Source organism: Salmo trutta, chromosome 16, assembly GCF_901001165.1.
Source record: "Salmo trutta chromosome 16, fSalTru1.1, whole genome shotgun sequence".
NCBI lineage: Eukaryota > Metazoa > Chordata > Actinopteri > Salmoniformes > Salmonidae > Salmo > Salmo trutta.
In genome coordinates this window covers 34,126,064-34,266,898 of record NC_042972.1, presented here as the reverse complement: position 1 = coordinate 34,266,898, position 140,835 = coordinate 34,126,064, and the positions used below count along the sequence as shown (strand labels likewise).

Here is a 140,835-nt window from a genome sequence, read left to right as displayed (position 1 = left end):
GGGGGCGGAGTTGCAATCTACTGTAGAGATAGGCTGCAGAGTTCTGTCATACTATCCAGGTCTATACCAAAACAGTTCGAGCTTCTACTTCTAAAAATCCATGCGACGATAGTCAAAAGGAGTAGACCAAGGTGCAGTGTGGTAAGTGCTCATATTTCTTTATTGTAACTCAGAACACTAAATCAAAATAATAAACAACAAAAAACGAACGTCAAGTTCTGCAGGCTTACTGAGCTGTACAAAAACAAGATCCCACAACTAAAGGTGGAAAAAAGGGCTGCCTAAGTATGATTCCTAATCAGAGACAACAATAGACAGCTGTCTCTGATTAGGAACCATACTCGGCTCAACACAAAGAAATAGAAAACATAGAAAGGCATAGAATGCCCACCCCACATCACACCCTGACCTAACCCAAAAAAGATAAAATAAACGGCAATCTAAGGTCAGGGCGTGACAATCCATCTCTCCAGAAATAAGTCCCTCACTGTTGCCGCTTGTTATAGACCACCCTCAGCTCCCTCGACACCATATGTGAATTGATTGCCCCCATCTATCGTTAGAGTTTGTGCTGTTAGGTGACCTAAACTGGGATATGCTTAACAGCATGGCCGCCCTACAATCTAAGCTAGATGCCCTCAATCTCACACAAATTATCTAGGAACCTACCAGGTACAACCCCAAATCCATAAACACTGGCACCCTCATAGATATCATCCTGACCAACTTGCCCTCTAAATACATCTCTGCTGTTGTTAATCAGGATCTCAGCGATCACTGCCTCATTGCCTGCGACTGTTATGGGTCCGTGGTCAAATGACAACCCCTCATCACTGTCAAGCGCTCCCTAAAACACTTCTGCGAGCAGGCCTTTCTAATCGACCTGGCCCGGGTATCGTGGAAGGATATTGACCTCATCCCATCAGTAGAGGATGCCTGATTGTTCTTTAAAAGTGCTTTCCTCACCATCTTAAATAAGCATGCTCCCTTCAAAAAATTTAAAACTAAGAACAGATATAACCCTTGGTTCACTCCAGACTTGACTGCCCTTGACCAGCACAAAAGCATCCTGTGGCGTACTGCACTAGCATCAAATTGTCCCCGCGATATGCAACTTTTCAGGGAAGTTAGGAACCAGTCAGTTAGGAAAGCAAAGGCTAGCTTTTTCAAACAGAAATTTGCATCCTGCTGCACTAATTAAAGTTTTGGGACACTGTAAATTCCATGGAGAATAAGAGCACCTCCTCCCAGCTGCCCACTGCACTGAGGCTAGGAAACACTGTTACCACCGATAAATCCACGATAATCGAGAATTTCAATAAGCATTTCTCTTCGGCTGGCCATGCTTTCCACCTGGCTACCCCAAACCCGGCCAACAGCTCTGCACCCCCTGCAGCAACTGTCAGGGGGGTGCAGTGGCCGACTCAGGCCGACTCTTTTCTCTGTATATATCAATGATGTCGCTCTTGCTGATGGTGATTCTTTGATCCACCTCTACGCAGACGGCACCATTCTGTATACATCTGGCCCTTCTTTGGACACTGTGTTAACAAACCTCCAAATGAGCTTCAACACCATTCAACACTCATTCCGTGGCTTCCAACTGCTCTTAAATGCTAGTAAAACTAAATGCATGCTCTTCAACCGATCGCTGCACGCACCCGCCTGCCCGACTAGCATCACTACACTGGACAGTTCTGACTTAGAATATGTGGACAACTATAAATGCCTAGGTGTCTGGCTAGATTGTAAACTCACCTTCCAGACTCATGTTAAGCATCTCCAATCCAAAATTAAATCTCAAATTGGCTTCCTATTTTGAAACAAAGCCTCCTTCACTCATGCTGCCAAACATACCCTCGTAAAACAGACTATCCTATCAATCCTTGACTTCAGCAATGTCATTTACAAAATAGCCTCCAACACTCTACTCAGCAAATTGAATGCAGTCTATCACAGTGCCATCCGTTTGGTCAGCAAAGCCCCAAACCCACTGGTTCCAGGTCATCTATAAGTCTATGCTAGGTAAAGCTCCACCTTACCTCAGCTCACTGGTCACGATAACAACACCCACCCGTAGCATGCGCTCCAGCAGCTATATCTCACTGGTCATCCCGAAAGCCAACACCTACTTTGGCCGCCTTTCCTTACAGTTCTCTGCTGCCAATGACTGGAACAAATTGCGAAATACACTGAAGTTGGACAGTTATATCTTCCTCACTAACTTTAAGCATCAGCTGTCAGAGCAGCTTACCGATCGCTGCAGCTGTACACAGCTTGGAAGGGCTATCTGTAAATAGCCCTTCCAACCAACTACCTACCTCATCCCCATATTGGTTTTTGTTTTTCTGCTCTTTTGCACACCAGTATTTCTACTTGCACATCCTCATCTGCACATCTATCACTCCAGTGTTAATTGCTAAATTGAAATTATTAATCGTGGTCCCGTGTGGCTCAGTTGGTAGAGCATGTTGTTTGCAATGCCAGGGTTGTGGGTTCAATTCCCATGGGGGACCAGTATGAAATTTTTTTTTAATGAAATGTAGGCATTCACTACTGTAAGTTGCTCTGGATAAGAGCGTCTGCTAAATGACTAAAATGTAATTACTTCGCTACCATGGCCTATTTATTGCCTTACTTCATTTGCACACACTGTATACAGACTTTTCTATTGTGTTTTTGACCGTACTTTTGTTTATCCCATGTGTAACTCTGTGTTGTTGTTTTTGTTGCACTGCTTTGCTTTATCTTGGCCAGGTCGCAGATGTAAATGAGAACTTGTTCTCAACTGGCCTACCTGGTTAAATAAAGGTGAAATAAAAAAAACTTCACACAGCCATTGAAGAGGAGTGGGACAACATTCCACAGGCCATAATCAACAGCCTGATCATCTCTATGCAAAGGTCGCGCTGCATTAGGCAAATGGTGGTCACACCAGACACAGACTGGTTTTCTGATCCACGCCCCTCCCTTTTTTAAGGTATCTGTGACCAACAGATTTCCCAGTCATGTGAAACCCATAGTTTAGGCATAATAAATATATTTCAATTGACTGATTTCCTTATATGAACTCCAACTCAGAAAAAAATCTTTGAATTGTTGCATGTTGTGTTTCTATTTTTGTTCAGTATATTTCTGGAAAATTCATTCTGATAAATTCTAAATTAATTTTGTTTAAGGATCCCCAAAGCAGAGTGGCCACCGCAAAGCCTAAGGAGCCTGACTCTCTCTGGAAGTTGCTGTAGGCCTGCTTGGGATATTTAGCCTACATAGCTTGGTATGTCAGGGTGGGCAATTGGAAATATGAATTGGGCCAAGTGGAGGTAATTTAGGTTACAGTTTATTGAGATGCATTAATACACCACACCAAAAGCTTGATATTATGACTGTTTAAAAGTAATTTCCTGCAAATCTACTTAGTAATGATTTGTATTCACTACTTGGTCCATGTATGTTATAGCATGTTAAATCAAGGGGTGGATTAACCATCTGGCAATTTTGGCAAATACCAGATGGGCGGAACCATTTTTTATTTGGGTTGGCTGGTTGAAATTAACACACAAAAAAATATGTATTTTATATAAAAATAAAACAATGAAAAAGGTGACATGGACTTTGGCTGATCAATCGCAGTCACCATACCCTAGCTCAAAACCAAAAATGGAAAAGTAGGCTACAAAAAAATAGACTAAAATTCTACATCTCAGCGTTATAGGCCTACAGCTTTTCATGATCAGTAAACATCAATTGATCATGTAACTTCAGATACGTGAGAGTAGCCTCAGGACATCTCTATATATTGGCCACCATTAATTGGATATTTGAGTGACATAACATAAAAGTGAACTATACCTGACAAGTATGAGTGGTTTAGGTTAAACTATATGGCTCTATCGAAATATTGATTGATTTGCTTGCCATCTATAGTGTCTTTGACAGTAGTCCGACTAACAACTTTACCAGGAATATGTCAAACTCTTTCCAAAAGCCTAATCTCTGATGAAGCAAGCTAAATGACATATGTTTTTTGATTTAAGTAACTAGCTAGCTACAGGTACATGCCAAATGGATCTGGCTACACTCACGTATCTGATAATACATGATCAATTAATGTTTACTGATTGCTATATAACTCTGATGATAGAGCTAAATGTGGAATAATCGAAAATGTGTAGTTCTGAATATGCTCTTCAAGAGGTGATGATATTACAGCCAAATAGTTATACAGTGAGGGAAAAAAGGTTCTCACCCAAGATTTGACGGTACATCGCCCCGTCCATCGTCCCTTTGATGCGGTGAAGTTGTCCTGTCCCCTTAGCAGAAAAACACCCCCAAAACATAATGTTTCCACATCCATGTTTGACGGTGGGTTATGGTGTTCTTGGGGTCATAGGCAGCATTCCTCCTCCTCCAAACACGACGAGTTGAGTTGATGCCAAAGAGCTCCATTTTGGTCTCAACTGACCACAACACTTTCACCCAGTTGTCCTCTGAATCATTCAGATGTTCATTGGCAAACTTCAGACGGGCATGTATATGTGCTTTCTTGAGCAGGATGACCTTGCGGGCGCTGCAGGATTTCAGTCCTTCACGGTGTAGTGTGTTACCAATTGTTTTCTTGGTGACTATGGTCCCAGCTGCCTTGAGATCATTGACAAGATCCTCCCGTGTAGTTCTGGGCTGATTCCTCACCGTTCTCATGATCATTGCAACTCCATGAGGTGAGATGTTGCATGGAGCCCCAGGCCGAGGGAGATTGACAGTTCTTTTGTGTTTCTTCCATTTGCAAATAATCGCACCAAATGTTGTCACCTTCTCACCAAGCTGCTTGGCGATGGTCTTGTAGCCCATTCCAGCCTTGTGTAGGTCTACAATCTTGTCCCTGACATCCTTGGAGAGGATGGTGGAGAGTTTGGAATCTGATTGATTGCTTCTGTGGACAGGTGTCTTTTAAACAGGTAACAAGCTGAGATTAGGAGCACTCCCTTTAAGAGTGTGCTCCTAATCTCAGCTCGTTACCTGTATAAAAGACACGTGGGAGCCAGAAATCTTTCTGATTGAGAGGGGGTCAAATACTTATTTCCCTCATTAAAATGCAAATCAATTTTTTACATTTTTGACATGCGTTTTTATGGATTTTCTATTGTTGTTATTTTGTCTCTCACTGTTCAAATAAACCTACCATTAAAATTATAGACTGATCATTTCTTTGTCAGTGGGCAAACGTACAAAATCAGCAGGGGCTCAAATACTTTTTTCCCTCACTGTACATTAGTTGTCAATGGTTTTAGCGAAGCTGGGAGTCTCCTTAACCTTAACCTTGCAGCAGCCAAATGGAACGCTATCGTGATGTTTTATTGATAACGACCTATAACAGTTATAGAGTTCAATGGCCGTGATAGGAGATAACTGAGGATGGATCAACAACATTGTAGTTACTCCACAATACTAACATAAAAGACAGAGCGAAAAGAAGGAAGCCTGTACAGAACAAAAATGTTCCAAAACATGCATCCTGTTTGCAATAAGGCACTAAAGTAATACTGCAAAAATGTGGAAAATAAATTAATGTTTTGTCCTGAATACAAAGTGTTAAGTTTGGGTAAAATCCAACACAACACATCACTGAATACCACTCTTCATAATTGTAAGCATGGTGGTGGCTGCATCATGTAATGGGTATTGTGTCATTGACAAGGACTAGGGAGTTGTTTAGGATAAAAGAAACGTAATAGAGCTCAGCACAGACACAATCCTAGAGGAAAACCTGGTTGTCTGCTTTCCAACAGACACTGGGAGACAAATTCAACTTTCAGCAGGACAATAACTTAAAACACAAGGCCAAATATACACTGGAGTTGCTTGACATTGAATGTTCCTGAGTGGCCTAGTTACAGTTTTGTCTTATATCGGTTTGAAAATCTATTGTAAGACTTGACAATGGCTGTCTAGCAATGATCAACAACCAGCTTGACAGAGCTTGATACATTTTTTAAGGACAATGGACAAATATTGTACAATCCAGGTGTGCAAAGCTCTTAAAGACTTATCCAGAAAGACAGTTGTAATTTCTGCCATAGGTGGTTCTAACATGTATTGACTCAGGGGGTTGAATACTTATATAATCAAGATATATTAGTGTTTTATTTTCCATTAATAAAAAAAAAGATTGTTTCTTCCACTTTGACAGTACAGAGTACTTTGTTTAGATCGTTGGCAAAAAAATGACAATTAAATCCATTTTAATCCAAATTTGTAACACAACAAAATGTAGAAAAAGTCAAGGGGTATATTTTCTATTTGTATTTACATTAGGCTATAGCCCAAAAATAGCTATACCATGTAGACGTGGGCCTATTAGGCTATAGGCCAACTGCTAATTATTATCGTTCGTTCCTGAACTGGCCGAATGACAGCACTATCTTTCAGCTATCTTTCAGCACCAAGTGTTGGTTCAACTTCTTTAACATCATTGCGTGATCCTGGAGCTGTCCTTTCAGCACCACAAAGGGCTCTCCAATCGCTGAAAATTACATCTCATCAAGATCTGTTGCCTACGCCTAAAAGTCATACTCATCGCTTATTATTATTAGAACAAATGGAAGATTATCACTTCTCACAGTGGTGCTCGTTTAGTAAAGTTGGATCAAAGCTGAATCAATGTCTCTCAAGATCACGTAATGATTAATTAGGATTTTACATAACAGAACGGAATATAATACCATAGCATAGTAGGCCTACAGCATTACTGTTACACCAAAACATCTCATTTCTAATGGGATTTTAGGATGGTTAGCTGAAGCTTAATAGTCCGAAAAGTATTCTCATACAAGAAAGGCTAATCGTTTGTTGACACCATCTTCTCTAATTCATTCACGAAACAGGAACGTAAGAAGATCTAAATTAATATTCCCACGAAACTGATTGAGATCAATCAAATGATTGGCATGGAGATGCAGTTTGGTTACTTCACCTGTAAAATGTGTGGCTCAGTTGGTAGAGCATGGTGCTTGCAATGCCAGGGTGAGGGTTCAATTCCCACAGGGGACCAGTAGGAAGGAAAAAATATACAGTACCAGTCAAAAGTTTGTACATACCTACTCATTATGAAATTATGACATCATTAAAAAGAAATGCACTCCCTCACCTAAAAACATAGCACTACACCACTGGGGAATTTTCCTACATCCACCAATAGTGGCATTACAATAGAACTTGCCTTTATTGCAGGTATAGAATTGTCATAATTGTGTATGTAGGTGGCAGGGAAGTCAGGCGCAGGAGAAACCAAATTGGTTAATGTGGAGTATTTAATGACAAAACAAACTCCAAAACCAAAGTACAAAATAACATGGGTAAAATATACCCGTCGCACACCGATACAAAAAACACACGTAACATAACATCACAAACAATCACCGACAAGGACATGAGGGGAAACAGAGGGTTAAATACACAACATGTAATTCATGGGATTGGAAACAGGTGTGTAGGAAGACAAGACAAAACCAATGGAAAATGAAAAACTGATCAATGATGGCTAGAAGACCGGTGACGTCAACCGCCGAGAACCACCCAAGCAAGGATGGGCATCGACTTCGGCAGAAGTCGTGACAAGAATAACTAAGAAAAAAGCTGAATTCTGAGAGGTGAATGGTACACCTAATGGTGATGCAGGTCCCGCCACCATGGAAAATTGTTTTCAAAGGCATTGTTGGTTAAACAAATTCTAGTTCTAGTTAAACAAATTATAGTCTGAGTCGTCCCTCACTGCCCCACCGACCCCTTTACTTGGGAAAGAGCCCAATACTTTCTTTCCTGTCATACCCTCCTCCCTCCCCCATTTCTCCTCCCCTTCGTATCCCCATCTCCATCCTCTCTTCACTCTGCTACTCTGTTCATCACCTCACCCCTTGCCTCACCCCTTGCCTGTGTTTTATTTGTCATTGGGGAGTATTGTGTGAGGGGAAAAAAACAATCTAATCAATTTTAGAATAAGGCTGTAACCTAATGTGGAAAAAGTCACTCTACATACCAACGAGCTAATGAGGCACGATCATTAGGACACTGTTGTTCAGAGGAGCTGGCCAACAACACAGCTAACACAATCACTTCAAACTGAAGCTGGGAAGACTGCAAACTAGCTGCAATTCGTTTCGTTTGATCTTTTTTGAATTTACATTTCTTTGTATATGTCCATAAAAATTATGCTGATTCATGATTTCGACTTGCTGAGAAACGTTGCCTGCCTTTCTGTCTCATCCCAACTCCCGTCACGTTCATTACTATGGGACAGCTGGAGATCGAATTTCAATATTGAAACAATGTTGCAAATGTCAGAGAGACAGACAGCAAGGTTTATACAAATTTCCGCTATTGAAAACTAAATGTTAGTCTAAAAGAAATGTGAGATAATGTCTAGATGTTTTTTATAGTGGAGATCAAGTTTATAAATTGTCTGGCTGGGCTGATGAAACAGTGGATTGTGCATTCAGATGGAACAGACATCACAGACTGGGAAGTGTCACGTGTGCTCCCTCTCTGGCCTCTAGGTCACCAGGCTGCTCGTTATGGCGCACACCTGTCACCATCGTTACACGCATCAGAGCATAATGACACTCACCTGGACTCCATCACCTCCTTGATTACCTGCCCTATATATGTCACTCCCTTTGATTCATTCCCCAGGCGTCATTGTTTCTGTTTCAGTTTCCTGTCTGTGCATTGTTCGTGTTTCTTGTTTTGTTCATTTGTTTATTAAATGATGCACTCCCTGAACTTGCTTCCCGACTCCCAGCGTACATGTTACAGGAGGTGTTCTTTGACTCGTGCAGGGATCCCCACGAGTTGACAGACAGTATTACATCATGTATCCAGTTCTGTGAGGATACTGTCATTAATACAAAAACTGTCAGGGTATTTCCCAACAACAAGCCCTGGGTGTCTAAAGACTTGAAAATAGGCTTCCTCAATGAAAGGAAGTTTGCATTACCTGAAAGGAAGTTTGCATTACCTGAAAGGAGATGCTGATGCTATAAAGGAGAAAGAAAATGAATTCAGGTCAAAAATATGGAAAGCATAAAAGGACTTCAAGGATAAACTGGAGCAGAGGTTCTGCACAGGCAATCCAAGACAAGCATGGGAAGGGCTTAATGCAATGATGGGAAGAGAAAGGAAAAGAGAGAACAATAATATTTCAGACTGTTCATCCTTTGTAAACGACCTAAAGTGTTTTTATGGAAGATTTGATACCGTCGATTTTAAAGACGAATGTAAACAAATATGTGAGAGTAGTCCTCTCCTGTCCAGATAACAGAGAACGGGGTGACCTCATGCTTGTTAAATATTAAGCCACACAAGCACCGGGTCCAGGCAGATTTCAAGGAAAAGTACTGAAGGTCTGTGCCCACCAGCTCAAGGGAGTTCTCACATGACTGTTTCAACTCCTGCTGAGCATCTATACAGTGCCAAAATCCTGGAAGGTGTAGACCATTGTACCAGTGCCTAGGAAGTCAGGGGCCAAATCACCAAATGACTTTCAACCTGTGGCCCTCACACGCTTTTGGCCAAATGCATGGAAAGGGTTGTTAGTAAGGACCTTACCCTTTCCATAGTAGACCAACTGGACCTGTTACAGTTTGCCTATAAGGCACAGAGGGGGACTGAGGATGCTACCCTGACCTTGGTGAACATGGTGGCTAGTCCCCTTCAACATGCAAAATCATATGCACATACAGTATTTCATTTATTGATTTTAGTTCAGCTTTCAATACAATGCAAATACTCACACTGCTGAAACGACTACTGGACCTGAATGTCAACGGAAGCCTCGCAGGTTGGATCAAGGACTTTTTAATGAATGGGGCCCTCTCTGATGAACTGACCCTGAACACAGGGGTCCTCATGAATGGGGCCCTCTCTGATGAACTGACCCTGAACACAGGGGTCCTCATGAATGGGGCCCTCTCTGATGAACTGACCCTGAACACAGGGGTCCTCATGAATGGGGCCCTCTCTGATGAACTGACCCTGAACACAGGGGCGCCCCAGGGGTGAGTTCTTTCACCGTTGTTGTTCTCTATCTACACTAACTAGATGAAGATCCGAGGAAACAATGTGAGCCTTTTAAAGTAGGCGGATGACATGGCTCTGATAGGACTCTGTTTTTAAAGATGCTACGTCAGATGGGGACAGCTGTTTTAAACAGATCAACAACCTTCAAGAATGGTGCCGGTCAAGTGGCCTCCACATCAATGTGGAAAAGACAAAGGAGCTGATAATAAATAGTAACAACTTACCAATGTCCCAACCACTTTCTCTGAACGACCAACCAATGGAGATGGTTGAGTGTTTTAAATACCTAGGGACACAAATTGATAACAAGCTGAGTTTTACATAGAATGCAACTGTATTTTTTTTAAAGCAAGCCAACGCCTGCTCTTAATCAGGAAATTACAGGGGTTTGAGGTCAGCCAGGATGTTTTGGAGAGGTTGTATAGCAGCTTGGTGGAGAGCATCCTCACGTTCAATATGACAGTCTGGTATGGTCATCTGAGTGTGAGGAGCAAAAGCGAACTGACCAGAATAGTAAAGACAGCCAGCAAAGTAATTGGTGGACCACAGGCACTTTTGAGCATTCTGTTCCACAAGGCAACCAAAAAGAAGGCACTGGCTGTTGTTGGCGACCCCTGCCACCCTCTACACCCTCAGTTCGAGAGGCTTCCCTCTGGCCGGCGCTTCAGAATGCCCATGGCCAAGAAGAACGTGTTCAAACATTAATTTGTTCCTTGGACTACTAAATGCAAAGTAAATTGTATCGGTATATGTACTGACCTATCTAGTGCAGTTGGGACAGTGGTCATTGTGAGTGAATGTATTAATGTCCACTACGTTGTTAGTGTATGCAACATGATGAACTGACTGGTTTAAATGTGTATGATGTGAGAATGTATGTGTATGTGATTCTTTTAATGGAAGGTGATGCCAAAGAAAAATATCCGTCCTGGATGGACAACAATGTTGTATTCTATTCTAAATAAGCAATTTAATGTCATAGATTTAGCCGGTGGTAACTTGTTGAACAGACACCGGCTGGAATGCAGTTTTAACCAATCAGCATTCAGGATTAGACCCACCCATTGTATAAATATTTTTAAATAACATACTTAGAATGTTCTCTGGACGTTATTCACATTTTCTTGTGTTATTTATGGAAAGTTTTCTTAACGTTCTCAGAACTATTTGAGAACATGACTTGAAATAGAACTATAAAGAAACATGTAGGAAATGTTATGCTGAATAACTGAAATTCCCACAGAACTGTGTGTCTTAACGTTCTCTGAACTGTTTGAGAATGTTCCCAATGTCAAACCAGTTGGAGAATGTTCCTAGAACATTACCAAAATTGAAATGAAATGTAACCATGTTTGAACTTAAACGTTCTGTTAAAGTAATGAAATACCAAGAAAATAATGTTATTTGTCTAGTTCCTTAAATGTGCTGAGAACGCTCCAAAGCCAAGCAACTATCCTGCACCATTCCCAGAAAGTTGTGGGAAGGTTGTATGCAAAATAAACATAGGACAATCAAGCTCTCACCAAGCTCTAAGAAACATATGGTTTTCAGCACGTTATGTGCTAGCTGGGGGGAGAAGAGGGTAAGAGAGGAGAAGAAATAGGGGAGAAAGAGGATAAGAGAGGTAAAAAGAGGGGAAGAGGGACCCTCTCATAGGGAGGCTGAGATGCGTTTGTTTGGGGCCAGATGGAGCCATTGTAGCCTAGAGTTCATCCGAGGCCCCCGGGTCCCCCCTCTTATCCTGTTCCCCGGAAAAGCCTCTCTTAGTCTGGAGGACACTTCTTCCCCCTCTCCCCTCTGCCCCCTTCCATCCCTCTCTGCCCCCCTCCACCACCTCTCTACCCCTCTCCGCTTTCCTCCACACACTCTGCCCCTATCTTCCCCTCTCTGCCCCCCTTCACCTCTGGAAGCCCTCTCTCAAGTGGGTCCACCTGGCTCTCTGGCTGCTAAGGAAGGGGGAGCGTTCACCGTTAGCTCAACATGGTGGTGTAGTGGCCGGGGCCTGCGGGTGAACAGCTGAGGCTGAGAACGGGGAGATTAAGGGGGAATGTGGGTGCTAATCCATTGTTATACAGCAGCCCTTAGCCTCTCCACTCAGCCAAAGACCAAAGAAAAGACACGCATTCCTCTGCCCTCGGAGCAGAGCACACAGACCAGGGGCTACAGACGCCATTCTCCAGCCATCTGGCCTTAACCAAAAACTGGAAGAATACCCTCACCCCTCGCCCTCATCCTTACCCTACCACCTACCCTCCTCTCTCATCCTCACCCACTTCCTTAAACTTCACCTTCCTCTTCACAGAGGAGGGAGGGAGAGGGAGAGAGAGAGAGACAGAGACAGAGACAGAGACAGAGACAGAGACAGAGACACAGAAATGAGGAAATATGAGGAGAAGAGTGATATATGGAGCTAGAAAAGAAAGAGGTCTGATTGAGATGTAAAAGTAAGCATGAGAGATTGAGAAAACATGGGTAGAATTCCTCTGTGGGTATACACTGAGTGTACAAAATATCAGGAACACCTTCCTTATATTCAGATAATGGTGCAGGAGGGGATGGTTGCCGTTTTACGGGCTCCTAACCAACTGTGGTATTTTGTGTGTTTTTCGCATTGTTTGTAACTTATTTTGTACATAATGTTGACGGTACCGTCTCTTATGACCGAAAAGAGCTTCTGGATATCAGAACAGCGATTACTCACCTCAAACTGGACAAAGATTTTTTCTTTAATGAGTCCGACGCAATGCATATTCTGTTTCTCCAAGACCAGGCCCAAATCCCTGTAATTCGCGTGAAGAAAATATGGAAATACAGGGGGCGGAGATCGGGGTGCCTTGTGAGAATTCGTCGGTGAGTGGGTAACCCGCCTCTACCATCCGTTATATTGGCCAATGTGAAATCACAGGAAAATAAACTGGATGATCTCTGCTCGAGACTATCCAAACCAACGAGACATTAAAAACTGTAATATCTTATGTTTCACAGAGTCGTGGCTGAACGTCCACACAGATAATATTCAGTTGGCTGGGTTTTCCATGCATTGGCAGGACAGAACAGCTACATCTTGTAAGACGATGGGTGGGGGTGTGTGTCTATAATTCAATAACAGCTGGTGCGTGATGTCTAATATTAAGGAAGTCTCGAGGTATTGCTCGTCTGAGATAGAGTACACATGATAAACTATAGGCCACACTATCTACAAAGACAGTTCTCATCTATATTATTCATAGCCATCTATTTACCACCACAAACCGATGCTGGCACTAAGAACGCACACTTAAATCTATTTTACCTAATTTCTTGTCACATGTCACGTGCAACCAGAGGGAAAAAAACTCAAGACCACCTTTACTCCACACAGAGACGCATACAAAGCTCTCCCTCACCCTCCATTTGGCAAATCTGACCATGATTCTATCCTCCTGATTCCTGCTTACAAGCAAAAACTAAAACAGGAAGTACCAGTGACTCGCTCAATACGGAAGTGGTCAGATGACGCGGATGCTACTCTACTGGACTGTTTTGCTAGCACAGACTGGAATATGTTCCAGGATTCTTCCAATGGCATTGAGGAGTATACCACCTCAGTCAACGGCTTCATCAAAACCTGCATCGACGACGTCGCCCCCACAGTGACCATACGTACATATTGTATCCCAACCAGCCTGAAGCCGTGGATTACAGGCAACATCCCAACCGAGCTAAAGGCTAGAGCTGCTGCTTTCAAGGAGTGGGACACTAATTTGGAAGCTTATAAGAAATCCCGCAATGCCCTCATACGAACCAACAAACAGGCAAAGCGTCAATACAGAACTAAGTTTGAATCCTACTACACCAGCTCTGACGCTTGTCGGATGTGGCAGGGCTTGCAAACTATTATGGACTGCAATGGGAAACCCAGCCGCGAGCTGCCCAGTGACGGGAGCCTACAAGACGAGCTAAATGCATTTTATGCTCACGTCAAGGCAAGCAACACTGAAGCATGCACATCAAATCAAACACAAACACCGAATACAATAGGTTACCGTGAAATGCTTACTTACAAGCCCTTAACCAACAATGCAGTTCAATAAATAGAGTTAAGAAAATATTGACTAAATAAACTAAAGTAAAAAATAAAATAAAAAGTGACACAATAAAATGACATAACAATAACGAGGCTACAGTGGCTTGCGAAAGTATTCACCCCCCTTGGCATTTTTCCTATTTTGTTGTCTTACAACCTGGAATTAAAATAGATTTTTGGGGGGTTTGTATCATTTGATTTACACAACATGCGCTTTGAAGATGCAAAATATTTTTTATTTTGGAACAAACAAGAAATAACAAAAAAAACTGAAAACTTGAGCGTGCATAACTATTCAGTTATGAATAGTTATAATGGCATGGGTCTCCAGATCCTCAAAAAGTTCTAAACATGCACTGTCGAGAGCATCCTTACCGGTTGCATCACTGCCTGGTATGGCAATTGCTCGGCATCTGAATGTAAGGCGCTACAGAGGGTAATGCGTATGGCCCAATACATTACTGGGGCCAAGCTTCCTGCCATCCAGGACCTATATACTAGGTGGTGTCAGAAGAAGGCCCAAAAAATTGTCAAAGACTCCAGTCACCCCAGTCATAGACTGTTCTCTCTGCTACCGCACTGCAAGCAGTACTGAAGCACCAAGTCTAGGTCCAAAGGGCTCCTTAACAGCTTCTACCCCCAAGCCATAAGACTTCTGAAGAATTAATCAAATGGCCACCCGGACTATTTACATTTACACCGCTGCTACTCGCTGTTATTATCTATGTAGTCACTTTACCCCTACCTACATGTACAAATGACCTGGACTAACCTGTACCCCCGCACATTGACTCGGTATCGCTACCCCCTGTTTATAGCCTCGGTGTTGTTATTTTATTGTGGGGTACTTTTTATTTTATTTTTTACTTTAGTTTATTTAGTCAATATTTTCTTAACTCTATTTCTTGAACTGCGTTGTTGGTTAAGGGCTTGTAAGTAAGCATTTCACGGTAATACCTGTTGTATTCGGCGCATGTGACACATTTTTACACCCCTTTAGCCCTCAGAATAGCCTCAATTTGTTGGAGCATGGAGTCTACAAGGTGTAGAAAGCGTTCCACAGAGATGCTGGCCCATGTTGACTCCAATGCGTGCCACAATTGTATCAAGTTGGCTGGATGTCTTTTGGGTGGTGGACCATTCTTGATACACACGGGAAACTGTTGAGCATGAAAAACCCAGCAGCATTGCAGTTTATGACACACTCAAACAGGTGCGTTTGGTACATACTACCATACCCCGTTGTGTTGCTACCATGCTGTATCGTCATGTGTTGCTGCCCTGCTATATTGTTGTCTTATGTCTATCTTCATGTAGTGTTCTGTTGTCTCTTGTTGTGATGTGTGTTTTGTCCTATATTTATATGTTATTTGTATTTATTTTTTTAATCCCAGCCTCTGTCCCCGCAGAAGGTCTTTTGCCTTTTGGTAGACCGTCATTGTAAATAAGAATTTGTTCTTAACTGACTTGCCTAGTTAAATAAAAGTTGTTTTTTTTTAAATTACATTTTACCCTCTGAACAATCCATGTCTCAATTGTCTCAAGGCTTAAAAATCCTTCTTTAACCTGTCTCCTCCCCCTCATCTAAACTGATTGAAGTGGATTTAACAGATGACATCACCACTTTACAAAGATCCACCAATCCCTGAGCAGGGTTATGCTGTATGTGTTATGTTGGATGTAAACAAAAGAAGGTCACGACCCTTAGTGAGGATGAGTGAGTGAGTGAGTGAGTGAGTGAGTGAGTGAGTGAGTGAGTGAGTGAGTGAGTGAGTGAGTGAGTGAGTGAGTGAGTGAGTGAGTGAGAGAAAGAAAGAAAGACAGAGAGACAGAGAGAGAGAGACAGAGAGAGAGAATGAGACCCAACTCTGAGACATAAGAGTTTTCAGACACACACTCCACACTACCTTTTTATTGTTTGTCATGTAGCTGCTGTCTGAAACAGAATGTTGGTGTTGATGGTAGGAGTAGCAATTGCTTGGTAAATACGCATCTATGAATACTTCCATAGTTTACGGTTAGAGGCAGTGAAAGTCCCTCTACATTTCTATGCTTAGGGTTAACATGTTCTCTTCTATATATTACACGTACCCAACTCCCTCTCTAGCGAAATATATCTATATCCCTCTCCTCTCTGCGCTTTTCCTGCCATCTGTTTCTGTAGCTCTGTGGCAGTGGGCCAGGCATTGCCATGCTGTTGTCATAACAACCAGTGGTGATATCTTCATTGGACCTGTTGAACAAAGAGGCTCTCAGAATCCCGGGTTGCTCTCCAGGGGCTTATGGGTATTTTGCCCTGTTCTACACTGTTCTACACTACCCTGGGCTTGGTGATGGAGGCTGATTCCAGGAAATACCAGCAGTATATTACAAAAGCTCCACTCTCTCTCCCTCAATTGAGACATGGATTGTGTATGTGTGCCATTCAGAGGGTGAATGGGCAAAACAAAAGATTGACTAGGGTATGGTAGTAGGTGCCAGGCGCACCGGTTTGAGTGTGTCAAGAACTGCAACGCTGCTGGGTTTTTCACGCTCAAGAGTTTTCTGTGTATATTAAGAATGACCACCACCCAAAGGACATCCAGCCAACTTGACGTCACTGTGGGAAGCATTGGAGTCATCATGGGTCAGCATCTCTGTGGAACTCTTTTGACATCTTGTAGTCCATGCCCCGAAGAATTGAGGCTGTTCTAGGTGTGCAACTCTTACTAATGTTTTGTACACTCAGATATACCCACAGAGGAATTCTACCAACTTTTTGTCAGGCCCCCAAACGCTGTGCAGCCCTGTTTCTCAAGTGCACTAGACACGGTCTCATTGAGTACAGAGAGTACACACACAGGGAACCCATATTATAAAACAATAGTTAAATCATACTAACCCTAACCCCAGCCCCCTGGCCGCTCCATACAGCCATCCTGCCCTGGTACCATCCCCATCCCTATTCCCAGCCCTCGCCGCTTATGTCCCCCAACTGACCTCTATAGCCAGCACCCAGCCATACCACTGTGATTCCAGCCCCAGCCCATTACGACCTGGATCCTAAAGCCCCTTATGACCCAGTTTCTCCATCCTCAACCCGTAGCCCCTTCTAATCCAGCTCCATAGAGCTGTAGGGCAGGACGGCCCAGGCCAGCCCCTGGACACAGGCAGCCAGGCCCATACCACTGGTCCCATCCCCAGGCCGACACTGCCATGATCCTTGTCTTATTGGGAATAAGGAGACAGTTCATGGTAAAGGTTGAAGTCATCGAGCTGGCATCTGTCAGAATAAGCAGCCAACAATGAGCTCCTCTGTTTCGTTAACACAAGGTTGGTTTTAGACATGAGACCATGCAGCCAGGGAGCTTTAGAGATGACTTATAGCAGATCTGCACTGACTGGGATGTCTTCAACTGTAGTGAAACTGCTCATGTGTGAGTGTGAACAGTCTCCAGATGCGCTGTGAAGTTAAGGGAGTGTACCTGTTGTTCAGGGTTAGGCAGCAGGGTAGAGGGGCAGTGTTTTTTCAGATGGTGAGGCAGGACCCCACTGGTGACTCTAGGCTGAGTTTACATGTTGCGACACAGAAAACAGGGCCTACCAGCCTTCCACATCAACAATAGAACGTTTCCTTTCAATCCCCTTGTCTTCCCCAGAGGAGGCGTCCCAGGAGGTTATGTCACTCCATGTTAGCCTGCTGCTTTAGCCTCTAGTTTTCAGACTCAGAGAGTAGGAGAGTGGAAGTTAATCTCAGCACCTCTTCCTGCTGTGTCCAGCCCAATTTTAACAAACACACACACACACACACACAGAAAGTTTCAGTTAATCTCAGCGCCGCATCCCGCTGTGTGAGGCCCAGTCCTGCCACGGCCGTCTCCATGCCCTCTCTGTCTCCATAGTAACCAGGAAGGGGAACGTTCAACCTTTTTGGCTTTCATCTGTGGTCTTGTCCTGGAGCAAGAGGAATGCACTTCACAACACGCACACACACGCACACACACACACACACACACACACACACACAAATAACAATGCACACGCACACACAAACGCATATATAAAGTCACTGTACGCACAACAACACACAGGTTGACAGCCACAGAAGTGGATCCAGTCACACACAGACACACACACACATACATATAGAGATACTTCAGAAAGCTGACTCCAACATAGGCATGCACTGTGTGAGACTTCTGTACCAATCTCTGATTTGCCTTCTATGACTACTGTACTCTTGTCTCTCTCTCTCTCTTTCCAGGTCTTTGGAACAATGGTCAAACCACAAACACACAGAGAGACAAAGTAGCCTGTGTCTCTCTCTGGCTCAGAATGCACAACCCAGAACACAGAGAAACAAAAAGAAAGCACAGAGAGAGTTACAGAGACAAAGACCAAGACACACACAGTCAATCTCTCTCTCACACACACACACACGCACACACACATGCACACACACACTGGAGGCCTGTTCATGCCACCACCACCCAGGCAGTAGGGGAAGAAGGGCAGTTCATACCCAGCACAGCTGCTTGACGACCCCTATCCAAGCCACCCAAATCAAAAATATTTCTACCAGCTTGTCACATGTGCAACCAGAGGAAAAAAAACTCTTGACCACCTTTACTCCACACAAAGCTCTCCCTCGCCCTCCATTTGGCAAATCTGACCTAAACTCTATCCTCCTGATTCCTGCTTACAAGCAAAAAGGAAAAAAGGAAGTACCAGTGACTCGCTCAATAAGGAAGTGGTCAGAGGATGCAGATGCTAAGCTACAAGACTGTTTTGCTAGCACAGACTGGAATATGTTCCGGGATTCTTCTGATGGCTTTGAGGAGTACACCACATCAGTCAGAGCCATACAACAGGCAAAGTGTCAATACAGGACTAAGATTGAATTGTACTATACCGGCTCCAACGCTCGTCAGCTGTGGCAGATCTTGCAGCCGCGAGCTGCCCAGTGACACTAGCCTACCAGACGAGCTAAATTACTTCTATGCTCGCTTCGAGGTAAGCAACACTGAAGTATGCATGAGAGCATCAGCATTTCCGGATGACTGTGTGATCACGCTCTCTGTAGCCAATGTGAGTAAGACCTTTAAATAGGTCAACATTCACAAGGCCGCAGGGCCAGACGGTTTACATGGACGTGTACTCCGAGAACAGAATGCTATTCATTGACTGCAGCTCAGCGTTCAACACCATAGTGCCCTCAAAGCTCAGGTGGTAAGGGTAACACATCTGCCATGCTGATCCCCAACACAGGGGCCCCTCAAGGGTGTGGGCTCAGTCCCCTCCTGTACTCCCTGTTCACCAATGACTGCATGGCCAAGCACAACTCCAACACCATCATTAAGTTTGCTGACGACACAACAGTGGTAGGCCTGATCACTGACAACGATGAGACAGCCTTTTGGGAGGTCAAAGACCTGGCAGTATGGTGCCAGGATAACAACCTCTCCCTCAACGTGATCAAGACAAATAAGATGATTGTGAACTACAAAAAAAGGAGAACTGAGCATGCCCCCATTCTCATCGACAGGGCGGTAGCGGAGCAGGTTGAAAGTTTCAAGTTCCTTGATGTCCACATCACCAACAAACTAACATGGTCCAAACACACCAAGACAGTTGTGAAGAGAGCACGACAATGACTATTCCCCCTCAGGAGACTGAAAAGATTTGGCAGGGGTCCTCAGACCCTCAAAAACTTCTACAGCTGCACCATCGAGAGCATCCTGACTGATTGCATCACCGCCCGGTATGGCAACTGCTCAACCTCCGACCACAAGGCACTACAGAGGGTAGTGCGTACGGCCCAATAAATCACTGGGGCCAAGCTTCCTGCCATCCAGGACCTCTATGCCAGGCGGTGTCAGAGGAAGGCCCAACTCAATATTAGGAAGGTGTTCTTAATGTTTTGTACACCTAGTGTATATGCTGGTGGTTCCCTAAAACTTTTGGACTGTGCAGGACTCTGCATACAACCCTCTGAGTGTGCGTATTACTTACGTCAAACGTTTTGTGAAAAAATCCTTCAACTCTGTGTGCAAACACTACAAACAGAGCTCTTGTCTCTGAGCCTTGTCTCTGAGCCTTGTCTCTGAGCCTTGTCTCTGAGTCTTGTGTGTGTTTAATGCAAATCTACAACCATACACACACACTAATCTCCACATGGGCTTGTTATGCAGGGCAGCAATTGGACTGACAAACACCTCCTCTTCTGTGATGCTGAATAACTGGGATGTTTGGCCTGTTACAGAGCCTTCAGAAAGTATTCACACCCCTTCCATTGTTCCACATTTTGTTGTGTTACAGCCTGAATTTTAAATGGATTAAACAGATATTTTTTGGCAAAGTAATTAACTTTATTTCCTGAATACAAAGCGTTATGTTTGGGCAAATCTAATATAACACATTACTGAGTACCACTCTCCATATTTTAAAGCATAGTGGTGGATGTATCATGTTATGGGTATGCTTGTAATCATTAAGGATTGGGGAGCTTTTCAGGAAAAAAAGAACTGCACAGGCAAAATCCTAGAGGAAAACCTGGTTCAGTCTGCTTTCCACCAGACACTGGTAGATAATTTCACCTTTCAGCAGCACAATAACCTTAAACACAAGGCCAAATCTACACTGGAGTTGCTTACCAAGAAGACAGTGAATGTTCCTGAGTGGCCGAGTTGAAGTTTTGACTTAAATCTAATTGAAAATCTATGGCAATACTTGACAATGCCTGTCTAGCAATGATCAGCAACCAATTTGACAGAACTCCCCTGCCTCCGCCGGTTCGTCAGGCTCTCATGCCTCAGTTGGATCGCCAGGCTCCCCTCCCTCAGCCGGCTCGTCGGGCTTTCATGCCTTCGCCGGATCGCCAGTCTCCCCTGCTTCCACCTCTTTGTCAGGCCCTCATGCCTCATCCGGATAGCCAGGCCCCCCTGCCCCAGCCGGCGACAGGTTCGCGCGCATCACCAGCATCCGCTCCTGATCCCCGGGATTGTCCCTTTGGTTGGCATCCTACGGCTGGAGCTGAACGCGCCGGGGAGGGGGTACCGTCACGTATGCTCTCTCTCCGGCGCTCTAGGTCGCCATGCTCCCTCGTCTCAGCCGGACTGACAGGTTTCCCGCACCTCAGCAGAGGTGACCGGTCCACTCCTGATCCCCGGGATCATCATTTTGGTTGGCGTCCTGCGGCTGGAGCCGTGCGTAGGGGAGGGGGTACTGTCACGTGTGCTCCCTCTCCGGCCTCTAGGTCACCAGCCTGCTCGTTATGGCGCACACCTGTCACCATCGTTACATGCATCTGTGCATTATGACATTCACCTGGACTCCATCACTTCCCTGATTACCTTCCCTATATATGTCACTCCCTTTGGTTCCTTCCCCAGGCGTTATTGTTTCTGTTCCTATGTTATTGTTCATGTTTCTTATTTTGTATTATGTTGTGTTTATTTATTAAAACACTCACTTCCTGAACTTGCTTCCAGACTCTCAGCGCACATCGTTACATAATCACTGCCAAAGGTTCTTCTACAAAGTAGTGACTCAGGTGTGTGAACACTTATGTAAATTAGATATTTTTGTATTTCATTTTCAATAAATTTGCAAACCTTTCTAAAAACATGTTTTAACTTTGTCATCATGAGGTATTGTGTGTAGATGGGTGAAGAGAAAATAAATATTCAATCCATTTTGAATTCGGGCTGTAACACACAAAAAATGAAAAATATGAATACTTTCTGAAGGCACTATACATGCATAGCCCCTGTGGAAAGACGACGTGTGTGTTTGTCCGTGCATGCTCTGCTCTATGTAGGCATGACTTCATCCACATGCTAAACCCACACAGGCGCTGTGGCACAGGACCCAGCATTATTACTGTTCCACCCACAGGCTCAGGGCTGGCCGGGGAAACATAGAAACACATTGGCCAGAATGGACTAACTCAAATCTATATGATTTGTCAAGAAACACACAATATGGCCAACACACAAGTATGTCAATATTACTTGCTGATTATCTTGACATTGAAACTTGGACCAACAGGGTTGTTCTGCTGTTATGTCCACAAAACAGAAATGACTGTTTGGGGATCTCCATTAATTTCTATGAAGATAACCAATAACACCATGGCACATTGCTTTGAATTTAAATATCAATTCTACTCATTCTAATTCTGTAGGGAAACTCAGCAACTCATCTCACATCCCCAAAGACCTGATACAATTCAACTATTTAAAACTAAGAAAGTGGCTGTAGGGTAGAGCAGCATTTTGATATAAACATGATCCTAATAGAATAGTCTACTGAGGAGATAGCTGACTAACCAGGGATCAACAACAGACATGTTGACCACACACAGGATCCCGAGTGGCACAGCGGTCTAAGGCACAGCATCTCAGCGCTAGAGACGTCACTACAGACCCTGGTTCGATCTGTATCAATTGGGTCAGCGTCATCCTGGTTAGGGGAGGGTTTGGCCGGGGCAGGCCGTCAATATAAATAAGAATTTGTTCTTAACTGAATTGCCTAGTTAAATAAAAATAAATACATCTGAAAAGTCAGAACAGGCTTTCATACAACTTGGTCTCCTGGGAATTCGATAACCTCCACAAAACTGTAACTGTGATTTAAGGCTCTCCAGTAGTAACCGGACAGTTAAAGCCTGAGGGTCCATACTTACAACATATTCAGAAGGAAAATGGGTACATATTCCATGTGTGATGTACATGAGATGCCAGTCTAGTTCCTCTCTGCCACCTAGTGTTCTCTAGAGGTGTTACATGAAAGAGCAACACCAATGTAAAAACTGTACTTTTATTTAGTGTATCCACATGAATCCAGGTATCAGTCTCTATTCAGACACATTTGTTAATTGTTGTTCTTTCCTGCTTTTTTTGTTGTTGAGGACAGTACATCTTCCAATTCCTGAGGCAAAGAACAGTACATTTTAAAACAGTACAAAATTGCACATTGAGAATCCCAAATTATAATTGGGATTCTCAATGTGCTATTTTGTACTGTATATGTATATATATATATATATATATATATATATCTGTTCACATGAGTCTGGGATAGGTATTCAAAGGTGGTTACAATTTAGCACTTTGTGACAAATGTATTTGTGAAAAAGCACTATAGAAATCTAATTTGATTGATTGATTTGATTGATTGATTGGTTGAGATCAGCCATCAGAGTGAGTGCAGTCCCTTGGTATTACGGTATGGCTTACATTACAACACCTTATCCTTGTTCCTTACCACCATTAATGGTCAGACAAACAACATCCAAAACAATACAGCAAACAACCTCAAATCTGTATCCACCCACAGAGAAAACCTTGACAAATATATTGAAACAGTAGAAAAAAAAGACACCACAGAGTAAGAGTCACAGGTGCTGTTGGTCTCACAGCTCGTCCTTGTCTGTCTGTGAGTCCAAGGATGATTTGAGGTCAGTTTTGGAGTCCTTGGAAACCTTTTTGACAGGGATTTTCTCTGTCTTTTTTGTCGCTGGCTTCTGCTCTTTTTTGTATGTTTTGTCTACTGCCTGTTTGACGTTTGTTTTTGCTGCAGGTTTTGCTTTAGCCTTGTCTGCTGTCTTAGCGTTGACTTTGTCCCCTGCTTTAGTCGTCGCTTTTTTGTTCTTTGATGCATCCGCTGCTTTGGCTTTAGTTTTGACCAGCTCTTTCACCTTAGCTTTGTTACCCTTTTTTGCAATTAGTTTTTCTGCGTGCTTCTCTATCGGCTTCTCATTCTTTTTATCCTCTGGTTTATCAGATGGGTTTTCACGAACTGTTTCTGCTTGTTCTTTAGGCTTCTTCTCTGCTGGTTTGTCATCTGGTTGGTATGCCTGCTCCTGTACTAGGGTTTCAGCTTGACCAAGAAGCGCAGACTGGTCAAGAGGTATAAGCTGTGATTGTGAGCTCTCTGTCTTTGTCTCTGTGAACTCTGTGTCCATAGGAGAGGAGAACATCTTCAGCATCTCTTGAGCTTGGATCCGGTCCTGGAGACACACACACACACACACACACACACAAATTAGGTAAGTCTGAAGCAAGGGAAACTGATGAAATGTAGATTAATCAATAAATGGAAAGCTTTGCTTTCTTCCTCAGATTACAAAATAGCCCATCACAACATAGAATGATAGAAAGAAAGACATGATATACACGATTCCAGATGAATTAACTGATAGATATGTTACCTTCTCCTCATGTTTGGGGTCAAGGGTGAACCACAGGGCCACAGCACACCTCTGGCCCTTAGTGACCGCTCTTACCCCGTGAGGGTTCTCATTCCCAGCACCGAACCCAACCACACGACCACACTGAGGACGCACCTCTGCCTGGACAACACAGGCCAGAGATATCAGTCATCATATGCTCAATTAACTTATACCTTAAAATAAATCAAGGCGAAACAACTGTTTATACTCTGCACCACTCAAATCCACATCATTGATTGACACTTACTGTGACCGTTTTGGAATCCAGTTCAGTGAAAATGAAATCTCCTCCTTCAAAGTCATCATTCAGATAGAGGATAGCGCTAAAACACCACAGGAACAAGATAAGTGTTTTAAAGACAGTGGTGCATGATGATACCTGCAGGTGCAGTAGGTTCCATATGTTATAAGCATATGCATGGTGTGTGTACCTGTAGTCTCTGTGTGTGTGTGTGTGTGTGTGTGTGTGTGTGTGTGTGTGTGTGTGTGTGTGTGTGTGTGTGTGTGTGTGTGTGTGTGTGTGTGTGTGTGTGTGTATACCTATAGTCCCTGTTTGTGTATGCAGGTGGTTCTTTAATGCACTCGTTGAGCTCAGAGACCAGCAGGCAGTTGTCTGCATGAACCAGGTGACTCAGGTCGTCACGGTCATCCTGCTTCTCTGTACAGACAGAAGATGGAAACATAACTTACTGTATGTCTATACACTCAGACAGGCAGGTGAATAATGTGGGTTAATGACATCCTGGATTTGATATAGACAACTTGAAGAAAATAGAACATGTTGTTTTCCCATAGTGATGAATTCCAAAAATGACCTAAACTCATTCTCTCTGGCAGTCAGCCACAATACTGTCCCCTGAAGGCCCACCATAGTTGACTTTCTTACCGTCGATGGCGGAGCGGCAGACCAAATGGGAGTAGGAGAAGTAGAGAGGAGAGTCCAGACGGAAGTACGACTCCATGACCCCACGCACCTTCTCACTCATGTCAAAAAACAGACGGGCACTCTTCAGGGGCACAGTTTCCTCCTGTCCCAACTATAGAACAGTACAAGATCATCAGAAATAGGTGCTTTCTTATCCCTAACTCGCTGGTAACTGTATATGGATGCCATTGGGCTGGGGTTCAGCTTTAGATAGGTTGGAGATAAAGCTGAGGCTAGGGAATGAAGCTAGCTGGGGTTAGGGTCAGAGTTGGCAGTGCTGGGTTAGTGGTGTTTGGGTTATGGTTTGGTAAGCAGGGCTGTAGTGTGTAGGGTCAGTAATGTACCTTAATAGCCTTAAGGACAGTGACTCCTTGGAAGCTCTCGTAGGGGGAGTGGGGGGAGGGGCGGCCTTGATACCCATCACCTTTCAGCGCAGCCGCCTGACAAACACACAGCGTCAACACACACAATAACAGAATCATGCATTCAGTTTTAACACACAGACCATCAGAAACACACCCTCCATCAATTTTAACACACAATCAACATACACACTGTCAAACACACACAAACACTGTCAATCACACAGACTAACTAGCCCTGACTCCCACTCACATTGGAGAGGCGGGTGAGCTCTCTGCACTCGCCCTCCGAGATGAATCCATCCAGTAGAACCCTCTGAGAGCCATTCAACTGCTTTGACGTCATAGTAATCTTGATGTCATCAAACAACAAAGGACCACCTGGTAGGGACAGAGGGAATGAATATAGAGAGAGGTGCACGTCAGAGTATTCTACACAGTCCACTGACATTCCCAAATGTCATGCTCTAAAAACCCTACCTTCTCGTACGATCTTGGCAATGTCAGTCGACTCCTTGTTCTTCTCCTCCACCAGAGTTTCAATCTCCTTCATCAGATTCCCAATCTCCTCAGTGATCCTCGCCGCAGTCTCCCTTTCTGTCCTGCAGGGGGCGCCAATGAACAGGTTAAAAGGTTCAAACATATTGGAGAGCAGATCCTATTCTGAAATTGAGAGCATACATGTATGTACTATGTACCAGTGGATGCTGGTGTCACTTTAAATTAGACGACGGATAATTGTAATGGCTTGAATTGAATGAATGGAGCAGTATGTTTGATCATTTTCCATTCGAGCCATTACAATGAGAGTCCTCCAATTTCTACCTCCACCAGCCTCTACTGGTCTGTACGTGTATTTCTCATACTTCTGCTTCTCTCTCAGTTTGAGGGGCATGACGTCTGCAGGGGTCCAGGAATCCTGCAAAGGGAAGGAAAGGATGTAAGATCACATGCTAAAACCACTTGATAGTGATCACCTATCTTGTAGAAACAGTGAGACACAAGCGAAGATAAGAGACATGTTAACCTACTGGATCAACAAAGGTGATTCCAAACACTTCATAAGCAAAGTAGAGTAGCTCCTTTTCCAACAGGGACTGCTGAATATGCTGTTTCACCACCTGAGAGAAGACATGGAGGAAAGTGGGTTGGAGGCATGGGGCACAGGTGTGTGTGTGTGTGTGTGTGTGTGTGTGTGTGTGTGTGTGTGTGTGTGTGTGTGTGTGTGTGTGTGTGTGTGTGTGTGTGTGTGTGTGTGTGTGTGTGTGTGTGTATGCACCAGTCTAGCGGATATGGCTGCAGCCTTGTCCTCCCCCAGCATAGCAGAGTAGTAAGCCAGGTTCTGATTCATCACCTCCTCCTCTGGGTGGAACAGCAGGTAGGTTTTAGCCCACTCTATGGCCTGCTCATACTTCTCACCTGAGAGAGGGGGGAAGGAAGGGGGTAAGGAAGAGAAGGAAAAAGAGAGGGATAAGAAGAGACTGGTATGAGAGGAGAGGCAGGCACAATCAGATACAGACAGACAGCAAATCCTCCTGATTCTTTCAGTGAATAGGGACTGAGACTCACTGCTGTAGTAGGAGAACTGTAGGTAGTTGAAGTGGGAAGGGAGGAAATCCTCAAATGGCTTGTCCTTTCCCGCGGTGGAGGCTAGCTCCACAGAACATCTCTGCTTACAGTTCAGAATCTGCATGTAGTGGTCTGACAAAGAAAGGGGTACAGGATTTACGCTTTTATCCAAAACATTAGTTTGGGGTTGTTTGGGGATTTAGTCTGTCTTAACACTATCTCACCTGTCATGGACTGGAACAAGTCGGCACTGTACTCCATGTAGTTGTACCCGTCGTAGACGTAAGCTCCTTCACAGAGCGCCCGGCACTCCTGGTCCGCGCTGAAGTACTCCTCCACTGCCGCCTCAAAGTGGTCGATGGCCAGACCGAACGAATCGGAGCTGTAATACCGCTTCCCTGCAAGGAACTCTGCCTGAGAGATAGATTAGAGAGCAGAGCAGGGAGTCAGCAGATCCTAGACCCTACCCCAACCTTGTACCAATTAGGTCCCTTGTCACTTCTCCGGTGCCCTATGCCTGCCCTTTCCAAGTAGGCAAATGGGTAAATGGTTTCAGTCTGACTATGTGTGATTCTAACTGTTCTAAATGGTATATAACTGGTCCTTTGTTCCTGGGATAACTGATACATTGTCAGTAGGATAACTGGTGCATTGTTACTGTTATAACGGGTGTATTGTTACTGTTATAACGGGTGCATTGTTAATGTTATAACGGGTGCATTGTTACTGTTATAACGGGTGTATTGTTACTGTTATAACGGGTGCATTGTTACTGTTATAACGGGTGCATTGTTACTGTTATAACGGGTGTATTGTTACTGTTATAACGGGTGCATTGTTACTGTTATAACGGGTGCATTGTTACTGTTATAACGGGTGTATTGTTACTGTTATAACGGGTTCATTGTTACTGTTATAACGGGTGCATTGTTACTGTTATAACGGGTGCATTGTTACTGTTATAACGGGTGCATTGTTACTGTTATAACGGGTTCATTGTTTCTGTTATAACGGGTGCATTGTTACTGTTATAACGGGTGCATTGTTACTGTTATAACGGGTGCATTGTTACTGTTATAACGGGTGTATTGTTACTGTTATAACGGGTGCATTGTTACTGTTATAACGGGTGCATTGTTACTGTTATAACGGGTGCATTGTTACTGTTATAATGGGTGCATTGTTACTGTTATAACGGGTGTATTGTTACTGTTATAACGGGTTCATTGTTACTGTTATAACGGGTGCATTGTTACTGTTATAACGGGTGCATTGTTACTGTTATAACGGGTGCATTGTTACTGTTATAACGGGTTCATTGTTTCTGTTATAACGGGTGCATTGTTACTGTTATAACGGGTGCATTGTTACTGTTATAACAGGTTCATTGTTAATGTTATAACGGGTGCATTGTTACTGTTATAACGGGTGCATTGTTACTGTTATAACGGGTGCATTGTTACTGTTATAACGGGTGTATTGTTACTGTTATAACGGGTGCATTGTTACTGTTATAACGGGTGTATTGTTACTGTTATAACGGGTGCATTGTTACTGTTATAACGGGTTCATTGTTACTGTTATAACGGGTGCATTGTTACTGTTATAACGGGTGCATTGTTACTGTTATAACCGGTGCATTGTTACTGTTATAACGGGTGTATTGTTACTGTTATAACGGGTGCATTGTTACTGTTATAACGGGTGCATTGTTACTGTTATAACGGGTGCATTGTTACTGTTATAACGGGTGCATTGTTACTGTTATAACGGGTGCATTGTTACTGTTATAACGGGTGCATTGTTACTGTTATAACGGGTGCATTGTTACTGTTATAACGGGTGCATTGTTACTGTTATAACGGGTGCATTGTTACTGTTATAACGGGTGTATTGTTACTGTTATAACGGGTGCATTGTTACTGTTATAACGGGTGTATTGTTACTGTTATAACGGGTGCATTGTTACTGTTATAACGGGTGCATTGTTACTGTTATAACGGGTTCATTGTTACTGTTATAACGGGTGCATTGTTACTGTTATAACGGGTTCATTGTTACTGTTATAACGGGTGCATTGTTACTGTTATAACGGGTGTATTGTTACTGTTATAATGGGTGCATTACTAGGGACGAGTGGTGTCAGTCTCACCATGTGCGGCCGGGCCTCCAGGTCTTTGAAGTCCTCCTGCTGTACTCCGGCCATCATCCTGTAATAGTCCAGGTTCTGCTTCATCTCCATGTGGTCTGGGTTGGCCAGGAAAAACGTGTTTGCCGCCGCCACAGCCTTATCCAGCTTGTTGATCTACACAGGTAAGAGAGACAGTACAACAAAACAATGACACAATATCATATGAATAACTCTCACACAACAAGCAAACAAAGAGAAGTAGCACATTGTGACTCCAAAGGCTTCCCTAAATGCTCCACGTCTCAGAAGTCTTCTGTCATCTGGCTAGGAGCCAGGACCTCCTGGAATGATGTAACAAATGTGTGAGCTGCAATCACCAGCATGCTGTTTCAGGCAACTAGTCATTATCCTATAGGCTTACTATAGTATACACAAATCTCAGTGGAGGCTGCTGAGGGGAGGATGGCATATAATAATGGTTGGAACAGAGCGAATGGAATGTCATCAAACTTTGAAAAACGTGTTTGATGTACTTGATACCATTCCACTGATTCCGCTCCAGTCATTACCACGAGCCCATCCTCCCCAATTAAGGTGCCACCAACCTCCTGTGATTAATATGGCCTACCACCAGGGACTGTGTGTCTCTTTTACAGATTTTTGTGTTTCTGTTTGTAAATCAGTACATATTTTGCTCATATCTATTGGCATTAGTAAATAGGCAACATGGATAAACAATGTATGACCTGCAACTCTCAGGAACTGCAGGCCTTATAGGTTGCATGTATTTAATTTATTTAACTAGCTACTCTTACTACAATGTAGTAACCCGTTTATAAACAGACTTTTAAACTAAGTTTGGTTTAGGCCTATCCTGTTCATGTATAGGCCTATTCTAACAATAGCTAAGGAAACTCTTGAATGGAACGTATATAGCATGCAGAAGCTGCTGAGTAGCTTCGCTTTTTGATGACAAGCCCCAAAAATCGAGAAGAATCCAGCGCCAGAACGTAAGCGGTCTGTCTACATAGCTAGACTCCACCTAGAGACGTGGCACGGCCGGCTGGGGGAGTTGGGGAAAGCTGAGCAGAGCACGTAGCCTACAGTTAACGAATTGCTTGAGGGAAGTTTGAATGAAATTGGACAAAATAAAGTGACATTACCCTTATTTTGTCATGGAAGTGTGATAAATGTGCACCTGGTCGACTGAGATTCAAACAACATGAACATGTTGTGGAATAAGATATGATGCAGGAGCATCTTACTCCACAACATGGGATACTGTCTGTGTGGAAGATACATTGTTGCAAGCCTATGCAAGATATAAAAATGTATAATGCATAACTTTATAGGGCCTATATGGTCAACTCTTTTTATACCTTGAAGTATGCGACTTGCAGGTAATTGTAGGGGGTTCTTTTCTTAAACTCAAGGTCCACATCTTCAGTGACTTTATGGATAGTTGGTGGTCCAATTTTCTCACTTTCGCAGGTATTTACACAATCAGCCCTTTTCATAATTTTCTGGAAAAAGCCAAGATCTTCCACGGAGCCAGCGCCTGGTACTGGCACAACCATGCTGGATAAAGGCTCCCCGAAAGCGCTCTGGTTGGCACAAGTTATCCGGCAGTGCGCCTTCACCCTGCGGATCGCAGCCTTGTTCCGAAGCGCTCTCTCCATGTTCAGAATGACCGTCATCCAGTCCCCCTTGTAGTAGGCTTCCACCGCCGTGTCGAACAGCAGATCATAAGGTTCCAGAATAACATTACTACTGAGCTGCACGTCCGAAAGGCAAGACGGGATGAGGCAAACGCCTAAAATCGCTACTACTAAACGCCACAGCATTCTGGAAAATGGGACCTCTACGTAGAAAGGAGCAGTCGTCTGCAGAGAAGTGAGCTGGAAGTTTATTCGGGGCCTGCTAACTTTTGTCGGGGGGTGGGGTTAACTTGGGAGACGCTGAGACGAACAGCCCCTGTGAGGTGCGCCACCGTCTCAGGACGCACAGTGCCGCTGTGGCCCAGTTCACTCTCTCCTCACAGGCGGACAGACAACATCAAGGTCCAATATGAAAATTATCAATAAGTATATAGGTCATATTCAGTTGTTAAATGTTCTATTTGAGTATGATAACATCCCAGAAAAACATGTGTCTCATAAATCTTTTTTCTAAGATGTTATCACACTCTAAATAGCCTAGTCCATTTAACAATAGACCAACCAAGAGCTCTGTGGTATTAAAAAAAACATATTTGGGGTCAGCAGGTGTTAGGAATGTTCTAGAGTCAGATCATGACCATTTTCTCTGAGACACAAAAGTAAGCACAACAGTAAGCTTCATTCTATAGCTAGAGGACTCCTGATATCTCCAGTGATTGGTATAATTGTTGTCTTTATCTGTTGTTGTCTGCATGTTGACTAGTACTGTCTTTTTTTTGTTGCTAACTAGGGACCCCCGAATGTTGCTGGCCAGGACTCACTGGCCGTGTCTGAAAGGACCTCAGCCACCTGAGCCACAGCCTGTTCACCCCGCTACCATCTAGAAGGCGGGCACAGTACAAGTGCATCAAAGCTGGGACCGGGAGACTGAAAAACTGCTTCTATCTCCAGGCCATCAGACTGTTAAATAGACACCACTAGCCAGGCTCCGCCCGGTACCCTGCCCTGAACCTTAGTCAGTGTTACTAGCCAGATATCACCCAGTACTCTACCCTGCACCTTAGAGACTGCTGCCCTATGTACATAGTCATTGAAAACTGGTCACTTTAATTATGTATATACAGTGCATTCGGGAATTATTCAGACCCCTTTACTTTTTCCACATTTTGTTATGTTACAGCCTTATTCTAAAATGGATACAATTATTTTTTTCATCACCAATCTACACACAATACACCATAATGACAAAGCAAAAACCGTTTTTACACATTTTTACAAATGTATTACAAATTAAAAACAGAACCTCCTTATTTACATAAGTATTCAGACTCTTTGCTATGACACTCGAAATTGAGCTCAGGTGCATCCTGTTTCCATTGATTATACTTGAGATGTTTTTACAACTTGATTGGAGTCCACCTGTGGTAAATTCAATTGATTGGACATGATTTGGAAAGGCACACAAGGTCACACAGTTGACAGTGCATGTCAGAGCAAAAACATGTCAGGCAGGTACCAAGATCGGCTGCATAACGCTCCGGAGGAGGAAAACGGGGTTCTCTGGGAGCCGGGGTAGGTTGGACAAATGCACTAGTAGTAGAAAGGTTACTGGGTGGTTGGGAGGTCTCAGATGTGGCGTGCTGCCCATAAGCTAATTCACTGATTTGCTCCATTATAGTCTTGAACCCTTGGTCCTGGCGTTCCATCAGGGAACGAAGCCCTTCCAAAAGGTCTCGCAGTAGCTCCTCATGCCTCCCAATGGTGGCTCCCTGCGGGAGACAACGTGACGGAGTTGGTCCAAGTCTGCTGGGTCTGTCATGGCCAGTTCGTACTATAAGGGCACAAGTCGAGACCCAAATGCAGACACAGGAGGCAGATGGTTGAGCTCTGATATTTATTATAACAAAAGGGGTAAGCAAAAGACAGGTCTGGGACAGGCGAGAGTTCATAAACCAGGTCAGAGTCCAAACAGTACCAGGCGATAGGCAGTCTCGAGGTCAGAACAGGCAGAGTGGTCAGGCAGGCGGGGTCGGCGTCAGGACAGCCAAGGGTCAAAACCAGGAGGACTGGGAAAACAACAAAGACTGGGGGAAAAAGGAGCATGGACAAATGCTGGTTGACTTGGCAAAGCAAGACGAACTGGCACATAGAGACAGGAAACACAGGGATAAATACACCGGGGATAATAAGCAACACCTGGAGGTGGAGACAAGCACAAGGACAGGTGAAACAGATCAGGGCGTAACAGATTGTCACTCTGACAGAGCTCTAGAGTTCCTCTGTGGAGATTAGAGAACCTTCTAGAAGGACAACCATCTCTGCAGCACTCCACTAGTCAGGCCTTTATGGTAGAGTGGCCAGACAGAAGCCACTCCTCAGTAAAAGGCACATGACAGCCTGCCTGGAATTTGCCAAAAGGCACCTAAAGGACTCTCAAATCATGAGAAACAAAATTGTCTGGTCTGATGAAAAGAAGATTGAACTCTTTGGCCTGAATGCCAAGTATCACGTCTGGAGGAAACCTGGCACCATCTCTACAGTGAAGCATGGTGGAGGCAGCATCATGCTGTGGGGATGTTTTTCAGCGGCAGGAACTGGGATACTAATCAGCATCGAGGGAAAGATGAACGGAGCAAAATATAGAGAGATCCTTGATGAAAACCTGCTCCAGAGCGCTCAGGACCTCAGACTAGCGCAAAGGTTCACCTTCCAACAGGACAACGACCCTAAGCCCACAGCCAAATCAACGCAGGAGTGGCTTTGGGACAAGTCTCTGAATGTCCTTGAGTGTCCCAGCCAGAGCCCGGACTTGAACGCGATTGAACATCTCTGAAGAGACCTGAAAATAGCTGTGCAGCAATGCTCCACATCCAACCTGACAGAGCTTGAGAGGATCTGCAGAGAATAATTAGGAAAAACTCCCCAAATACAGGTGTGCCAAGCTTAAGCTTGTAGCGTCATACCCAAGAAGCCTGAGTACTGAGTACAAAGTACTGAGTAAAGGGTCGGAATACTTATGTAACTGTGATATTTAAGTTTTTTGTTTTTAATATATTTTCCAAACATTTCTAGAAACCTGTTTTTGCTTTCTCATTATGGGGTATTGTATTTAGATTGGTGAGGGGGGGAAATGATTTAATCAATTTTAGAATAAGGCTGTAACGTAACAAAATGTGGAAAAAGTCAAGGGGTCTGAATACTTTCCGAATGCACTGTATATACTGTATTCTAGTCAAGGATCATCCTATTACACTCATTGCCAAGAGTGTGCAAAGCTGTCATCAAGGCAAAAGGTGGCTACTTTGAAGAATCTAAAATATATTTTGATTTGTTTAACACTTTTTTATTACCACTCTATGGAAAGATGAGACTCTCATGAACATGATTATTCTATGACCCCCACGAGCATCATGGGACTCTGAAGTTGATACTGCCAATCTGCCAACTTCCTGTCTGTAGCGTCGGAACCGTTTGGGCTACACACTGATAATATCTCTGCAAAGGTGAGACTCTCACGAACACGTACATGTTGGTTGTTTTGCTCCAGGGTGCCCACAAGCCTCACAAGCCTCGTCTGAAGGTAGCCCGGTACCAGTTAAACATTGTTTTTTTGAAGTATACACTGAGTGTATAAAACGTTAGGAACACCTGCTCTTTCCATGACATAGAACGACCATGTGAATCCAGGTGAAAACTATATTCCCATATTGATGCCACTTCAATCGGTGTAAATGAAGGGGAGGAGACAAGTTAAAGGATTTTTAAGCCTTAAGAATATTGAGACATGGATTGTGTATGTGTGCCATTCAGAGGGTGAATGGGCAAGACAAAAGATTGAAGTGCCTTTGAACGGGTATGGTAGTAGGTGCCAGGCGCACGGGTTTGAGTGTCTCAAGAACTGCAACGCTGCTGGGTTTTTCACGCTCAGCAGTTTCCCATGTATATCTAGAAATGTCTACCACCCAAAACACATCCAGCCAATTTAACACAACGGTGGGAAAAACATGGCATGACAGGCCTGATGGAAACAACTTGTTTCGGCAAACGTTCCATATGACAAAACAAAATATGCTAGACAATGTGGGATCTTTTTGTGTCGGTAAAATTAATTATGCGAGAAATCTCGGGGCAATAACCATCATATCGAAGTAAACTTGGAGTCACGCAATGACATGTTGTGTGGTCCTCCCACTACGACTCGTCGGGAAAGCATTCAGTATATTAAACTACAGATGAAATAAATTATAATGAACATCCCAGGGTGGTGAAAGTGTAAGGTGATGAGCTTGATGCGCCTTTCCAATAAATATCGAGGGTCTTATTCTGGTGACATGATAATCGATGCTTGACTGCCGTTTGACAATTAAAATAATCTCTCTCTTTTGTCCATAATAATAATATCATCATGTAGGCTATACGTGTGCTCTAGCCAAGTGTGCGCAAGATAGCGCTGTTGGCTTGAGTGCACGTGCCAATACCATCAGTAGAGGTGAAAATGCAATGAGAACCCATTTAATTTGTATTTTTTATTAGGTACATGGGAATTTAACAGCAAAATCTATTTGTATGTGCATTACGTCATCACGCAGCCACTTTTATTGAAACACATCTCTGGTGTGAAAATTCGCATATTGTTTTTATACGGATTTTAGAGTATTCGCCATGAAAATATTTCGCCAATTATTGGATGGAAACGTAGCTTGTGTCATAAGCACCATAAAAATTGTCGGTCTTTGAAAGCTACTGTAGTAATAATCCTCTCCAAAAGAGTCGCTCTTGAGCTGTACAGTGCAGACTGGTTCACCCTCCCCCATGGCAGTTAGAAGTTTGGAAGTTTTTAACTTGCCAAAATGGCACTGGCAGACGACAGCGGTTACGAGTCAGTGATCTGTGTAAAGCCAGAGGTTCATGTGTACAAGATCCCACCCCGCGCCACTAACCGTGGATATCGGTGAGTTTGTTTTTTGCGGTCCGCACTTTGATAATAAACTAACTACTCAAATGTCAACCTGAAGAAGTGGAGAGGATCCATCAAGGTTGTTGCTAGCTAACGCTAGCTTGACATGATTCAGTTATTAAATGCATAACATGGCGAGAAGATGATTACTTTGGGGATAACGTTTCAATTAATTTAGCTAGTTACCTTTCAATATGTGTTATAACGTGGCACTGTTAGGCTCTCTAGCTGCTAGCTAGTTTCTAATGCTAGCCAGGTGAGCTAGCTAGGTAAAATATAACAGTTAAAATAGGCATGTCAGCATTATTTTCAAGCGGTGTGCAATGCTAAACACATCTGCTGTGTCAAATATTTGACAGGAAACGTTAGCAGGAGGCACGGGACATTCTACGGTGGCTCAAACGTTCAGTCAGTCATGGTACAGTCATGTCACAGAACAATGAGAGATATTTCACCGGATGTATAAATGTGAAGCATCCGCTTGGCGTTTCCACTCACTACATGGTAGTATATGGTAGTGAGAGGAAGCCCAGTGACTGGCAATGGGAGAAGATGAAAATAGATGGATTTTGGCCGACATTCGGTACATTTTCTCATCGATTAAACATTTGATTTCAATATAGTTTTCTGTTCCCAAAACTAGAACCAGTTACGAACAGAGTGGGCTAAGTTTTGTAGACTTTCCCTAAGTTATTGCGCACTTCACATTGTAGTCGTTCCCTAACGGAAATATGCAAATGTCCTGCTAGAACGCGCCGATAGGACCTCGCTAGCGCGTGCTTAGCTCTGCCCACTATGACTCATTTGTTCCCGTTAGACCACAGCCCGTCGTGTCAATCTTCGTTTATTTATCAAAGTATTTGGTTATGTACTATAGCTAGTTAACATTACAGAGGAAAGTGGGAAAAGTGTATCTAATGAAAATCGATCCTGGTTCTTATGTAATGATATGTAGCTAATACCATTTTATAGCTAGATCCAGGCTTCATCACATCCGGCCGTGATTGGGAGTCCCATAGGGCGGTACACAATTGGCCCAGCGTCGCACGGGGTAGGCCGTCATTGTAAATAAGAATTTGTTCTTAATTGACTTGCCTAGTTAAATAAAGGTTTTTTTTATATATATATATATATATATATATATGAGTACACAACCAAAATGAAAATCATTCTAGTAGTCTGATGGGGTTATTTCTAATAAGAAAAATAAGGATATATCTGTACTTATGTCAATAATTGTAAATTGTATGCTCTTATATATCCAATAAAAAAAGAATGCTTCTTTGGGCAAGCAAAAAATATACAAATACTCCTGATTTGCTGGGTGAGAGTGTGATGTTATTTATTTAGCCTAAGACTCTAATTCTGTTTCATAGTTTGAGATTGCACTAATTATTGAATTACACAGTTTGATTATGTGTTTTTGTGTAGTAGGCCCAATAGCCCTGTAACATAGTGAAGTCATGACATGCAGGTATGGTGCTTCTCTTTGTTTTTCAGAGCAGCTGACTGGAAGCTGGATGAGCCAGCATGGACCGGCAGGATGAAAATCATATCCATAGGAAAGCTTGCCTATATCAAGTTAGAGGACAAAAACTCAGGTAGGTTAACTACTAGATGTCCGACGGTCATGGCTACATCTGCCAGCTACATCTGTTGCGCTCATGTCTGTACTGGCTGTCACCTTGTCTGCTTCTGATCCATACCATCATATCCAACTTTGAGGCAAACTGAATTCTGTATTTCTTAGGAGAGTTGTTTGCCCAAGCCCCAGTGGAGCAGTATCCTGGATGTGTGGTGGAGGCAGTCACAGATTCCAGCAGATATTTTGTGGTGCGGATAGAGGACGGCAGTGGTAAGGTGCCTTCACATCAGAAAGACAGCAGCAGAAATACATCACCATGCAAACTGATATGCTATGCTGAAAATATTTTTTGCGGAAGACAGTACGGTCTGGTATGGAAGGTTAATTGCAGGTTAGTCATTTAAATACAATATGCTTGTACATCTGTCTTCTCATGCACTTCTGTTTTATATAGGACGACATGCATTTATCGGCCTGGGGTTTGCTGATCGTGGCGACTCCTTTGACTTCAATGTGGCTCTTCAAGACCACTTCAAGTGAGTCAACCTCTCATACCTGTCCTCTCTTTGGTCTGGTATCAATGTCCATTTTCAATATAGATCTTCACATTGGAGCATGAAATAAAATCAAACCTATCTCTGTGTCCTTTTCTACAGGTGGGTAAAACAGGAAGGTGAGCTGGCGAAAGAGGAAGCGTCTCAGAGCACAGCACCCAAACTGGACCTAGGCTTTAAAGAGGGCCAGACAATCAAGATCAGCATTGGGGTGAGCATTTGAGGTTACAGAAATAGATGGGAAACATGTTGAAAGGAGAGGAGAAACAAAATGGGATGTGAAGGAAAAAGTGAGGAAAATGTTAAAAAAAATGTATTTGTCTTAGAACATAAAGAAGAAGGATCCAGGTGCCAAGTCTCGGCCCATGGGTAGTGGCCTTCTCCTTCCTCCACCAATGGCTAAGGGTGCAGTCCTTGTATCACCTCCTGGAGGCCAGCAATCACCTCCACCTACACACTCCAACACAGGTAACCTCTTTAGGCTATAGAGCTCAATGATCAAAATGTCCCATTATCACTGCCCTTTCACAGCTTAACATGGATAACCTCCCTGCATTCTAAATCATCTGTGGTGGCTAATTTCTGCATTACCAAATGAGGAGAGTTAAACACACCAGTCCGAGTTAACTACATCTTTAATAATTAAGATACTTTTGCAAAAGCCTCTTTGACCCTCAATAATGCACTCTCTCGAATGAACCATGGAATAAGGTGATTACACAATGGCTACAGAGATATTTTATAGCAAAGATACACCCCCTTCAATGTACATTGACAAACCACAGATACATAGACTGGGTCACAAAGGTTAAGTTTTGTATGACAGATATCCATAAAACACAGCAGGCAGTAAATGCTATGTCAACAGGGTTCATTGTATAGCCTAGTATCTGGTCCCCTTAGAACCGTCCCTCCCTGGTACTTCATAGAACAAAAACACAATTTCATCCAATGGCATATATCAATTGTCAACTCTAGATACTCCCATCTCAAGCAAACCCCCTCTTGACCCCACTCCTGGACAGGCTCACTGGGGGGAGTGAGCCTCTAGGCCATATACTATCACAGGATAAGTGCGAGATCTAAGAGAGGACACACAATTCCCAGACACTACCATAAACCTCCCCACAATAAAGAAAAGGAGGGAGTGACTTGCTCACAGACATTGTGGAGACAAGTCATTGGTTCCCCATTAATCACGCCATCCCTTCACATGGTTTAAGAATAGGTAAAGACACATTCACATATAAAATACAAGTCTGACCTCGCCCCTCTCTGGGCCCCAAGTGACTGAGCCCCAGCTAAGGGAAACGTGCAACTAAAACATACCAGAGTCCAAAGGACACTTTCTAATGACAGTATCTCACATAAGCATATTATACTAATAAAACATCTTAATTATCTATGTTACCCAACTAATTCTGATTCACCCACGACTCATCTCTTTGTTTTTACCGCACCAGCTTCTCTTTTAGATTTCGGAGGCCGGGTCCCTGCCGCCCAGCCTACTGCAGACCTGTGGGGAGACTTCACAGCGGCTGGCGCCAGGTCAGTCTTAGAAGAGCTAATGGTTTAGACCAAAGAAGTTGGCAGGACTTCGGAATGGTGTTGTGGCAAGGGAAACTGACTAGGGATCACAGGGTTACTAGCTCAAATCCCTGATGGGTTCAAGTCTCTCATCACCTTGAGTGAAGCTTTTAAACAGTTTGGTGATTATGGCGGTGTCTATATTAGCATTTTAATTTCATCCATCCATGTTGTTATTGACATTCTCACATTTGTCATTATCCTCATCATGCTCTGCATCTCCCCCTCTCCACAGCTCCAGTCAAGACACTGCTAAAGGATGGGTGCAGTTTTAGCTGTGAAATGGACCACATACACACACTCTCTCACACTCAGGCTCCTTACATTCCCTGGACAGAATGATTGTGGCAACAGAAATGAGAGGTGGGGGAGCTCTGTCAACTGACAGGCTGCTTGACACATGATGCTGTATGTTACCTACACATTTTGCATACCAGATGTATAGATTCAAACTATCAAGTCAATGATTGACCAGCACATCCTTTTTAGACACAAAGACAATATTACTATTTTTAGATACTTGAACTATGCAGTCAGAAGTGACACTTCATTTTGTCGTTGAAGTATTGATACCTATTTTGCTGTCACTCTGACCAGGTGAAAAGTATGTGCATTCCATGTTAATAACACCTTAAGGTGGCAGTCCGCTCATTATCTTTATATATCCATCCCTCAAAATGTCTCAATTTTTACAAAAATATGTATGTCAACATCTCGCTGTCAACCTTTCCCCTTATCTCTGACCCTTCACCTCATACTACTAACTCTTGCCAGCATCATTCATCATCTCATTGAGTCATCCAACGTTTGGTGTTCATTTTAATATTTGTATACCTTACTTTTTTATTTGTGTTGGAGAGGGTGAGGATTTGTTTTCTTTTTTATGTTCAAGTATACCTTGTGTCCCTCACTTTTATTTGAGAGAATATGAAGGACAGGTGTGTGTCTTTTCACAAGGTTGGGAGTTGACTCTGCTTCAATGTTGCTCCACACCCTCCTTTAAACTGGCCTCTTGGTTAAGATAAAGTATAGTATCTGTTCCTATCAGTCTGATGTCTTGGGCCTTTTAGTATAGCAGCCAGATCAAACCAATGTCTAGTTTGGATTTTGGTAAATATGAGGAGGTAGGTCAGAGAAAGGCAACATTGACAGTGTTTTAGAAGTTAACCAGATAAGTAGAATTCTGGTAGATGTGTGTGATGTTTTGTCTTTTTTGTTATTTGTTTACATATCATAAATCTTTAGCAACCTTTCCTGTCCTTTTTGTTGAGTTTCTGTTTGTCATCCCTTATTTTACCCTAGGAGTGCATTTTCAGCGAATGGGGGGAGTTTAATTTGCAACAAATATTTGCTCCAAGTGACTTACGCAAATCAAAATCACCTATATAAAATGTAAAGCAACATTTTTTTACTGTAAATAAACCATTTGTCGTTCAGTTCTTCCCTTTATGTTTGCATTGTCAGGTTAATTCCCACTACACAGGCAATGCAGCAGTGGTAAACTTGTTTAACACGTAGTTAGTTTGACTTTAGACGTGGTCTTCATGACTGGTGTTTGTCTGAAGTATGACATACACAAGCCTCCACAACTGTTTTGCTTCAGTGAACAAGAGAGGGAACTATGCCAGTGTGTCATCTGACACCAGAATTCAGTATTATGATTGTCTTATTAAGGTGTCAAGACTGCCTGGACTAAAACTTGTCTGTCACAGTGGTTACTTTGGAGAAGGTGCCAGGGAGAGTAGAGTGAGTATTCATTTTTATCTTCAGTGTCGTTTTATTTCCCGTTGTGTTATGATATATTGCAACATACATCGTTCAAAAGTTTGGGGTCACTTAGAAATGTCCTTGTTTTTGAAAGAAAATCCCCCCTACCCAAAAGTCCATTAAAATAACATCAAATTGTTAATGTTGTAAATGACTATTGTAGCTGAAAAGCAGATTTTTAATGGAATATGTACATAAGTGTAGCTAGCCCATTATCAGCAACCATCACTCCTGTGTTCCAATGGCACATTGTGTTAGCTAATCCAAGTTTAGCATTTTAAAAGGCTAATTGATCATTAGCACTAGCGGTTCTGGGGGGGGGGGGGCAGTGCCCCTGTGACAACAATTTTGGACCCCCTTGTGGCCTCCCTAAATGTGGAGTATGAAATAATTTTTACATAACACATTTTTGCTATCGTTCTTTTTTTACATCCGTTATTAGACAGTGGCAACGATGATGATTATGAACATGGTTTTTTGCCTGCTAATGCCTGCAATGCAGTGACGAAAACGATATGACAACAATAACATCTAATGTAACTGGCCCCTCTAACAGTACAACTGGCCCCAGTTTGCCCCCCCCCCCCCCCCAGTTGAAATGGTCTAGAACCGCCACTGATCATTAGAAAACCCTTTTGCAATTATGTTAGCACAGCTGAAAACTGTTGTGCTGATTTTAAAGAAGCAATTAAACTGGCCTTTAGACTAATTGAGTATCTGGAGCATCAGCATTTGTGGGTTCGATTACAGGCTCAAAATGGCCAGAAACAAATAACTTTCTTCTGAAACTCGTCAGTCTATTCTTGTTCTGAGAAATGAAGGCTATTCCATGCGAGAAATTGCCAAGAAACTATGGATCTCGTACTCCCTTCACAGAACAGTGCAAACTGGCTCTAACCAGAATAGAAAGAGGAGTGGGAGGCCCCGGTGCTCAACTGAGCAAGAGGACAAGTACATTAGAGTGGCTAGTTTGAGAAACAGACGCCTCACATGTCTTCAACTGGCAGCTTCATTAAATAGTACCCGCAAAACCCGTCTCAACGTCAACAGTGAAGAGGCGACTCCAGGATACTGGCCTTGTAGGCAGAGTTCCTTGGTCCAGTGTCTGTGTTCTTTTGTCGATCTTAATCTTTTTCTGGGCCAGTCTGAGATAGGGCTTTTTCTTTGAAACTGCCTAGAACTGTTGACGTTGAGACTGGTGTTTTGCGGGTACTATTTAATGGAGCTGCCAGTTGAAGACATGTGAGGCGTCTGTTTCTCATTGGGCTGTCTTTGCTAAGCCTTCGATGAAGACAATTGACTATGATTTATAAAGTTAAGAGACTCAGACTTTCACGCATATGTTACAGTACAGTGCCAGTCTCAGTTATCATTTATCAAGTCCCTCCCAGGAAAGGGTTTGGAGAAGAGCTGGAAGCAAATTGGCATCAGCAGCAAATTGCTGACTGCAGTCTTGTAAAACATTCGAACTCCTCAACAGTAGTCAAAGCGTCTTGCTGTCGAGTACGAATGGAGCTGTGAACTATGGACTCAATTCTTACTAATTCTAGGTAAGCTAATGGAACGCATGTGTTAATGGGCTGTGATTTTAAAAAGGAGGTAGTGAATGTAACCCATTGGCAGCTTGTAGACTACTGTTTATTACACAAAAGTAGCATACTCTATTTTCAATGGATGGCAGCGTTTAATTGGGAACATGATCCATAAATTATTGACCCATTCATTCAAGAAGTCGGCATCTTGGCCTCTGTGGAGACAGCCAGATGCGACAGTATCTGACTGGTGATGGGATTTCAATGCATGACTCTGTTTACGTAGCCGGTGTCGCGCACACCGGGTCATAACATTTTGTCACTGAAATTATGTGTTTTGCTCAGTTTGGGGAATACATGATGAACAAGCAATAGGTGCGTTTTGCAGATGCGATGAATGTAAAATTTCAGTAGCGCTGGCGTTACTTTGGTTGACCTAATTTCTCGCTATTCAACATTGTTTCCGAGTTTTTGAAGCATTGATTGGGCGTGTCCGAGGTGGAGGTCTGTCACTGTGATGTGGCCATTGTTGTGGTTGCTTGGTCACAGAAGTCTGGGTTCCACTAATTCAGCAATCAAGTAACCATAGCCTATAACAATGTACACTGAACAAAAATATAAATGCAACCATTTCAAAGATTTTACTGAGTTACAGTTTACATAAGGAAGTCAGTCAATTTAAATAAATTAAGCCCTAATCTATGGATTTCGCTGGACTGGGAATACAGATATGCATCTGTTGATCACAATACTTTTGTGTGTGTGTGTGTGTGTGTGTGTGTGGATTCTGCTATTTCAGCCATACCCATTGCTGACAGGTGTATAAAATTGAGCACACAGCCATGCAATCTCCATAGACAAATATTGGCAGTAGAATGGCCTTACTGAAGAGCTCAGTGACTTTCAATGTTGCACCGTCACAGGATGCAACTTTTCCAACAAATCAGTTCATCCAATTTTTGCCCTGCTAGAGCTGCCCCAGTCAACTTTGAGTGCTGTTACTGGGAAGTGGAAATGGCTCAGCCACAAAGTGGTAGGCCACACAAGCTCACAGAACGAGAACGCCTAGTGCTGAAATGCGTAAAAATCGTCTGTTCTCGATTGCAACACTCATTACCGAGTTCCAAATTGCCTCGACTCAATGTCAGCACAAGAACTGTTCGTCTGGAGCTTCATGAAATGGGTTTCCATGGCCGAGCAGCCGCACACAAGCCTAAGATCACCATGTGCGATGCCAACTGTCGTCTGGAGTGGTGTAAAGCTCTCTGCCATTGGACTCTGGAGCAGTGGAAATGCGTTCTCTGAAGTGATGAATCACGCTTCACCATCTGGTATTCCGACGGACGAATCTAGGTTTGGTGGATGCCCCAATGCATAGTGCCTACTTGGAAGAGGAATAATGGTCTGGGGCTGTTTTTCATGGTTCGGACTAGGCCCCTTAAAGCTTGACGCTACAGCATACAGCATACAATTACATTCTAGACGATTCTGTGCTTCCAAATTTGTGGCAACAGTTTGGTGAAGGCCCTTTCCTGTTTCAGCCTGACAATGCCCCCGTGCACAAAGCGAGGTCCATATGGAAATGGTTTATCGAGATCAGTGTGGAAGAACTTGACTGGGTTGCAGAGCCCTGACCTCAACCCCATTGAACCCCTTTGGGATGAATTGGAACGCCGACTGCGAGCCAGGCCTAATCGCCCAACATCAGTGCCCGACCTCACTAATGCTCTTGTGGCATTAGTGTACCTTTTAAAAAAAATTGGGGCGTGGAACGGAAAACCAGTCATTATCTGATGTGACCACCCTTTACCTCATGCAGTGCTACACATCTCCTTTGCATCGAGTTGATTAGGCTGTTGATTGTGGCCTGTGAAATGTTGTCCCACTCCCCTTCAAATGGCTGTGCGAAGTTGCTGGATGTTTGAGGGAACTGGAACACGCTGTCGTACACGTCGATCCAGAGCATCCCAAATGTGCTCAATGGGTAACGAGTCTGGTGAGTATGCAGGCCATGGAAGAACTGGGACATTTTCAGCTTTGAGAAATTGTGTACAGATCCTTGCAACATGGAGCCGTGCATTATCATGCTGAAACCTGAGGTGATGGCGGCAGATGAATGGCACAACAATGGGCCTCAGATTCTCGTCACGGTATCTCTGTGCATTCAAATTGCTATCGATAAATAGCAGTTGTGTTTGTTGTCTGTAGCTTATGCCTGCCCATAACATAACCCCACCGCCACCATGGGGCACTCTGTTCACAACGTTGACATCAGCAAACTGCTCGCCCACACAATGCCATACACGCTAGCAGCCATCGGGTATACAGTGCCTTGCAAAAGTATTCATGCCCCTTGGCGTTTTTCCTATTTTGTTGCATTACAACCTGTAATTTAAAAATATTTTTATTTGGATTTTATGTAATGGACATATACAAAATAGTCCAAATTGGTGCAGTGAAATTTTAAAAATGACTTGTTTAAAAAAAAAAAAAATACAGAAAAGTGGTGCGTGCATATGTATTCACCCCCTTTGCTATGAAGCCCCTAAACAAGATCTGGTGCAACCAATTACCTTCAGAAGTCACATAATTAGTTAGATTGCACACAGGTGGACTTTATTTAAGTGCCACATGATCTGTCACATGATCTCAGTATATATACACCTGTTCTGAAAGGCCCCAGAGTCTGCAACACCACCAAGCAAGCGGCACCATCAAGGAGCTCTCCAAACAGGTCAGGGACAAAGTTGTGGAGAAGTACAGATCAGGATTGGGTTATAAAAAAATATCTGAAACTTTGAACATTCCACAGAGCACCATTAAATCCATTATTAAAAAATTGAAAGAATATGGCACCACAACAAACCTGCCGCCCACCAAAAGGGGGCCGCCCACCAAAACTCATGGACCAGGCAAGGAGGGCATTAATTAGAGAGGCAACAAAGAGACCTCAGATAACCCTGAAGGAGCTGCAAAGCTCCTCAGTGGAGATTGGAGTATCTGTCCATAGGACCATTTTAAGCCGTACATTCCACAGAGCTGGGCTTAAGGAAGAGTGGCCAGAAAAAAGCCATTGCTTAAAGAAAAAAATAAGCAGACACGTTTGGTGTTCGCCAAAATACATGTGGGAGACTCCCCAAACATATGGAAGATGGTACTCTGTTCAAGTGAGACTAAACTTGAGCTTTTTGGCCATCAAGGAAAATGCTATGTCTGGCACAAACCCAACATCTCCCATCACCCCGAGAACACCATCCCCAAAGTGAAGCATGGTGGTGGCAGCATCATGCTGTGGGGATGTTTTTCATCGGCAGGGACTGGGAAACTGGTCAGAAGGAATGATGGATGGCGCTAAATAAAGGGAAATTCTTGAGGGAAACCTGTTTTTCTTCCAGAGTTTTAAGCTTAGATGGAGGTTCACCTTCTAGCAGGACAATGACCCTACTCGAGTGGTTTAAGGAGAAACATTTAAATGTCTTGGAATGGCCTAGTCAAAGCCCAGACCTCAATCCAATTGAGAATCTGTGGTATGACTTAAAGATTGCTGTACACCAGCAGAACCCATTCAACTTGAAGGAGCTGGAGCACTTTTGCCTTGAAGAATTGGCAAAAATCCCAGTGGCTAGATGGGTCAAGCTTATAGAGACATACCCCAAGAGACTTGCAGCTGTAATTGCTGCAAAAGGTAGCTCTACACAGTAATGACTTAAGGGGGGGGGGGTGAATAGTTATGCACGCTCAAGTTTTCAGTTTATTTTAATCTTATTTCTTGTTTGTTTCACTCCCCAAAAATATTTAGCATCTTCAAAGTGGTAGGCATGTTGTGTAAATCAAATGATACAAATCCCCCCAAAATAGATTTTAATTCCAGGTTATAAGGTAACAAAATAGGAAAAATGCCAAGGGGGTGAACACTTTTGTAAGGCCCTGTTGTTGAAGCCAGTAGTCATCCATGAAGAGCACACTTCTCCAGCGTGCCAGTGGACATTGAAAGTGAGCATTTGCCCACTGAAGTCGGTTACGATGCCGAACTGCAGGAGGACTACGAGCACGCAGATGAGCTTCTCACAGTTTTATCAGCTGTCCGGGTAGCTGGTCTCAGACGGTCCCGCAGGTGAAGAAGCCGGATGTAGAGGTCTTGGGCTGGCATGGTTACACGTGATCTGTGGTTTTATTTCACTACAAGGACTATGCGAGACTATGTTAGCCTCCCGGATAATTGTGTTACCTGTTGCTTATTAGCTTCAGCTGGACGCTAGCCTCTTCTCTCTGGAGATTGAGGATGGGTACCGCGCCTACCCAGGCTAGGGGAGACTGTGTTATCTAGCTCTAGCTAAACACCATTGCTCTCCAGAAGTAGGACAGGTGGTTGCCAAGTCGCACCTTAATGTCCAGGCTTCTCATCCTAACTAGCATACTCTCTTACTGGCTCGAGGTGCAGCTGTTGCCAGAGTGAGATTCAGAGTGCGCATGCTTCACTAATCTTGCAACAGTGGGCCAGTCTGTTTTCAGGACATCTCCTCACACCTAGTCTGTTACGGAGTCAGTTGAGTTTGGCTCTTAACATCCATTCCTTTTGGGGATTGTGTGTGAAATTTCCCGAAATATATTCTGATATCCATACAATATTATTACTTAATTCACATATTGCCCTGACAACAGGACTACTTGATAATTATACCTCATACAGTATTAACGGGGTGTTATACAGATTATCTGTTCTATAAGACCTATCTGTATTTCTGCTTCTGTCTAGACAGGGAGAAGATCATCCATGCCATACTACTGCAATAAATGCAATGCTGGCTTGGCTTCGGTTGATGCCCATTCATCCTGTATGATGTGCCTAGGCTTAGAGCATACCATTCATTCTGTGGATTCCCCCTTCAGCAGCATTTATTGGGCTACTTTTGGCACATGCCTATGTGAAGCATGATTAGCTATGATGGAGACAAACTCCAGAGGCTCTGGGAGCGGCCTCAAGTGTAAATAACCCTCAGTGGTGGGCCTGCCCACCAAGCAGTCCAAGAAAGACAGGGGACCTACTCTGGATGAGTTGGAGGCTCAGGCAGCCTCTCTGTCTTAGCAGCTCTGCTCTCCCAGCGCAAAAGGCTCAGTTGAACACTTAAGACAGGATCTTGACGCTATCTCCATCCTTGCTGGCAATGACCTAAACGAAGACACCTCTGAGGCCGGTTCTCGGTCAGCAAACCATGGCTCAGAGAGAGCTGAGAGTGAAGCACCCTGTTCATCAGCTGATATGCAGGAGCTCCTCAATAGGGTTCTGAAAGCTCTGGATGTTAAACCAGACCCTAACAGCAGTCTGGGCAGAGTGCACATTCCTCAGTGCCCCAAGTTCTCCAATGAACTGTGTCAAACTTGGGCTAAGGTGAACTCAAGGTTCCATCTCTCAAGCCAGTGCAAGCCTTTGACCTTCATGGCTTCCCCCGAGGGATTGGGACTGGACCGGTGCTCTGTTATGGACCCAATTGTTGTGGCCATGGTCCTCCCATACAACGAGATCATTGGTAGGTCTTCCTGCTGTCCTTCGGGACCTCAGGCTACTGACGACCACTTAAAGAACACCTTCCTGAACTTGGCAATGGTGGTTCGCCTCCATGAATGTCATCTCATCACGTAGACAGCTTTGGCTCTCACAAACATAGATGTCAACTTCCGTGAAGAAACTCCAGGCCAAGTTTTTGTGTGGATGCCATTTTGAATCAAACGGCGAAACTGTGGAAGGACAGAGACCATGCAGTTTTATCATCGGTCCCTCTGCCCCACGTTACCCTACCCAGAGACCATTGCAGTCTAGACCTCCGCTCTCCCCTGCCTTGAAAGGCAGCTTAGGCCCTCCCCCAAACTAGCCACTCTCTGATCAACCACGTCAACAGGTGCCACCAACAGCACAGGAGGCGGCATAACAAACACCGTCCCTCTGCTCTGAAGAAGGACGGGCCGCCTCAGTCATCCTGATGTGTGTGGCCCCAGCATCAGTTGCATCACCCACACTCATCGGGCAGAATGGGAGGCACATGTGAAGTCCCCCTGGGTGTTGGATACAGTACTACAGGGGTAAAAACTCCAGTTCCGATGCCAGCCACCACCTTTCAGAGGGGTTTGGTCAACTACAACAGCCGACCCCCCCTGAAAAGAGAAGCTCTCCAACCGGAGATTGCATTCTTCTCCAGCTGCGAGGCAATCAGACAAATTGAACCAAGAGAACAGCACAGTGGGTTCCATCTTGGACTTGAGGCCTCTCAACCGGTGCTTGAAACCCCTCCTCTCAGTCCCGCATCCTATCAGCCCAGGCCAGTGGTTCCCCACGGTCAACCTAAAAGATGCCTACTTCCACGTACCAATCCACCCGGCTCACAGGAAGTTCCTGTGCTTTGAATTCAACGGCATAGCGTACAAGTACAAAGTGTTACCTTTTATGCCTCTCCCTGGCACCAAGAACATTCACAAAATGCATGTATTCCGCTCTAGCACCCCTAAGATTACAAAGGATGAAAGTACTAAATGACCTAGATGATTGGCTAATCTGCGCTCAGTCACAAGAACAGGCAGCAGTAGACACATCTCTACTGAAGCACATCTCAGAGCTAGGCCTCAGGTTGAACATGCAAAAAAGAACACCTGGTCCCCACAGAAACTGTGATGTTCATGGGCATGCGGGTTGACTCGTCTCTAATGAGGGCTCACCTCACTGAAGAGCGAGTTCGAAAATTGTAGATCACATCAATCCTTTTGTCCAAGACCAGAAGGGGACTGGTCTTCAGTGTCAGAGACTGATGCGTCTCCTCTCCACAGCCTCTCTTTTGTCCTTATTGGGTATTCTACACTTGATACCCCTGCAGGAATTCCAAGGTACACAAGTATTGTCTCTTGACTGTGTCTAAGGAATGCATGCGAGCAGTTGCAAGATGGTGATCCCTGAAATTCCTTTCATGCAGGTTATGCCTGGGCAGAATCCATCGGAGTGAACTGGTTCAAACAGTTCATCACAATACTGTCACTCCTAGCGGGGACAGCATGGGAACTACCAACTGTCACAGGCGGAGGACACATTGTGGCATCCGAATTCCTGCAGCTGTGGGCCTGGCCACTGAACAGCAAAAATGGTCTGGTTTAGATATTGAGCCCTCTGTTAACATCTTAGAGTGCCAGGGCCCGTCCACCATGTCAACCTATGACACGAGGTGGCGCATGTTCTGCCAGTGGTGTGGGGAGCAGAGGGTTGCTCCAGAATCATGCGGCATAAAAACGGTGCTCCAGTTCTTGAGGTTGTTGTTCGATGTTTGCAGGGCTGCATACACACTTAAGGAACAGTATATGCAGCAGCCATTTCAGCATGTCATGATGAAGAGCAGGATGGTCTGCTTGGCAGCCATGGCAAGATTTCTTAAGGGAGTCCGTCGATTGCGCCCCTCAAGAGCCTACTCAGTTCCCAAATTGGATTTGGATCTGGTTCTTGGGAGTACAATCCAGACCTCCCTTCCCTTTAAACCGTTAGAAGCTATAGACTTGAAACATCACTCTCTTAAGATTGCGTTTCTGGTGGCCATCGCTTCTACCAAGAGTGATGGCGAGATCCATCCATTATCAGTTAATGATGAGTGTTATCGTCTTATTCAAATCTAATTTTATTGGTCACATACACGTATTTAGCAGATGTTATTGTGGGTGTAACGAAATTATTGGGTTCCTAGCTCCAACAGTGCAGGAGTATCTAATAATTCACAACAATACACAAATCTAAAAGTAAAAGAATGGACTTAAGAAATATATAAATATTACGACGAGCAATGTCGGAGTGGCATTGACTAAAATACAGTAGAATAGAATACAGTGTATATATGAGATGAGTAAAGCAGTATGTAAACATTATTAAAGTGACCAGTGATTCCATGTCTATGTGTATATAGAGCAGCAGCCTCTAACATTCCGGGTTGAGTAACTGGGTGGTAGTCGGCTAGTAATGGCTGTTTAACAGTCTGATGGCCTTGAGATGTAAGCTGTTTTTCAGTCTCTTGGTCCTAGGTTTGATGCACCTGTACTGACCTCGCCTTCTGGATGATAGCGGGGTGAACAGGCCGTGGCTCCGGTGTTTGATGTCGTTGATTATATTTTTGGCCTTCCTTTGACATCGGGTGCTCTAGCTGTCCTGGAGGGCAGCCAGTATGTCCCCGGTGAAGCGTTGGGCAGACCGTACCACCCTCTGGAGAGCCCTGCGGTTGCGGGCGGTGCAGTTGCCGTACCAGGCGGTGATACAGCCCTTAATTGTAAAAGTTGCTCTTAATTGTAAAAGTTCCTGAGGGTCTTAGGGGCCAAGCCGAATTTCTTCAGCCTCCTGAGGTTGAAGAGGCTCTGTTGCGCTGCCTTCACCACACTCTCTGTGTGGCCGGACCATTTCAGATTGTCAGTGATGTGTACACTGAGGAACTTGAAGCTTTCCACCTTCTCCACTGCGGTCCTGTCGATGTGGATAGGGAGGTGCTCCCTCTGCTGTTTCCTGAAGTCCACGATCAGCTCCTTAGTTTTGTTGTCGTTGAGGGAGATGTTATTTTCCTGGCACCACTCCGCCAGGGCCCTCACCTCCTCCCTGTAGGCTGTCTCGTCATTGTTGGTAATCAGGCCTACTACTGTTGTGTCGTCTGCAAACTTGATGATTGAGTTGGATGCCACTCAGTCATGGGTGAACAGGGAGTACAGGAGGGGGCTGAGCATGCACTCTGGTGGGGCCCCTGTGTTGAGGATCAGTAAAGTGGAGGTGTTGTTTCCTACCTTCACCACCTGGGGGCGGCCCGTCAGGAAGTCCAGAACCCAGTTGCACAAGGTGGGGATCAGACCCAGGGCCCTGAGCTTAATGATGAGCTTGGAGGTTACTATGGTGTTGAATGCTGAGCTATAGTCAATGAACAGCATTCTGACATCGGTATTCCTCTTGCCCAGATGGGATAGGGCAGTGTGCAGTGCGATTGCATCGTTTGTGGATCTATTGGGGCGGTACGCAAATTGAAGTGGGTTTAGGGTGTCAGGTAAGGTAGAGGTGATATGATCAGAGGCTACCCAGAACATATCCCAGTCCGGGTGATCTAAACAATCTTGAAGCATGGACTCTGATTGGTCAGACCAGCGTTGACTAGACCTTAGCACGGGTACTTCCTGGTTGAGTTTCTGCATATTGGAATGGAGGAGCAAAATGGAGTCATGATCTGATTTGCCGAAGGGAGGGCGGGGGAGGGCCTTGTAGACATCTCGAAAAGGCGAGTAGCATTGGTATAGTGTTTTTCCTAAGCGAGTACTACATTCAATGTGTTGATAGAACTTCGGTAGCGTTTTCCTCAAATTTGCTTTGTTAAAATCCCCAGCTACAATAAATGCGGCCTCAGGATATGTGGTTTCCAGTTTGCATAAAGTCCAGTGTAGTTCCTTGAGGGCCGTTGTGGTATCGGAAAACCGATGAGTGGTCGAGGAGTGTGTCAATTCGTTAGTAGGCAAACTGAGGACAGTCCTCCCCTCCTTGATAGCCTACTTTTGGCGAGGAAGCATAAGTGTATCCTACCACGGAAGAGTTTTGATATCTGCCACAACCCCTTTGAATCAGCTGTGGTGTTGTCGTCATCTTCGGAAACCATGCACACGTTTTAAAACGATAGCCAGCATATTGTTTTTATCTATAAATTGTCTTGCAAAACTAACTTCATTTGTTTTTAGTCACTCTACACATTTATTTTGAGAGCCACCTCTGTAAATGTTATTTCTCTGTGTGGAGAAGGACCGATTCATTTTATACAAGCTCATTTTTGTCCACATTCCATCTCCTCACTACCTTTGACCTTTTTTTAAAAGGAGCCGAAAAGAGGTTTGAGGACAGAGACAGGATGTGTTGATAAAAGGCCCTTGAGGTAAATTTGTCCCTTGTGAGGAGAGGGGCCTATATACAGATTTTCAGGGCTCTAGTTCAAACGGGGTGAGGGGCATGAGCTTTCAAAGGTTTGCATTTTCAATCACTTGTTATAGGCCAGAACATGATTATAATAATTTCTACATTGCTGTTGCCGACCCCTGTTCTAGGTCTCACCAACTCACAGGAATTTACATTTTTTCACTAAATCGTCAGAAGGAAAATAATAATAATCAACTTCAACAAATACAATAGGGTTTCACTCAGCTTTGCTGCTTGAACCCCTAATTAGTCATTTATAATACTAACATAATTTATTTAACCTTATAGCATACGTTTGCTTAGTAATAAAGGACCACTTAAGGCCAGGCGTTTTTACTCTCTGCATGACCTGACAAGGAAAAATGCTGTGCCCTTAGTTGTAGGCCATAATTGATTTGTTATGATTAACCTAATACTATGTTTCCAAGTTAATTTATTCACATAGATTAACATTCTGATCATGCTCAATATAGTATCTAATACCCTTGAATGTAGTATCTTGTACCCTTGCTTCCATACAATGCAGCACTGCGGGAAACCACAAGAGGGCCCTTAACCCACCAAAAACGCCAGAGTAAGACAAGAGACATTGAATGATGTGTGATATTTAACATTGTCCAAATATACAACAGTTTTGCGGCAGAATAAAATGGCTGAATATTTGATGCACATCTCTTTTCAAAATGAGAACATGCTGAAAGTTGTGGGCCTGTGGTTAAGGCTGAGCTTTGTGAATAGAGGAGTCTGGTATTGGCATTCTGAGTCCTTCTCTTTTGTGAGCATGTCTGTTGCCATGGTATTTCAAGCATTGAAGTGATGTGGCAGGGAAAGTAGTCGAACTGGGCCACCAGATACTGTAAAGTGGATCAAATTGTTTGTTTTTTCCCATCTTGTTGATTATGGTGTGTGTTTTAATTAGTGCAACATTATAAACAGTGACTGACATTTCCCATTCACAGAAGGGTGGATCATGCATGCCCCTTAACGTGCCATCGTCATCTTTATTCTGTGTAGCCTAACTCTTCTTTGGCACATCTTCTATAGTATGACTGAAGAAACTATATCATTGATAGGAATGATGTTAATGATGCCTTGTTAAAAAACTGCGGAGCTCATTGCGCAGGGTCTGTTAAACAAATTATATTGTGTGCCCTACAAATATCCTACATTGATTTAGTTGATATCATCAACATTTGCAGCTCATGTTTAATCCAATAATACTGTGTATTTTGTTTCATTGTAATTGAGTGTAACTATCTTATGAAAGACATGGCTATCTAAATAAACCGCAAGGGTGGCCAGGCGAAGAACGCGAATTGAAAGCTCTCCTCGTGGAGGAGGGAGGGGGAATTTACATTCTGCTAATCCCCTTGTCCTCGATCTTTCTCCGACAGTCCTGTAGAGGATGGAGCAGGACGCACCTGTGGGACGTGACAGAAATCCTGAGATTCCAACAAACTCACAACTTTCTGGACTGTCTGTACAGCAGACATATATTTTTTGGTTTTATAGTTGCTAGTGTGTCGTTCATTTAGATACGCATTTAACCGCTGCATCCGTTAATTTTGATCTAAATCGAACGGTTAATCCTATTTGATAACGCTACCAGCGCACGGGACTGGAGCGAAACATTTATTTTTCGGCCCTTTCTTGCTGTTTTTGGATTAAAATCAACCGTTTCTGAATGAGCGACACGGGAAATTACAGCTCGGATTCCAAATTGGAATCTATAATACAGGTCTTGTCATGGCTCGTGCACTTTTGCACTTCTATTTATCGTTGTTTTTCGCATGTATTGATATTCTTCTGTAAATAATTTATTGTAAAGCTTTATAGAAATATCAATAGGCTACCCAATATGTTATAATTATGTAGCCTAGTTGTAATTACAATAGACGTCTTCACTGAGGATGCTGATGGGTTGACACTTCGACAGAGATGTGTTATGAAAGTGTATGTATGCGTGCCTTGCAGAGTGTGAGGTCAGTGCTCTATTCTGAACACAGCTCCCTGGTAGACAGGAGTGTCTGCTGAGAAGCCACCTGGCCTCGTGGCACTGTGATCTGCAGGGCCCTTAGTTTTAGTCTGTCTCTGAGGAGATTAACTGTAACTATGTGTCTTTGTCTCCCTGCCAGAGGGTGGAGGAGAGTGTGCTGTCTGAGGAGAAGAGGCTGACGGTCAGAGGCGCCTCCCCAGAAGACCCAACTACGTGTCTACCTGCACGGGTCCGAGAGATTGTCACCAAGAACCTCAACGAGAGCTGTGAGTGGCCAACCATCTGATTACTCTACTTTGAATCCATCTGTGATATTTTAGTGTCCTGAATATTGAACAAAGCACTGTGCTCTTCATTAACACGATTGGTTGTCTGGCACTCTCTCTCCCCACCCCAGCACCAGGAGTCATGTTCTCAGTGATGTCTGTCCAAGAGGAGAACCGGGTGCTGCAGGTAGAGCTGGGAAGGCTGGAAGACCTGCTGGCCCATAGCAAGGCGGACCGCGATGAGCTGGCTATCAAATACAGCGCAATCAGCGAGAGGGTAAGAGACAGAGGAGAAAGAAGATTAGTAAGTAAAATATATAAAATTAGATTATCCAGGAAAAGATAACAGGATTGGATGTGAAGCACGTAACAAAATCGAGGTTGAGAGAGAGAGAATTAAGGCATTTGGTGGGGATTAGTTAGTGAGTTCTCTTCTTAATTATTAGTTTGGACTGGTTGTAGTACTACACTAACCATTGTAGTCTCTAATCTTTCCCGTAAAGGAATAGTAGGTTGAGTTGCCATACACCTGGCACTGTAAAGACCAAGCAGGCCACAGTCAAAGGGACATTTGACAGCCACATATAACAAATACCAATTTACACCATTCCCGATGTTCCTTTCATTATTTTCTTTGTCTGCTCTGGAGAATTTTGTCCGTCTCCTTGGTTACGGGGACAGGAATGAAGTGAAGTGAATGTTGCTATGGCGTTTGTCACCCCTGGTGATTGTAAACAGGGGCTTTAGTGGGGAACAGAGGGGGTCAGGCTAGAGGGGGGGACTCATTAGTATGGCATTAGAATTTAGCCTTACTAAATGCGGGTGAACATCAAAGCTACCATGTTATCTTTAATCAGTTTTCTTCATGGTGACACTGATTCAGCTAACCTGCAGTTAAAATGCATAAATAAAGGTTAAATGAAAATAAATAAAAATGAAATGAGTAACTCTTCTGACAAATGAGACTAGTGTAAATGTACCTCTACTGTATCATGAATACACATCACTGCTTAATGGCTAAATGTAGAATACAGAGAGACTTATCTGTATAGATACAGTTGTTGGGACCTACAGAGGTTCCTATGGAGACAGGTTTGTGTATACTACCGAACTGGGGTGTTCTCCATGGAGAGGCCATCATAAACATAACAAATGGTATATGAATTACCATGCCTGGTTTTGCCAATGCACCAAACTGGGCCTGCCATATGGAACCAGGTGGCTGCCAAAAGGTTGAATGTACATATAGTTAGAATCGTAAAAAAATGAATACGTAAATTGTTAGGAACGTAAGAAAAGCCATGCATGAAACGTAATTAGTTCTTTAAACGTACAAACCCTATGCTACGACTATGAATGAACATTTACACGTTCAATTCTTACTTTACGTCTCACTTTACTCGGTTACCGATATACGTACAAACTTTTGTCAGGAATGTGGCATCTGCAAAGGACATGAACAGAACATAGCTAATCGAAGTTAGCTAGTCAATCAAGCAACTCTAGCCCAGATGTTAAGAGTTGCTTTGCAGCTTCTGGTTTAATTTACAAAATAAAAGTCTAGAGCTTGTTTTAGAACGGCATTTGATAACAACGTTATACCAGTAGATGGCGTAGTATAGGCTTGGGCCTTCAGCAAATGACTTGTGTGAGAATGAAACTATAAAGCCACATAAGAGCCTTGTCTAGAATGACCGCCTGAGCTGCAAAATAGGAAGTAAATATGATTTAGGCTAGACCTATTCCACTATCTAAATATGCCATGCTGTTGTGTGTTATTTAATGGCCATATAATTGTATAATACATTTTTATAGCCACGTGGGGCTACTGTGGTGATCATGAAACCTAATGAATCTCACTTTTGCCAGTATTTGGGAGCACGGACTGTAGGCCTTATATTAGGCATTATAGGATTTATATTAGGCTTGTTATAACCATTTGTGTTCCACAACCCCATCACGCAAAGGCTATATCCATATCAATAAATGAGACAAAACAAAATATGGATTAAGTCTTGGCTATAACCTGTCCTGAGCGAAATAGCCAAGGGGTTCCAAATGGTTAAGACTATCTATAGCCTATTCTTATTGCCAGATCAGTTTTCCCTATCGGCCACTGCATGTGCTTCTTGAACATTTATTTAGAGGTGTTTTAAGAGTAGTTATACAGTTATAAAACACAAATAGAGTTCTAAAATTATTCCGCAAGACACCAGTTGTACACATCATGCACGCTCTGCGCTTTTTTTGGCTATTAGGCAAATAGGCCTACATTAGGGTATAATGACTCTATGACTGCCTGCCTCCAGTAGGGCATATTCTGAGGCTGAGGGGTGCTTTTACTAAGGCGCGTGGTGCTGCATGGAGATCACACGCTCTTCAACTCAGCAGCAGTGTCACGATGGAGGGAATAGCCTATACGGAGACTACCTAAGACCACTGCAACAGAGTTACTGTAAAGTGTAGGAATAAGCTTATGCCAGACTTAGCCTACGTTTAACCTCTCCCTTGTTCATTTCAAAGTCCATATGTTCATGACTCGATCCATATAAATCCTGTCAAATTATTTAAAATTAATATTAACCCTTCCTACAGAATATACTTTGGCAAGATTCTGAGTGATGAAAGAAATGTGAAAGTATTCTATAAAAAAATATTTTGAGTGGCAATGACACCAGTGGTCATACATAATTCATAGATTCACCAAACATCTATTATTGTTATTATATGATTCATTATTCCTGGTAGATACTACTGGTTATGATTCATTATTCCTGGTAGATGCTACTGGTTATGATTCATTATTCCTGGTAGATACTACTGGTTATGATTCATTATTCCTGGTAGATACTACTGGCTATGATTCATTATTCCTGGTAGATGCTACTGGTTATGATTCATTATTCCTGGTAGATACTACTGGTTATGATTCATTATTCCTGGTAGATGCTACTGGTTATGATTCATTATTCCTGGTAGATACTACTGGTTATGATTCATTATTCCTGGTAGATACTACTGGTTATGATTCATTATTCCTGGTAGATACTACTGGTTATGATTCATTATTCCTGCTAGATACTACTGGTTATGATTCATTATTCCTGGTAGATGCTACTGGTTATGATTCATTACTCCTGGTAGATACTACTGGTTATGATTGCAGACAGAGCCCAGAGAATGGGATGGTGCAATATTGAATTAGTCATATTTTGATAAGGTGGATGCATGGGGACGTCCACGTCACCCAGAGATATGCCCATGCTGTAAAGATACACCTAGAGGACTGAAACTTCCCTGTTGTAGCCATAATACAGCTAGTGCTATCTAGACTTGCGCTGGCAAACATCCATTACATTAGCTACCTAAATGTGAATTAAACTCAACTGAGGAGTAATAGAGAATGGAGACTTTTAACTTGGAAATGTGCAGGATACCTCTTTCTGGTTTACCTGACTTCCTTTTTTTATATTGTGTTATGTTTGTTCGGGTAGCACTCCTCACTGGCTGTTTGGTGTAGGGTTTTTTGTTGGTGAGATGAAACTGCAAAAACTCTGAAAGGAATTATTGTACGTCAGAATTGCAACACAAGATTTGTTCAAGCATAAAATGTTAGTCCGTAATCCTAACATGGTGTTTGTATGTTCAAGGATGAAATTTCACATGTACTTTTCATTTTTTACTCATGGTTTTTCTTACGATCCTAACGATACATACGTTCAACCTTTTGCCAGCTATCTGGCTCCATACTGCGGGGGGGGGGGGGGGGGTAATAATATAATATTTAGTAGTTAGCATCCAAAAATGCATTCTGATTGGGTACCTAGCCATGCAATGTCATAAGGTACCGCCTTCATTAGCTTGACAGGTTTTTCTTTTCCTCACAGAGAGGGAAAAAAGGTTGTTTACTTTTGCAGATAGCTACAGCTAGCTTTGTTAAGTTTTTGTAGTGGTGCACTGACTGAATAATTATAGCTAGTTGGCTAAGCTTCGATCAGCATGGATATCCAAAAATGGCTAGGTACTGCCAAGAGCAAAACAACTGAGGACCGATGCCGAGCTCAACGAGCACCCTGCTTGCAGCTCAACCACCGAGGTTGAGGAGTCTAGCAGCAAATACAATACCCGCCCATCCCCCACACCACCTGCTGACCAACAAGACAGAGAAAGCCATGGCCTAGCACCAGCAGTATGAGGGTAACATCACAACAAGCACCTGCACCGCCGTTACCCCAGCCACTAGCACCTGACGACCTCTGTGATGATGAGCCAGCGCAGGTTTGTCTTACCTGGGCCGCATTTTCAGTGGGAAAAAGCGTGTCTTTTGAAGCACCTGGCTCAAGGTCTAACATTTGGTTGTGGTGCACGCTATGTCGTCTGAGGAGGCAATAGAGGACTTTTTCAATGCGTGTAGTTTCCTGTACAATTTCTTTATATATGCAGATTTGTGTTATTTTATGTGTATAGGGACAATGACCAGTGTAACCTATTGGTTGTCCTCTGAGGTGAGCTCTGGTGCGGTGCTCCTATTGTCCTGGCTGTCCACTTCAGTGGTGCTGAAATTGGCAGCTCATCCTTTCATCCCCCTGACTGGCGGTAGCCTTCTGTCCATGGTCCTGAATCGATGGTTACGATGTGTGCTGTTTCAATGAGCTCATCTTGGGCTACCAGTCTTCATAGGGATTCTCTTCAACATTGCATGCTTTCTTGTTTGCAAAATGACAGTTGTTGTTTATATGGCTGCATTTCAGATAGGCCTACATCACAGGAGGTTGGTGGCACCTTAATTGGGGAGAACTGGCTCGTGGTAATGACTGGAGTGGAATCAGTGGAATGGTATCAAATACATGGTTTCCAGGTGTTTGATGCCATTCCATTCGCTCCGTTCCGGCCATTATTATGAGCCGTCCTCCCCTCAGCAGCCTCCACTGGACATGTTTTTATATTTTGTATGTTGCAGTAGTATAGGACCAATACCGTGTGTAGCCTACTAAAAGAAGTAGACAAACTTTCACTCTGTTATCATTAATTTGCATTACACACAGTTGTTGTGTGATAGGCTATTGTAAAAGTGATGTCAACACTATGAAGGCACGCAGCTTACTTTATCGCCCCTCCCTGCTCTCTTGCTATAACGTGTGTGTGTTGCTCTCTGAATTGGTATTTACTCTTATTCGCGGCAGATTCAAATTGGCTACTGTCATGTAGGACATTTCACACCAGCTATGAATATAGAATATGCAATTAGTTGTATTTAGTTTGCTTTTCTGAAACTCTCCCATAGAAAATAAAATGTTGCACACCTGGAGACGTGGAGGCTTGGCTTACTATAGATTATGCTCATTGCGTAATGTCACAGATTCAACTAATGTAGCCTATAGTTGTAGTAATTGATGTTTACATTATGAAGCCTGTGAGAATCTTTGATGGCCTACTGGTGCTCATCCTGTTAGGTGTAGGTCCACTGCAGCTATGGCTGCATTTCGGATACACTTGTATGTCATAGTAGGACCAATCTACCTTGTTTTATTAAGACTCTATAAAGCAATACTAGTTGTGCCCCCCCATGGATTTAAAATGCCCCCTCGGGCATTTCATCCTGGAGCCATGCCTGGAGGCCAGGAACATTCATTACTGCTGCTTACAACCCCTCAATCACAGAGCCCTCTAAGAAACCATTTTGTTCAGATAGGGTTAGGTAGATGCAAATGGAACCATCTTACGCTATGCAATAATTAATTATGCATTTATAACAGAGAATTATGGTAAAACATTTCAGCATATCTTATTTGACTTTCTAGGTCCGACCACATAGCATACCTGTCCCGAAGGAAAAACAGTAAGCAACAGGGGTTACAGTGTGACTCCCCCTGTGCCACAACACCCCCTCAACCCCTCTGTGTTTTAATCTACGTAGCTAGAGAGTGCGCTCTGCCTGGAGACGGGTGACGGGGAGCAGGATTCACCAGAGTCTCGCAGCCTGGCTCAGCAGAACGTGGACCTGCGCCGACGTCTGGATGAGGAGCAGGCGGCCTACAAGCGTAAACTCACAGCCTACCAGGAGGGCCAGCAGAAACAGGCTCAGCTGGTGCAGAAGCTGCAGGCCAAGGTATCACACTATGATGCGTTTGTTTCCATTCACCTCCATTTCATTTGGAGGGTAAAGGGTGTTTTACTAGTTCATTTGTAAGTCTGTAATTGTCTGCCAACCTTGTTAACAGGTTGAGCCTAATGGCGTGTTTTTTTTTTTTTTTTTTCCTTATTTTTATTGAAGAACACACAAATGAACACAAAACAGGTAATGGCTGTGTTTTTTTATGGTTTTAATTTTGGAAGTGAGTTGATGAACCTCATAGATGTCTTCCTGTATGACATCACTGCCTTACACACTCTCCTACTAAGAATTAAAACATTTTATGGTGACAAATAGGAACCTGATGCTGATTATCTAATGTAATCTATGTTATGTCACCAGTCAGAGAGCAGATCACCTCACCGTGTCCTCCCCTCCAGGTCCTGCAGTACAAGAAGAGGTGTGGAGATCTAGAGCAGACTCTAGTGGAGAAGTCCTCGGAGCTGGAGCTGCACAGACTGAGTGTTCGTACTGCTCTACACCACTATGGAGACATTCTGAAACAACTAACCAAGCCATTTAGTAACAGCATTGAGATCATCTACAATTCACATCGGATGCGTAACTGTGATTCTTATTTCCCTTTAGGGTCGTTGTGTTATGTCCAGCAACAGTCACCGTGGAGAAGAGGTGGATCCATGCGGCGACCTGGAAAATGCTCTGATCCGGTTGGAGGAGGAGCAGCAAAGGTTAGTGATTGTAATCTGCCTGGGCCAATCAGTAATGAAACTAATGACGTACAGAATTCAATGCAATTGATGCAATGCCGTGTTATGCTCCACAGGAGCAGCAGTCTGTCTGCAGTGAACGCCATGCTGAGAGAGCAGTTGGAGCAGGCAGGACTGGCCAATGAGGCACTCAGCCAGGACATACGCAGGCTCACTGCTGATTGGTCCAAATCCAGGGAGGAGCTGGAGCAGAGGGAGTCTGATTGGAGGAGGGAGGAGGAGGTAGGTATTAGAAATGAGTTTTTGTGGATGGCTGTTTTCATTTTTTATATAAGAAACACTTTTCTTATTTTCTGTCACATGCATTTCACAATTTTTCTCTTAGTCTTTCCACAGTTATTTCAGCAGTGAGCACAGTCGTCTACTGTCCCTATGGCGACAGGTGGTGGGCTTCCGTAGGCAGGTCTCTGAGCTGAAGAGCGCTACAGAGAGGTCAGAACAACTAACTGCACAACAAACTGCATGAATGCACCTCATTTTATATTGTGAAGTTGCCACTATATTTGTGCTCTATGGAATTTTTATTCTTTCATATTTCGCCCTCGGTCCCTTTCCCCCTGCCAGAGACCTATCTGACATGCGTAACAAGCTGGTACAGACCTCCCACTCTATCCAGTCGTCCTGCTCTGGCCTGTCCTCCACGCTGCGCAGCCAGGAGGGAGGGGCTCTGGCTCTAGAGCGGGAGGTGGCGCTGCGGGGGCAGCTGGAGGTGCAGCTCAGAGAACGGGTGGCCGAGATGATGAGCCTGCAGACCAGGACAGACGCAGAGAGGGCCGAGCTCAACGCCAGGTCAGGGACAGAGTTGAACACTCTGCTCAGTCATTGGCTGTGTCTCAAATGGCACCCTACATAGTACACTACTTTTGAGCAGAGCCCTATGGGACTCCGACACTGTCTGTCTCTCTGTGTCTGTCCGGTGGCGGTAAATCAGGAGAGTGAAGTGTAATGTGCATCTTAGAGATTCAATGGTGTGTGTGTGTGTGTGTGTGGTCAGAATGTCAGATGCAGTGCAAGAGTGGGAGAGGCTGAAGGGGCAGACTGAGGAGAGAGACAGAGACATGGCCTCTCTGACCAGGAGACTGGAGGTGAGATTGGCCTGTGTGACCCCAGCATAGAAACTTCCTGTAGCCATTAGCCATCATACCCCTCACTATGGTTCTATCTTCCTACAGGAGCAGAATGGTAACGATGAGACAGACATGCAGGTGATGAGAGCTCATACTGAAACACTGCTAGACACACTGAGAGACATCGCACAGGTACAGCAGTCTCTCACTTATACGCACGTACGCACACACACACACACACACAGACACACACACACAGCAAACTTTGACCAACCTCCACATTTAAACCCCTCCCTAGACTGTCCTGTCCGATGGGGACTCGTCATCAGAGGCAGACCAGGAGAACACCGGAGCTCCTCTATTGGTTCTGTTCCGTGGCTCCTCCCCTCACCGCTCCTCGTCACCACGGCAATCCACCTCTCCCAGACGCTACTCCTCGTTGGCACCCGTCCCAGAAGCCAGCCTGTCTGCCCTGCGCTCTGCTGTCAACAGCAGACATCTCCAGCTGCAGGTACCCTGTCCCTCTGCTGCAGCTGGACACATTAACACATCTTCTACTATCTAAGTGTTTTTACTGTAGTCATTCCCTGGGATTGGGAATGGAGGCTTCTTATAGCCTGCTTTATTACAATGTTACATTGTCCAACTTTCCTATACAAACGTTTCCTATAAAAGTTGTCTTATCTCTTAATTCATCTGTATCACTTTCAGTATCCAGTGTTCAGTGTCCCACTCTGTCCTCTCTCTCTCTGGTCCACAGGAGGTCCGGGCGTGTCTGTCCTCTGCCCATTCATTATTGCAGACGCTGCGCAGACAACTCACAGAGGCGGAGTCAGCCAAGCGAGAGGCAGAGCAGCACAGTCGGACCCTGCAGGGAGAGAGGGATGGAATTCAGATAGAAAAAGACACCACGCAGAGAGAGAGAGACCGTCTGAAACAAGACAGAGACACACTGGCTAGGTACAACCAGGAGAGTCCGCAAGCAGACTTATAAAACACCTTGGGTGATGGAAAACCCTTTAGGACCAGGAACTGTCTTCCCTCAGTGCACTGGTTGAAGAACAGGCCTTAGTATGCATGGAGAGAGGAGTAGCTAATGCTACAGATATTATAAGCACAAGCAGTTCACTTTATTGTGAGGAAGCACACATCTATCCTTTCATGCAGTTTTACAGAAATCTCTAATCACCATGTCCTGTGGTCCTCTGTGTCTGTGTGTCTGTCCTCTCAGTGAGAAGATGGCTGTGGAGAAGGCAGCCCAGACAGCTCTGATCAAGGCCCAGATCCTGCAAATGGACGCTGAAAAGCTTCAGCAGGCCGTGACTTTGGCCCAGAGAGAGAGGGATCACGAGAGAGAGGAGAAGGAGGCCGTACTGCAGGAGAGAGACCGAGCCAAGGCTGAGACCGAACGAGTGTGAGTGAGAGAAGAGATCAGCGAAACCAATTGTCATTGATAGGGTGTGTGAATGGAAAACAAACCCTGTGGTCATGTCTCTGTGTCTAACGCTGTCCCTGTCCCCACAGTCAGAAGCAGTGGGAGCAGAGTGAGAGCCGGGTGTCTGTCCAGCGAGGGGAGCTGTCTGTAGTGAGAGAGACCCACCACCAGGTGGAGGTAGAGAAGCAGCTGCTGGAGGGGGAGAAGGCCCAGCTCACTGAGGCTCTGACCCGGGTAAGACACACAGACAGACACGGATGATGTCACTCAAACTCTCTGGATCTTCTTGTTTGGATGTTACTATTTGTTCCTGACTTCCACTCCTTGTAAGTTCATCCCTTAAAAGTTCACCCATCCTCTCTCTGTCCTGTGTTTTCTCCTCTGTACCACAGGCTGAGAGCAGTAATGCAGAGCTCTCTCTGCTGGTCAATAAGCTTCACTCTGAGGTGGCTGCCCTCCAAGACTCTCTGGCCAAGATGGGCAGCATGAATGAGGGCCTGGCCCAGGACAAGTCTGACCTCAACTCCATCATCTGCCAGGTGGGACACAGTGGGACCAACACCTTGATCAACATGTGACTAATAACACTTGTGGGTGAAGTTATATAGGACTGATGCAAGAGTAACCATCAAAACAAAGCATCGCTCTGGCCTATTCTATAGGATAGGTATCATGGTATGCCTTCCTGGACCTCTTCAATTTAGGCCTTCCTCACCCGTTCACACTCTCATACGTGTCCATGTTTCTCTCTCTCTGTCTGTCTCTCAGCTGGAGGAGGAGAAGGCCCACATGCAGGCGCAGAAGCGTGAGGCGAAGCAGGAGAAGCTGACCATCAGAGATGAGCTGGTCCGAGTGGAGCAGGACAGACTAGAGCTGGACACCGCCCGCCTCGCCCTCCACCAATCACTGCAAGAGTCTGAGCTGAGCAGGGTGGGATTGGAGGCGGAGCTTCAGAGTCTCCGGGTAGATAGAGTGAAGCTGCAGGACAAAGTCACTCAGGTAAATGATGAGTCTCCACTCTGAATGGGAAAGTGGCATATGATAATGTGTCTTCTCAGCAAGAAGGAGCTTCAGTAATTAACAAAGCATGATCATCACTGAGTTCTGAAACCTCATTGTTCCAATGAATCTGTCTGTAAATGTGTACAGTTTTACTGCATGTACAGTGGGGGAAAAAAGTATTTGATCCCCTGCTGATTTTGTATGTTTGCCCACTGATAAAGAAATGATCAGTCTATAATTTTAATGGTAGGTTTATTTGAACAGTGAGAGACAGAATAACAACAAAAATATCCAGAAAAACGCATGTCAAAAATGTTATAAATTGATTTGCATTTTAATGAGGGAAATAAGTATTTGACCCCCTCTCAATCAGAAAGATGTCTGGCTCCCAGGTGTCTTTTATACAGGTAACGAGCTGAGATTAGGAGCACACTCTTAAAGGGAGTGCTCCTAACCGCAGCTTGTTACCTGTAAAAAAGACACATGTCCACAGAAGCAATCAATCAATCAATCAGATTCCAAACTCTCCACCATGGCCAAGACCAAAGAGCTCTCCAAGTATGTCAGGGACAAGATTGTAGACCTACACAAGGCTGGAATGGGCTACAAGACCATCGCCAAGCAGCTTGGTGAGAAGGTGACAACAGTTGGTGCGATTATTCGCAAATGGAAGAAACACAAAAGAACTGTCAATCTCCCTCGGCCTGGGGCTCCATGCAAGATCTCACCTCGTGGGGTTGCAATGATCATGAGAACGGTGAGGAATCAGCCCAGAACTACACGGGAGGATCTTGTCAATGATCTCAAGGCAGCTGGGACCATAGTCACTAAGAAAACAATTGGTAACACACTACGCCGTGAAGGACTGAAATCCTGCAGGGCCCACAAGGTCCCCCTGCTCAAGAATACATATACATGCCCGTCTGAAGTTTGCCAATGAACATCTGAATGATTCAGAGGACAACTGGTGAAAGTGTTGTGGTCAGATGAGACCAAAATGGAGCTCTTTGGCATCAACTCAACTCGCCGTGTTTGGAGGAGGAGGAATGCTGCCTATGACCCCAAGAACACCATCTCCACCGTCAAACATGGTTTGGGGGTGTTTTTCTGCTAAGGGGACAGGACAACTTCACCACATCATTTGACGGGGCCATGTACTGTCAAATCTTGGGTGAGAACATTCTTCCCTCAGCCAGGGCATTGAAAATGGGTCGTGGATGGATATTCCAGCATGACAATGACCCAAAACACACGGCCAAGGCAACAAAGGAGTAGCTCAAGAAGAAGCACATTAAGGTCCTGGAGTGGCCTAGCCAGTGTCCAGACCTTAATCCCATAGAAAATCTGTGGAGGGAGCTGAAGGTTTGAGTTGCCAAACGTCAGCCTCGAAACCTTAATGACTTGGAGAAGATCTGCAAAGAGGAGTGGGACAAAATCCCTCCTGAGATGTGTGCAAACCTGGTGGCCAACTACAAGAAACGTCTGACCTCTGTGATTGCCAACAAGGGTTTTTCCACCAAGTACTAAGTCATGTTTTGCAGAGGGGTCAAATACTTATTTCCCTCATTAAAATGGAAAACATTTTATAACATTTTTGACATGTGTTTTTCTGGATGTTTTTGCTGTTATTCTGTCTCTCACTGTTCATATAAACCTACCATTAAAATTATAGACTGATCATTTCTTTGTAAGTGGGCAAACGTACAAAATCAGCAGGGGATCAAATACTTTTTCCTGTACCTGTGTATCTCTGCTGACAGTTGTGTGGCGAGGTGAGCTCTCTGGGGGCGGAGTTGGGCATGGCCCGGGGTGAGGAACAGAGACAGGGCGTGGCCTTGGAGGAAGTAGGGCGGGGCAGGGTGGAGCTGGCTAGAGAGAGGGCGGGGCTGGTGGTCCAGCTAACTGCATCAGAGAGAGAGAACACCAACCTGACTGAGGAGCTGGCCGCATTCAGGTGAGATCTGTGTGTGTGCATGTGTGTGTGTGTGTGTGCACGTGTGTGTGTGTGTTGAACAATTGGTCCCTAATGTGTGTGTCGTGCCCTTGCAGGTCGGAGCGGGAGGCCTTGGAGACCAGCCTGTTTGAGGTGCAGCAGCAGCTGGTGCAGCTGGAGTCTGGCAGAGAGCAGCTGGAGACAGAGATCCAGAGCCTGCGGCTGCGCTGTGAGACAACCACTGGTGAGAAATGGAGAGAGAGAGAGAACAGGAGGAGGAACCAAATGAGTGAAAATAAGATGGTAGTGTCAGTGTGACAGAGAGAGCATCAACAAGGAAGACGGGAGTATTGATATGTTAGGATGAAATATTGAGGAGCATTGATGAAGCCATAGAACACCAGAAGAAAGAGGGGAAACCAGATCAAGTGTTAGTAAAAAGGAGTTGAGGAGATTGATGGAGAAATGATGCTATAGCCATTACATGACTGTCTGAACACCGGTGTGGAACTGCTCATCGTGTCCCCTATTGTCCTGTGTAGCGGAGCTGAGGCGTGTGCGTGCTGATGGGGAGAATGCACTGGCACAGAGTGAGCGGGAGAGAGAGGCTCTGAGCCAGGCCCTGAGCAGCACCCAGCAGGAGTCCCAGCAGGCACTACGCACCGCCATCACTGACCACCAGGAGGAGGCAGAGAGACTGACCGCTGAGAAGGTGGGGGAATGGAGTTGCTCAGACTGTGGAATTATTATTTTTCTAACCTTTATTTAACTAGGCAAGTCAGTTAAGAACACATTCTTATTTACAGTGACGGCCTACAGTAGTTCTACTAAACTGTCTAGGTCTGTTTGGAGAGGTTTCTGCTCTAGCAGTAAGAGTATTGTAAGGATGGTTTTACTTGTATCCAGTACTATTAGGATAATAGTTATTTTTCTTTCTTTTGCCGAAGGTGCCTCAATGTGTGTCTTGATTTAACTCAGTTGTTCATGTTCTTATTTTGGGTTGGTTAGGGCCTTACAATGAACATCAACAACGGAGTGTGTTTGTTCTCCAGGAGGCCCTGCGTCACAGTCTGGAGTCTGAACAGGAGGGGGCACTACGACGGGTCAGACAGGAGGCCGAAGAGCAGCTCCTCAGAGCCGAGAAAGACCGGGAAGACCTGAGAGATGAAGTGAGGAGTCTGCAGCACGACAGAGACCAGAGTCTGCTACAGGCAGAGACAGAAAAACAACAGGTCAGTCACATCTGAGAGACCAGACAAAGACACCATGTAATAGAGATCAGACTTTGTAATTAAGTGCAGAGCAAATAGTGATAAGAGATAACTACCTTCATGAGGTTGTGATCCATATGCCCAGTTGTAGAGGCCCTTTCTATTGCCCTCTCTCAGATGCTGTCCCAGAAGGAAGCAGAGAAGGCTGTGCTGTCTGAGAGAGTGTCCATCCTGCAGGCAGAGCTGGGTACTGCAGCCCTGGAGCTGGACAGACTAGCCAGGGAGGCAGCTCATTACAAAGACCAGGAGAGGGTAATTCTAGACCACTTTAGAACCCTGTGCCCGTACTATCATGAATTGTTCTAAAATACATGAAAAGGCTAAACATGTATGTGTCCAAACTCTAACGTCTCCCTGACTTTTGTCTGTAGGCCTCAGTGGGAGCTCTGACCGTTGAGTTACAGGAGCTTCGCTCTCAGCTAGAGGATGCTGACAGTGTTCATGATCGGGAGCTACACAGGCTGCAGGAGAACTGCACTGACCTACAGACACACACTGACATTGCACTCAAAGAGGTAAGGGACGGTTAGAGTCAGGGATGGAGCCGGTGACCATTTCTGGTTCAACATTTCTTCACCACTCTCCCTAACTTCCTATTCCAGTTGGAGGAGTGCAGAGCTTCTCTCTCAGCCAGTGAGGAGAGCCGAGACCAGGTGAGGCGGGACATGATGGAGATAGAAAGGTGCCTCAACCAAACCCGGGACACTGGAGAGGGGTACAGAAGGGACGGGGTGGAGCTACGGCGCACCCTCCGTGATGTCACCAAGGAGAGAGACACTCTCAGCCTATCAAATGCCCAGCTGAGAGAGACACTGAGAAGTGCAGATACTGAGAGAGTCAGGTAGAGCTTGGCTGCACACCTCCTACATGTTCAGTACTAGTGTCACTGTTGGGTCGTAAATCCTAAAGAAAGCATCTATACAAAAGTGTGTAATGTTTGAGATTTTAGTTTGACTGAACTCTCACTGCAGTAGTTGCAGTACTGATATTGTGTGTGTGTCAGTGTAAAGCGTCAGTGTGAGGAGAAGGAGCAGCGGCTGGCTGTTCTGGAGGAGAGCCTGTCGTCTGCCCAGAGAGAGGTGGCGGAACTCCGCAGCTGTTTGAGAGAGGTCGAGAGGTCACGACTGGAGGCCCGGAGAGAGCTGCAGGAGCTATGCAGACAGGTCCATCACACACACGGTCACAGCTCTGAAATAATCTGTTTTATAATTTTACATTTATCGGTTTACCTTAAGTGCTGTGGAACACTCTAAATAACTTGACTAGGCATTGAGTTTTTGCTATCCACGTGATCTTACCAGGAAAAACTCCAGACTTTGGCTTAGACATAGTCTATAACTTGTCCTCCATCCGATCACTCCATCAGGTGAAGGTGCTTGATGGAGAGAAGGAACAGAAAGGGAAGGAGGTGGCTGAGCTGCAGACGCGTCTCTCTCTGGAGGAGCAGAGAGAGGAGGAGAGAGGGAGGGCGATGTTCTCTCTCAAACAGAAGCTGGTCGAGGCTGACACAGCCAGAATCTCCATCAAGAAAGAGGTGAGGATGGTGGAAGACATTGAGCAGGGTGTAGAGTGAGAGTTTAGGCTTGGTTAAACATAAAACTTAATCAACCTCCCTCTACACATCCCTTTCTGCTGTACCTCTCTTTCATCTCTATCCTTCCCTCTTTCCTCCCTCCCCCTCTCCTCCCTCCCCCTCTCCTCCCTCCAGGTGTCCATCCTCCAGAGGCGTCTGACAGAGTCAGAGTCAGGCTGTCGGGGCTGTGAGAGGGAGCTGACGGCCCAGCTGCAGGATGCCCGGGGCTGTGAGAAGAAGCTCCAGGATGAGGCCAGGAACCTGTCCCTGCGGGCCCAGACAGCCCAGGACTCCCTCACCCTGTCTAGCCTGGAGCTCAGCGAGGCCCAGGGCCGCCTGGCAGCCACAGAGGCAGAGCTGGCCCGGTCCGAGGCCGGACGTAGGGAGCTGGAGTTCCGCCTGGGCAGCCTGCAGTCGGCGCTGACCCGTACACTGGGCATCGGGGCGGGGGGCCGGAGCAGTGCCAGCTGGGGCAGGAGCCCCAGGGGGAGCTCCCCAGCAGCATCCCACAGCAGCGTCACACGTCACCGTAGCCTCTCGCCCCTACGCTGCTCACTGACGCCCCCTAAAGGTGAGGGTGAACCCTTGCCAAACATCAATGTGAAAGCAGGCTGTAATGCATTGTATTTACAGAGACAAACAAAATCCTGAAGAATACTTGATGGGATTGGAGTTATACTTGAAGAATTACACTGATTGTAGTTTTTTCTTCCAGATTTTGGAGGTTCGACCCCTGACAACACGTTGGGCTGCTCCAGGCTGATCTCCCCTGACAACACGTTGGGCTGCTCCAGGCCGATCTCCCCTGACAACACGTTGGGCTGCTCCAGGCCGATCTCCCCAGAACTCCCCGATCCCCCCAACACGCCCCTCCCCATGCCTCTGCCTGAGCTGGACCCTGAGACGCTGCGCTGTGGCCTTCGAGACTTCCTCCAGGAGCTCCGAGACTCTTGGAGAGACAGGGTACTGTAGACATGATGCATGTCAGTCCAGTATCATATAAACATATAGATTCTACATTTTATTTACCATTCCGTCAGACACATTTATTAACAGACTGAATACTTTTTTTCAAACTAAGTGATTTCTCTCAGTATTGTGCTAAACAATTGTACAGTAAATCTCTGTAGCACTGAAATGTGAATTTATATGATAGAAATGGTCTGTCAGTGCACGTTGAACTGTGTTTCATGTTGTTTTTTAGGATGGGGCTCGCTGCCAGTTGGGGGCGCTACAGAGTGAGCTGGAGGTGGTGACGGGGGAGAGAGACTCCGCCCAGAACCACCTTTCTCAGCTACACAACACACTACAGGAGTGCCAGGAGGGTGAGCCACACACACATGCGCACGGACACACACACAAACCATAAGAGGGCCAAGAGAGTCATTTACACAGTGAAGTCATTCACAGCCATCCAATGACCCAGGAAGGGCTCACATTATGCACACATTGGCATATAGACCTTGTCTGTGAATGCTTCAGTGTTGTGACTGTGTTTCCGTCCAGGTAAGCGTAGTGTTGACGGGCGTCTGAGCTCCACCCAGGCTATGCTCCAGCAGCAGGAGGAGACTGTGAGGAGGGGAGAGAGGGAGAGGAGGGCCCTCACTTACAGAGTCAAGGTTCTGGAGAGAGCCCTGCAGAATGCAGAGACGGAGAGGAAACACACACAGGTACACATATTGCAGAGACTGAAACACACATAGAGGTAACATACTCTCACACAAACACATACTTACTGAATGTAGAAGAACTTCTCTGACTAGGACTCTTGTGTCTGCTAACACAATGCTGCACACTGACCTGCCAACACTGTCATATGGTGACCCTGCAGGGAGCTTTAGGTGGGAGCAGAAAACTGACCGTGAATGTCATAACAACAGATGCCACAGAACACTGAGTAATAAACACAACTTCATGTCATATCTCTGGCCAAAGCAACTCCATATGTCCAGCCCTCACACAACCCTAGGAAACACAAGAAAAGTGCTCTCTGCTTATGAGAGAGAGAATTTATGATTATAGTTAGAGGGTCAAAATCAAATGGTCAGGTCAATGGTTTCTGTTGCTGGAAAGAGAGGGGTTAAATTTGGTTAGAAGAGGGGGGGATTTAAGCATTAGAGGGAGTTGAGAGAAGGAGGGAGGGATGTGGCCAGCTATGGATCAAATGTGTGTTTATGTCTGTCTGGCCTCTCTGTGAGAGTTTGTGGAACGTCTGTGTTTGCCCCTCGTGTCTAGTTCTATAGCTCTCTACAGCAGGGGTACTCAACTACTATTTGAGAAAGTCCAGTCACACAAATTCCCTAAACGGCATAGGTCCGGATGGATATTGTCATTACTTGGCTTAGTAACAAACCCCCACATCGTGACCTATGCAACCCCCAAACTGTTCACACCTCTCTTGTTGGTGGAGATACATTTTTGCCGTTTTAAAGCAAATTTCCTGCAATTCTACACACTTTGCCATGTCTTATGTGTACCTGAGTGACTCAACAAATCAATGTAGTCGTTGAGTATGGCTGCTCTAGTCTCTAGCCCTCTCATCAGACAAGCAGCCTTTCTGCTGTCAGACTGTCACATACTGTATCTGTATAGACTGGTTGGCTCTGACATGTGACTGCCAGTTTCAGATCTTTCTCTCTCACGTTGTCTCTCTTTCTCTCACTCTCTCCTTCTCTTTCTGTCACTCTTTCTCCCCCTCCTCCCTGTAGGACCAGTTGAGTAAGCAGCGTGCGGGCGAGGTGCGTCTGGAGGCTGAGCGGAGGCGACTGCGGGAGGCCCTGGAGGCTGCCGAGGCCCGGGGGACCAGGGTGGAGCTGGGGAGACGCAGCCTGGAGGGGGAGCTGCATAGACTCAAACTGAGCCTGGGGGACAGGGAGGCTGAGAGCCAGGCCACCCAGGAGCGCCATGACGTACTACTCAAACAGGTAACACACTGGATGGACACTCTTATCCACATGTCTATGAACAGATACATCCCTGATAGAGGCAGGTTATGCTGAGATTTAACCAGAATCAAATGGGAATACACTTAAACCGTATACACACTCAAAGCACTAATACACACTGTGTTGTGCATCTGTCCCAGGTGGCGGAGGGGGAGAGCCGTGTGACGTCGCTCCAGAGAGAGGTGGACAGGCTGAGCCAAGCTCTGTCTAAAGTCCATGAAGGAGAGGCCTGTCTCAGAGAGAAGACCCAGCACCTTTCACAGAGCCTCCAGGAGGCCACGGCTGCCCACAGCGCCACCCAGGGGCGCCTGGTCGCACTGCAGAAGACCCTGGGGCTGGCCGAGCAGGACCGCAGGCATCTACAGGTGGGCGGAGAGGAACCCTTGATGGGACAGTATGGCTGAATTTCAAGTGTTTGTTGTCAAGGTTCATCCCTGTAATTTAAATAGGATTACAGCAAATTGTAATGGGCAGTGAATGGAGTGTTGCTGTGTTCAGGAACGAGTGGATGGAGCGCGGGCCTCCCTGGCGGAGGGGAAGAGAGGCATGGTGGCCCTCACTGAGCGAGTGCAGAGCCTTCAGACTGAGCTGACCCAGAGCGAGCTGAGACGAGGAGAGCTGGAGGCAGAGCTGGCCCACACACAGGAGGTGTGTGAGAGAGACTTTTACTCATACATAATCATTACCTCAACACTAACCTTATGCACACACACAGAAGGATAGGGGTAAAGACATAGCGGGGGCATGTGAAGAATTGAAATGGAGAAAAAGAGCGAGAGAGAAAGAGACATAGGCCTGTATCTCATCTGTATAGCTGTTCCTTCACCCTGTCTGTCTTGTAGGCCCTGCGTCAACGGTCCACCAGTCTGACAGAGGCCCAGCACAGTGCCCAGTCTGCCCAGGCAGAGAGAGCGACTGCAGAGGAGAGGCTGCGGGGTCTGCAGAGGGCCGTGGCCATGCTGGAGACAGAGAAGAAAGATGCGGAGAGACAGGCTGTCCGCCTGGAGAAGGACAGAAACGCACTGAGAAATACACTGGACAAGGTGAGACGAAGACAAGACCGTGAGATAAACACCAAACACAACAGGCATCAGGAATATACACGGAGTCTGGAAACACTAAGAACACCTTCCTAATATTGAGTTGCACCCCCCCCCCTGTCGTTCTCTGTAAACATCATCAAAGCATTGACTCGCTCCTGTAGTTTCATGCTTTACAATATCTGTAAAGGACGACCTTTCCTCACACAGGAAGTGGCGCAGGTCCTAATCCAGGCACATGTCAAATCCCCACTAGACTAATGCAACTCGCTATTGGCTGGGCTCCCCGCTTGTGCCATCAAACCACTACAACTTATCCCGAATGCCGCAGCCTCCTGGTGTTCAACCTTCCCAAGTTGTCCCATGTCACCTCGCTCCTCCGCACACTCCACTGGCTTCCAGTCAAAGCTCGCATCCGCTTCAAAACCCTGGTGCTTGGCTAAGGAGCAGCAAGGCAAACGGCCCCTTCCTACCTTTAGGCTATGCTCAAACCCTACACCCCAACCGAGCGATCCGTTCTGCCACCTCTGGTCTCTTGGCCCTCCCACCCCTACAGGGGGCCCACTCAGCACAGTCAAGGCTATTTTCTGTCCTGGCACCCCAATGGTGGAATGAGCATCCCCCTAACATCAGGACAGAGGAGTCCCTACCCATTTTTCGAAAACGTCTGAAACCCTACCTCTTCAAAGAGTATCTGAAATAAATCCCACGGCACCTGTCTTTTCTTACTAGCACTGACTTTATTGAGGGGAAAATGTAACTACTTTATTGAGGGGAAAATGTAACTACTTTATTGAGGGGAAAATGTAACTACTTTATTGAGGGGAAAATGTAACTACTTTATTGAGGGGAAAATGTAACTACTTTATTGAGGGGAAAATGTAACTACTTTATTGAGGGGAAAATGTAACTACTTTATTGAGGGGAAAATGTAACTACTTTATTGAGGGGAAAATGTACTTCCTACGACTGTAATAGATGGTTTTCTCACTATCTTGAGATGAACTCACTAATTGTAAGTCGCTCTGGATAAGAGTGTCTGCTAAGTGACTAAAATGCCAAATCTAATTTTCTATTAAAATGTGGAATTGACTGAATTAAATATGAAATGGACCCTAACCTTTGAGTGATACTGAGGTGATTGTGACCGTTTGGGACTGTCTCTTGTCAGGTGGAGCGTCAGAAGCTGAAGACTGAGGAGGGCAGCATGCGTCTGTCTGCAGAGAAGGGCCGCCTGGATCGCTCCCTCACCACCGCAGAGCAGGAACTGCAGAACGCACAGAGACAGATAGCACTGCTGCAGGTGGGCAGGGACTAGTAGGGAGAATGTAAACCCTAGAGAAAGGCAAAGAAAGGTGAACTTTACTTCAGAGGGTAGCAGTAAGGTGACAGTGACTGTCATGAGATGTGGCTGTGTTTCCTCAACATGTGGATCATCTTATTTCCCTGCTAAATTAGTAGAATTAATGATGGAGTCAGGAATTAGTTATTCATTTGACCTTTATTTAGTTGGTTGGTTCTGTGTGGGTCAATGTGGTAATGAAACAATAATTTACATTACGTTTTTCCTAGGCGCCCACATTAGTATTTTACTGTGGTCAAACTCAATTTGATAATGCAAAGCAGTCAAGTCCCATAGCATATGATTGTAAGATAAAAATCAACCCCTCCCCCAACCACCAGTAAACCCCTAATTTACTGAGGTGATTGGCTGATGTTGGTGTCCATGTTTTATTTGGCTGCTTTGTGAAAGGAGAAGTTGGTGGACGTAAGAAAGAAAAATGACATTTTCTATGGCGAGTGTCTCAATGTCCGGTGTTTGTCTATTCATTGCCGTAATAGAAGACCAAGCTAATTTCTACTTTGTAGTTTGTCTGAAATTCTCTGTACAGATAAGTGAGGGTCTAGTCAGGTGAGATGGTGCTTTTGTTGCAGATTATTGTACTTTCCTCTTCATTAGTTTGACCCTCCCAGAGCGCCTGTCTGTTATTCCCTGAGCTCCGGGGGTCATGTTCACTTTAAAGTCAGCCAAATGAAACCCCGTGCAGGCGGGAGCTGGAATCACTACAAAATGGCTGAAGCCCCTGGCCCTCTGGATCTAAAAGCATCTGCTGCTAGTTAGATGTCTAATGTTGAGCAGTTAAGCAGAATTGTTTGGCTTGTTTGTTCTTGGTCTGGACCCTGATGTATCTGTTACGACTGAAGTTTTCTAACGTGCACATCATCCTTGACATACATTTTGTACATAAATGACGTGATGTAGCCTAGCTAGTAGGCCACTGTTGAATAGTATTTTACTGTGGACACTTTAAATAGTTGGAATTGTAAGAGTTGTTTCCTAGTCCCTTTCTCTGTGATTGTCATTCTGATGGAATACAGAAAGAACCAAAAAAACCTGTCTTCAAACATTTACATCAAAAGTTGCAAAGTTATGGGCAAAGACACAAAACATCCACATCAAATTAAATATTTGTCTTGATCAAATAACATGGAAAACAACCACTTTTTGTGCAGTATTCATTTAACATCCTTATAAACCACTTTTACACAATGTAAATGTACATTAGTGTATTGTACATAGGCTGGTCATCTAGGTTTGGACCTAGATTTCCAGATGAACTCAAGATACAAATGCTGGTAAATACATTTAGTTAAAAATGTTCTGTACTAGTCCTGTATTAACAGACCTATATAGACGTCTGTAACACTGGGCCTTTACTAGTCCTGTATTAACAGACCTTTACTAGTCCTGTATTAACAGGCCTATATAGACGTCTGTAATACTGGGCCTTTACTAGTCCTGTATTAACAGACCTTTACTAGTCCTGTATTAACAGACCTTTACTAGTCCTGTATTAACAGACCTTTACTAGTCCTGTATTAACAGACCTTTACTAGTCCTGTATTAACAGACCTATATAGACGTCTGTAACACTGGGCCTTTACTAGTCCTGTATTAACAGACCTTTACTAGTCCTGTATTAACAGACCTATATAGACGTCTGTAACACTGGGCCTTTACTAGTCCTGTATTAACAGACCTTTACTAGTCCTGTATTAACAGGCCTATATAGACGTCTGTAATACTGGGCCTTTACTAGTCCTGTATTAACAGACCTTTACTAGTCCTGTATTAACAGACCTTTACTAGTCCTGTATTAACAGACCTTTACTAGTCGTGTATTAACAGGCCTATATAGACGTCTGTAATACTGGGCCTTTACTAGTCCTGTATTAACAGACCTTTACTAGTCCTGTATTAACAGACCTATATAGACGTCTGTAACACTGGGCCTTTACTAGTCCTGTATTAACAGACCTTTACTAGTCCTGTATTAACAGGCCTATATAGACGTCTGTAATACTGGGCCTTTACTAGTCCTGTATTAACAGGCCTTTACTAGTCCTGTATTAACAGACCTTTACTAGTCCTGTATTAACAGACCTTTACTAGTCCTGTATTAACAGACCTTTACTAGTCCTGTATTAACAGACCTTTACTAGTCCTGTATTAACAGACCTTTACTAGTCCTGTATTAACAGACCTATATAGACGTCTGTAACACTGGGCCTTTACTAGTCCTGTATTAACAGACCTTTACTAGTCCTGTATTAACAGACCTATATAGACGTCTGTAACACTGGGCCTTTACTAGTCCTGTATTAGTGGACGGATATAGACATCTTCAGCACAGGCATATTTTTTATTCTGCATCCCCGAACTACTATGCCATGTATTGTTGACATACCTCTTGTTAGCACCTAGAAAACTACCCTTACCCTAAGTCTCTGACTTGGTGTTTCTGTGACCCAGTGATTAACACTCCTCTCTATCTGTGTCGGTGTCTCTCTGTGTATCCAGGCCCAGCTGGCTGAGATGGAGCAGTCCCACAGTGAGAGTGAGAGCTCTGTCCTCCAGCGTGACGAGGTGCTGCGTGAGACAGAGAAGCTGAGGGTCACCCAGAGGGAGGCAGAAAGGATTCTGGCTGCACGGGACAGAGCCCACCGCCACCGGGTCAAAGGCCTGGAGGAGCAGGTGTGTACAGCCACAAGGTCAGAGTTTAAAGCACAAGAAGACAAACCCTGAATGTCTGTGTGTCAGTCCCTGACCCTCTCTGTCCATCCCACAGGTGTCCACTCTGAAGGAGCAGCTACAGCAGGAGATGAGTCGTAGACAGCCCTCTCTACCCACCTCCCTCATATCTGGGGGGAACTGAGCACTGAGCAGCGCTCCCTGTGTCCCTCCATGGGTACTACAGCCCACTAACAGCTCCGGAACCAGTCACATCATCAGCTCCTCTGTCTTGACACACGTCTTGACACACGCCTCTCCTCCTACTCAGGGAGAAAGTCAGCGACACCACGGGAGGAGACTGTGGGTGATAGAAGTGTCATCCAGTACAACAGAGGAATGAGATCCTCATCTCTGCCAGTATATACAGTTGACCAGGGTTCCCTTCCACACACACAAAGGGAGAACAGTCTGAGTCACTGTTTGAGCACTAGGCAACAAATTGATCAGTCCTATGAAGAAACTACTGTGCCGCCCATCTTGATAGTATTTGGTTGAGATTGACCCAACTAGTTTGCCTGGACCAATAGATGGACACTGTTATATGTAGAGCACATGATGGGACCGTGTGTGTGTTGTGTGTGTGTGTGTGTGTGTGTGTGTGGGGTGTGTGTGCTGAACAAAAATATTAATGCAACAATTTCAAAGATTTTGCTGAGTTACAGTTCATAGAAGGAAATCAGTCAATTGTACTAAATTCATTGGTTCTTAATCTATGGATTTCACATGACTGGGCAGAGCAGGCCCACCCACTTGGGAGCCAAGCCCAGCCAATCAGAATGAGTTTTCCCCACAAAAAAGCTTTATTACAGACAGAAATATTCCTCAGCACCCCCCATCCCCCTCCTCAGACGATCCCGCAGGTGAAGAAGCTGGATGTGGTGGTCCTGGGTTGCACGTGGTCTGCAGTTGTGAGGCCAGTTGGATGTTCTGCCAAATTCACTAAAACAATGTTGGAGGCAGATTATGGTAGAGTAATGAACATTTAATTATTTGGCAACAGCTCTGGTTTTTGCAGTCAGCATGCCAATTGCACACTCCCTCAGAACTTGAGACATCTGTGGCATTGTGTTGTGTGATAAAACTCTACATTTTAGTGGCCTTTTATTGTCCCCGGCACAAGGTGCACCTGTGTAATGATCATGCTGTTAAATCAGCTTCTTGATATGCCACAACTGTCAGGTGGATGGATTATCTTGGCAAAGGAGAAATGCTCAGTAACAGGGATGTAAACAAATTTGTGCCCAATTTGAGAGAAATAAGCTTTTTATGTGTATGAAAAATTTCTGGGATCTTTTGTTTCAGCTCATGGGACCAACACTTTACATGTTGCATTTTATTTTTGTCCCAATTTGTAAGTCGCTCTGGATAAGAGCGTCTGCTAAATGACGTAAATGTAAATGTTCAGGATTCTTGTAACAAACTAGAAATAGCACATATCGAAGTGCATTATTGATAACTATTAGGATTATGTATAGGGTTGAATGCACATGCATCAATCATGTGGATTTGAAAATGAGGGAACAGTTGTGTATCTGGAAGAAATTAATGTTGATAAAGGATATTTGACTACAATGCCTGTTTGTTTGAGTCCATGGCAATCCGCTCAACAGGGCAGATTGATCCGTATAAAGTGCCAACAAACAAACTCATCACAATAAAATCACTCCAAGCTGAAGTTGTAGTAAAAAAAAACATTTAATTTCTTCTCCATTATAGTGAAAGGGTTTTACAAAGCAGTAGTACAGTAACAATTTATGAGTCGCCACTTCTTGCCACTGATATGTGAAATTATGCACTCACTGCAAGGTCACCAGCCACCGTAGCTCTAGTCACGTGGCCGACCGTGTTACACAAAAACACTCTCAGGAGAGATCAGGCGTCAGGTCAGAATCCGTCTCTTCAAGTCTGATTGTGGATGCTCGCCACCCAGGAAGTGCAGAGGCAGTGGGATGATGATTGAGTGCTGATAATGCCTCTGTTGTTGAGGTCAGTGCACAGTGGCTGCCACTCTTGCTGTTCCCTCATTACTATGACTGATTTCAACAAAGATACAGTAAACAACAAACACCACACAATGATGCAGAATATAAGATACAGTAAGGCAAAAAAACAAGATCAAGATTGTTTTATGTGCATCTCGGAGTGCTGATTTCAATTCCTTAGCACCAGTATGTTAGTGATTGTTTAGCACCAGTTATGTTATGTTATACAGTCATCAATGTATGAAATAATATATTTAGACATACACACGTTCTACTGATCCCACTTTGCATTATGTATAATTCTGAAAGAGAGATGAAAAAAGGATGACTGGGAAAGTCACTAGAGAAGTAGAGAAAATAAACAAATAGGAGTTTTTTTGGAACCAAAGATTATGTGGAATACAGTCGAAGATTAAACAGGAAAAGAGATGGGACAGAGGAAGAGAAGGGTGTAGGCAGTGGGATGTGGACCCTAGAGACGTGGCAGTATTTGGGCTGGGGTTCTCTGATGTGTCCATGTTCTCAACAACCTCCACAGCTCTTCCCACAGCTGCTCCCAAGTGACCCACACTGGCCACTCACTGCAGCTACACCACAACGAGAGAACTGGTCACGGCACATGTCAGCTACAAGGAGAAAGAGAGAGAAGGGTTACAAGTTTGCTCCTGTACTGTCTGTGTCCACGTCTGAGTGTGTCCGTCTGCGTATAGGTGTGTGTGTGTGTTTCTTTATTAGGGACAGTGGGTTGTGCACCATAAACAAGAAAATGAGGCACAAGTGTAGGCTGACCTCACCTCTTAGCAGCTCTTCATGCGCACACACGGTCCTGACACACACCTCCTTGTTGATCACATACACCCTTCGCAAGCTGAGGAGAGAGGAACGGGGGTTACGGTGTGATATTGAACACTATATAAATCCACTGTCAATACCCTCATGGTAAAAACTAAGGTGCAGTAGCATACCTGTAGAAACAGAGGCTATTCAGACACTGTTTGCATGGCTTGTGAATAGAGTAGAGTCTGGTGCAGGGGTACTGCTCCTCTCGGCAATCTACACAACACAAAACAAGTGAGCCATGCAAGAAAATACATACAACCCTATAGATATCGCAATAATACTTCACCACAAAGCCAATCATTCATCAACCACTTTACACACGGGCCCTCCCTTCCTCTCTCTCTTTCCCTATGTTTCTTACCTAGGGGGCCAGGTTCTGTAGGCTCTGTCTCTGGCTCTGGAAAACAAAATAGAAACTCAACTCCCATTGAAATGGAATACTTCTGTTAATGTGACAAAAGAACATGACAGTGGGGGTAGATGTTGAACTGTAGATAATACATGTTGAAGAGTAGATCATTGTTGAACAGTAGATAATGAGAGGTGGGCGTATGTACCAGATGGACCAGGACGTTCTGGCTCAGGGAATGGTCGAGGACCATGTAACAGGACCTGCTGCTGGACATCCGTGTCAGGATTCTCTGACAGGGAGAGAAAGAGAGTTTTCAGTACATCATCAAAAGGCAGAGAAGCTTTCTACATCAGTTTATCAAAACTACGTTTTTATCAAAACTGATGATACTACCAGAGTAATATAGGTAACAAGCTCACACAAGTATCTTACCAGGAAGATAATCAGGGCCATAGTCCTCTGTGAAGCAAAATGAACAACGGTACAGTATGAGATATGCTTTCAGACAGACAGACAGACAGACAGACAGACAGACAGACAGACAGACAGACAGACAGACAGACAGACAGACAGACAGACAGACAGACAGACAGACAGACAGACAGACAGACAGACAGACAGACAGACAGACAGACAGACAGACAGACAGACAGACAGACAGACAGACAGACAGACACACACACACACACACACACACACACACACACACACACACACACACACACACACACACACACACACACACACACACACACACACACACACACACACACACACACACACACACACACACACACACACACACACACACATACATACATACATACATACATACATACATACATACATACATACATACATACATACATATATACATACATACATATATACATACATGACCAGATGACTAACAGAGATCTACTCAAGCACAGTGGGGATTTCACATAAAACGCTGCAAGTGTTGTGAGCGTATAACATCGACCACCTGCTTTAAAAATTGAGAGGAAATGTATTGGAGATTGTCTTTATGCATTACTTCATATTCAAGATGTTAGCAAATGATGAAATAGTAAGTGGTATTTACAAAAGACTAGTGACATTATTTACACTACATGACCTTCTTGTCGAACATCTCATTCCAAAATCATGGGCATTAATATAGAGTTGGTCCCCCTTTGATGCTATAACAGCCTCCACTCTTCTGGGAAGGCTTTCCACTAGATGTTGGAACATTGCTGCAGGGACTTGCCTCCATTCAGCTACAAGAGCATTAGTGAGGTCGGGCACTGATGCTGGCTCGCAGTCGGCGTTCCAATTCACCCCAAAGGCGTTCGATGGGGTTGAGGTCAGAGCTCTGTGCAGGCCAGCGATCTCGACAAACCATTTCTGTATGGACCTCGCTTTGTGCACGGGGGCATTGACATGCTGAAACATGAAAAAGAGCCTTCCCCAAACTGTTGCCACAAAGTTGGAAGCACAGAATCGTTTACAATGTCAATGTATGCTGTAGCGTTAAGATTTCCCTTCAATGGAACTAAGGGGCCAAGCCTGAACCATTATTCCTTCTCCACCAAACTTTACAGTTGGCACTATGCATTGGGGCAGGTAGCGTTCTACTGGCATCCACCAAACATAGATTTGTCCGTCGGACTGCCAGATGGTGAAGCGTGATTCATCACTCCAGAGAACGCGTTTCCACTGCTCCAGAGTCCAATGGCGGCGAGCTTTACACCACTCCAGCCGACGCTTAGCATTGCACATAGTGATCTTAGGCTTGTGTGCGGCTGCTTGGCCATGAAAACCCATTTCATGAAGCTCCTGATGAACTGTTATTGTGCTGGCGTTGCTTCCAGAGGCAGTTTGGAACTCGGTAGTGTGTTGCAACCAAGGACAGACAATTTTCATGAGCTACACACTTCATCAGTCGTCGGCCCCGTTCTGTGAGCTTGTGTGGCCTACCACTTTGCGACTGAGCTGTTGTTGCTCCTAGAAGTTTCCACTACACAAAAACAGCACCTACAGCTCACCAGGGCAGCTCAAGCAGGGCAGAAATTGTACAAACTGACTTGTTGGAAAGGTGGCATCCAATGACGGTGCAACTTTGAAAGTCACTGAGCTCTTCAGTAAGGTCATTCTACTGCCACTGTTTGCTATGGAGATTGCATGGCTGTATGCTCAAATCTATACACCTGTTGTTGTCGCTGAACACACTAATTTGAATGGGTTTCCAAATACTTTTGTATATATAGTGTATTTATTTGTATTTTACTTATTTTATACTCATTTTACCAGGTAAGTTGACTGAGAACACATTGTCATTTACAGCAACAACCTGGGTAATTGTTACAGATGAGAGGAGGGGGAGGAATGAGCCAATTGGAAATGTATAAGGGTTTCTCTCTCCTCCTCACTGTCAGTCTACCTCCACACAGAACCCACGGCCCAGCGTCGTCCGGATTGGGCCGGGGTAGGCCGTCATTGTAAATAAGAATTTGTTCTTAACTGACTTGCCTAGTTAAATAAAGGTTACATTTAAAAATGTAATTTAAAATAGAGAGCAACCATGAGAGTCTTCCTACTGCTCTCCATGCCACACACAGGACATGAAATGTTTCCATCTACCTGGTCAAATTGAACATTTGACATGGTATACCCTCAGGGCAGGTAGACAAAAGACGTGAAAAATGACCAAATGTGGTGAGACAGTACTGAGTCACGGTATGTTTGTACACATGGACAGATAGTGTAATAATGACATGGATGAACTCACCCAGGAAAGGAAAGGGTTCTTGGTAGAGTGGGGGCTGGGCTAGCAGAAGGACTGTTGAGGCAAAGTTAGCTAAATGTTTAGGCAAAGGTGCTGGACAAGTGTTTTGTGGTGGTGCTAAGCACAATGTGAAAAACAGTATTGTATAGAATGAGTATTAGGTTGGTCTATTGTTATGCGTACACTACAGTAGAGTTGTGTATGTTGTGTATATTATGTAGTGTTCAGTGTGCTAGACTCACCTGGCATGGAGAGCAGTAGGAGGACTCTCATGGTCGCTTTCTGTGTTGGAGGTAGACTGACACTGAGGAGGAGGGAGAAGACCTTAAACATTGTCAAATGAGTTACTGATTCCAAGTGATATAGAGAGATCTGTCACATAGTGTTTACGTGTCATATATGTATTTCTATGTCGCTTTTCAGAATCTTTACCCATGGGCCTCTTGTCTTTTCCCTTCCATCTCTCCTGTCTTGCATTCTAGCCTCACCTCTTCCCTTTCCCTGGACTCACCGCTCCTCCGCCTCCTCCACTCTCTCCTTCATTCTGCCCTCCCCTGGCCCCAAAAAGTCAGGGGGGAAAAGGAAAACTTGGACAGAAAGAATGTGGCACGTCTGTCTTTCTTAACAATCCCTCTGTTTTTCTTCTTTTCTCTGTTCCACTGCGAAATGCTCTAAAGCAGACAGACCAGTGGCTAAATTCCAGGAAAATAACCACTGAGCCCCTCCACTCCACCCTCCCCCATCTTCTATATCCCTCTCTCCACGTCTCTCATTTTCCCTCTGTCACCCTCTGTCATTTCCCTTAACCACTCCACCCTCCCCCATCTTCTATATCCCTCTCTCCACATCTCTCATTTTCCCTCTGTCACCCTCTGTCATCTCCCTTAACCACTCCACCCTCCCCCATCTTCTATATCCCTCTCTCCACGTCTCTCATTTTCCCTCTGTCACCCTCTGTCATTTCCCTTAACCACTCCACCCTCCCCCATCTTCTATATCCCTCTCTCCACGTCTCTCATTTTCCCTCTGTCACCCTCTGTCATTTCCCTTAACCACTCCCCCTTACCTCTCTCTCTCTCTCTCTCTCTCAAGCAGAGCACTTTTCTTGTAGAATGAGCACTGCTTCTGCTTAACTGTACTGCACACAATCAGACAGTCCAGCTTATGTGGGTTTTGTGCACTTATCATGTGATCATCAGTGTGTGTATGTGTGAGTGTCATCACATATGTTTCATATTATGAGGTGTGTGGCCTACATGTGCATATGATTGGATGTAATGTGTGAGTGTACATGTATGTATGAAGGTATATGTCACCAAAGTGTGTGTGTGTGTGTTCAGACATTCCTCTTGTGCATCACAGTGGCTATTGGAAACCATATGTTTTCACAGCACACATCTGGGAGCTATTACACCCCCCTCCTCAACCCCATTTCATTTCTCCCCCCTCCCCAGCCCTCCCTGACTCCCTCCCCCAAAGCATAAGGACTTGGGAACAATGCCAACATGAAAGGGGAGAGCCCTGTCTCTCCTTATCCTTCCTCTCATTCCTACTAAACACAGTTTGTTTGTTTTCAAGCGCTATGTAAAAAAGAAAGTGCATATAATTTCCCTCCATCTCTCCTCCTAGCTCTAATCCCCTCTCCCTCTTCTTCTAATACTCTTTAATAGCCCTCATTCATTTTCTCCTTTTCCTCTGTTTTATTTATGTTGGCCAGCCCCTCTCCATTGTATTGTCATGGCCCCCAGCAATAACCCCACCCCCTGGAGTGCAGATAGCCCCATCCAGTATAAACAGACGACCAATAAACAACCTCAAGTTAGTTTAGAACAATCTTCAAGTAAAGTACCATTCTGAATAAATTAAATTATTAAAATACTTGTCAAATAACTACATTCCATTAGACTCAACCATGTCGTGAATTGCAAGGAAAATACCAGTTTATAGAGTTCACAGGTCACCACTGTTTGAATTGACCCTACTATTATTGAACTTGGAGAGTTTGCGTGATTTGATAAAAGTTGTAGAGGTTGGCTATAACTTCCAGTACTGATGATGGATACATACTGTACATGCATATTTCAAATAACTTTAACCATGACAAATTGTTAAAAACTCCACAACTCTATAGCCTACCTACTACTCCCTTTGAAGTCAAAGTAGTACAACTCCCTTTGAAGTCCTTTGAAGTCAAATATTAAAATAAATCAAAATAAGCACACATGATTACAAATACATTTATGCTATGTTTTTGCAATTATTTAATATTTGTACATATTCGTTTTAACTTGCATCAATTTGTAGCTCTTACCTCTCGTTAATTCTCTTTTCTCCGGCGATCCGCAAGTCTCATGCGTCCGTCTTCAGCGCTGTCTGACCGAGCGCCACATTGTAACGCCCCGCCTTCAAGCCCCCCTCCCCGCCTATGTCTGTCCCATCGCCCACTCCCGCCAATCACAGTCAGGAGACCATGGCACTGACTGACTGCACAAAAACCCCCTAACCCTTCAGGATGGATAAATTGGTTTGAAAGCAGTAGACATGATTGATTCTAGTGGCCCATTTTCTTCTCCCTTTTCACTACGAGGGTACATATCTCTACTCTAGGATTAGTCTGTGAAAGGCTGACACCTACAGGACATGGATTGCAATTCCATACACGTATATGACAGTACACTAGCCTAGTGGGTCAATTTCTGCAACAAAAGTGATGAAGCACGAGTGCTCCACTGTTTTGGTTCTCTGGTTAACACGCTGTATACAGCGTAAATCGAACTGGTGCAAATGTGCAGATACTGTGTGACAGCAAAGTGTTGCATCTCGCTCATCTCAATATCTCTGGTGCTGCCCCTGGCAACATCATTTTGCGGAGTCCACCTTTAAAAAGCTAAACACAAACTGCAGGACTGACAACCAGAACAAAGCAAGGCTTTATTGTTGTGTTGAGCTGATCCTAAAACCCATCAACATTTTAATGCTGTACATGATTCTTCTTCAGCACTCCACAATGAATGTGATGTTAAAAATGACTTTTAACAAAATAGTATAGGACAGACAGCACGTTTGATCACAAGCAGGCATAATAACCAGGGATACAACGGCAGGCATTAAAGCATTATATTTATTACACATTAAAACAAAGACTCCCGTTATATATACACACAGTTGAAGTCGGAAGTTTACATATACTTAGGTTGGAGTCAATTAAACTCGTTTTTCAACCACCACAAATTTCTTGTTAATAAACTAGTTTTGGCAAGTCGGTTATGACATCTTTGTGCATGACAAGTAATTTTTCCAACAATTGTTTACAGACAGATTATTTCACTTAAACCAAAATTCCAGTGGGTCAGAAGTTTACATACACTAAGTTGACTGTGCCTTTAAACAGCTTGGAAAGTTCCAGAAAATTATGTCATGGCTTTAGAAGCTTCTGATAGGCTAATTGACATCATTTGAGTCAATTGGAGATGTACCTGTGGATGTATTTCAAGGCCTACCTTCACACTCAGCGCCTCTTTGCTTTACATCATGGGAAAATCTAAAGAAATCAGCCAAGACCTGGTGGTCCCGTGTGGCTCAGTTGGTAGAGCATGGTGTTTGCAACGCCAGGGTTGTGGGTTCGATTCCCACGAGGGACCAGTACGGAGAAGAAAAAAAAAAAGGAAAAAAAATGTATGAAATGTATGCATTCACTACTTAAGTTGCTCTGGATAAGAGTGCCTGCTAAATGACTCAAATGTAAAAAAAATGGTAGACCTCCACAAGTCTGGTTCATCCTTGGGAGCAATTTCCAAATGCCTGAAGTCACATTCATCTGTACAAACAATAGTACGCAAGTATAAACACCACACTGCTCAGGAAGGAGATGTGTTCTGTCTCCTAGAGATGAACGTACTTTGGTTCGAAAAGTGCAAATCAATCCCAAAACAACAGCAAAGGACCTTGTCAAGATGCTGGAGGAAACAGGTACAAAAGTATCTATATCCACAGTAAAACAAGTCCTATATTGACATAACCTCAAAGGCCACACAGCAAGGAAAAAGCCACTGCTCCAAAACCACAAAGACAGACTATGGTTTGCAACTGCACATGGGGACAAAGATTGTACTTTTTGGACAAATGTCCCCTGGTCTGATGAAACAAAAACAGAACTGTTTGGCCATAATGACCATTGTTATGTTTGGAGGAAAAAGGGGAAGGCTTGCAAGCCGGAGAACACCATCCCAACCGTGAAGCACGGGGGTGGCAGCATCATGTTGTGGGGGTGCTTTGCTGCAGGAGGGACTGGCGCACCTCACAAAATAGATGGCATCATGAGGTAGGAAAATTATGTGGATATATTGAAGCAAAATCTCAAGACATCAGTCAAGAAGTTAAAACTTGGTCGCAAATGGGTCTTCCAAATGGACAATGACCCCAAGCATACTTCCAAAGTTGTGGTAAAATGCCTTAAGAACAAAGTCAATGTATTGGAGTGGCCATCACAAAGCCCTGACCTCAATCCAATAGAAAATTTGTGGGCAGAACTGAAAAAGTGTGTGCGAGCAAGGAGGCCTACAAACCTGACTCAGTTACACCAGCTCTGTCATGGAGGAATGGCCAAAATTCACCCAACTTATTGTGGGAAGCTTGATGAAGGCTACCCGAAATGTTTGACACAAGTTAAACAATTTAAAGCAATGCTACCAAATACTAATCGAGTGTGTAAACTTCTGACCCACTGGGAATGTGATGAAAGAAATAAAAGCTGAAATAAATCATTCTCTACTATTATTCTGACATTTCACATTCTTAAAATAAAGTTGTGATCCGAACTGACCTAAGACAGGGAATTTTTACTAGGATTAAATGTCAGGAATTGTGAAAAACTGAGTTTAAATGTATTTGGCTAAGGTGTACGTTAACTATATAGAGTTGAAGTAGGAAGTTATGATGGACGAGCAGATCATATACATATTTCTTGTCTGTGAATCCATCACCCTCAACTCAAACCCACCCACACCAGACCAAACAATGGGAATGAACCAAGGAAAGCACCATCATTCTAGTGAAGTATGCAGGCCATGTCTCACATCTCTCCCTCCCTCCCTCCCAACCGTTGCCTTGGAGTCCAATGTCGTGCTGGAGTGTGGAGTTGGTGAAGTTCAAAAGTGTGCAGGCCCAGCAGATCTCACTTGTAGGGCATCTTAATTGTAGATTAATTTAAAGGGGGGGGGGGGGTCATCAAGGGTCATGACCCCAGAGTTCAAGCAACAGCTGATTTCTTCTCCTTGTAAGTGGCCATCATCTTCTTAATCTCTGCAATCGCCTTCCCTGGGTTCAGGCCCTGTAAGAGTAGGAGAGAGGTGATGAGTTTGACAACAATGAGAAAGTAGAAGTGAGTGCTAGTGAGCAGTGAAGTTTACCCTTAGAAGGGAGGAGTAATGTTTATTAGTCCGAGGTTACCTTGGGGCAGGTCTTAGTGCAGTTCATGATGGTGTGACAGCGGTAGAGAGAGAAAGGATCCTGCAGCTTGGAGAGACGCTCCTCTGTGAACTCATCTCTCGAGTCGATCATCCAACGGTAGGCCTGGAGAAGGACAGACATGTGAGCTCACAAACAGTCCAAGGTGCATACGCAACTCTGAATCAAACTAGTCAGACTAGTCTAAACTCATACACAAAAGCACAGGCCTGCATTAGGACAGCAGGTCCCAGGTACTTGTCTCCATTCCACCAGTAGCTGGGGCAGCTGGTGCTGCAGCACGCACACAGGATACATTCATACAGCCCGTCCTGGCAGGGAGAGACAGGACAGTAAGAAAGAGGGCACAGAAGACATTTTGACAAAATGGACACAGTTGCAGCACACTGTTCAACCATCTAAATTCTGCTCATTGTCAATGAACCAGAAGTAATTTGGGTGTACCAGTTTTTGTCTGTCCTCCACAGTCTGATGGTACTGTTCCTTTCCCTCATTTGTCTCATCCTTCTTCTTCAGGTAGGGCTCAATTGACTTGTACTGAGCATAGAAATGACTCATGTCCTGCAACCAAAACAACGCCATCACAAACTCACTCCAATTTTAATGTGGGATTGACAATTAAAATAATACAGCCAGTTTGTGACAAGCTTGTATGAAATGATGATACTCACAGGGACCAGATCTTTAACCACATACATGTGTGGCAGAGGGTAGATCTTGGTAGCCTTTCTGGTGTTGGTGTCAATCTTGTTCAGACAGGCCAGTGTGTTGCCTCCATTGATGTTCATTGCACAGGATCCACAGATACCTGCACCATAGCAAACACATACAAACAACACATACAAACACTGCCTTACTCACATTATATGAAGTTGCAAAAGGAACGGATCCGTGTTATTATTCCTTGACTGGGGCATATCCATTGGAGGATAGTCAGTCACAAGAATACACCTAGCTGATCTGGTATCACCCCTGGACAACCTGTTCTAAGATAATTCCATCCTGGACACTTTCCAACCTTGACGCCATCTAAATCCCTAACGTAACAAGAACACAGTAAACCAACATTTAAGAACACTAATCCCAGCTCTTCTCTCACTCCCCAAAGAACATTAGTGATTCACCACTAGAATCATTTCAACCATTTCCTCTATTCATCACTATCCCCAAAATAACCCTACTTCCCTCCACACACACTGACCCTCTCTGCAGGAGCGACGGAAGGTCAGAGTGCCGTCCATCTCATTCTTTATCTTGATGAGGGCGTCCAATACCATGGGGCCACAGCTGTGGAAAGGAGGGAAGCAGACAGTCCACTTATTGTTAAGAACCACATCTGTCCACTGAAGATGTATGAGAACAGGATTGACACCTATATACTGAACAAAAATAGGCCCACCCACTTGGGAGCAAGGCCCAGCCAATCAGAATTGGTTTTTCCCCACAAAAGGCCTTTATTACAGACAGAAATACAGCTAAGCACCCCTTCAGACAATCCCACAGGTGAAGAAGCCGGAAGTGGAGGCCGTGGTTACACGTGGTCTGCGGTTGTGAGGCCGGTTGGACGTACTGCCATATTCTCTAAAACGACGTAAGAGGCGGCTTATGGTAGAGAAATTAACATTCAATTATCTGGCAACAGCTCTGGTGGAAATCCCTCCAGTCAGCATGCCAATTGCACACTCACTCAAAACTTGAGATATCTGTGGTATTGTGTTGTGTGACAAAACTGCCATTTTAGAGTGGCCTTTTATTGTCCCCAACACAAGGTGCACCTGTGTAATGATCATGCTGTTTAAATCAGCTTCTTGATATGCCACACCTGATTATCTTGGAAAATGCTCACTCTCAGGGATGTAAACAAATTAGTGCAAAAACATTTTTGAGAAATAAGCTTTTTGTGCGTATGGACAATTTATTGGATCTTTTATTTCAGCTTATGAAACATGGGACAGCGACTTTACATGTTGCGTTTATATTTTTTCTTCAGTATAGTACACAAATTCATACTATGATAGTACTCCAGGGTATTTTTGTCATAATGCCTCATTGCCAGAACTGAGCCAACAGGATTGGACAGATGGAGAAAGAACAGGAAGAGGACTGGGAACCTGTCCAGAGTATCAGGGTTATCCTCCTTAATTCCATATGAAGGGTGCTGATGATTCCCTCTCGAACAAATCCAATTTTATTTGTCACATGCACCGAATACAACAGGTGTATACTTTACCTTGAAATGCTTACATACAAGCCCTTTCCCAACAACGCTGAGTAAAAAAAAGGAATAAAAGGAAATGGCACAGTAAAATAACAATAACGAGTCTATATACAAACAGTACTCCATCACCACCAAACACAAGGGGAGGTCTGTACTAAAAAGATCTGAAACTGTGATAAATTACAAAGTGCCTGTTCCAATAATCTAATGGAAGTGTTCAACTGATAAGGCGGGCTGTACTCACGTGTTGAGATCAATCTCAAAGGTCTGCATGCGGGGCTTGTCCCCCACCGTGTCTGGGTCCCAGCGGTACACCTGGAACTTCTTGACTCTGGGCTGGGGTGCTGTGGCCGCCGCTGTCTGGGCGTACCGAACCGCCTGAAGTAACAGAGGAGGAGAGAGAATGAGGACTGCTTAGCCTGTCTGTCACGAACCACATTACAAGCTGTGGGATAGAACAAGTTCTTCATGAATGATGACTCAATGCTCCTGGTAGAAGAATGTGTATTGGCAGCGTTGAGTGTATACACAACATTAAGAACACCTGCTTGACCAGGTGAAAGCTATGATCCGTTATTGATGTCACTTGTTAAATCCACTTCAGAATCACTGTAGATGAAGGGGAGGAAACAGGTTCCAGAAGGATTTTTAAGCCTTGAGACATGTTTTGTGTATATGTGCCATTCAGAGGACGAATGGGCAAGACAAAAAAGGTAAGTGCCACTGAACAGGGTATGGTAATAGGTGCCAGGCGCACCAGTTTGTGTCAAGAACTGCAACGCTGCTGGGGTTTTAATGCTCAACAAATCCTTCTTTAACCTCTCTTCTCCCCTTCATCGACACTGATTAAAGTGGCTCTAACAAATGATCCCTTATTGATGTCAAAACTTTCACCTGGTCTGTCTGTCATGGAAAGAGCAGGTGTTCTTAATGTTATATATATATATATATATATATATACATATATATATACACACACACACACACATACACTTATATATGTGATCATATATAAATGTAAACAGGGTTTGAAATTATTATGTTTAGTTAAATATCTGCTTGGGCTTTTTGCAGTCTACAAACTATTTGTAATTATGTTCCGGCCCCCTGAATATACGCTAAAGAAAATATCTTCAGCCCATGGCTAAATCTAGTTGATGATCCCTGGTATATATATATATATAAGGTATACTGGGGTATTTTGAAATACCCATGGTTTGTTTCTCAATATATATATATATATAAGCAACAGATGAATCAAGATCAAACAACATTCTAACACATTACAATGAAACTGTCCAGTGTGTGTGACAATAAGTATTTTTATTTTGTACTCTTTTGTTTACTAGCTAGGTAATGTAATCTAACTACTAAGTAATGTTCCCAGATATAGTGATGAAAGGTAGCTAGTTAAATACTCAAGTGACAGCACTGACAACTAACATTAGTACCTAGGAAGGACAGGTGTAGCTTTTAGTGTTCCTGAGTTTACGGTGGCAGTGACAAAAAGAGCAATGGATAATTTACATGTTTACACAATGGAGTTGCTGGCCATACTTTTGGCTGCAGAGTGGGTGGAGGATTTGAGGACAGACAGGAATATTCATCTTCTCTGAATCCAGTGCAGCACTGATGAGCTTAAATTAATTTGTGTCTCAGAGCAGACTGTATCATATGAGGTTTTGTCATGCTTGACTAGTGTGAGAAAGATGGGGTTATTTGTGATGTTCCTCTGGGTCCCAGCTCATGTGGGAGCAGAGGGGAATCAGGAGGTGGATGTTAACACCAAGCAGGCTCTTAAACATCCTAATGTTGAGATGGAATTGTCAATCAGTAAAGCAGAAACCAAGGAGTTGATAAAAAAAGTGGCTAAAGACAAATGGAAAGATTTGTGGAACAGGGAGGGAAAGGGAAGACACCTGCATAAGATGCAGGGAGGTCCTCAGGCCGAGAGAGGAAGGGAGGAAAGTGTACTCACAAGGCTGAGAATGGGACACACAGGCTCAAAAGTACATTGAAATTGGTAGGAAAACATCTGACTGGGAAGTGTGATCATTGTCAGGAAGAGATGGAGACAGTGGAACACATATTTCAGTGGCAGCAATATGGGAGAGAAAGAGATTGTTATTCGATTTAAGGAGTAATGGGGTTGAAGAGCCAATATTAAATTAACTGCTGGGGTTCATCTTCAGGGATGTAGTATTTAGTTATGCATTTCATTTCCTTTGACTTAAAGAATAACGGGTAGGATTCAGACCTTCCCTCAGTTCCGTCTCTGATTCACACTCCAGTCCAGTTGGAGGCGGTAATGCACCTTAAAGTTGGTTGCCAACCGCCATATAAAATCCACAGAAGAAGCCAAAAACTCAATTTAAATGTGAATCGATTCTCATTTGCTGTAATATTACGATTCTAGAAACATAAATCCCTCTACTTTAATATCACAAATAAGTTTACAAATTGAAAATATACAAGTACTGTACACTAACAGTTGCAACCATAGTATTTTTCAGTGACAACACGATTGTGGCGTACCTTCCATTTACACACAAGTGTTTGGAGACACAAATAGCTAATTAGCACAGGTAGTCCGACTTCCGTCTGTTTTCCGTAAACAAGCGCTGTAACATGGAAATATGGCCACGTGGGAACCCTAACCCTATAAAAAGGTGTGCAGTAATTGAACCTTTTTATTATTTCTCACCGATATGAAAGATACATTCCTTATAACTCCAAAACCATACGGAAAGCGATGGGTGTTCATGTTTAGAGTAAGCGTCGGGACTCTTAACAAAACATCCAAGATCAGAAGATATTATCGTCAAAAAGAGACACAGATGTTCCAGATATTTTACCGGATGTATAAATGTAAAGCATCCGGTTGGCGTTCCCACTCACTACCAATATGGTGATGAGAGGAAACGCAGTGGGATCAAATGGAGTGAGTTGGATTTTGGCCAACATTCTGATCTCCACACACTTTTCTGCTTCCAAAACTATCTTCTGTAACAAACAGTGGTTTGCATTGTGTAAACTTTAACCTTTGCCAAAGTTTCACAAAATTGCGTTGTTTAGGAGTGCAAGGGCGAAATGGGTTATTACACACGGGCACTTCATTCACTAAATGAAATATACAAATAAAATATTTCAACGCGCCAATAGGATTTCACTAGTTCGTGCTTGGCTCGGCACATCCCCTTGATTGTTCTGCCCACTATGATTAATTTGCTCCCATTGGAAACGACAGGCTCTGGTCGATCTTGGGTTAGTTATACAAATCTTTGCTAAAGCAATTGGTGTCTATTGGCTAGCTGACAAGCGCACGTCGTTCGAAACGATCAACAAACCGCATTAATTTATTAGGCAATTGTTCAAATGGACACAGTCTTAACACAGCCTTACCACCATTCCACTGCAAGAACGGAATGCCACGGTGCTACAACGACCCAAAGACGATAGACAAACGACCGACATCTTGCGCAATCTGTGTTTCTCTGACCTCTCTCTGGTATCTGCTATCCCCGAATGCACCGCGGTATTTCCTTTAATAAAAACTGATCTGTGATCAGTGTTAAACGTCTTTGGTTTTACCAAACTATGCAGATTTGCTAAAATTATATTTTATTGAATATTGTCACTGTATGATTGATTCGCAGATTAGATCATTTGCGCAACGCTGGGTACAAAGAGGCTTTCTGCATTGTAAACCCTCTTTACAATATACAGATGTCACAAATGATTGTGTCTGTTTAAATAAATGTACATGCACATACTATACACATGATATTCCACATGTTCAGTTTATGCCAAACAGTTGTTAGTAAACTAACAGAGTTTAACTTGATGTTTTGCTCAAACAAATGTGGGACCACTACACGCGTGCGTAGTCAGTGAAGTTGTCAGATAATATTTGAGAGCAACATTACAGCATTCGTCTCCTGTCCTATATTATTAAAATCATATAATCCAGTGAGGTTGGCAAAGGGAAAAACGACAGGATTGTAGCAAAAATCGTTAAAGGTGGTGTTTTTGACTTTATCTTGTTGTATCCGCAATCGTGGGCCTGATAGACATTAGGTTCAAGAAATTATCAGTAATGGACGGGTAAATTAGCTCTGTAGCCATTTAGCTTATTCTATTTAATTGACATTACAGAATTTACTTTGTATGCAACATTTACTCACCGTAGTGACTGTTTCACACTACAGGTAACTCATCAATTAACGTTATAGTTAGTTATGAAGCTTGCTAAAATGGTTACCTGACTAGTTACAGACGAAGCATTTGGCTAATTTAACAAAAAACTGCCTGCCACTCAGTTCAGGGCTAGCAACTCTCATTCCAAAGAGAGGACTGTTCCAATTTTAGGGCTGTTATAGATACACATAGGCCTACTCACCTCTTGCTGAGTTAGCTGGCAAGGTGGTTAAAAAAAACGAGTCTACTGATGACCCACCGGTGCGTCAATATAAGTAAAATAATACAAACATCCCTGTCAAAATCTGTAAATTTAAGGTAGAGATATGTTTTACATGGGCTTCGTCTCAATATGCCTATGGCGGCCTTCCGCATCTGCGGAGGTCATCATCAGCCAATTAACGTTAATAAACTAAAAACTAATGTACCTTTCCATTTGGGTTTAATTCTATTTTAATCCTGTAAAATCAGGGGATTAATTAAAATTGTGCAATATGGTTTAATGAATTTCAATTAACTTCCTGTATGGTCAGTTCAAATGAACTTGACCCCAAACAGCCCTGATACCCTTGTAGTGTGTTGTCACCCTTTTTGCCCTTTCCTATCATCTGTATTTCTCTTCTCCTATCTGTGTGTCCATCAACATTTCAGAGGTAGAAAGAACAGATGCTAGAGGCTGGCAGTACGAAGGGCCTTTGTATATGCCACCAAGGCTCTCAAGATCAAACGACGTAACATGCGTATGGTAAGAGCATGCTCAGAATTATAGCCATGTCATTGATACACCTAATTTGAAGGTGTAGCTATGCTATACCCTGAATCTATATGTGCACCCTTACATGTCATCAAGATCACTCCTCTGTCATTATCATGTGCTTATGATAAATCAGCTACATGTAGATGTGTGCTATTGTGAGTGAGAACCTAAAACAATGCTTTTCACCAGCTATGGATCACACGCATTGCGGCTGCATCACGGGAGCACAGCATGAAGTACCCCACCCTTATGCACAACCTGGTGAGGGTCAGTACAGTAGGCCAACAGCAGGGATCATCAACTAGATTCAGCCACGGGACAATTATTTTTCTGGAGCGGAGGGTCAGGGGGCCGGGATATAATTACAAATAATTTGCAGACTGCAAATTAACCACAGGAAGCCCAAACAGATATAACATTTGACTAAAACATCATTTCAAACCTAGTTTACATTTGTATATGATCACATATACACTAGTATGTGGACACCTGGTCATTAAAGATCTCATTTCAAAATCATGGGCATTCATATGGAGTTGGTCCCCCCCTTTGCTGCCATAACAGCCTCCACTCTTCTGGGAAGGCTTTCCACTAGATGTTGGAAGATTGCTGCTGGGACTTGCTTCCATTCAGCCACGAGTATTAGTGAGGTTGGGCACAGACGTTGGGCGATTAGGCCTGGCTCGCAGTCTGTGAGCTTGTGTGGCCTACTACATGCTACTACTTGCTCCTAGACGTTTCCACTTCACAATAACAGCACTTACAGTTGACCGGGGCAGCTCTAACAGGGCAGAAATTTGTTGGAAAGGTGACATCCTATGACAGTGCGACATTGAAAGTTACTGAGCTCTTTAGTGCGGGCCATTCAACTGTCAATGTTTGTCTATGGAGATTGCATAGCTGTATGCTCGATTTAATACACCTATCAGCAATGGGTGTGGCTGAAATAGCAGAATCCACTAATTTGAAGGGATGTCCACATACTTTTGGCCAGTTAGTGCATCTCATGTATAGTTGTGCATGCATGGGAATACTTTGGAACAGATTTCAAAAATGTAAATCACTTGGAGCTGATTTGCTGGTGTTTTTACAGTCATGTCCAACTAAAAAATTAAATAAAAGTTGGGGGGCCAAATAAAATCTCCCACGGGCCACCAGTTGGAGAACACTGGCCTACAGTATGTCTTAACCTTGTTACCACACTATCTCTCGGTTCCAGCTTGTGATAATTCAGTACAGCTCTGTAAGGCATGTTTGTTCCCAAGGTTTGATTTACAATGTTGCTCCAGCTCACAACCACATGCAATCAGAGCACAGCAGACACTTATCGTAGAACAGAAAAACCTTAGCTGGAGGGGATTCACTGAAAATTGAAAATATTATTAACAAATATGGATGAATGGTACAACGTGAATGTTGTCACATGATTGTATATACTGAACTGTAAAAACCCTCTCATCCCATTCCTTAGTCCTTACTGTTGTTTCTCAGATCCTCTCTCACCCTTTCCTAGGATCACCTAAGATTTGTGTCCATCCCTCCTCTTCTCTCCCCTTACAGAGTAGTGTTCTGAGCGACCTTGCCATCACAGAGCCTAAGTCATTCCTGTCTCTTGCAAAGCTGGTCAGGGCGAGGCAACAGGAGGGATTCGGTGCAGCGTTAGGCGATGGCAAAGAGCCTCCTGGTGTCGTTTCACGCATCATCACACTACAGTGATCTATCCACCTCCTCCATAGACAATTGCAATTGACTCCATACCACCTCTTTGCTGATCTCAGCAAGGGCCCACACATCCAATAACCCAGTTTCCTTACTAGCAATACGACCAACACAGTGCTGCCCTGCCACCATTCTACTCCCTTTCTGAATCATGGCTGCTGGAGAGATGCTGACGTAATCCCTCCACACCTCACTCAATATGATAGTATTCATAGGAGAGGTTTGACTGACTGGGAGGAATACTTGGCCTTCATTTGTAATGCCTTGTGTCTATGTACATATGTGTGATTGTGTGTTTGCCTGTTTTCCTGTAAAAAATGTGGAAAATCATTGTCTAGTAAATAAAACATTTAGCTACTTATTCAGTGTTCTGATGTTGTTGCTAATATTACAAATATTACAAAAAAAATGATGCACTTTCTCCTCGAGAGATGACTCAATTTAGGGTTTTCATGACGGACTACTAAAGGACTTCACCTAAGCAAGATAATTTTAAATTACTGTCCCAAGTAATTGTGGTACTGTTTCATAGACTGTTATTAAGTATTTAGTTCCTGTCAATTAATTTGTTCAAGGAGAACGTTTTGAAAAGATTCAGGTTTCCCTGAAATGCTACTGCAATGTATTACTTAAATCTAAACAGCTCTCAGTGTAAGCTTATGAAAAATGCAATGAATTTAAAATGCGTTCTGTTGACAGAAGTACAAAAAAACTCCGCAAATGATGCAACTATCACATTCATTGTCTCAAATGGCCTTCCAGTGTTGTTATTCAGGGTCATTATAAGACTTACGTTTTGGACCACTGCGGCTACCATAGCCTCTTACCGCTGGGCTATACGTTTGATCTTAACAAAGGACAACCAATGAGAGGAATAGTATTTTCCTAAACCAATCAGCACGAGTGTCCTTCAGGAGAAAAAATATATATTTCTTGTGATTGTTCAAAGACGGCAGCAAGTGTAGTGACAGACTGCCAAGCCGGATCACCTCCACCTGCCTTGGCCAGCAGTTTATTTTCTGTTTTCCGTAACATGTCCTGGTTGTTCGGCCTGAATAAGGGGCAGCCTGAGGCGCCCTCGGAATTCCCAGTTCCACCGCCTCCACGGGTTGGCAGCTCCGGTGGTGGTGGCGATAAACCCAAGGACAAATGGAGAGAGCGGCCCAGGCGGTAAAAGAGCTCGACAAGTCTCGTAAGTGTCTTGCATGATAACTAGATTATATAGGACTGTATAACTAGTAGCTAGCTAGAAACATATTTGTAATCATTAAAGAAAGAGCGATGCACCCGCAGCATGCTTTACAGCCTCAGCAGTGATGCTGATGCAACACCGGCGGGTGTCTTGACAGCGTAATGTCCTAGCTAGTTTCCACGGGTATCTATCTAGTTAATTAGTCTTCATGACAGCTATCAGTAGGATAACACTATAGTAAACGAGAATGACATGTATCACATAGCACGTTGTGCTGCACATTTTCATTCATGTTGGAAGTTGATCGAGAGTGCATTACATTTACGTCATTTAGCAGACGCACTTATCCAGAGCGACTTACAAATTGGTGCATTCACCTTATGATATCCAGTGGAACAACCACTTTACAATAGTACATCGATATCTTTTTTTTTTGGGGGGGGGGGGTTAGAAGGATTACTTTATCCTATCCCAGGTATTCCTAAAAGAGGTGGGGTTTCAGGTGTCTCCGGAAGGTGGTGATTGACTCCGCTGTCCTGGCGTCGTGAGGGAGCTTGTTCCACCATTGGGGTGCCAGAGCAGCGAACAGTTTGGACTGGGCTGAGCGGGAACCGTGCTTCCTCAGAGGTAGGGGGGCCAGCAGGCCAGAGGTGGATGAACGCAGTGCCCTTGTTTGGGTGTAGGGCCTGATCAGAGCCTGAAAGTACGGAGGTGCCGTTCCCCTCACAGCTCCGTAGGCAAGCACCATGGTCTTGTAGCAGATGCGAGCTTGAGGTTCAAGGTGAAAGGTGCAAAGGGTATTCCTTCATACAGTTCAGTTTGCCAGATAGCTCTAGTTACATTACATTTAGTATAACTTAATTAAGCCAGGTTTAAAACCTTGTATTACATTATTTTCCAGAACATTGAGTTAATTTTTCTGGAACTTCTAATTAGTTTGAATATAGTCTACTGTCATTAAATTAAATGTATGTCCCTTTCCCTTGATGTTATTTCAGGTCATGCCAAAGAGGCCCTGGATCTGGCTCGCATGCAGGAGCAGTCTGTTCAGATGGAACATCAGACCAAAATCAAGGTACTGTTGCACTTAAACAAGGCACATGCAGAGTAATGTGTAGGACACCAAATACATTATACTATTAATCCAATATCTGATCATGCTATTTGTGTTCCCTCTGTGTGTGATGGTGGCAGGAGTATGAGGCAGCAGTGGAGCAGCTGAAGGGGGACCAGCTGCGTATTCAAGGGGAGGAGAGAAGGAAAACTGTCGGCGAGGAGACCAAGCAGCATCAATCGGTGAGAGAGCTGGTACTGAGAGGGTTTAGTGATACTGCAGAAGCGGTGATTGTGCAGTAGTATTCATTGTACTGCAGAGTATGGGGTCAATGATGGGCTCATAGCATGGATCATAATGCAGAGGTATGGGTAAACTGTAGAAGCAAGCATTTGCCCTGTAGTTGTTAGATGTCTTTGAGTTTGTAGAGAGTACAATTGTCGGTACGTTTAGAGCTTGAAATTGTTTGCACAATTCGCTTTAATTCTGAAACAGGCTACAATGAGAGATGGAGAGGAGCTTACATATAGGGGTTACATATCTGTCCACCAGAGGGTGACTAATGCGTTACTATGGTTACCGTCTCCTCTTATCCCTTTACAGAGAGCACAGTTCCAAGACAGACTTGCCAGACGTGGGTATGAGGAGCAACTCAAACAACAGGTAAGCCCAACTGCCATTAGCTGCAATGTCTACTCAGTCCTGTTTAGGCTAGAAAGAAGTAGAGTGAAAATGCTGTGTCCACCTGACTGAGTGTCGCCTCTCCTCTGTGTCCTCAGCAAGCCCTGGATGAGGACAACCTTCGCAAACAGGAGGACTCTGTGCTTAAACAGGAGGCTATGAGGAAAGGTACTGACCTCAGTCACACAGCCTCCAGGAATATGGTTCTGCTTCTATTTTCACTGGCCATTATAGCCATATGGGGTCTGGCAATCACAATGTGTATGGGATGATCAACGAGGGGGTATGTGTTCTGTAGAGAAATAATGCATGCTCTAGAATGCCCTTCAAGCCAATAAGAAGTGAGTATTCAACAATGCTATGGTAAAATGATGTTATATCCACTGATTTACCCGCTCCACATAGCAACAATCGAGCACGAGATGCAGCTGAGGCACAAGAATGAGCTGCTACGTGTAGAGGCAGAGTCCAAAGCACGTGCACGTGTTGAACGGGAAAACGCAGACATCATCCGCGAGCAGATCCGCTTGAAGGCAGCAGAGCACAGACACACTGTACTAGAGACTATACGGTGAGACAGACTTAGTGTATTACATTACAGACCATGCAGAAAGATACCATATTGGATACCTGACTTTCTCTGTATATTTCTGTAATTTCAGGACTGCAGGTGCTGTGTTTGGGGAAGGATTCCAGGCCTTTGTGTCAGACTGGGATAAAGTCACAGCTACGGTGAGACCTGCCTTCCACTCTACTTCCTCGTTTATGTTCATTAATACGCAAACTGCCAATGACTCCTAAATAAGTACCCGATATCTTAAAGGTTTATTTATATCTAAGCTGTTGTTGGAGCATCTCTAAATGTAGTGTATGTGTTCCCTCACACCACTAGGTGGCAGGACTGACCCTGCTGCCTGTGGGTGTATATTCTGCCCGGAACGCCACAGCTGTGGTAGGGTGCTACATTGAGGCCCGGCTCGGGAAGCCCTCATTGGTCAGAGAGACGTCTCGCATCACTGTGGCGGAGGCGATCAAGCACCCCATCAAGGTACAGCGGCCCTGCTGTGCATTGTATAAGTCCTGTGTCTGATGCTTTTTGTTGCAAGTAAATTAAGTTTGTTAAACACTTATGTCGAAGTACTATGAAGTGATGGTGAGGTGCATTTTCTTATTTTTCCTCTTATAGATTTCAAAGCGCCTGACAAGCAAACCTCAGGATGCCCTGGAGAGAGTAGTGCTCAGTGTGAGTACCAACACTCAGCACACACCTGAGCACCAGAGAGTCATACCTTATACAGTCTCAACACAACTATACCTGGGAGATATTATACCCAGTACATGTATTAAAGAGACATTCATAGAGAATGCTGTGTACACATGTTGTGTAGAGTGAATATATGTTTTTGCAGCCCTGCTTTGAGACAAAATGTTGATCTCCCTGATATGAATTATTCCCTCCACTCCCCACAGCCTAACTAGAAGAGCGTGTACATAACATCGCCATAGCAACTAGGAACACACGGCAGAACAAGGGGCTCTACAGGAACATCCTCATGTACGGCCCCCCAGGTACTGGCAAGACCCTCTTCGCTAAAGTAGGCCACTTTGACAAAAGGTGTTATGTTGGTAACTGTCTCTCTGTGGTTTGAGTAGAAGCTAGCCGTGCACCCTGGGATGGACTATGCCATCATGACGGGTGGAGATGTGGTGCCCATGGGCCGTGAGGGCGTCACCGCCATGCACGAAGTCATTGACTGGGCCAACACCAGTCGCCGTGGGTATGCTACCCTCACTAGCAGTACTATCATACTACTGATAGAACTTAATGTAAATGTAACCATGATATAACCATGTAACGTAAGTATCTACATAATATACATTTTAACTTGCCAGCTGCACTGGTCTTAATTCGTTCTCTGTATATCATTCCAAGTGCCTGTCTGTTTATGGCTAATGCCATCCTGTGTCCTGTCTGACAGCCTATTGCTGTTTGTTGATGAAGCCGATGCATTTCTTCACAAAAGAGCTACTGTAAGTGTGTTGTGTACAACCTGGGATCAAATACGTATGCATTTGAGTATCTGGTATTTAAAATACCTTTTTCTGTGTGTTTGAGTATTTTAAAATACACAGGCCAAAACAATAACTTTTATTAGAGTATTTGAATGGTTATTTGTAAAAAATAAAATGAGTACTCTACCAAATTGTATTTTCAAATACTTATCTTAAATACTATTTTCAAATATCTGGATTAAATGCATGGGAGTGTATTTGAGTATTTTCCAAGTGTATTTCCAAATAAAGTAAAATATTCAACTACTTGCATTTTCAAATATAAGATATCTGAGTACTTACTTCGAATGTATTTGAGATTTGAAATACTGTTTGAACCCAGGTATTTGTACCTCCCTGTATTGAAATGATAGCGAAACCAAAACGATGATCTTGTCGAAATATTGGAAAATAAAATTCAAGGTTTGTGTCTTTTTGTTTGCAGGAGAAGATCAGTGATGAGCTCAGAGCAACTTTGAATGTATTCCTGTAGCTCACTGGAGAGCAGAGCAACAAGTCAGTCCTCATTCACTCTAAATTCACCATATCTACACCCTGAATTCTGATGTACAAACTTCCTCAAATACCACAGCATTCTAACCCTAATAGCCCACTGGTTTGTTGTCTTCCTCCAGGTTCATGATGGTGCTGGCTAGTAACCAGCCGGAGCAGTTTGACTGGGCCATCAACGACCGCATTGATGAGATAGTCAACTTTGCTCTGCCGGGTCCTGATGAGAGGCTGGTGCGCCTGTACTTTGACAGATACGTGCTTGAGCCTGCCACAGAGGGGAGACAGTGAGTCATACAGCGTTACGCCCACACAGCACAGCAGCACAGGTTTAAATAGGGCATTCTCACAAGCACACACACAGGGATGTATAATGGAACAAGTTCTAATGCCAAGTAATTAGCTACTCCCAGACATGCTTGGAGTCATCCGCATTCCGTGGCACACACACACCTACCCACACACACATGGTGGAGGGAGGCCCCTCTCTGTATTGTTCTATCAACATAAGCTCTGGCTGTGGAGTGTGTCAGGAGCAGGTCTTTAAGAGCAGGTGTCCCAGCAGTAAGCAGCAGCAGGATCCCAGTCAGCCGTAGCAATGCTGAGTCACTAATTACAGTGGGGCTTTGAGGGCCTGGAGCCTGAGGGGCAGGGGGCGATTTACACACAGGGCACAGGAAGCTGGACCAGGCTCAACAACACTCAGATAACCGAGCCAGCTGGTGGAGGGAGCTTGGCCACTTAAGGAGTGGCTCCTCAGACAAGACCTCATAACGCAGACCTGTTTCCATTCTGCCAGACAGGATGTCATTCAGACCCGTATCTGTCTGTAATCCCCCTCTCTCTCTCTACCTTCCCTGTCTCTAATCCCCCTCTCTGTCTCTACCTTCCCTGTCTCTAATCCCCTTCTCTGTCTCTACCTTCCCTGTCTGTAATCTACATGTCTGTAATCCTCCTCTCTGTCTCTAATTCCCCTCTCTGTCTCTACCTTCTCTGTCTCTACCTTGTCTCTAATCCCCCTCTCTGTCTGAAATCTACCTCTCTGTCTCTACCTTCCTCTCTCGGTTTCAAATCCCTCTTTCTGTCTCTAATCCCTCTCTGTCTCCATGTTCCTCTGTCTCTGTTTGTCCCTGCAGGAGAATGAAGCTGGCTCAGTTTGACTGTGGTCAGAAGTGCTCGGACATCGCTAAGAGGGCAGGTCGGGCAGAGGGATCTCTAAACTGGGCGTGGCCTGGCAGGTATGTGATGCGTTTCCCCTGTTGTTCATAGGTCAATGCTTTCTGCTGAGCTTTTTGAAATGATAACAACCAGAATTATCCAATTATGCCAATTTGACATAAATTATTTGTTGGAAGGAGAGCCTGTGTAGCAGGTCATAGATAGATAGATGGAAGGTTAGGGATGGCCACAGCAGGCAATTCTGACCCAAGGTGATATGGTTACCAAGAAAGTCCAGACCCATTTATTCTTCAACTATTAATAGAAGCAGAGCTGAGAAGTGGATCACTATGTATGTCACTGCCTTCCCTTCTGCTGTGTCATGTTCATCTCTCCTGTGAGACTCATTCTGTGGACAAGAACTGTAATGATCAAATCTTTATTTAGATTAAATGTAATGTAATAATCCATGTATTCTATGTCCTCCTGTAGGCGGCAGCATACTCCTGAGAGGACGGCGTCCTAAGGGAGGCCATGATTGATGCTCGGGTGGACGACGCCGTGCGGCAGCACCTCCAGAGGATGGACTGGCTGCACGGGGAGGCTGGGGCCAAGAGCACAGCCTCTCCCAGCACTGGACCAGTAGACAGCAGAAATATAGGCTCTACTTCTAGGGGAGCCATCACAGCCTCATGAGTACTCAACCTGGTCCTGGAGATGGACAGCAGACCGGAGACCCCTATCAATCGGGAGGAGCTGAAACTGCAGAATGAGCCCCACCTTCCTCAGACAGTACCACCCTGCCTGCAGAGGAGGGGACTTTCCCGGCCAAAGGGGAGGGTGGGGCTCCCCTTTACCACTGCAGAAGCAGTGGTAACACCCTGGGGGGAGGGGTAGAGGGTATAGCCCAAACTGATGCAGCCCCTAGCAGTGAGGGTGGGACAGAAACTCCTCCCAAGGATGGGACTCCAGTTTAACATTAGGGGGGAAGGAAGGAAGGGGGCTGCTTTTTGGGATTAATGGGTTTACAGGAGGACGCCTCCTGTTCCTCCTGACTGTCTGTATACGTCTGTCTGACTGAAAGAGATGGGGGAGGAGGGATGGAGGCACTAACAGATCCTGGAGAGGTTGGAGAGCTGTGATAATATATGATTTGTATAAAAAGTGTACTTTATATGGAAACACTATGTCTAATAATATTTATGTTGATGTGGACTGTAAGAGATGATACTCTATTATTCAAATGGTGTGGATGAAAATGATCCAGGTTTCTTACCATGGCTGCACCTATGTTATGATTGTAATGGGATGGTTTCATAGACAAACCATGTGACCAACAGATGGTGATGAACTGTATCTTGAACCTGTGTAATGACACACCAGGACGCTGTCACTGTTAACCTCCAGTAGTCCATTTTAATCAAACAAACATTTTCATTTTTACAACACCGATGTCTGCACAGAGAGACGGGGGGTGGTCTAGGGAGGCTGGGAAGTGAAGTGAAAGGGGGCTTCATCCCGCTCCCTAAAGACTAATTCATAAGGGAGGAACACTCAGGATCCCAATGGGTCACAGTCCTCATACAGTATCACTCTTCAATGCCATGACAAGAGCATGTTGCACCTTTGATATAAGTTAATACACCACAGGCAGTCTCTTTCAAAGCTACTATTATGGAGGCATTCTACAGCTGGCTGTTCAGTGTAAAGTATTTCGTCAACTATAAAGAGTTCCTGAGTGTAACTCTCCTTGGAATTTCATCTTCAGGTTTCCATGCTGATGACCCTCTGGACCAAATATCAAATAAAACCTTTAACCCCTTAACAACACACACATACACAACAGTGTCATTCCTAATGGTTCTTTAATGTTGGCACACTGCATATACTGTACACACCACGGAAGATGTTCTCTTCCCCACCCCAAATAATGTGTAATTATTGACATCAATAACCAAGAAAGAAATGACACCCACCCACGAAGAATACATTCCCTAGGCCCCTTTCAGTACAGCTTTCACATGCCAAGTTTTTCAATTAGACAGAGTACTACCAATACACAAATCCCTCTCAAAATTTGACCACACTCAAGCAAAATAAATATTTTTATTTCAAAACGGGCATATTCAGGCAAAATAAACAAACTGTTCTACAAACTGACAAACCCCAAGCAAAATATACACCCAATCCCCACTTCCAGCAAAATTGACATTCTAAAACCAAATATATATATATACACTATTTTGAAAAACTGACACGCTTTTATCAAATTGCTTACCCCACTACTAACTGGACCCTCAATTACCTACATCCTTTTACATTAAATCATTTCCAGTCAAGACAAATATGGACGGTGAGGAGTTTTGCACTGTGTGTGAAGGCCATTGGGCCAGTTAAAGTGCTTTATCCAGTGGCAATAAGAAACAGTATGGTTTGAAGGGTTTATCTTGGATAGTCTTTGTTTAGCTGCCCTTGTGTCTAGAGTCTGGTTGGTCAGTTGTCAGCAGGTCCAATGCTCTCAGAGGTGGCGTGGGCTGGGGTGTCCGTTGTCCATGGCTCTCAGAGGTGGCGTGGGCTGGGGTGTCCCTTGTCCATGGCTCTCAGAGGTGGCGTGGGCTGGGGTGTCCGTTGTCCATGGCTCTCAAAGGTGGCGTGGGCTGGGGTGTCCGTTGTCCATGGCTCTCAAAGGTGGTGTGGGCTGGGGTGTCCGTTGTGGTACAGCTTCTGCTTAATGTGCACCATGTTCCCACTTGAGTCCTCTAGCTTTCTCATGTGCACCCGTCTCCCCAGGTTACAGAAGCGGGGAACCCATGACCAGGAGAACGCATCTGGACACAGTAAAGGAAAAAAAGATGGGGGTTGGGGAAGATGTACGACATTGATTGAAAGATTAAGGATGTGTCCTCCATTTAGTTTGTGTGCGAGTGTGCATGCATTTTTTCACTTGCTGGCTCTGGGATTCAAGTTAGCCACCTTTCGGTTACTGGTGGGAGGGGGAGATTGAGAGAGGACGAGACCACTCCACCAAACTACTAAAGCCCACAAACTTTTCACAGGATAGACAGAAATAAACAACATGAATTTGATTGGTGAGATGGGAGTGAGAGATAAATACTGAATTTTAAGCGAAGGAGAGGGAGAAGAAAGAGAAATCACAAGACACTGAAACATTGCAGTAAGTCTACTCTGAACTCACAGTTTTAAAACCACAGACACTCAAATGAACGCTGTGTGTGTGTGCATTAGAGGAAAGATGAATTTGAAAAGACATGAAGCTATACATGACTAATTTCTACACCAACCAACCCCATCACTTCATACACGGCAAGCAGCTCTGGCTGGGAATTATACTAATCCCACAACTGGATGTAGAAATATGAAGAGAAAACTCTACACACAGGAAAAACTGTGACTAGACTAAAGGGGAAGGATGTTTGATGACTTTATCAGTGCCAACAGTTTAATGTAGAAATATGAGGAGGGGGGGGACTCCCACTGTCATATATAAGCCTGAAAAACACTGATCCAAAATGAATTTTAGGAAATCAATAGAGAAACAGCAGCAAGCTGGGGAATATTGTGATAAAGTGGGTCGGTGGCTGAGTCACACTTATAAAAGTCATTGAACCGTAGACAGGTTTACACACTGTACTGTAGTCTCCGGAACGGAGGCTGCTCACGATACTGCAGTTTTCATCAAACAAGGCTAATTCAAAGTTGAGACATCACACCTCTGCACCTTTAGACATTTGTTCTCCTGTACATTCCCTCACTAACCCAAAGAACATCCTATTTTTACCCCCACCCCATGAACAAAACATCTGTATTCCTTACTAACTTTCTACTGCTGCTATATTTAAAACTCAGAGCTGTGTCAGGCTTTTGAGACCAGCTCCCCATACATTGTCTCTCTGCCTCTCAGAGCCTGCCTGTGGGGTTGTGGCCCCGTGCTGACTCACCGTGGGGCTGTTTGGCCCTCCAACGTCTGAGGGCTGCGTGCAGTGCCCCGTCCAGGCACAGCAGCAACCAGCTGAGGAGGAAGCCCAGCAGCAGCCCCAGCATCAGGTCCAGCTCCTGCTTGGTCACACTGTCACTCACAAAGTAGTTCTCTGCAGAGTCCACCAGAGACTGGTCCCCATCATACGGGATCACATAGTGTACATGGTGCCTGAAGCCCAGAGGGAGGTGACAGAGGGAGAGGGGAGGTGGTGAGGTGAGGAGACAAGGAGAAGAGATAAGGGAGCAGGACACGTGGAGTGGGGAGGGAGGAAAATGGGAGGGAGTGGAGCGAGAGGAGGGACAGGAGGACGGGGGGGAGTAAAAATTGCATTGAGGAAGATGCATTGACATAAGGGAGTAATTAAATCTACCATACAAAGACTGTATATGGTTAGGCTATGTGTGGTTCTATATACTTCGCTGTAGCGCTGTGTGTGGGTGAGTGGGATGGTTGGATGGATGGATGAGGTTGGGTGGGCGTGCTGCTGTCAGCCCCATCATTGAGCGGTGAACAGCTGCAGCTGGAGGGCAGCACAGGAAACGCATCACTAACAGCTGGCCTCGCTGCCCCATGGGAGGTGGGGCGTGGGGGGGTGCATGTGGACCAGCTGCAGGAATCACTCCCAGTAGAGAGAAACCATAGCAGCAAGAACAGTGTTGACGTGGGCACCCACTGGACAAAACCTTGTTGGATCAATGTGGTTTCCACATAATTTCAACCACAACTACAATGTGATGACGTTGAATCAACGTGGAAAACTGATTGGATTTTCAAAAAGTTATCAACGTAAGGGAATTTTGTCTTTTTTTCACCCAACTTTTAACCTAAATCCAATGACGTGAATTTTTGGGGGGGATTTCATGTTGAATTCTCGTTAGTTGACAACAACCAAAAACTAGACATTAAAACAGCGTCTGTCCCCAGGGGACAGAGAGTTGCAAGGGAGAAAGGTACTGTATGTGCCAACAAAAAAAGGAGGATGTGGAGAGCACAAACAAGTCAATCAATATAGTATAATATCACTTAATCAATCAATGTGCATGAGAAAGCAGAGATATTAAAACAAACTATTCTTAAAATCAACATGCAACAAAGCATGCTGGGAAATATAATAATGAGGCCACTCCCACATCTTTTTCTATCTGAATGAGTAAACGGAAACCTTAGGAGTTGATGGAAAACTTGACAAGTGATGTGTTTTAATAAACAAATTAGGCACATTTGGGCAGTCTTGTTACAAAATTTTGAACAGAAATGCAATGGTTCATTGGATCAGTCTAAAACTTTGCACATACACTGATGCCATCTAGTGGCCAAAATCTAAATTGCACCTGGGCTGGAATTATGGCCTTTCTCTTGCATTTCAAACATGATGGTACAAAACAAATACAAAAGAACGATTGTTTTTTACTTTGTATTATCTTTTACCAGCTCTATTGTGTTATATTCTACTACATTCCTTTCACGTTTCCATAAACTTCAAAAGTGTTTCCTTTCAAATTGTACCAAGAATATGCATATTCTTGCTTCAGGGCCTGAGTTACAGGCAGTTAGATTTGGGTATGTCATTTTACGCAAAAATGTTTAAAAAAAAGGGGCTAATCCTTAAGATTATTAATTAATCCCACAAGACCTTTAGTTATGACCTAGTTATTGACATTGTGGTTTGAAAATCCTGGCTCATGGGCCACATCAGACCTGCAAGTCACAATATGCTGGTTTGTGAAGTGATTAGTAATTCCTATCGGAATCCAGCCAGATGGAGGATACCCAAGAATTGTACTCTTTTATTACCCACAACCTGCACTCAGAATGACTGCTATGGTTTTACTGCTAACAAGGTTTTACTGCTAACCTACAAAGCATTACATGGGCTTGCTCCTACCTATCTTTCCGATTTGGTCCTGCCGTACATACCTACACGTACGCTACGGTCACAAGACGCAGGCCTCCTAATTGTCCCTAGAATTTCTAAGCAAACGGCTCGAGGTAGGGCTTTCTCCTATAGAGCTCCATTTTTATGGAATGGTCTGCCTACCCATGTGAGAGACGCAGACTCAGTCTCAACCTTTAAGTCTTTACTGAAGACTTATCTCTTCAGAAGGTCCTATGATTAAGTATAGTCTGGCCCAGGAGTGTGAAGGTGAACGGAAAGGCTGGAGCAACGAACCGCCCTTGCTGTCTCTGCCTTGCCGGTTCCCCTCTTTCCACTGGGATTCTTTGCCTCTAACCCTATTACAGGGGCTGAGTCACTGACTTACTGGTGTTCTTCCATGCCGTCCATGGGAGGGGTGCGTCACTTGAGTGGGTTGAGTCACTGACGTGGTCTTCCTGTCTGGGTTGGCGCCCCCCCCCTTGGGTTGTGCCATGGCGGAGATCTTTGTGGGCTATACTCGGCCTTGTCTTCGGACGGTAAGTTGGTGGTTGTAGACATCCCTCTAGTGGTGTGGGGGCTGTGCTTTGGCAAAGTGGGTGGGGTTATATCCTGCCTGTTTGGCCCTGTCCGGGGGTATCATCGGATGGGGCCACAGTGTCTTCTGATCCCTCCTGTCTCAGCCTCCAGTATTTATGCTGCAGTAGTTTATGTGTCGGGGGGCTAGGGTCAGTCTGTTACATCTGGAGTATTCTCTTGTCTTATCCGGTGTCCTGTGTGAATTTAAATATGCTCTCTCTAATTCTCTCTTTCTCTCTTTCTTTCTTTCTCTCGGAGGACCTGAGCCCTAGGACCATGCCTCGGGACTACCTGGCATGATGACTCCTCGCTGTCCCCAGTCCACCTGGCCATGCTGCTGCTCCAGTTTCAACTGTTCTGCCTGCGGCTACGGAACCCTGACCTGTTCACCGGACGTGCTTGTTGCACCCTCGACAACTACTCTGATTATTATTATTTGACCATGCTGGTCATTTATGAACATTTTAACATCTTGACCATGTTCTGTTATAATATCCACCCAGCACAGCCAGAAGAGGACTGGCCACCCCTCATAGCCTGGTTCCTCTCTAGGTTTCTTCCTAGGTTTTTGGCCTTTCTAGGGAGTTTTTCCTAGGGAGTTTTTCCTAGCCACCGTGCTTCTTTCACATGCATTGCTTGCTGTTTGGGGTTTTAGGCTGGGTTTCTGTACAGCACTTTGAGATTTCAGCTGATATACGAAGGGCTATATAAATAAATCTGATTTGATTTTGATTTGATGGTGAAGGACTAAACAAACACGACTACCTAAAATATCTAAACTGGAACAACCATCTCAGTAACGGGTACAATAAGTCCAAGTAACAGATTGGATTAGTTTAGAAAATATAGGCTATTTATCTCAAAACAAATCGTTTTTTGTCATAGGCGCCGAATACAACTGATCTGGACTTTACTGTGAAATGCTTGCTTAGGATCCCTTCCCAACAGTGCAGAGTTTAAAGATAACAAATTAAATAGTAACACAAGAGGAATAAAATACACAGGAATGGAGCTATGTACAGGAAGTACCAGTACCAGATCAATGTGCAGAGGTAAGAGGTATTTGAGGTAGATATGTACATGAAGACAAGGTAAAGTGATAGATAATAATAAGAGTAACCTAAAGACCAGAGCAGCAGCAGCAGATGATGGGTGTAAAAGTGTGTGTATGTATGTGTGTTTGTGTTGTGTCGGTCTGCATGTGTGTGTTATGTGTGTGTGCATATGCATATGCAGTGTATGTGAATGTGTGTGGGTTTTGTGTGGGAGTGTCAATATAATGTGTGTGAGTGAGTGTGTATATGGTTTGTATACAGTATATAGTCTAGTGAGTGTGCGTTGGATCAGTACAAGATTTTAGCAGTCTGGATATTTAGCAGACTGGCTATTTAGTAGTCTTGTGGCTTGGGGGTAGAAGCTGTCTCAGAGCCTGTTGGTCCGAGAGCCGATGTTCTGGTACCGTCTGTCAGACGGTAGCAGAGTGAACAGTCTATGGCTTGGATGGCTGAAGACTTTGGCAATTTCTCAGCCCTTCCTCTGACACCGCCTCATATAAAGGTCCCAGATGGCAGGGAGCTCGGCCCCAGTGATGTACTGGGCTGTCCACACCACCCTCTGTAGCGCTTTGGGGTCAATGGCGGTGCATTTGCCATACCAAGTGGTGATGCAGCCAGCCAATATGCTGCTGTATAACTTTTTGAGGATCTGAGGGCCCATGCCAAATATTTTCAGCCTCTTGAGGGGGAAGAGGCACTGCTGTGCCCTCTTCATGACTGTGCGGGGGTGTGTGGACAATGTTATGTCCTTAGTAAAGTGCAATTGAGATTGTGTCATCTTTGTATCTGTTGGGGCAGTATACAAATTGGAGTGGGTCTAGGGTGTCTGGGATGATGGTATTGATGTGTGACATGACCAGCCTTTCAAAGCACTTCATAAGTACCGATGTGAGTGATACAGGGCGATAGTCATTTAGGCAGGTTACATTGGAGCTCATGGGAACAGTGGTGGTCAGCTTGAAACATGTTGGGATTACAGACATGGTCTATCAATGGATGGTCCATCAACATTTTGTTGTTATTTATAAGATAAAGAATGTTGACAGTTCTGTTTATGTCGACTCACCTCAGAGATCACTGGTGAACTAGTGATGCAAAGCATCTGGAATAATGCATTATCTGCATGTAGCCTACAGCATCTCCTATCACTTTTATCATCTCATTACAGTCTGTACATCAACGATGTATGAAACAGCTGTTGAACTTTGTTGAACTTTGCTCCTGTACATGATGGAAATGACTGGGTCTACATTCCCACAGTGTGACACGTCACATAAATGTATAATTTGTCTTCATAAAGGGTTTACTTTTCATTTTAACACATTCACATAGGCAGTCACTAGGTGAAGGCTTCAGGAATATAAATGATTGAATGCAACAACCATGCCTCTGTCACTATCTGTCACTATCAAATACAGTCATTGGTGGGTATCTCTCACATTCACTTGAAAGGCATGCTGGGAAGAATGCAAATATGACTTTATCCTACAGTGTTAAAATAACACCCTCAGTGTTTAGTGTTTAAAACCTAAACGCCCTGTGCTGAATACACGTGTTCATGTGTTTAAAAGTGTTACAACGAATAAACATGTTCTGGTGTTTACAATCTAAACACTGTGACGCGCTATCATTGATATTCTAAATGCCTTGATGCGTTTAAAAAGTGTTGCAGAAAAGGGTTTAGTTATGTGCTCAGATCCTAAACACTTGGTTTTACAGTGTGGTTTTAAACAAACGGTTTACGTGTGCTCTTGTTTTGCATAACATTAAATCACATAATTTTGGAAAGTTTGTTTTACCTTCCACAGTTGCAATGGCAGACGTGGTCTTCCCCTCGTAAATGTGGTAAAATATAGTTGTGAAAGCGGTCCAGTAGCGCGTTCATGTCCGTTAGACACGCTACAGCCTGAAAAGAACCACTGAAGTCAACTGGGACAAAACAAGCCGCATTCCCATAACAGCATATGTTGCCCGACTTCTCAGGTAGATGACACACAAAAATGTAAATTCTAAAAATAATTAAGTGTCGTTACTCCAGAAAAAAATGTTTTCCTTGACAGTTTATTGATTGTTTCGCCTCATGTAGGCCACGTTGATGTATAGGTCGTTTGAAATATCCATTTGACAGCTTTGAACAGATTCAATTGTTACACATGAGGGAGTGTGGGGAATGAGGATAACGGTGTTCTTCTTACCATCACAAATAAATCCCTCAAAACCATAAAGATCGTGGCGGTTGTGCACGTTTGAATCAAAACTTCCCAACAGCAGTTTTTTGCTCTCCCTCCAGAACTATCCTGTGATACCTGTGCCAAAAACAACACCCTGAAGTGAAGGCGCTCATGGATGCAGCATCAGTGTCCAACTACCCATCATTGCATCGTCTATCCGATGTTCCTTTCTCCGCGACATGAGGAGATGAGGACCAGTCTCATTTCGCTCCCTTTTGAAAAGCACTCTGTGCACCAGCGAAGATGGTTAATCGAGGTGCGTGCAACGGGGAGGCGTGGTGTGAAAGCTGTAGCGTATGTCAGAAAATGATTGTTAGGCTATTCCAGAGCACGACAACACAGTTGATATCAGGACGAAGTCACGATCCATGCGTTGTTGTGATGCCAGCCACTGCACAGTTCCTGGTGTAGCCTATTTACCTGGACGCATCCACTAGCATTAGGCAAGGAATCATCGATTCGTGTTTTCTTCTCCAATCAGGTCGTTTTCCGTGTTAGCTCCCTCTAGCAGGTGTTTGTTCATTGTCAGGCTATCTATCATTTCTCATAGTCCGACAGGATAGGCTACTTTGGTGCAGCTGAAAGAGAATACGGAGCCTCCCACTGTGCATTCCAGTTGATAATAGCGGAGGCATTTTTAGGCTCCTTCAGAGAAACAAATTATAGGCTGAATCAATTTCCACCCCAAATTTCCACCCCAAAAAGCTTAGTAGGCCCGTCTATACATATGTCAAGGGTTTAGTTTATGATAATGATGATAGCATGCTTCAACATAAATTAACAACGAATTAACATAACTGGTCATAACTCTCTCTTTCTGACAATCAGCAGTTCAAATATGTATTCTACACCATTCTGTTGGGCTGGGCTTCGTTTGTGACAACACATTCACTTTATTGCCGACGTCTATCAGGGAAAAGCAAACAAGAGGAAGATGAACTGGGCCTGAGTGGATTGGGGCCCCGGGAATGCCAGCCCTGTGCCGGCCATGGTTGATAATAGAATGTCACATATTGAAATGCTTTTTCTTAATGTTGTCCTGACTCTAACCTGCGTGGAACCAGTGTCTCCTTATAAGGTCGTACACATAAACAATTCAGCACCATGGACAGCGCCGCGAAGCGTGCCAGCTAACGATATAGCACCATGAACAGCCTCATGACGAGCGTAGTTCTACACTAGTCACCTCAAATCTAAAATGTCACAGAATCAGGTTTTGCCTTATTATATTGCCATGACAAACCAAACCACCCTGGTCTTATAAGCCTATTGTAAGGCCAGGACAAGGTCATTTATCCATTTATGTCACTTTCCAGGTCGCAATTGTAAATGAGAACTTGTTCTCAACTTGCCTACCTGGTTAAATAAAGGTGAAATAAATAAATAAACTAGAGATGACAGAGGGAGGTTAGGATATGGGAATGTCACTTTAACCCTAGTTCTGTCTCTGGTGATTTTCTTTTCGCATTACCCATAAATCAGTGACCTTACAGCCCTCCCATCCTTTCCTCTTCTCTCCCAGTATGAACAAACTGCTGAATCAGTCAAATAATATTCCCGGACATTATAATAGTCCATGTGCAACTCAAGGTGAGCCAGGCTACTGTGTTCCTGCCACTCAATTGTTTCTGTGCACCGAATATAACAACTGTATTGCTCATCATTAGTCAGTGAAATTGGATTAAGCTCAGGACTGAACATTTTTATTGGGCATGCTGTTAACGCCATGGGTAACTGCATGGGATAAAACACATATTTGAAATGGTATACACAGTATCATGTCGCCATGGACATGAGCATCAGCAGATGGAAGAGGACATTTTTTTCCCATCTTTATGAATGCGGTCAATGGGCTATAGAACCTTTACAAGATACATTTGTTGATTAAAATCTTCCATCTGCATGCAGTGGTGTATACAGGATCTGTGCAATGCACTAAAAATAAGTCAATTAATCAAGTTTTTCTAGAGATGTTTATTCATTTAATGGATTCATATGTACATACAGAAATATTCAGGCACTCTGGACTGAACTCTCAGCTTGCAAATAATTACAATATTTTCATTCTTTTCAGTTTTCAAAAGAAAAAAAATATTACACCCTGAAAAGGTAGCAGATCTTCTGAGTTTTTAAACATGAATCAAAACATAATGGAACGAGGGCAAAAGAGAACCTCGTGGTCTCTATTTGGTTCATTATTATCCCCCTATTTTGATGAATTCCTAATTAACTACTGGTATACATTCACACACTGAAACACATTCATGCCTAACCAGTCTCCACTCTATCCCATCTGTGTCAACAATACTACTCTCCACCATCAAGAGTAAATGTGACAAATCATACTTCATAAAAACAATATCTATTCACCATTCTTAAAAAATGAATTAAATTAATTGTTGCTCAGCAATCAGCATCACTGGGCAAGACTTAGAAAAACATCCTCCTTTAGAGGTAGAGGAGGACGTGTTTGACAAAAGGGGCATTTCTCTTTGTGGGAAGGCGGGTCAGTGGTTTCACTGTAGGATGGGGAGGACCTTGGGCCCACCTTGGCCCTGAGGAGGAAAGGCAGAGCAGGAGGGATGAGCCTGCCTACTTGAGCGCACAGAGCATTCATCCCTGTCCCCTCAGCCCTGACCAACAGCAGAGGGTGTGTGTGTGAAAGTTAATCAGTAAGTGTATATGGAAGTGTGCATGAGTTTGTGTATAAACGTGCATGTTTGGTCAGGGGGCGTATGATACTGCAGATTTGGTATCATGGGCATCAGTAGAAGCAGACAGTGTGGAGGAAAGGCCTGTTGCTCTTGTCCTCAAACTCCTGCAGCAGCTCGTCCATCTCGTTTTCCATATCATCCGTGTGCTGGATCTGAGAGAGGGAAGGGACGGTCAGACATACAACACCTGCTACATGGGTCAAGGCAAGACATCCATACACTTTAGGGTTCAGTGTAATAGAATTACAGTGACATACCACTTACTCATACAACATTACGCATGTATTTATCACCAAAATAATTTGCACACCTACGTTCCAAATCATTATGGTCAGATACACTATGTATCTTGCAGAAACACAAATCCCACTGTAGCAACAATGTGACACTATGTACCCATACTACCATATATCCCTGATATTCATGCTATGACAATGTAACAGTGTAATCCTGTGGTAATGGTTGCTGGTGGCCAGGCAGGCAGAGACACTCACACACTGACACAGCTCACAGATGAGGAAAGCCCCCAGTGTGGCCTCCTCGTGGTTGTCCTGGATGTCCACATTGATGACATGAACCGGCGTGAAAGTCTCCTGCTCCCGAGAGCTCAGGTCTGAGTGGGAGAATAGTGATCGTTGATCAACATGAATCCAGAGTGACCTAGCCCGAGACTGTAACTTTATTTGATGTGTATTCACTATTCCTAATTGATATTTCACAACTTCACATGAGAAGCCCCCAACCCCCCCTTCTGTCCCAGGTCCCCTCTCACCCTCTAGCACTTGGTCGTAGACCCTCTCCTCACAGGTGATGACCAGGTCAAACTGGTCCTTACAGCTCTGGAAGCGTTCTGGTCGGGACTTGATCCGCTTGTTGCGGTCCAGCATGTGCAGGATTCCATTCTGTGTGTATCTGAGGTGCTCAGGGTCAAGGAACACAGCAAGATGAAGGACCAACACACAAGACCTCAAACATGTGAAACTTAAGGTGTTAGTCAGTCACTGTGAATACTCAAGACAATGCCCCCTAGAGGCCCAAACTCACTCAAAACATATTTGATCTTTGGAAGCTTCTAATAAATGTAACTAATAACTCTTATTATAACTGGTTTCAAATAACTTGAACTACCAGTGCAATATTCTAGGAAGTCACCTACCTTATCTACTCAATTTAAATTGAAAAAATGTGCTATTTTTTTTAGAGCAAAGACCAAGATGAACAGTCAAGAAAATATTACAGAAATGATCTCCAATCCTTGCCTGCATTGTAAGGATAAGGTCCCACTCTTGTATACTCCCAAATAGGGACTTGGCCAGTGAAAGGAGTGCTATGGTGTTCCCACTAACAATTTTTACTAGCATGCAGATCTCCTTGCACAAAAATACACTTTTTGTACATTTAAACATACCTCTTTAACCATACCCACCCCAAAACACAACTGAGCATGTCTTCCAACACTAAAATGTTTTAAATACGCTGAATCCCAAATGGATCGCTAGCTCCTACCCCACCATGTGCTTCAGTAGATCTGAGAGGATTTAATAGGCATCTACAATATGGTAATAGCTCCACCTTTTCACCTTTGTGCTTAAACATATCTAATTTTCTCAGATCTCAGGTGTAAAGGGAGTAGGAGTCCATTTAAGGTTGGTCTATCTGGGTTCCAGAGTTGTCATATGAATGTATACCTATTCAAAGAAGTTGGCTCCAATGGCTAATTTATTTTCTGAAGAGTGTGGTTGAGAGCCCTGTAGTGGAGGGAGGGGCTCCAATTCTTTACATGTGAAAGCATATACTAACACAGCACAGAAGGAAATAATGTTCACATTCAAAAGTAATGCCCTTGCCTAAACAATATGCAAGATTAAAAAACTACACTGACTACTAGTTGGGTCGAATACATATAGTGTTATACAAACCAGCCCTCCTCTTTTGTTTAAAGTCTACATCCAGGTCCTGATATGGAAACACTGCGATATGTTCCCTAGAAGTGTTAGTTTCTGGGCCCAGAAGCAACCTACCTGGTTATAGAGGGCAAATGGCTAATGTTTACATGTTGAAACCTGCTGAAAGTTAAATATTCCAAGCACACCACCATTGTTAAAAAAAAAAGCATTGTGACAGCATGTGAGAAATCTCAAAATAGATGTAATGAACTAGCCTGAGTGGCAGTCTGTATGTGCTATCATGCCAGCTTCTTGTCATTCTGTCATGCCAATGTTTGGATTAACATGGGCAGCAATGGTGTTCGCAAGAGCACAAACAGATCTGAGATCAGGTTAGTGAAGGACATCCTTTACTACAAAATCACCTAACAATAAGCACTATGAAATACTTCCCTGTTCAATCAGCCTTAACAATTTCATACTTCTAATTCTGTATATTTTCCTGTGAAGATAAAGAGAATAACTCACTGGAGAAAAGAAACATGAAGATGTAGGGCTGTGTTTATGTTGTGTCTGTGTGTGAATGCAAGAGTGCAGGGGATACAGCTCCTTGTCCTTGCGGACCAGGTCGTTGTACATCTGTTCATAAGTGGTTTTGAAGTCGTACACATTGGGCTTGTCCGGTGCGGGACCAGGTAGCTTCACATGGGACCCTGTCCCAAAAGAGCGAACTTCAAAGCCTCGCTTGCTGTATAAACAAAGAAAATGATGGGGGGGGGGAATGGTTACTTACAGACCAGCACATGCAAGACAAAAAGCATACAGACCACAGAAGGGGAAATGTGTGGATCAGTCATCATCAATAAAGTAATCTCATCTCAAGAGCCATATAACAGGCGTCATTCCCCAATAGGCAGGCTCTCCTTACCTTTCTCTCCACGCATGGAGATTTTCCTACTTTTATTTTTTATTCACTCAGTAAAATGACAAATTAGTCTAAGATACATTTGTTTAGTGTTAAGGCCAAATCAAAAGAAACGCGAACAAGCATTGCTTCGCGTAGAAGCGAGAAAAGACTGGTCGCGAACGACAACGCCGTCAAAAGCTTCATGCGCTACAAATTAGAAAGCAAGTCTATTTCTCTCGCATCTACGCAAAGCAACGCTCGATCGCGTTTGATTTGACCTTTACCCTACCTAAAAAGTTTCTACATTTTGAATGTAGAGGCTGCGTTTGATTTGACCTTAACCCTACCAAAAAAGTTTCTAAATTTTGAATGTAGAGGCTGTTGAGTGACAACTACTTTATGACGCTTTCATGGAATAATCCCGAACCTGAAAGTACGTTGTAGGCGATGCATGGCAGGTCTCCCTATTTTTTTAATTTTTATATTTCACCATATTTTTACAATTTCAGGTAGTTCACTGGTTGGTTGCCTAGTTCTAGCCAGAGTTCGATCTAGCTACCTCCAGCTAGTGACTGACGGAGCTATGCGGATGGCCACTGCACTGAACAAAAAATGCCCTACTTCCGGTAGTCGTAACACTGGCGAATAAAAGTAAATTAGCTTTATCTCCATGTGTGCCACAGGGAACTAGTTGAGTTTGATACAAAAACAAATACGTATACGTCTCTGTCGTGTAAATATGGAAGTTAGACATTGTGTATTGTAATAAAATGCGTCGTTTGCCGGAAACAGACTGCGGTCTGCGTAGTGAGCCCATTGTTGTGTCGAGGAGGGTGAGCTCTCAGCCAGGTAAAAGACCCAGGCCGATGAAAATCAAAGGTCCTTGCTTCTCGGCATGTCGTCGTTGTTTAGTTTTCTTCCAGTAATGTTACCTGAGGATGTTGTGCGCTTCCATGCTGCGGTTCTGGTTGCTCGAGCACACAACCGCCACGCGCAGCGGGTGGCTCGGCATTGCGAATGCTATTTTTCTGAAATAACTATCAATCGAATGTTAAGTACAACTAGTTAAAATGTGGTAGAAATGTAACTATCACAAAAAGACTGCTGGGAAGGCCTTCGATCTAGCTAACTAAGCAAATACAACGGGGTATAAACGTTTCAAGGCGATGTGACAATCTTCTTTCTGTGAGCCTGTTAAAATGGCGGCGGGGACTTTTAACCAAGGTTTTACAGTTGATGTCATAGGGGGGCAGGGCTTCACACCAAATCGATTTTTTCCTCCTGTGCATGCATGACGTCATCCAAACATAAACTTCTCAAGTGTCCTCAAGCCCTGATGATGCTGGAAAAGACTGCCACTTTTTATTTTATTTAACCTTTATTTAACTAGGCAAGTCAGTTAAGAACAGAGCAAATTAAGTTAAGAACAAATTCTTATTTACAATGACTGCCTACACCAGCCAAACCCAGACGACGCTGGGCCAATTGTGTGCTGCACTAATGAACTCCCAATCATGGCTGGTTGTGATACAGCCTGGATTCGAACCAGGGTGTCTGTAGTGATGACTCTGCGCCACTTGGGAGCCCCCACTGTGCCACATGTATCCTACATTAATTGTACAAAAAGCCTAGGCATAGCCATCTATATTTTATTTGTACAATGGATGGATGGATATTTAGACGGATAGACACAAATAATAATATTTTTCTGTACCCATTAACACATACAAAAATCATATGCTCGCAGTGTTTTATTGATTCCACAGGGCCTCCTAAACTAGAGGTTGGGCACAGTATATTTGACAGACTGCAGAGCAGACCAGCCTGTCGAAGGTCTACAACATATATTGAACAAAAATATAAACACAACATGCAAAAATTTCAAAGATTTTACTGAGTTACAGTTCATATAAGGAAATCAGTAAATTGAAATAAATTCATTAGGCCCTAATCTATGGATTTCACATGACTGGGCAGGGGCGCAGCCATGGGTGGACATGGAAGGGCATAGGCCCACCCACTGGGGGGCCAGGCCCGCCCACTGGGGAGCCAGGTCCACCCAATCAGAATTAGTTTTTCCTAACAAAGGGGTTTTATTACAGACAGAAATACTCCTCAGTTTCATCAGCTGTTCGGGTGGCTGGTCTCAGACGATCCCGCAGGTGAAGAAGTTGGATGAGGAGGTCCTGGGCTGGCGTGGTTACACGTGGTCTGTGGTTGTGAGGCCGGTTGGATGTTCTGCCAAATTCTCTAAAACAACGTTGGAGTTGGCTTATGGTAGAGAAATTAACATTCAATTCTCTGGCAACAGCTCTGGTGGACATTTCTGCAGTCAGCATGTAGATTGCATGCTCCTTCAAAACTTGAGACATATGTGGCATTGTGTTGTGTGACAAAACTGCACATTTTAGAGTGGCTTTTTATTGTCCCCAGCACAAGGTGCACCTGTGTAATGATCGTGCTTTTTAATCAGCTTCTTGATATGCCTCACCTGTCAAGTAGATGGATTATCTTGGCAAAGGAGAAATGCTCACTAACAGGGATGTTCAGTATACATAGATCTCTACATCCAGGAGAAGGTAGGGCAAATAGGAATCATTCTTGGGTGCCTGAGGGTGCAATGTTGACATTAATTAAATTAACCCTCTCTGAGGTGAAAAGTAAGAAATCATTAATTCAGTTACCTACTGTGCTTGCACTTATTACTTACCACTGAACATATGTAATTACTGCAAATATATAACTGGACTCCAAAAAAGAGGAATTGTTCTAAATACTGGTTCATAACATTGCTCAACTATAGAACATGTTTCACTCTTAGGTAGGCCTACTGACTAGCAGCTTACTATCTCTAATACAGAGCACTTTGATTACTAGCATAAAGGCTAATGAGATAAATACACGAGGAAAATAAACACACAAATTAATGCTCACACAAACAGGGAATTCTCTGAGCCCTATCATTTGAAAAGTATTTCATTGTATTTGAAAGTGTGGTGGTCTGTTGTGAGGCTTAATTCATCATTCTTCCACAAGCTTACAGATCTAGTAGTGTGTAAGGTGCAATGCCCTGAATCCGAGTGAGATTTATATTATGTGTGTGTGGGTGTTCAACCACAGTATGTTACATAAATGGGTTTTTAGTGTATTGATTTAGATGTGGGATTAAAATAAATGACTGGGATATTGCTGAATAAGGTTACGTGTGTGCACACACATGCGTGCGCGTTTGTGTGAGTGACATTAGCGGTGAGAATGGTATGTGGAGTGTGAGTGCTGTGTCGTGGGGCTCATGATGTTCTCAGTGATGTACGCCACCAGCAGGCAGATGATGACCAGCATCACACAGATGGCTCCTCCCACTGTTGTCATGGCAATCACAATGTCCTGCATGCCCAAGGGTGAGACAGTGAACTCCACACAGTCCCCCAGGTCCTCCCTCTGGCCTGCTCCTTCTGAGTGGAGCGGTGGGGTCAGGGTCGAGGCAAGCAGATGGAGGCAGATGCGGTAAGGGACATTCTCATGCAGCTCAGTCAGCAAGAAGTCCCTGCAACCAGAGCCAAGATGGGTGTTAGCGCACTCAAACTGTGTGTCGCCCCCGTTCCACCAGCAGCTTAGCCCAAACCCACCCCTTCTGACACGTCGTCCACCGAATACCCTCTTTGGTGGGGCAGTTACAAACCTGCTCTCTTCCCTAAGGCTTGTCCCAGGGGCCCCTTTCTGTCCCTCTACACTTGTTCCTCTAGTCTCTGTCTCTTGTTTATCTAGGTCATGTCCAGCTGTGTTTCCTTTGGTTGTCCTTTGAGCCTCTCCCCTCAGATCTTCATATGTCCACTGTAGTAGCACGCTGCCGTTGGTCAGAACGTTGGCCACAAGGGACCCTCCTGCAGATGGAACAGTCCGGCAGTCTCCACGATGACACCTGAACCCCAGCTGTGTGTGTCGAAAACACAGCCGCCCCCCGATTCCCTCCTCCATCACCCGGTAGGCACATATTGGTGCCACTCCTCCGTCCATGGCCCACCCTGTTCCACCTTGAACATGGTCTGGCCTGCCAAATATCATAGTGGTGCCTGTATTGCCTCTGCTGGTTTTGAGGGAGGAAGTGCCATTCCTATGGCTGAAGTCCCCCTGCCGCCTTGGTGAGCCCATTGTTTCATTCTTACTGAAATAATCAACATTGTAGATATGCTGTTGGCCAGAGATTGGGGAGACACCCACGTCCTTCTCGCTTCCCTTCTCTGATGATGTGGATGATGTTTGCGCGTTGGAGACGATTGTCGCGCGGCACAGACAGAACAGTACTGCCGAGAAGGCAACCAGCGATTTTCTTCTCATTTCTTCTCTTCTTACCAGTTCACTTTCACTGTATTTAGTGCAAATGCATAGTGGACAGCACCGTTACTGTCGGCGGAGATCCGAGGCGAGAAAGAGAGTTATGGGGGCAGGTGGCTTCCATAACACAGTCCTACACCACCATCAAAGCGCTGTATTCCCCCGATGGCCAGCACGAGAACAATCTGCGATATAATCGGACAATAAAAATGATATACCATACAATAATAGATCGATGATTGATACAGACCACACTTTTAGAGAATAAGACAGACTGCTATCACTTACGCATGCTTTGTTTTAAGCCATACACCACATGTTGGTTACGCACGCAACTCAACAGACCAATAAATAGGTCACACCGCTTATTAGAATGGTTAACGTAAAGGGCAATACATGTAAGATGGAATTTGGCTATTGAGAAGAGAACTTACATTTCTAGGTTTTCGAGAACGAAGACGGCGGCAATTATCTTTTCAGGTACATTTGTCTCAGTCTTGTCCTGTCTGGCTGTCTGTGATGTTGTCGTGGGGAAGAGTGTGTGTTTTTGTGTCTGTCAGTATGTTTGTAGCGTAGTCATCAGCAGTCAATTACATGAGTCATCCTTTCAAGTCCCTACTCCAATCTTAATTTCCCTGCCACCCTTTCTGTTTTGTGTGCCTTTCCATCCTTCCACCCAACCGACCTTCCTCCAGTTAACTCCCACTCCTTACTCCCACATTGGGTGCTAGGCTGTAGTCTTCAATGCTGCTGTGTGTAGTCTTTTGTCCATGCTATCAAGTCAGGCAGATTATTGGAAATGCAATATAATGAGATTGTTTTGTGCAAAAAATAGTTTCTTATTTTCAGGCATAATTGGCTTGTAATAGCCTAAGCATGATATATTCATACTTATTCAAAATTGTAGCAAAAAAACTCTGATAAGAGTTTCTATCACATTCATCATGATATAGGCAGATGTTACCAATACTAACGAACATCTGGATATTGTCAGTAGTGGGCTATAATGTAAAGCTGAAATGTAGGGCTATAGTTTGTTTTGATGTGATGCGATTTCCAAACCTAGACTCTAAAAATCAGGAGTTCAACAAGGGTTCTTCTAAGATCCTCAAAGTTCTTCGAAGACCCTTAGGGTTCTTGGCACTGAAAATGAATCAAGGAACCTCCTTAGTTGGTGGGGGTTATTGCAGGAACCTAAATGCCCAACTTGGATTTGAATTTGAAAGGACAGCAGGTACAAGGGTTGTCCCTTGTATGATCTACATTCATATTGTTTTACGATTATACTCTCTATCTTTTCATATTTGTGCAAATCTTTCTAAAACAGAAATGGACACAATTCGATGGATATCAATCAACAAAGAGTTAAGAATATTTAGGCTATAATAATATGTTGAAGGCTAGCTGTATTGGGTGCAGATGACTGAACTGATCACCTATTACCTCATATTTAGATTTTTTTATTCTGCATTGCCACTAAAATCATAATAAACACTGACAACTGAAATATTGTGTTATTGTTCTTGTTGTTATGCATATTATTATTAATAATAATAATAGGGGAGTGTGGGGTAGTTAAAAAATGAACCCCAAAAGGTTATTGAAAGGGTTCTTCGAGGATCCATTAAAAGGGGTTATTTGAAGAATTTATAGAGGCTCCCCCACAGTTTCAATTTGAAGAACCTCTTACTCCAGGAACCTTTTCTTTTTAGAGTGTACAGGGACCTCAAGTGGTAATAATTGATAGTCGGTCTACAACATTCTACAACAAGCCTGGGTTTCTTTTGCACACATTCAAACACTTCTGAAGTTTTTGCTGAAACATTAATGTCTGGTTAGATAAACAACCTCTTTATAACTTCTTTAAAATAGTATATAATTATGGAGAATTAGAACAAGGATAATCAGAGCTGGATTACATCAATTTAAATACACATTCATTGCTAATCATCTTATAGGTAATAAAACTCACAGTTTAACAACACCTACTGGCAGTTATAATGGTCACAAAAAGCTTCATATCTTTTTGTGAAGATATTTAATTTGAGAACATTTAATCTTTGATCAATTTTGACTCAGCAGTTCTATGTGGAGGTGATTGGATGTCCATTCCCAAAAGGAAAAAATTGGCAAACCAGCAAGGTAGTAGTGCCAAGGGAGAGGACAGGAACAGTGTGCAGCATCAGTGGAGGGGATGATTTTAATAAGACCGCTGGGAAGCCCCCGGGGGATGCTGGGTAAATGAGTCTAATGATGACTCTCTACGATCCGCCCCTCTGAGCAATGGGAGATAACAATGTGCAGGATGATGACATAACACACAAACATCTAAACATACACGTATGGGCCAACAGATATCTGCCACAGTCACATACCCCTTTTAAAATGGGTCGATTTTGCCATGTTTTATTTGTTTGAATTGACAACTTACAGCCAGGTTTGTTAAAGGGCAACAAAGAAATACATGGCTGAACGCTCTCTCAAATGAGCTAAGATTGGCATGAAACCCCCGTGCATCTTTATAGTATAGATGGTCTCAGGTGTTAGTCAGCCTCACATGTCTTGTTGATGTGACCTGTCTGTGTGGTATGAGTGGATACACTATATATACAAACATACGTGGACACCCCTGCAAATTAGTGGATTTAGCTATTAGCTGAATAGTTGTACTCGGTTCCAACACTCACTACCGAGTTTCAGATGGCCTCTGGAAGCAACTTCAGCACAATAACTATTCGTAGGAAGCTTCATGAAATGGGTTTCTATGGCCAAGCAGCCACATATAAGCCTAAGATCACCATGCGCAATGCCAAGCGTCGGCTGGAGTGGTGTAAAGCTCGCCACCATTGGACTCCGGAATTTGGGTTTGGTAGATGCCAGGAGAACGCTACCTGCCCCAATGCATAGTGCCAACTGTAACGTTTTGTGGAGGAGGAATAACGGTCTGGGGCTGTTTTTCATGGTTTGGGCTAGGCCTCTTAGTTCCAGTGAAGGGAAATCTTAATCAATAACGTTATAGATGATTCTGTGCTTCCAACTTTGTGCCAACAGTTTAGGGAATGGCCCTTTTCTGTTTCAGCATGAAAATGCCCCCGTGCACAATGCGAGGTCCATACAGAAATGATTTGTCGAGATCGTTGTGGAAAAACTTGACTGGCCTGCACAGAGCCCTGACCTCAACCCCAACGAACACCTTTGGGATGAATTGGAACGCCGACTGCGAGCCTGGTCTAATCGCCCAACATCAGTGCTCAACCGCCCTAAAGCTCTTGTGGCTGAATGGAAGCAAGTCCCCACAGCGATGTTCCAACATCTAGTGGAAAGCCTTCCCAGAAGAGTGGAGGCTGTTATACCAGCAAAAGGGGAACCAGTGGTGTGTAAGTGGTGTGTGTTCGCTGCTGGCCAATGCAGTGACAAATCTGCATACCTAAGCAGCAGGCAAGGGCATGGAAGGCCTATCTAGGCGACAAATGATTGGAGTAAATTTACCCTGAGCCAGGTCAGCAACACTGAAGATGCTGAGTTTGTTTTTGGGATGGCTTTGTTTGTGTATGAGTGCGTGTAGGTGTCTATATAAATAGTTCACAATTAACAGGATAGAGGCAGAGGTAGAATTGAGATCCTAGAATAGTAATAATACATGTAGGCAATGAATAACAAAGAAATTGTGGCGCCATGCTGAGGAGGATACGATGTCAAAGGTCCTCACTGTAGATGCTATTCTGTTCGGGTTGCTGGTCTTCTCTGGCATCCTGTGAAACATACTGATCATCCATGAGGTGAGGAGAAATAGAACCCTAACTGTCAATAGTCATGAAATATCTCCGCCTGAGATAACATCACATAATTAGTATAATAGTTCATTATACTCTTTCTCTCTCCCTCTCTCTCAGGTGTTCGTCGGCCATTAAAAGTCTGTCTTGTTGGCTCCCTCCCTCTGACACAATCCTGGTGAACCTGTCGCTGGCCAACCTGCTGACGTCTCTGTTCCGCACGGTGCCCATCTTTGTGTCTGGACATGTCCCTGGCCCTGGACTGGTGCCACCTCTTCTTGCTGCTGTGGGTGTAGTGGCGGGCCGTGGGCTGCTGAGTGACTCTGCAGCCCACGCCAGGAGCTGTGGGGCCCCTAGCACAGCAATGTGAAAGGAAGAGGGTGTGGGTGGGCCTGGAGCTGGTCTACGGGGTCAACCTGGCCTTCTCCCTGCTGGTGCTGGTCAACACCACCCAGGTCCACGGCAACGCCATGGTGGAGCTGATGGTCATGAGCTGCACCACCAGGCCCCTGCTGGGCTGTGTGTGGGATTTCCCCTCTGAGGAGCAGGGCTCAGCCTTCGCCTCCTCCTCCCTGGCCCTCAACAAGGTGGCTCCCCTGGTGCTGATGGTGGGCACCAACCTGGCTACACTGGCCAAGCACGACGGGCAAGGCAGGGGGAGGGATGCAGGGAGAGCTGGATAGTCATGTGGTCAGTGAACGCAAGGGTAGTCATGTGTCATGATGACGCAGTTTGTGGTGTGCTGGGCCCTGCAGGTTGCGATGGTGTCGTACTACAACCATAACGGGGGGCACCATGCGGAGGGGCTGCTGACTGTGTCCCACTTCTCTACCTCTCTGTTTGTGGGCTTCAGCCCCATGGTGGTGGCTCTGGGAAATGACAAGCTGAGGAGGAGGATCACCGTGGATTATTGTTGACTGTGCTGACAGGGTCAAATGTCAACAGGAGGAAATAGTGGAGGAATGCAAAGCTCCAGACACAATGGGAAAGAAGGTAAAATAAACTGTTTTCACTATTCAGTAGGAGAAAAGTAATCAAAGTACAGGAGAGACTTGAAGCAAATATCAAACTATTAAAATAAATATGTGACTGAATAAATGAGTACGACTTTGTATGGAATAATTAAATAACCAGTGCTTGCCTTCCCCTCATTCTGTGTTTAAATGTCCACATATATATAAAAATCCTGTATAAATAAGTAATAGCCCATCCAATCAATACCTTAAAGTAATGGAATGTTTAAGATCTGGAGTGTTGAGATATTGTGATAAGCTCTCACATTCTGCAAAGACAGATCCTGTTGGACTGTTCACTCCCTCTCAATGAGCTTCGAGCCTCTGGCATAAACTGTCTCAGAGATTGAGAGATCGTACAAATAAAGGCCTTTATTTTGACTGTTTTTTAAAGAGCAAACAAGACAGAACATGTAACAACAACTATCTATAGCTAGGAGTGCCCTTTCACGTACAGTCTATACATCAAAAACATTCTGTCGCTCACAAAAGGGCAGGTTGCCAGAAATAAATTGTGTTAACGTAGTCTCACTGACATGTACAGATTAACACATTTTGTTCCAATGATGAACTCTACAACCTTTTCTATCAAACTCCTCCGAACAACTGACAGTGCTATTCCTCAGTACTGATGAATCAATAGAAATTGTGATAAAAAATAAATGAATGGGTTTGTCTCTCATAGGTGCCATGTTAAAACAGTCTGCCTCTGGAAGAGAATCAAATGGTTGCCAACGTATAGAGAGGAATGCCAACAACCATGTAATTCTAATGTATTGTTAGGCTATGTTAAGGCAAGTGTACTATTATTATTCCACTGACTTCCCCATAATGTCTGTTGCAGTGTGTGTCAGGGTGTGGGATCTGTCAGTGAGTAAGAAAAGACTTAATGACAGCACGCAGCCGCCGGTGACCCAGTGCCAGCACGATGGGCGAAATGGCGATAAAGATGGTGTTGGCAAAGCGAGCTATAACCAGGAGGAACCCGGCTGACAAACCTCGGTTGTAGTTGAAGTAGTTTATAGAAATTATGCTGGTTCCCCAAGACCCAATGAAGAGCACGATGAGGGCTAGAATCACCTGGAGAGAAAATTCCTAATTTTAACAACAATAACAATGTTACAGGTCCAAATTACATGTTGTACTTCTTTCCATCCACAATAACCAGGCGGCAGGCCACACACAACAAGCCATCATTCTGAATCATTCCAGTCTCTCTCACCTTGGCAGCCCGTCTCTCAGCCGGTATCCTCTTGATGACGGGCGCGTCCTGGGTCATGTGTGCTGGGTTACGGGTCCTGCCGTGGGTGTAGAGTGTGTAGAGGGAGCCCAGGTTGGTGATGGCCATCAGGATGATAGGCAGGATCTCGTGGATCACCATGGAGGTGGTGGCGTATGCCAGGCCGTTGTAGCTGGATGGGAAGTTCCACACACAGCCCAGCAGGGGGCGCGTGGTGCTGCTGACCAACATCAGGGTCTGGAGGAGAGAGGAGGCGTGGAGGGAAGAGGAGACGAGGAGACGAGATGGGATGGGGAGGGAAGAGAATGTAGAGAAAGGGTGTAAGACATTTTCCCACAATTCAAAGAGGAATACACATCACAATTGTCTATCTCTCCACTTGTATTGAATCAGGGTCCTACCTCTGTGCTGTTATTGTTCCCCTTGGTAGAGTAGATGTGTGCAGGTATAGCATAGATCAGGTTGAGGAACCAGATGAGGCCCAGGCTAATCAGAAGGGTCTTGGGGGGTCTGCGGGGTCCGTGAACAGTCCCAGGGGAAGGGGCCACGCGCCTCAGTGTCTGGAAGTGGAAAGCACTGAGGAAGAGTGTTGACCACACGTTGACTGAGCGAAGCCACACCCACACCCCCATCAGGATGTGACACCCATCTCTGGAAGTGTTCAGCTAAAGAGAGAGAGCTGGGTGTGAGGTTTTATGTGTGTGTACACTATAGTGCCGACCTGAACAATGCTCTTGTCAGTAAGTATGGCATGGTATATTGTCAGATTGCTTTCTTTTCACTAGTTACAGCCACACCACCCTCCATAACCTTTGCATTTTAAACTACCATTACTCAAAGACTAGCCCAAATCTCTCCCATATCTCAAGTATCACAACCATTTTACTTAGAGCCCAAACCACACACAATCAGCATACCTGCCTCCTTGTCTCAAGCACCCACATACAGCCCTCATTCTTCATGGCACCCCCTACCACAGTGCCCGACCCCTGTAACAGTCCCATCCAGCTCCTTACCTCCAGCGCCAGGTCAGAGATGACCAGCAGGACGTTCCTCAGAACAGACACCAGCAGGTTGGACAAGGCCATGTTCATCAGGATGATGTCTGAGTTACGTACTCCACTCGGGTCTTTGAACACGCTGTCCAAGATCACGCCAATCACCGTGGTGTTACCCACAATGCCCAGTAGGACCAAGATTATGTAGAATGCGGTCTGGGTGGGAGACGTGGTGACACGGAGCCCCACACCTACTGGCTCCAACTCTCTCAACTCTGGAATTGGGCTCTCCATCTCAGCTACTGAATTAGAGTTAGAGTCCTGGGTAGAATACTCTTCAGTCTCTCTGCATCCTAATCCAGGGCCCTGTTTTCCCAGTTTCTTCTAAGAGTAGTTATATTCCAGTAATTGTCTGCAGCCTCTAATCCACTGCTAGATGTTTTATTCCAAATATGAACACCCTGTTGGTCATAGATCATAAACACAAATGTGCAAAACACATATATTGATTGCTTCCCATCTATTATAGCTACACCTGTATAGACACTCCCTATTTTTGTAGCATTGAACACAAGCCCAACCTCCCACAGAACTACCAATGTAAAATCACCATGGACACCAGACAAATACAAAGTAGTTCCTGTCATACCCATCCACCTAAAATCACAGCAAAGGGGTCTTTCCCTAGTTACCCAACCAACCTGTGCTAGGTCAGGTGTACTGTACCCACTGGGCACAGACGTCAGTTCAATGTCTAGTTTTGATTTACATTTGGTTGAGTTGTCAACTAACATGAACTCAACATTAAATCAACAGAAAATGTCACCATGTCATTGGATTTAGGTTAAAAGTTTGGTGAAAAATGCCCTTATGTTGGTGACTTTTTGCAAATCCAATCAGTTTTCCAAGTTGATTCGACGTCACCACATAGATTTTTGGGGTTGAAATTACATGGAAATAACATTGAATCAATCAGTTTTGCCCAGTGGGTATACCCATGGGAATGTCAGTGTTTCAACCTCAGAGTTCAGCTTCCAAGCTGAGAGTGCATATAAATGGAACACAAGAGATTAATCAACTAGCCTAATTGAATCATGCTGCCTTAACAGCTATCTAGGTTCATTATAACGCCACACTAGGTCCCCCAGGGACAAATAGAGAGGTGTATTTGTTTGTGGTCCTCACTTGATGATTCCATTCATAAAACAAGACAAGAGATCATCTAAAAAGCATTTCATATATTGTTTGAACAAAAGCGTTGGACTATGATCTTTGGGAGGAATTCAGACTTTTTTCTCTCCACACGGATTTTAAGCATGGGGAAACGCATGTGCCAACCAGTTACGCTTTTGGGGTGGAAATCCCAATAACGGAGGTGTGGCAGAGGTGTGTAATATCATAGTGTTTTTAAATCTATGCATGGGTTCTGAAACCGACATGAATATGTATATGTTTTGATGGCTATCTTTCATTGATCTCTATATTCTGAAAGCATTCTCTATAGGCTATACTAGTGTTGTGCCAATCAAATTCTAATTAAAAGTACACAATATTTAAAGGGATTGCTTTAGATAAATTAACTGAAAAACGAACTGAATGAAAACTCCCTGATAGCCGGAAAAAGTGTCCCAACCAAATATGGTGGATAAATTAAACGTCCTACTCGGTCCATTTACAACTGAAAAAAAATGTCCCAGTTCCGGTTCTTCCATAGGCACCAATGCATTAGCAACTGGGTCTGGTCTGATTTCTCGCTTCCTCTTCTGTCCCAACTGTCCCAAAAAAGGAGGGAGTCAGAGACAGAAGAGGAAGCAAGACACTTTTTTTCTGGTTCAAAGAAAGTCAATGAACTAAGAAGACCAGGAGCAACATCTAGGAGCAACAACGGCTCAGCCGCGAAGTGGTAGGCCACACGAGCTCACAGAACTAGACTGAAGCACGTAGCGTGTAAACATTGTCTGTCCTGAGTTGCAACACTCACTACCGAGTCCCTGCCTCTGGAAGCAACATGAGCACAATAACTGTTTGTCTGGAGCTTCATTAGCAGCCACACACAAGTCTAAGATCACCATGCGCAATGCCAAGCGTCGGCTGGAGTGGTGTAAAGTGATAAATCACACTTCACCATCTGGCAGTCCGATGGATGAATCTGGGTTTGGCGGAATTCTGGGTTTGGTGGAAAATCATGTTAGTTTATATCCTGAGTGAACTATCCATTTAAAGATGGCACAGTATGTGTTTGAAACAAGAATACTTACCCTCAGATGGACAAAGAGGTTCAAAGTTGTTTTTGTTAGGCATGGCTATGAATTTGTCTGTAGTATTTTTTGTATTTTAATACAATAAATTGCAGTTTTCGACCTTTTCAGTGCATGTTGAAAGAGTCATACAGTAATTGAGCCTTACAACTTATTAATACTTATCTGTACAAAATATATTTGGTTTAAAATGATTATCTACACCTGGGGCAATGGACATTCGGGAGAATGGGCATTTACAGAATGTTCAGCTAGAAATGTACTGTGTCGATCAAATATGATCTACTGTCAGATAGATTGGAATAGTATAGAAATTGTGTGTGCATTCTTTTTGCAATTCCAGATACAGCCCTGCCATTAGTTGAAAGTAGCCAATCCAACAGTTTCGGAAAATAAGTAATCTCCTGAGATCTGTGTTCAAATGTATTTTTTTAAGTAGTTGCTTTTTCAAATCTGTTTTCAAATAGTTAAAACAATTAGAGGTTTTTGGGGATCTGTATTGAAATAGTTGTAGTCAGCTCCAAAGTCCCTATTTGTTGCCCCCAAAAATTGTTACTTTCGACAAAGCATATTTAAAGGTGCACTGTGCAGAAATAGCGCCGCCATTTCCTGGTTGCTAAAATTCTAATAGTTCTCCTAATTTCAGTTTATATGACAAAACATGCAAGTATAGTGTAGACAATCATTGTACAACCTAAACTGCTGTGAAATATATTTAATTAAACGACTATATTGTATTTCCAGCTGTTTGAAGCTGGTGTAGAAAACAGAAAGTAAAAAATGCAAAAATGAAACGTAAGAACGGGAAGCATAGAAACAGAGCACGTAGAACAGATCTATCGCTTCTTAGACTTGCTTTCAATGATAATGACAGATCTGTAACTCACATTTCCATGTTTTTTATTTAACCTCTATTTAACTAGGCATTTCAGTTAAGAACAAATTCTTATTTACAATGACAGCCTAGGAACAGTGGGTTAACTGCCTTGTTCAGGGGTAGAATGACAGATGTTTACTTTGTCAGCTTGGGATTTGATCTAACAACCTTTTGGTTACTGGCCCAATGCTCTAACCACTCTAACCACCTGCAGCCCAAGGTGAATTTTGTCGGGTCCAAAAAGTTACATATTGCAGCTAATTCTAGACTATATATTAAGATTAATATCTGATAGCCCACAACCATGTGCTAATGATCATACAGTGCCTAGTGAAAGTCTACACAACCCTTGCACAGTCTTTTCAAGTATTGTGGTGGCAGCATCATGTTTGGGTGCAATTGTCATCAGCAAACCCAGGTAAAAAGTTAGAAGAAAACCTGCAGTAGTCTTCTGAAAATCTAACCCTGGGATAAGAGTTTTATTTTTCAGCGGGACAATTACACAAATGTTTATCCCAAAGACACACCAGAAATGATTTCCAAGAGGTGGTGAGCAATGTTCCCTTTAAATTGCCGTGTGTGCGCTGGCGTGCAGCTCCCCCCGGATTGCCACACAGAAGAAATATCAGCGCTCACAGAGAAACACGAGATTGAACTTCACTCAACTTTCTAGAGTTTTCCCCATTAGTTAACTCTATCAATGTTTCACGCTACTGTGGGAATTGTGATCGAATCAACGGTACATTAGCCCCTGTCGATGCAACATCCCGAAACAAAACTAACTATAGGCTACAATAGATTTTGTTGTAGGCAGAACGCATCCGAGTAGGATTGCATATACAAACACGACTCGGGAACGCACTCTACACAGACCGACGCAGTAGGCCAATATGCAAATAGACAGTGGTGTAAAGTACTTAAGTAAAAATACTTTAAAGTACTTATTAAGTAGTTTTTCGTGGTACCTGTACTTTACTTTACTATTCATATTTTTGACAAGTTTTACTTTTACTTCAATACATTCCTAAAGAAAATAATGTACTTTTACTCCATACATTTTCCCTGACACCCAAAAGTACACATTACATTTTGAATGATTAACAGGACAGGAAAATGGTCCAATTTACGCACTTATCAAGAAAACATCCCTGGTCATCCTACTGCCTCTGATCTGGCAGACTCACTAAACACACATGCTTAGTTTGTAAATTATGTCTGAGTGTTGGAGTGTGCCCCTAGCTATCCATACATTAAAATAACAAGAAAATGGGGCTGATTTGCTTAATATAAGGAATTTTTTATTATTTATACTTTTACTTTTGATACGTAACTATATTTTAGCAATAACATTTACTTTTGATACTTAAGTATATTTAAAACCAAATACTTTTAGACTTTTACTCAAGTAGTATTTTACTGTGTATCTTTCATTTTTACTTGAGTTATTTTTTATTAAGGTATCTTTACTTTTACTCAAGTATGACAATTGGGTACTTTTTCCACTACTGCAAATAGAACACTGCCATATATATATTCACTTTGAACTGGACTGTTTGTACAGAATGAGCTTGTCTTGAGATCAAAGCGAGAGCTACATGTACACAGTGCACATATTCGTTCATAACCTTTGCTAGTGAGTGAGTTATTAGCCCAGTTATATATCATTTGTAGTCAGCAATGGGGGAGTGATTGTTTCCTACAAGAGCACAAAACGTGTGCATTTCTAGACATCTTTGAAAAGCGAGTCAGTTAAAAATCTCTTAAGGATCGGACCCTTTTTTTCAATTTTCGCTTAAAATGACATACCCAAGTCTAACTAGGCGCAATTTAGATTTTGCCCACTAGGAGAGAGAAAAACAGTAGTTGAACAGTTTTGAACATATTCATTTCTTCAAAAATGAAGGAGAAGCAAGAGAGAGCTAGCTACATTTCATTGTTTTCCCACTTTCACTTACTTAGCTAGTGAATGCAGCTAGCTAGTTTAGCCTACTCAAACACCCGACTCAAACAGAGACGGATTCTATGGTACCTAACTGGCTATGGCTATCCAACACTGGAACTCATCTAAGTCAAGGTAGCTTAAGGGTTTTATTAATTTATTGCCACCGGGGGCCCATACTGCATGATTGTAGCGGGTTTACTAACACGTTAGTTATAGTAGTTATGTTGTTGACTTAACGTTAGCTAATATGGTGACGACGATGTAGGCGGTGTGTAGCGATTAGCGTTTATAATATGAAGGTTTGGCTTGGAAGGTTTTTTTGCCTAGTCACAGACAGTTAATGTGTTGTGCACTAATGTGACCTTCCTGGTCCCGTCCCTCAAGTCAGTTTGTCAACACAGGAAGGAGCAATGGATGAATAGTGAATTTTTTCCCAAAGCTAAAATCATGGGGGACACAGTATGGATGAATGGTCAGTAGTCGACGGGATATAAATAGCACTCCCACAGCAATTCTCCATAAATCTGCTGTATATTATACTAACAAAATGTCACGTCCTGACCAGCAGAGGGAGTAGTTGTTTAGTATTTGGTCAGGACGTGGCAGAAGTTGTGTGTTGTATGTAGTGTCTAGTTGTTCTGTTTCTGTGTTAGTCTTGTGACTCCTGATCAGGAACAGCTGGATATCGTTGTTCCTGATTGGGAGTCATATATTAGGTGTGTGTTTTTATCTATTTCGCACTGCTGTATGTAAGTACATAGCCTGTGAAACTGTCTAGTCGTTCATGTTTATTGTTTTCCCGTGTATGCTTTATTCTAAAGTAATTAAAAGATGAGCATTCATATCCCGGCTGCGATTTGGTCTATTCAACACGGCTACACCTGTGACAGAACAACCCACCGTAAAAGGACCAAGCAGCGGAGGAAATCTGGTGAAGACCGGGGAACACGGCTGGTAAGGGAGCCCGAGAGGCAGCCCCAATAATTTTTTGGGGGGGGGCACAAGGGTAGTTTGGCTGGGCGTGGATGGAGCCCCAGGCCAGCTCCCCGTACCCTTTTTGGGTAGAGACATACTGGACAGGTCCCGTGCTTTGGGGTGATGGGTGCTGTGGTGAGGCCGGGTATTTTCAGGCCGGTACGCGCAGTACCAGCACCCCGCATGTGCCAGGGGAAAGTGGGCATCCAGCCAGTAGGGGTGATGCCAGTCCTGCGCTCAAGACCGCCAGTGCGCCTCTACGGTCCAGTGTTTCCCGCTACACGCACTAGCCTTGAGGTGCGTGTCTCCAGGCTGGCACGTCCAGTACCAGCCCCACGCATCAGGCTTCTAGTGCGTCAGCCCAGCCTCGCCAGTCTGGAGCCGCCAGAGCCGCCCACCAGTCTGGAGCCGCCAGAACCGCCCGCCAGTCTGGAGCTGCCAGCCCTGCGCTCGAGACCGCCAGTGCGCCTCTACGGTCCAGTGTTTCCCACTACACGCACTAGCCTTGAGGTGCGTGTCTCCAGGCTGGCACGTCCACTACCAGCCCCACGCATCAGGCTTCTAGTGCGTCAGCCCAGCCTCACCAGTCTGGAGCCGCCAGAGCCACCCGCCAGTCTGGAGCCGCCAGGGCCGCCCGCCAGTCTGGAGCCACCAGGGCCGCCCGCCAGTCTGGAGCCGCCAGGGCCGCCCGCCAGTCTGGAGCCGCCAGGGCCGCCCGCCAGTCTGGAGCCGCCAGGCCGGAGCCGCCAGGGTCGCCAGCCAGGCCGGAGCCGCCAGGGTCGCCAGCCAGGCCGGAGCCGCCAGGGTTGCCAGCCAGGCCGGAGCCGCCAGGGTCATCAGCCAGGCCATCAGCCAGGTCATCAGCCAGGCGGGCACAGCAAGAGTCGCCCGCCAGCCGGGCGCAGCCAGGGTCGCCCGCCAGCCGGGCGCAGCAGGAATCGCCCGCCACCTGGGCGCAGTCAGGGTCGCCCACCAGTCCTCCGACGCGGCCAGGGGCGCCACCTAAGTGGGCAGCGCCGAGGGTGGAGCGGGGTCCACGTCCCGCACCTGAGCCGCCTCCAATATAGGTGGGTTGGGGAGGGGGGGTGTAGCACAGGTGTCGTCGTTGACGGCAGCCACCCTCCCTTCCCTCCCCTTTTTGTTTAGGGGGTATTTTTTTATATATTTTTTTGTAGTATTGGGAGATTTTTTTGGTGTGTTTTCTTTAAGGTGCATTCTGGGGTCTGCACCTTTAGGGGGGGGGGGTACTGTCACGTCCTGACCAGCAGAGGGAGTAGTTGTTTAGTATTTGGTCAGGACATGGCAGAAGTTGTGTGTTGTATGTAGTGTCTAGTTGTTCTGTTTCTGTGTTAGTCTTGTGACTCCCGATCAGGAACAGCTGGATATCGTTGTTCCTGATTGGGAGTCATATATTAGGTGTGTGTTTTTCTCTTGGGGTTGTGGGTTGTTTTATTTGTTAGCACTGCTTTTGTTGAGCCTGCTACTCTGTTCCTGTCGTTAGTTTGTTTATTGTTTTTTCGTGGTGTTCTCATTTTTATAATAAAGATGTTGAGCACGCAACCCGCTGCGCCTTGGTCCCATTCTATCTTCCACGACAGCTGTGACACAAAAAAAACAATTGAAATGTCTATCAAAGTCATTGTGATTGTATAGTAGATTTAACAATTTCTAATAATTCCTAATTTACTATGATAAAAATAAATGCATCGTTTCCATGTGTAATCTCACATTTACAACATCAGAATAAAATATCATCCATTTTAGTACACAAAATATGTGTAAAATTAATCTGAAAAATTATTCAATGTCACACTCTTGTTGCGAAGAAATATAATACACCTAGAATGTGCCACATATTTTCCTAAGTTAACAAAACTAGGCTAATGCGCTGGCTGGTGCTCATGAGTTTATAAAACATATACTTTAAACATTTGTCATAAATTACCTGCAATGATGGGACAAACACAGTATGGATTAATGGTCAGTAGTTGACGGGATACAAATAGCACTCCGAAAGAAGATGCATTTTCAAGTTAGTACCAACTTCAAAGAGGGAACTTTAGCTAGCATAAAACCCACATGGAAAACTGAGATTTGGCAAATAACATATAAAGAGTGACTTATTTGATGCCAAACCAACAACAGTATTTACTAATAACATAAATTGCTAATGTACAATGTAAAAGGTGGATTTTATCATGTAATGTCAACAGGGGCGGAAATCCCAGGGGGGACGGGGGGGACACGACCCCCCCATCCTGGGAAAAATATGATTTGTCCCCCCCAATATATCACTGAAACATAACTATGTAATTTAAATAATATTAATAATATGCAATGAAAGGAATTGTGCTGATTATAGACACTTAATAGCGCGTTTTTAAGTTTCAAAAGATTGTGACCCCCCCACCCTTTGCCTCACAATGGTTTGATCCACTGCCAGTTCCTTAGCTTGCTAGGTAACAGAGAGGTCGTATCTACTGTCTGAAAGGCACTCAATGCACGTAACTGACGTGAGGTTAATCCAGTCAATCACGCACACACACTAGCTGAATATGCAGAGCTAGCGCGCAAATATTAACTATTAAGCTAGCTAGTACCTATTCCATTTATGTGGCGTCGTCAAAGATGGAATCTTTGCTCTCATCAATTTATTCCAAGATCAGCATGCAGATGATGTAAGTTACTGCTTCAAAGTCCCTGTGATAAGGTTAGCGATAAACTGAAGTCCAAACTGAACAGAACTACTGTCACGTCCTGGCCAGTATAAGGGTTAATTGGTATTGTAGTTTGGTCAGGACGTGGCAGAGGGTATTTGTTTTATGTGGTTCAGGG

At 44.2% G+C, this 140,835-nt stretch overlaps 10 protein-coding genes and 2 pseudogenes across 22 annotated transcripts; 5 read left to right on the top strand and 7 right to left on the bottom strand.

Moving 5' to 3' along the window:
- Positions 1–22,925: 22,925 nt before the first annotated feature.
- Positions 22,926–31,283, bottom strand: LOC115150640 (prolyl 3-hydroxylase 1). Its single transcript, XM_029694129.1, has 15 exons — positions 30,720–31,283; positions 29,362–29,514; positions 27,434–27,623; positions 27,210–27,341; positions 26,920–27,059; positions 26,672–26,761; positions 26,507–26,559; positions 26,121–26,242; positions 25,894–26,021; positions 25,623–25,718; positions 25,240–25,390; positions 24,894–25,011; positions 24,601–24,676; positions 24,333–24,473; positions 22,926–24,131 (listed from the first exon to the last, which is right to left on the bottom strand). The coding sequence occupies exons 1-15, from the start codon at positions 31,182–31,184 to the stop codon at positions 23,535–23,537; spliced, it is 2,652 nt and encodes an 883-aa protein (XP_029549989.1). The 5' UTR covers positions 31,185–31,283; the 3' UTR covers positions 22,926–23,534.
- A 4,507-nt stretch (positions 31,284–35,790) lies between these two features.
- Positions 35,791–41,128, top strand: LOC115150639 (adaptin ear-binding coat-associated protein 2). 2 transcript variants are annotated; one of them, XM_029694128.1, is made up of 8 exons: positions 35,791–35,949; positions 37,456–37,556; positions 37,706–37,810; positions 37,995–38,076; positions 38,197–38,305; positions 38,430–38,562; positions 39,558–39,642; positions 39,917–41,128. In XM_029694128.1, exons 1-8 carry the CDS (start codon positions 35,849–35,851, stop codon positions 39,954–39,956), a joined length of 756 nt encoding a protein of 251 aa, XP_029549988.1. In that variant the 5' UTR covers positions 35,791–35,848; the 3' UTR covers positions 39,957–41,128. The 2 variants fall into 2 exon arrangements, with proteins under 2 accessions (XP_029549988.1, XP_029549986.1); XM_029694126.1 differs by having other exon boundaries at positions 35,793–35,949; positions 38,421–38,562.
- A 1,601-nt stretch (positions 41,129–42,729) lies between these two features.
- Positions 42,730–79,070, top strand: LOC115150637 (rootletin). Of its 5 annotated transcripts, none has more exons than XM_029694125.1 (38): positions 42,730–42,998; positions 55,071–55,197; positions 55,329–55,474; positions 61,115–61,306; positions 61,472–61,495; positions 61,711–61,794; positions 61,919–62,019; positions 62,115–62,280; positions 62,384–62,490; positions 62,623–62,847; positions 63,053–63,143; positions 63,231–63,317; positions 63,424–63,636; positions 63,886–64,085; positions 64,357–64,539; positions 64,650–64,794; positions 64,953–65,099; positions 65,329–65,559; positions 67,323–67,516; positions 67,612–67,739; positions 68,038–68,207; positions 68,548–68,727; positions 68,884–69,018; positions 69,138–69,281; positions 69,369–69,607; positions 69,770–69,929; positions 70,133–70,300; positions 70,475–70,910; positions 71,055–71,302; positions 71,544–71,664; positions 71,846–72,009; positions 73,048–73,263; positions 73,425–73,649; positions 73,783–73,932; positions 74,127–74,327; positions 75,496–75,627; positions 78,187–78,360; positions 78,455–79,070. In XM_029694125.1, the coding sequence occupies exons 3-38, from the start codon at positions 55,340–55,342 to the stop codon at positions 78,539–78,541; spliced, it is 6,003 nt and encodes a 2,000-aa protein (XP_029549985.1). In that variant the 5' UTR covers positions 42,730–42,998; positions 55,071–55,197; positions 55,329–55,339; the 3' UTR covers positions 78,542–79,070. The 5 variants fall into 5 exon arrangements, with proteins under 5 accessions (XP_029549985.1, XP_029549984.1, XP_029549981.1 ...); XM_029694124.1 differs by lacking the exon at positions 42,730–42,998 and adding an exon at positions 54,311–54,411; XM_029694121.1 differs by lacking the exon at positions 42,730–42,998 and adding an exon at positions 54,480–54,673.
- Positions 79,071–80,075: 1,005 nt separating this feature from the next.
- Positions 80,076–86,757, bottom strand: LOC115150636 (microfibrillar-associated protein 2). Of its 3 annotated transcripts, none has more exons than XM_029694119.1 (9): positions 86,652–86,757; positions 84,583–84,644; positions 84,344–84,394; positions 82,006–82,032; positions 81,779–81,862; positions 81,583–81,618; positions 81,347–81,434; positions 81,176–81,249; positions 80,076–81,007 (listed from the first exon to the last, which is right to left on the bottom strand). In XM_029694119.1, exons 2-9 carry the CDS (start codon positions 84,611–84,613, stop codon positions 80,904–80,906), a joined length of 495 nt encoding a protein of 164 aa, XP_029549979.1. In that variant the 5' UTR covers positions 84,614–84,644; positions 86,652–86,757; the 3' UTR covers positions 80,076–80,903. The 3 variants fall into 3 exon arrangements, with proteins under 3 accessions (XP_029549979.1, XP_029549980.1, XP_029549978.1); XM_029694120.1 differs by having other exon boundaries at positions 84,583–84,664; positions 86,652–86,742; XM_029694118.1 differs by lacking the exon at positions 86,652–86,757 and adding an exon at positions 84,773–84,878.
- Positions 86,758–89,299: 2,542 nt separating this feature from the next.
- On the bottom strand, positions 89,300–95,543 carry LOC115150634 (succinate dehydrogenase [ubiquinone] iron-sulfur subunit, mitochondrial). The gene is made up of 8 exons (XM_029694112.1): positions 95,427–95,543; positions 92,269–92,402; positions 91,008–91,093; positions 90,478–90,614; positions 90,251–90,367; positions 90,016–90,117; positions 89,789–89,911; positions 89,300–89,669 (listed from the first exon to the last, which is right to left on the bottom strand). Exons 1-8 carry the CDS (start codon positions 95,496–95,498, stop codon positions 89,589–89,591), a joined length of 852 nt encoding a protein of 283 aa, XP_029549972.1. The 5' UTR covers positions 95,499–95,543; the 3' UTR covers positions 89,300–89,588.
- A 412-nt stretch (positions 95,544–95,955) lies between these two features.
- On the top strand, positions 95,956–99,058 carry LOC115150635 (39S ribosomal protein L20, mitochondrial-like). Of its 4 annotated transcripts, none has more exons than XM_029694115.1 (4): positions 95,956–96,044; positions 96,873–96,966; positions 97,168–97,245; positions 98,539–99,058. In XM_029694115.1, exons 2-4 carry the CDS (start codon positions 96,958–96,960, stop codon positions 98,692–98,694), a joined length of 243 nt encoding a protein of 80 aa, XP_029549975.1. In that variant the 5' UTR covers positions 95,956–96,044; positions 96,873–96,957; the 3' UTR covers positions 98,695–99,058. The 4 variants fall into 4 exon arrangements, with proteins under 4 accessions (XP_029549975.1, XP_029549976.1, XP_029549977.1 ...); XM_029694116.1 differs by having other exon boundaries at positions 95,956–96,232; XM_029694117.1 differs by having other exon boundaries at positions 95,956–96,966; positions 97,168–97,239.
- Positions 99,059–99,527: 469 nt separating this feature from the next.
- On the top strand, positions 99,528–107,180 carry LOC115150633 (ATPase family AAA domain-containing protein 3-like; annotated as a pseudogene).
- An 846-nt stretch (positions 107,181–108,026) lies between these two features.
- LOC115149810 (transmembrane protein 240-like) lies at positions 108,027–115,558 on the bottom strand. The gene is made up of 3 exons (XM_029692635.1): positions 114,651–115,558; positions 109,304–109,512; positions 108,027–108,172 (listed from the first exon to the last, which is right to left on the bottom strand). The coding sequence occupies exons 1-3, from the start codon at positions 114,734–114,736 to the stop codon at positions 108,027–108,029; spliced, it is 441 nt and encodes a 146-aa protein (XP_029548495.1). The 5' UTR covers positions 114,737–115,558.
- Positions 115,559–117,039: 1,481 nt separating this feature from the next.
- Positions 117,040–121,815, bottom strand: LOC115150632 (RNA polymerase II subunit A C-terminal domain phosphatase SSU72). Its single transcript, XM_029694111.1, has 5 exons — positions 121,522–121,815; positions 120,287–120,430; positions 118,569–118,708; positions 118,291–118,409; positions 117,040–117,948 (listed from the first exon to the last, which is right to left on the bottom strand). The coding sequence occupies exons 1-5, from the start codon at positions 121,599–121,601 to the stop codon at positions 117,847–117,849; spliced, it is 585 nt and encodes a 194-aa protein (XP_029549971.1). The 5' UTR covers positions 121,602–121,815; the 3' UTR covers positions 117,040–117,846.
- A 1,256-nt stretch (positions 121,816–123,071) lies between these two features.
- Positions 123,072–125,568, bottom strand: LOC115149871 (fibronectin type III domain-containing protein 10-like). Of its 3 annotated transcripts, XM_029692679.1 has the most exons (3): positions 125,359–125,568; positions 124,272–125,109; positions 123,072–124,136 (listed from the first exon to the last, which is right to left on the bottom strand). In XM_029692679.1, exons 2-3 carry the CDS (start codon positions 124,925–124,927, stop codon positions 123,833–123,835), a joined length of 960 nt encoding a protein of 319 aa, XP_029548539.1. In that variant the 5' UTR covers positions 124,928–125,109; positions 125,359–125,568; the 3' UTR covers positions 123,072–123,832. The 3 variants fall into 3 exon arrangements, with proteins under 3 accessions (XP_029548539.1, XP_029548538.1, XP_029548541.1); XM_029692678.1 differs by having other exon boundaries at positions 123,072–125,109; XM_029692681.1 differs by lacking the exon at positions 124,272–125,109.
- A 3,048-nt stretch (positions 125,569–128,616) lies between these two features.
- LOC115149870 (olfactory receptor class A-like protein 4) lies at positions 128,617–129,696 on the top strand (annotated as a pseudogene).
- Positions 129,697–130,577: 881 nt separating this feature from the next.
- LOC115149809 (olfactory receptor class A-like protein 4) lies at positions 130,578–132,242 on the bottom strand. The gene is made up of 4 exons (XM_029692634.1): positions 131,967–132,242; positions 131,352–131,615; positions 130,933–131,187; positions 130,578–130,790 (listed from the first exon to the last, which is right to left on the bottom strand). The coding sequence occupies exons 1-4, from the start codon at positions 132,240–132,242 to the stop codon at positions 130,578–130,580; spliced, it is 1,008 nt and encodes a 335-aa protein (XP_029548494.1).
- Positions 132,243–140,835: the final 8,593 nt, after the last annotated feature.

Excerpts from the sequence above, each read along its gene's own strand:
- LOC115149871 (XM_029692678.1), bottom strand. The coding sequence starts at position 124,927 with ATGAGAAGAAAATCGCTGGTTGCCTTCTCGGCAGTACTGTTCTGTCTG.
- LOC115150637 (XM_029694121.1), top strand. The coding sequence starts at position 54,620 with ATGAGCGACACGGGAAATTACAGCTCGGATTCCAAATTGGAATCTATA. Across the intron at positions 71,303-71,543 it reads GAGACTCTTGGAGAGACAGG|GATGGGGCTCGCTGCCAGTT; the intron begins GTACTGTAGACA and ends GTTGTTTTTTAG. Across the intron at positions 73,264-73,424 it reads ATGACGTACTACTCAAACAG|GTGGCGGAGGGGGAGAGCCG; the intron begins GTAACACACTGG and ends CATCTGTCCCAG.
- LOC115150632 (XM_029694111.1), bottom strand. The coding sequence starts at position 121,601 with ATGCCGAGCCACCCGCTGCGCGTGGCGGTTGTGTGCTCGAGCAACCAG. Across the intron at positions 120,431-121,521 it reads GAAGCGCACAACATCCTCAG|CAAGCGAGGCTTTGAAGTTC; the intron begins GTAACATTACTG and ends TTGTTTATACAG. Across the intron at positions 118,709-120,286 it reads GTCCGCAAGGACAAGGAGCT|ATACACACAGAATGGAATCC; the intron begins GTATCCCCTGCA and ends TGAGCACCTCAG.
- LOC115150635 (XM_029694115.1), top strand. Across the intron at positions 97,246-98,538 it reads TTATGCACAACCTGGTGAGG|AGTAGTGTTCTGAGCGACCT; the intron begins GTCAGTACAGTA and ends CTCCCCTTACAG.
- LOC115150639 (XM_029694126.1), top strand. The coding sequence starts at position 35,849 with ATGGCACTGGCAGACGACAGCGGTTACGAGTCAGTGATCTGTGTAAAG. Across the intron at positions 35,950-37,455 it reads GCCACTAACCGTGGATATCG|AGCAGCTGACTGGAAGCTGG; the intron begins GTGAGTTTGTTT and ends TTTGTTTTTCAG. Across the intron at positions 37,557-37,705 it reads GTTAGAGGACAAAAACTCAG|GAGAGTTGTTTGCCCAAGCC; the intron begins GTAGGTTAACTA and ends TGTATTTCTTAG.
- LOC115149810 (XM_029692635.1), bottom strand. The coding sequence starts at position 114,736 with ATGAACGCGCTACTGGACCGCTTTCACAACTATATTTTACCACATTTA. Across the intron at positions 109,513-114,650 it reads TGCCATTGCAACTGTGGAAG|GCACCATGTACACTATGTGA; the intron begins GTAAAACAAACT and ends TCTGGGCTTCAG. Across the intron at positions 108,173-109,303 it reads GAGGGCCAAACAGCCCCACG|ATGCGTTCTCCTGGTCATGG; the intron begins GTGAGTCAGCAC and ends TACTGTGTCCAG.
- LOC115149809 (XM_029692634.1), bottom strand. The coding sequence starts at position 132,242 with ATGGAGAGCCCAATTCCAGAGTTGAGAGAGTTGGAGCCAGTAGGTGTG. Across the intron at positions 131,616-131,966 it reads TCTCTGACCTGGCGCTGGAG|CTGAACACTTCCAGAGATGG; the intron begins GTAAGGAGCTGG and ends CTCTCTCTTTAG. Across the intron at positions 130,791-130,932 it reads CTGAGAGACGGGCTGCCAAG|GTGATTCTAGCCCTCATCGT; the intron begins GTGAGAGAGACT and ends TTTTCTCTCCAG.
- LOC115150634 (XM_029694112.1), bottom strand. The coding sequence starts at position 95,498 with ATGTCGGTCGTTTGTCTATCGTCTTTGGGTCGTTGTAGCACCGTGGCA. Across the intron at positions 91,094-92,268 it reads TTTGAGATTGATCTCAACAC|CTGTGGCCCCATGGTATTGG; the intron begins GTGAGTACAGCC and ends TCCTTTCCACAG. Across the intron at positions 89,912-90,015 it reads GACCTGCTGTCCTAATGCAG|GCCTACCGTTGGATGATCGA; the intron begins GCCTGTGCTTTT and ends GTCCTTCTCCAG.
- LOC115150636 (XM_029694118.1), bottom strand. The coding sequence starts at position 84,801 with ATGGAAGGGAAAAGACAAGAGGCCCATGG. Across the intron at positions 81,619-81,778 it reads AGAACGTCCTGGTCCATCTG|AGCCAGAGACAGAGCCTACA; the intron begins GTACATACGCCC and ends TTTGTTTTCCAG. Across the intron at positions 81,435-81,582 it reads TACAGAACCTGGCCCCCTAG|ATTGCCGAGAGGAGCAGTAC; the intron begins GTAAGAAACATA and ends TGTGTTGTGTAG.
- LOC115150640 (XM_029694129.1), bottom strand. The coding sequence starts at position 31,184 with ATGCTGTGGCGTTTAGTAGTAGCGATTTTAGGCGTTTGCCTCATCCCG. Across the intron at positions 27,342-27,433 it reads CTTGTTCCAGTCCATGACAG|ACCACTACATGCAGATTCTG; the intron begins GTGAGATAGTGT and ends TTTCTTTGTCAG. Across the intron at positions 26,762-26,919 it reads CAGCCATATCCGCTAGACTG|GTGGTGAAACAGCATATTCA; the intron begins GTGCATACACAC and ends GTCTTCTCTCAG.